General features: G+C 43.1%; 7 protein-coding genes across 8 annotated transcripts; 3 read left to right on the forward strand and 4 right to left on the reverse strand.

Annotated features, from left to right (window-relative positions):
- Positions 1 to 15,885: 15,885 nt before the first annotated feature.
- Positions 15,886 to 23,952, reverse strand: LOC106598340 (uncharacterized). Its single transcript, XM_014189384.2, has 5 exons — positions 23,035 to 23,952; positions 21,788 to 21,873; positions 18,790 to 18,831; positions 18,168 to 18,292; positions 15,886 to 17,837 (listed from the first exon to the last, which is right to left on the reverse strand). Exons 2-5 carry the CDS (start codon positions 21,852 to 21,854, stop codon positions 16,554 to 16,556), a joined length of 1,518 nt encoding a protein of 505 aa, XP_014044859.2. The 5' UTR covers positions 21,855 to 21,873; positions 23,035 to 23,952; the 3' UTR covers positions 15,886 to 16,553.
- A 1,330-nt stretch (positions 23,953 to 25,282) lies between these two features.
- LOC106598352 (COP9 signalosome complex subunit 9) lies at positions 25,283 to 46,388 on the reverse strand. Its single transcript, XM_014189397.2, has 3 exons — positions 46,010 to 46,388; positions 29,617 to 29,689; positions 25,283 to 26,281 (listed from the first exon to the last, which is right to left on the reverse strand). Exons 1-3 carry the CDS (start codon positions 46,070 to 46,072, stop codon positions 26,244 to 26,246), a joined length of 174 nt encoding a protein of 57 aa, XP_014044872.1. The 5' UTR covers positions 46,073 to 46,388; the 3' UTR covers positions 25,283 to 26,243.
- A 56-nt stretch (positions 46,389 to 46,444) lies between these two features.
- apoda.1 (apolipoprotein Da, duplicate 1) lies at positions 46,445 to 50,886 on the reverse strand. The gene is made up of 5 exons (XM_014189389.2): positions 50,780 to 50,886; positions 49,074 to 49,227; positions 48,654 to 48,775; positions 48,185 to 48,270; positions 46,445 to 47,084 (listed from the first exon to the last, which is right to left on the reverse strand). The coding sequence occupies exons 2-5, from the start codon at positions 49,191 to 49,193 to the stop codon at positions 46,858 to 46,860; spliced, it is 555 nt and encodes a 184-aa protein (XP_014044864.1). The 5' UTR covers positions 49,194 to 49,227; positions 50,780 to 50,886; the 3' UTR covers positions 46,445 to 46,857.
- An 11,546-nt stretch (positions 50,887 to 62,432) lies between these two features.
- LOC106598598 (apolipoprotein D-like) lies at positions 62,433 to 65,924 on the forward strand. The gene is made up of 5 exons (XM_014189629.2): positions 62,433 to 62,596; positions 62,930 to 63,057; positions 63,837 to 63,958; positions 64,630 to 64,718; positions 65,504 to 65,924. Exons 2-5 carry the CDS (start codon positions 62,938 to 62,940, stop codon positions 65,752 to 65,754), a joined length of 582 nt encoding a protein of 193 aa, XP_014045104.2. The 5' UTR covers positions 62,433 to 62,596; positions 62,930 to 62,937; the 3' UTR covers positions 65,755 to 65,924.
- An 8,096-nt stretch (positions 65,925 to 74,020) lies between these two features.
- On the forward strand, positions 74,021 to 85,863 carry samd7 (sterile alpha motif domain containing 7). 2 transcript variants are annotated; one of them, XM_014189402.2, is made up of 7 exons: positions 74,021 to 74,302; positions 81,935 to 82,066; positions 82,505 to 82,829; positions 83,488 to 84,128; positions 84,275 to 84,396; positions 84,665 to 84,775; positions 84,955 to 85,863. In XM_014189402.2, the coding sequence occupies exons 2-7, from the start codon at positions 81,964 to 81,966 to the stop codon at positions 85,201 to 85,203; spliced, it is 1,551 nt and encodes a 516-aa protein (XP_014044877.1). In that variant the 5' UTR covers positions 74,021 to 74,302; positions 81,935 to 81,963; the 3' UTR covers positions 85,204 to 85,863. The 2 variants fall into 2 exon arrangements, with proteins under 2 accessions (XP_014044877.1, XP_014044874.1); XM_014189399.2 differs by lacking the exon at positions 74,021 to 74,302 and adding an exon at positions 77,878 to 79,427 and having other exon boundaries at positions 81,933 to 82,066.
- A 4,929-nt stretch (positions 85,864 to 90,792) lies between these two features.
- On the forward strand, positions 90,793 to 106,299 carry LOC106598366 (translocation protein SEC62). The gene is made up of 8 exons (XM_014189408.2): positions 90,793 to 90,918; positions 96,219 to 96,327; positions 97,461 to 97,566; positions 97,860 to 98,061; positions 98,221 to 98,316; positions 98,799 to 98,859; positions 100,304 to 100,423; positions 102,189 to 106,299. The coding sequence occupies exons 1-8, from the start codon at positions 90,883 to 90,885 to the stop codon at positions 102,686 to 102,688; spliced, it is 1,230 nt and encodes a 409-aa protein (XP_014044883.1). The 5' UTR covers positions 90,793 to 90,882; the 3' UTR covers positions 102,689 to 106,299.
- A 14,322-nt stretch (positions 106,300 to 120,621) lies between these two features.
- Positions 120,622 to 130,846, reverse strand: LOC106598377 (CMRF35-like molecule 3). Its single transcript, XM_014189417.2, has 10 exons — positions 130,698 to 130,846; positions 129,057 to 129,280; positions 127,882 to 128,005; positions 127,272 to 127,353; positions 123,154 to 123,308; positions 122,311 to 122,382; positions 122,084 to 122,219; positions 121,908 to 121,999; positions 121,645 to 121,691; positions 120,622 to 120,982 (listed from the first exon to the last, which is right to left on the reverse strand). The coding sequence occupies exons 1-10, from the start codon at positions 130,744 to 130,746 to the stop codon at positions 120,905 to 120,907; spliced, it is 1,059 nt and encodes a 352-aa protein (XP_014044892.1). The 5' UTR covers positions 130,747 to 130,846; the 3' UTR covers positions 120,622 to 120,904.
- Between the last annotated feature and the right edge of the window lie 13,333 nt (positions 130,847 to 144,179).

Genomic DNA, 144,179 nt, shown 5'->3' on the forward strand with positions numbered 1-144,179 from the left:
GAACAAATGTACTATGCAGTGAGAGTCTTAACTACATGACAATGTGCATTAGTTTAAACTAGTCCCATTCAAATAAGGCTTAACCCTATGATATTTACTGCCCTAATACATAGATTTGTTTTAAAATAGTAATAACAACATTACTGATGGAAATGAATATGTATATACTGTATGTAAATACAACATAGTACATAAAATGTCAATACCTACTGGACAGTAATGATGATGATGATGAGGAGGATGAAGATGGTGTAATAGCTGAAATAGTATAAAACTAAGATCTTTGCTCCACATTCCTTTAACAACAGTGTTGTAAATCACATGTTTAAACTGCTATAGCTATAGAACGATAACTATAAATGTGCAGAATGTTCACCTGTACTATCCCAGAGAAATTGGCAGAGGCCGGACACCTGTACCTGCGTCCTAAATAGTAGGCTGTTTGGGTATGCAAAAATAGAAATTTATATAGTAGCCTATGTGAAATTTCTTGCCTACTAATTACTAAAACGACATACTGTGTACTAATCATACTACATACTAGATAGAACGTATCGTTTAGTAAAAACACATTCAGAAAGCAACAAATGTCAACATACTACTTATCCGTACTGAGAAGGCTTCATCTAATGCGCAATCGCGATTGTCCCGCTCCCTTGGTTTATTTTTGTAGAGTGCGTCCCCTATTCTGATTACCAGCTGTTGTCAAACACACTTGTGAGAAGACGATTCTCTTCCTCAATAGGGTGCAGTGAATTCTACTAGATGAAAGGCCAAATGAGTATGACATCCTGGCATTTAAGCATGCTTGATGTTTGAAATTTCAACATACTATAAAACTCTAATTTCACATACACAAAAAGCCTACTATGTAGAACGCAAGTGTGGGTATTCAGTCACGGCAAATGTTTTAAATGCAAGGATGTTATTCTCATTTCGGTTAAGAATTCACTGCATGCTATTGAGGAAGAGAATTATCTTTTCAGACCCAGTTGAGTTTGACAACAGCTGCAAATAAGATCAGGGGACGTGTTGTACCAAAATGAACGTATGGCAGTAAACAACGCAATTGGGCATTAGATCAGTTTCCCAACCCCCAAGTACCCCCAAGAGCACAAATTTTTATTGTAGGCCGGACAAAAACACCTGATTAACACTTGTCAAGGGCTTGATGATTAGATGACAAGTAGAATAAGGGGTACTTGTCTGTGTGCCACAGAAATATGGTACTACTTCTGGTTGTACTTGAGGACCAGAATTGGGAAACACTGCATTAGATGACACATTCTCAGTATGTATGTCCTAGTATGTATGATCCTAGTATGTATGATCCTAGTATGTATGATCCTAGAACATTTATATTTGTTGCTTACTGCATTATTTTTTTTAACTTAACAGTACATTTTAATTAGTATTTAGTATGATTACAGATTTCGTACACACCCATTGCCTTCCTGGCCTGTACTAGCAGCCACTGCCTTGCTTTTATTTGTTGATTTCATATGTTTCATATGCTTTATATATCCTGATGCTATTTCTGCCTTTTGTGCTGTTCAAACCAGAGAATAACAGACAAAAGAGACATATCAACACATCTGTTAATTATTGATTTATATCAGTTAACAACTGTTCCCAGATATTAATTTCTTGTAGTTCTTGCATTCTAAATATTTAGACTGATTGGGTGTGTGAAAATACAATGTTTTATAGTAGACTATGTGAAATGTATAGTAGACTATGTGAAATAATTATTAAAGGTCCAGTGCACTACAAAAAAAATAAAACAATTGTTGTTTATAAAAAAATATTGGTTTTCTGATTTTTCAGGGGGTGCTCCAGCACCCTCAGCACCCCTACTTCCTGCAGCTATGGCTGCAGATAACCAGCTAATAAAGCATTGCATGGGTTAGGGTTAGGCAATTCTACTTCCTTTTACATGACTGGCAACATTAGCAAAATATTTTTAAGTACCACACAAATGAGAGAAAGTACATGGTTAGTATATAGTTGTAATAGGGCATATTTTGAATAATAAATAGGCTGACCTTATAGAATATCTTACCACTTCCATTGCATTCTCTCTCGCTCTGCTTTATAACTTTCTCGAGCGGGTGTAACGCCCTGGCCATAGAGAAGGGTTTTTGTTCTTTATTTTGGTTAGGCCAGGGTGTTACATTGGGTGGGCGTTCTATGTTATTTTTCTAGGTTTTTGTAATTCTGTGTTTTGGGCCGTGTGTGTGGCTCCCAATCAGGCACAGCTGAAGTTCGTTGTTGTTGATTGGGAGTCACACATAAGGAGCACGTTTTTCCTTTGGGTTTTGTGGGTAATTGTTTCTGTTAGTGTTTTGTACCTGACAGGACTGCTTTGCTGTCGTCTTTTGTTTATTTTTGTAGTGTTCTCTTTTTCATAAAAAATATTCTAATGATGAACACATCCTCCGCTGCGTATTGGTCCACCTTTTCCGACGATGACTTCTCTGTTTCATCTGACGACGAAGACAGCCGTTACAGCGGGTAGAGACGTGCAGAGAGAGGGGCTCTCAACAGTTTAATGAAATAAGGTTAGTTGTGAAAACATGTCAATATCGATGTTAGCTCTCTTATCCATGTAGTATCTGTGATCTACATCTGTGATCTACATCTGTTTCTATTAGTTACTATGCTGTTACTACGCAGTAATGTATTACGGCAGTGTTACGTTACCAAACCTAATAGGAAATGCACATGCGCACTATTGTGCCGGGGGCTGTAGAGCACGAGGGGTTTTGACTAAAGCAAACTAACTGTACTCCCGTCTCCTGCCTGGTCATTTCTCCACAACACAAATATTACAATCCATAGATTCTTTAATGATAAAGATCAGTGACCAAACCCTTTGAGTAACCATGTCTGTCTAATATTCTATGCAGTTTGTTGTGGTAGGGATGATCCCCGATAGATGCCATATGCCCACATGCTGATCTTATTAGTTAAATTGATTTAAAATTTTAACATGTAATGAATTTTTGAAAAACCAAATAAATTGACCTTAAACGTAGATTAAGGAAAAAAGAGGCACCAGGTAATTTATATTTAGCCATTAGGTCAGCGCAATACAATAACAATACACACATAATACAAAACGTTTTTTTTAAAACTAGAAATTACAAAATGTCAGAATGAGCAATATGAGAATGAGCAATATATGCATTCGAAAAGTATTCAGACCCATTGACCTTTTCCACATTTTGTTACATTACAGCCTTATTCTAAAATGGATTAAATAAAATGTTCCCCCTCATCTATCTACACATAATACCCCATAATGAAAAAGTGAAAACTGGTCTTTAGACATTTTTGCAAATGTAAAAAAATAAATAAATACTTATTTACATTTACATGTATACAGACCCTTTGCTATGAGACTCGAAATTGAGCACAGGTGCATCCTGTTTCCATTGATCATCCTTGAGATGTTTCTACAACTCTATTGGAGTCCACCTGTGGTAAATTCAATTGATTGGACATTATTTGGAAAGGCAAACACCTGTCTATATAAGTTCCCACAGTTGACAGTGCATGTCAGAGCAAAAATAAAGCCATGAGGTCAAAGGAATTGTTCGTAGAGCTCCGAGATGGGATGGTGTCGAGGCACAGATCTGGGGAAGGGTACCAAAAAATATTTGCAGCATTGAAGGTCCTCGAGAATACTGTGGCCTCCATCATTCTTAAATGGAAGAAGGTTGGAACCACCAATACTCTTCCTAGAACTGGCCAGCAATCGGGGGAGAAGGGCCTTGGTAAGGGAGGTGACAAAGAACCCGATAATAACTCTGACAGAGCTCCAGAGTTCCTCTGTGCAGATGGGAGAACCTTCCAGAAGGACAACCATCTCTGCAGCACTCCACCAATCAGACCTTTATGGTAGATGGGCCAGACGGAAACCACTCTTCTGTAAAAGGCACATGACAGCCCGCTTGGAGTTTGCCAAAAGACACCTAAGGACTCTTGAGAAATCATGAGAAACAAGAGTCTCTGGTCTGATGAAACCAAGATTGAACGCTTGGCCTGAATGCCAAGTGTCACGTGGAGGAAACCTGGCACCATCCCTACGGTTGAGCATGGTTGTGGCAGCATCATGCTGTGGGGATGTTTTTCAGTGGCAGGGACTGGGAGACTAGTCAGGATCGAGGGAAAGATGAACGGAGCAAAGTACAGAGAGATCCTTGATGAAAACCTGCTCCAGAGTGCTTAGGACCTCAGACTGGGGTGAAGGTTCACATTCCAACAGGACAACGACCCTAAGCATACAGCCAAGACAACGCAGGTGTGGCTTTGTGACAAGTCTCTGAATTTCTTTGAGACGCCCAGCCAGAGCCCGGAAGAGAGAGACCTGAAAAAAGAACCTGTGCAGCAACCCTCCCCATCCAACCTGACAGAGCTTAAGAGGATCTGCAGAGAAAAATTGGAGAAACTCCCCAAATATAGCTGTGCCAATCTTGTACAGTCATACCCAAGAAGACTGGAGGCTGTAATCACTGCCAAAGGTGCTGCAACAGTGTACTGAGAAAGGGTCTGAATACTTATGTAAATGTGATATTTCTAAAAACCTGTTTTTGCTTTGTCATGATGGGATATTGTGTGTAGATTGATTAGTAAAAACAAATATTGAATCCATTTTAGAATAAGGCTGTAACGTAACATAATGTGGAAAATGTCAAGGGGTCTGAATACTTTCCAAAGGCACTGTACTAGTGCAGGTTACAATTGTGTTAATATTGTTATTGTTAATGTTAACAGTAAAAAGTACAGGAACCTGAATTGACCCCTGTGGGACAACTTTCGTAATATCCAGGATATACAAACAATTGCACATACTATAAAACGTTCTATTTTCGCACACCCAATCAGTCTACTATTTAGAATGCAAGTAGGGATAATCGGACATGGCCATGCTTTCAGTGAGCAGTAAATCTATAGTAGCCTTAGTAGTCCAATCTTAACGGAGATGACTATAAATCTTTTAACGAGCAGGATCACACCAGAAACCAAACGTTTACAAGACGACACCTGCAATTTAGGGCATATTTCCACAGGTTTCCAGAAGCACACTTTGGGTCCAGGTAATCATTACATTCTCCACTGCGAGCTACCTGCTTTTAAAACTGTCAGCAGCAGTTGGCTACACCTTGAAGCCAGTGTGTGTGCTCAACGTCTGGTGACAGTTGAAAAACAAGAGTTCCCATCACCATTTCTTCTATGCTTCTCAGTCAGGAGTTCTGTAATATACTGTCGGTCCTTTTACGAGGGCTGGATGGAGCTCTGGCAATTCAATGTCCAGTCCAAGATATAAGAAAAGCCATGAAATAGGTGTAGAGTCCATGGCTCAGTTTAAATACATGTTATGTCTTCTACATCTGAGTCTTTATATAATGTTTCAGTCAGCTTTCAGTCATAGAGAAGCCCTGTCATGATACCTTTGTCTGTACATTATTCCTTGAATCTATTCTACTAGACGACCAATTCTTATAGCCTTTAGCAGTACCCTTATCCTACTCCTCCTCTTTCCTCTGGTGATGTAGAGGTTAATCCAGGCCCTGCAGTGCCTAGCTCAACTCCCATTCCCCAGGCGCTCTCATTTGTTGACTTCTGTAACCGTAAAAGCCTTGGTTTCATGCATGTTAACATTAGAAGCCTCCTCCCTAAGTTTGTTTTATTCACTGCTTTAGCACACTCTGCCAACCCGGATGTCATAGCCGTGTCTGAATCCTGGCTTAAGAAGGCCAACAGAAACCCCGAAATTTCCATCCCTAACTATAACATTTTCCGACAAGATAGAACTGCCAAAGGGTGTGGAGTTGCAATCTACTGCAGAGTTCTGTCTTACTATCCAGGTCTGTGCCCAAACAATTTGAGCTTCTACTTTTAAAAATCCACCTTTCCAGAAACAAGTCTCTCACCATTGCCGCTTGCTATAGACCACCTTCTGCTCCCAGCTGTGCCCTGGACACCATATGTGAATTGATTGCCCCCCATCTATCTTCAGAGCTCATGCTGTTAGGTGACCTAAACTGGGACATGCTGAAAACCCCGCCCATCCTACAATCTAAACTTGATGCCCTCAATCTCACACAAATTATCAATGAACCTACCAGGTACAACCCCAAATCCGTAAACATGGGCACCCTCATAGATATCATCCTAACCAACCTGCCCTCCAAATACACCTCTGCTGTCTTCAACCAGGATCTCAGCGATCACTGCCTCATTGCCTGCGTCCGTAATGGGTCTGTGGTCAAACGACCACCCGTCATCACTGTCAAACGCTCCCTAAAACACTTCAGCGAGCAGGCCTTTCTAATCGACCTGGTCCGGGTATCCTGGAAGTATATTGACGTCATTCCGTCAGTTGAGGATGCCTGGTTATTCTTTGAAAGTGCTTTCCTCACCATCTTAAATAAGCATGCCCCATTCAAAAAATGTAGAACCAGGAACAGGTACAGCCCTTGGTTCACTCCAGACCTGACTACCCTTGACCAGCAGAAAAACATCCTGTGGCGTATTGCATTAGCATCGAATAGCCCCCGCGATATGCAACATTTCAGGGAAGTTAGGAACCAATATACACAGGCAGTTAGGAAAGCAAAGGCTAGCTTTTTCAAACAGAAATTTGCATCCTGTAGCACAAACTCCAAAAAGTTCTGGGACACTGCAAAGTCCATGGAAAATAAGAGCACCTCCTCCCAGCTGCCCACTGCACTGAGGATAGGAAACACTGTCACCACCGATAAATCCACGATAATTGAACATTTCAATAAGCATTTGTCTACGACTGGCCATGCTTTCCACCTGACTACCCCTACCCCAGTCAACAGCCCTGCACCCCCCACAGCAATTTGCCCAAGCCTACCCCATTTCTCCTTCACCCAAATCCAGATAGCTGATGTTCTGAAAGAGCTGCAAAATCTTGACCAATACAAATCAGCCGGGCTAGACAATCTGGACCCTCTTTCTAAAATGATCTGCCGAAATTGTTGCAACCCCTATTACTAGCCTGTTCAACATCTCTTTCATATCGTCTGAGATCCCCAAAGATTGGAAAGCTGCCGTGGTCATCCCCCTCTTCAAAGGGGGAGACACTCTAGACCCAAGGTCTTCGAAAGCCAAGTTAACAAACAGATCACCGACCATTTCGAATCCCACCGTACCTTCTCTGCTATGCAATCTGGTTTCCAAGCTGGTCATGGGTGCACCTCAGCCACGCTCAAGGTCCTAAACGATATCATAACCGCCATCGATAAGAGACAATACTGTGCAGCTGTATTCATCGACCTGGCCAAGGCTTTCGACTCTGTCAATCACCACATTCTTATCAGCAGACTCAACAGCCTTGGTTTCTCAAATGACTGCCTCGCCTGCTTCACCAACTACTTCTCAGACAGAGTTCAGTGTGTCAAATCAGAGGGCCTGTTGTCCGAACCTCTGGCAGTCTCAATGGGGGTGCCACAGGGTTCAATTCTCGGGCCTACTCTTTTCTCTCTATAAATCAATGATGTCACTCTTGCTGCTGGTCATTCTTTGATCCACCTCTACGCAGGCAACACCATTCTGTATACTTCTGGCCCTTCTTTGGACACTGTGTTAACTAACCTCCAGACGAGCTTCAATGCCATACAACTCTCCTACTGTGGCCTCCAACTGCTCTTAAAGGCAAGTAAAACTAAATGCATGCTCTTCAACTGATTGCTGCCTGCACCTGCCCGCCCGTCCAGCATCACTACTCTGGACGGTTCTGACTTGTGGACAACTACAAATACCTAGATGTCTGGTTAGACTGTAAACTCTCCATCCAGACTCACATTAAGCATCTCCAATCCAAAATTAAATCTAGAATCGTCTTCCTATTTCGCAACAAAGCATCCTTCACTCATGCTGCCAAACATACCATTGTAAAACTGACTATCCTGCCAATCCTTGACTTCGGTGATGTAATTTACAAAATAGCCTCCAACACTCTACTCAGTAAATTGGATGCAGTCTATCACAGTGCCATCCGTTTTGTCCCCAAAGCCCCATATACTACCCACCTGTCACGGTTCCGTAAGGCAGGAGGAAAAGGCAGAGTCAAACGCAGGAGACGTAGTCCAGTTGTGCCGTAGAACGGTATATTATTTTCACCGGAAAAAAACACTCGGCGTAACACAAGGGCATAGGGTGTGCCCAGAGACCACCCGGGAACACAGTTAACCCCGAGAAAACAAAGATACGCACGGGGCGCAGCCCGGCAAATATAACATTCCTCTAGCGAGAAGCCGCTGGGGAAAAATGTGCAAAAACACAAACTTTCACAGACCTGCCCGCTGACGAATAAACAATCCCACACAAAACACAAACCACAAGGAACAAACTAAATACCCCCCCACTAATTACAGAAACGGAAACAGGTGCGGACTTAAACAGACAAAACACAACGAACACAGAACATAGATCGGTGGCAGCTAGTAGACCGGCGACGACGACCGCCGAGCGCCGCCCGGCCGAGGAGGGGCACCATTTTCTGTGGATACTGTGACACCACCACTGTGACCTATATGCTCTCGTTGGTTGGCCCTCACTTCATATTTGTCGCCAAACCCACTGGCTCCAGGTAATCTATAAGTCTTTGCTAGGTAAAGCTCCGCCTTATCTCAGCTCACTGGTCACCATAGCAGCACCCACCCGTAGCACGCGCTCCAGCAGGTATATTTCGCTGGTCACCGCCAAAGCCAATTCCTCCTTTGGCTGCCTCTCCTTCCAGTTCTCTGCTGCCAATGACTGGAACGAACTGCAAAAATCACTGAAGCTGGAGACTCATATCTCCCACACTAGCTATAAGCACCAGCTGTCAGAGCAGCTCACAGATCACTGCACCTGTACATAGCCCATCTGTAAACAGCCCATCCAATCTACCTCATCTCCATACTGTATTTTATTTATTTATCTTGCTCCTTTGCACCCCAATATCTCTACTTGCACGTTCATCTTCTGCACATCAACCATTCCAGTGTTTAATTGCTATATTGTAATTACTTCGCCACCATGGCCTATTTATTCCCTTAACTTACCTCATTTGCACTCACTGTATATAGACTTTTTGTTTTCTTTTGTTCTACTGTATTATTGACTGTATGTTTTGTTTATTCCATGTGTAACTCTGTGTTGTTGTATGTGTCGAATTGCTATGCTTTATCTTGGCCAGGTCGCAATTGTAAATGAGAACTTGTTCTCAACTAGCCTACCTGGTTATATGAAGGTGAAATAAAAATAAAATGTACGACGGAGTCCCTGGATACAGCCCTTAGCCATGGTATACTGCTCAAAAAAATAAAGGGAACACTTAAACAACACAATGTAACTCCAAGTCAATCACACTTCTGTGAAATCAAACTATCCACTTAGGAAGCAACACTGATTGACAATACATTTCACATGCTGTTGTGCAAATGGAATAGACAACAGGTGGAAATTATAGGCAATAAGCAAGACACCCCCAATAAAGGAGTGGTTCTGCAGGTGAAGACCACAGACCACTTCTCAGTTCCTATGCTTCCTGGCTGATGTTTTGGTCACTTTTGAATGCTGGCGGTGCTTTCACTCTAGTGGTTGCATGAGACGGAGTCTACAACCCACACAAGTGGCTCAGGTAGTGCAGCTCATCCAGGATGGCACATCAATGCGAGCTGTGGCAAGAAGGTTTGCTGTGTCTGTCAGCGTAGTGTCCAGAGCATGGAGGCGCTACCAGGAGACAGGCAAGTACATCAGGAGACGTGGAGGAGGCCGTAGGAGGGCAACAACCCAGCAGCAGGACCGCTACCTCCGCCTTTGTGCAAGGAGGAGCAGGAGGAGCACTGCCAGAGCCCTGCAAAATGACCTCCAGCAGGCCACAAATGTGCATGTGTCTGCTCACACGGTCAGAAACAGACTCCATGAGGGTGGTATGAGGGCCCGACGTCCACAGGTGGGGGTTGTGCTTACAGCCCAACACCGTGCAGGACGTTTGGCATTTGCCAGAGAACACCAAGATTGGCAAATTCGCCACTGGCGCCCTGTGCTCTTCACAGATGAAAGCAGATTCACACTGAGCACGTGACAGACGTGACAGAGTCTGGAGACGCCGTGGAGAACCTTCTGCTGCCTGCAACATCCTCCAGCATGACCGGTTTGGCGGTGGGTCAGTCATGGTGTGGGGTGGCATTTCTTTGGGGGGCCGCACAGCCCTCCATGTGCTCACCAGAGGTAGCCTGACTGCCATTAGGTACCGAGATGAGATCCCTCAGACCCCTTCTGAGACCATATGCTGGTGCGGTTGGCCCTGGGTTCCTCCTAATGCAAGACAATGCTAGACCTCATGTGGCTGGAGTTTGTCAGCAGTTCCTGCAAGAGGAAGGAATTGATGCTATGGACTGGCCCGCCCGTTCCCCAGACCTGAATCCAATTGAGCACATCTGGGACATCATGTCTCGCTCCATCCACCAACGCCACGTTGCACCACAGACTGTCCAGGAGTTGGCGGATGCTTTAGTCCAGGTCTGGGAGGAGATCCCTCAGGAGACCATCCGCCACCTCATCAGGAGCATGCCCAGGCGTTGTAAGGAGGTCATACAGGCACGTGGAGGCCACACACACTACTGAGCCTCATTTTGACTTGTTTTAAGGACATTACATCAAAGTTGGATCAGCCTGTAGTGTGGTTTTCCACTTTAATTTTGAGTGTGACTCCAAATCCAGACCTCCATGGGTTGATAAATTGGATTTCCATTGATTATATTTGTGTGATTTTGTTGTCAGCACATTCAACTATGTAAAGATAAAAGTATTTAATAAGATTATTTCTTTCATTCAGATCTAGGATGTGTTGTTTAAGTGTTCCCTTTATTTTTTTGAGCAGTGTATAATGGCCATATGCTACAAACCCCTGAGGTGCCGTATTGCTATTATAAACTGGTTACCAACATAATTGAAACAGTAAAAATATTTTGGGGTCATACCTGTGGTATACGGTCTGATTTTCCACGGCTTTCAGCCAATCAGTATTCAGGGCTCAAAGCACCCAGTTTATTGTAACTAATGAACATTAACTTAATACCTGAAATGTAAATATATTGTTAAATAGACTGCGGTGATATGAGCAGCAGTGTGAACCAAAGATAATTCAGAGTGAGCGTGATGCAAGAGGTTACACTCCCACACAGAACATGTGTCTTCCCAGTGGCTCAGTTGGTAGAGTATGGTGTTTGCCATGCCAGCATGGTGTGTGCAACGCCAGAGTAGTGGGTTTGATTCCCACGGGGGGCCAGTACAAAAAAATAAAATGCATGAAATGTATGCATTCACTACTGTAAGTCGCTCTGGAAAAGACCGTCTGCTAAATGACTAAAATGTAAATGTATTCTGTGGCTGTATGCTTGTGCATGGGAGTTCACTTCACTCTCCTGTGATGTGATAGCTGCCTGATACTATTTTGAATAGATGTTCTCTGTCCTAGAACATCAGTACATAAAGGGGAATTGTCCAAAACTCCATTTATGGTTTCTAAACCTATTTGTTTATTGTTTATTATCCTTGTTCAAAGCCCTTTCCTTGGACAGATCAGACTGGTCATGACTCATGAAAGTAGAGATGTTGCTGGACTGTTGGTCATTTTTTATCGATGTGCTACGGTGTCATTTTCCTAAAGTCTGAAATTAGCATGTTGAGCCCTTTAGTTAGTCTCCATTCAAGGACACTGTCAGTTTCACTAAATACTACCATCCACAATATACACGTGATAAAGCAGCAGTCTATTGAACCCTATTTGAATGGGACTGGTATAATTAAGCAGTAAGGCCAGAGGAGGTGTGGTATATGGACAATATAGCACGGCTAAGGACTGTTCTTATGATGTCATATGTTTCATTATTCTATCTGTGACTGTGCTTTATATGTTCTGATGCTATTTCTGTCTTTGTGTTGTACAAACCAGAGAATAAAAGACAAATCAACAAATGTGTTAAATCTTTATTTCTTCCTTTCACTTCATAGTTGTTCCCACAGCCTTGTTTAAAACGCAGCTGAGTTCTTTTAAACTTGGAGGTCCTACATTCATTTTATTTATTTATTTCACCTTTATTTAACTAGGTAGGCAAGTTGAGAACAAGTTCTCAGTTACAACTGCGACCTGGCCAAGATAAAGCAAAGCAGTTCGACACATATAACAACACAGAGTTACACATGGAGTAAAACAAACATACAGTCAATAATACAGTAGAAAAATGAGTCTATATACAATGTGAGCAAATGAGTTGAGATAAGGGAGGTAAAGGCAATAAATAGGCCATGGTGGCGAAGTAAATACAATATAGCAATTAAAACACTGGAATGGTAGATTTGACAGTAGATGAGTGTGCAAAGTAGAAATACTGGGGTGCAAAGGAGCAAAATAAATAAATAAATACAGTAGGGGAAGAGGTAGTTGTTTGGGCTATTTATAGATGGGCTATGTACAGGTGCAGTGATCTGTGAGCTGTTCTGACAATTGGTGCTTAAACCTAGTGAGGGAGACAAGTATTTCCAGTTTCAAAGATTTTTGTAGTTCGTTCCAGTCATTGGCAGCAGAGAACTGGAAGGAGAGGCGGCCAAAGTAGGAATTGGCTTTGGGGGTGACAAGTGAGATATACCTGCTGGAACGCGTGCTACGGGTGGGTGCAGCTATGGTGACCAGCGAGCAGAGATAAGATAAATATAGATTCTCCATTGAAAATGTATTATAGTCCAGGACTAGGATTAATGTATGTGAAGGAATTTGGTCCTACACGTGAAAACTAAGATAAAACTGCAGAGCTGTTTTACTCAAAGCTGTTTTAAAACCTTTTTGAGAAAAGAGATGGTTTCAGTGAGCAGTAAATCTGATTCATCCTCAGTAGTCCATTCCCTAGTGGAGATGGTTTCAGTGAGCAGTAAATCTGATTTATCCTCAGTAGTCCATTCCCTAGTGGAGATGGTTTCAGTGAGCAGTAAATCTGATTTAGCCTCAGTAGTCCATTCCCTAGTGGAGATGGTTTCAGTGAGCAGTAAATCTGATTCATCCTCAGTAGTCCATTCCCTAGTGGAGATGGTTTCAGGGAGCGGTAAACCTGATTTATCCTCAGTAGTCCATTCCCTAGTGGAGATGGTTTCAGTGAGCAGTAAATCTGATTCATCCTCAGTAGTCCATTCCCTAGTGGAGATGGTTTCAGTGAGCAGTAAATCTGATTTATCCTCAGTAGTCCATTCCCTAGTGGAGATGGTTTCAGTGAGCAGTAAATCTGATTTATCCTCAGTAGTCCATTCCCTAGTGGAGATGGTTTCAGTGAGCAGTAAATCTGATTTATCCTCAGTAGTCCATTCCCTAGTGGAGATGGTTTCAGTGAGCAGTAAATCTGATTTATCCTCAGTAGTCCATTCCCTAGTGGAGATGGTTTCAGGGAGCAGTAAATCTGATTCATCCTCAGTAGTCCATTCCCTAGTGGAGATGGTTTCAGTGAGCAGTAAATCTGATTTATCCTCAGTAGTCCATTCCCTAGTGGAGATGGTTTCAGTGAGCAGTAAATCTGATTTATCCTCAGTAGTCCATTCCCTAGTGGAGATGGTTTCAGGGAGCAGTAAATCTGATTCATCCTCAGTAGTCCATTCCCTAGTGGAGATGGTTTCAGGGAGCAGTAAATCTGATTTATCCTCAGTAGTCCATTCCCTAGTGGAGATGGTTTCAGTGAGCAGTAAATCTGATTCATCCTCAGTAGTCCATTCCCTAGTGGAGATGGTTTCAGTGAGCAGTAAATCTGATTCATCCTCAGTAGTCCATTCCCTAGTGGAGATGGTTTCAGTGAGCAGTAAATCTGATTTAGCCTCAGTAGTCCATTCCCTAGTGGAGATGGTTTCAGTGAGCAGTAAATCTGATTTATCCTCAGTAGTCCATTCCCTAGTGGAGATGGTTTCAGTGAGCAGTAAATCTGATTTATCCTCAGTAGTCCATTCCCTAGTGGAGATGGTTTCAGTGAGCAGTAAATCTGATTTGTCCTCAGTAGTCGATTCCCTAGTGGAGATGGTTTCAGGGAGCAGTAAATCTGATTTATCCTCAGTAGTCCATTCCCTAGTGGAGATGGTTTCAGTGAGCAGTAAATCTGATTTATCCTCAGTAGTCCATTCCCTAGTGGAGATGGTTTCAGGGAGCAGTAAATCTGATTTATCCTCAGTAGTCCATTCCCTAGTGTAGATGGTCTTAACTCAGAAACACCAGAAAGCAAACATTTACAAGACGACACCTGCATTTCAAGGCATATTTACACAGGTTTCCAGAAGCACACTTTGGCCTCAAGGTGTAGCCAACTGCTGCTGACAGTTTTAAAAGCAGGTAGCACCCAGGGGAGAATGTAATGACTACCTGAACCCAGTGTTTGTGATCTGTCTGGTGACAGTTGAAAATCAAGAGGCCCCCATCACCAACAGTGGCTGCTAATGCAAACGGATACCTGTGAAACTCAAAACAGTTGTGGTATTTCCTTCTATGCTTCTCAGTCAGGAGGTAATATAATGTACTGTATGTTCATTTGGTTTCAGAGCTTTTATGAGGGCTGGATGGAGCTCTGGTAATTCAATGTCCAGTCCAAGATACAGTGCCCTCCATATTTAATGGGACAGTGAAGCATATTTTCTTGTTTTGGCCTTGGGGTTAAAGTGCAGACGGTCAGCTTTAATCCATATTAAGTGAACCGTTTCGAAATTATAGCACTTGTAAATAGTCCCCCATTTTAGGAAACTAAAAGTATTCATTTTATTGTATCAAAATAGTAAAAAGTGAAGTATTTGGTCCCAGATTCCTAGCATGCAGTGACTACATCAAGCTTGTGACTACGTTTGCTTTTGCTGTTTGTTTTGGTTGTGTTTCAGATTATTTTGTGCCCAAAAGAAATTAATGGAAAATATGGTATTGTGTAACATTAATTTGACACAATAAAATATCACTCATCATTATTCACGATTCTTTCGTCAATATCCGTAATCATGGTAGCATCCACATTAATGTAGAAGTATTTAGAAACATTTTCTATTGTTATTTAGAATAAAGGTGACTCAACACATTATTTACCATTCATTTCTATTGGGCACAAAATATCTGTAACACAACCAAAACAAACAGCAAATGCATCCAACAAATGTGTAGTCACAAGCTTGATGTAGTCATTGCATGGTATGAATATGGGAACATAAACTTACTACTTTAATACACACTTTTGGTCCCCTAAAATGGGAGGACTACATACAAAAAGTGCAGTAATTTCTTAACTGTCACCCTATATGAATGAAAATACCCTCAAATTAAAAAGCTGACAGTCTGCACTTTAACACATTGCCATTGTCTCATTTCAAATCCAAACTTTTGGAGTATAGAGATAAAATAATAAAAAAAATGCTTCACTGTCCCAATAATTACAGAGGGTAGTGTCTAAGAAAAGCCATGAAGTATGTGTAAACAATGAGTCCATGGCTGAGTGGAAATACATCTTCTACATCTGAGTCTTTATATGATGTTTCGGTCAGCTTTCAGTCATAGAGAAGACCTGTCATGATACTGATACTCATTGTGACTTCCTGGATTCACCTACAATGGCCTCACCACACCCCTGGATCCCACTGCTGACACCACTGATGGATTCAGGAGATGACCAGCACAGAGTATTCTTAACTCTAAAATGCAGAACATGTTTGCTAATATGACATACATTTCAGACAGCAATGGCTTTTTACTGTGTTTTCATGTGTTTTCACACATTATCAGAACCACTGTGATAGATTGGTTATGTTGTTGTGTAGTTCGGGTATTAATTAATGTTTCCATAAGAAAATTCAAGCTTGTTTCAAAACTTTTTATTTGGAACTAAAATAAACAAACTGACCAGAGGAAGGATTTGAGGTTGACAGGTTTTAGAAATACTATGAAAACAACATTAAATACACTCAGGAGAGACTATGTTCACAAAACACTGGAAATGGACAATGTACAACCACAGAAAACATACCAACATATCGACACAAATTTAGATTAGGCCGTCTTCAAGTATATTAGCTAACCCTATTCTACAAACACAATACAGACATTTATTTCTACAGACAAACGTAGTATTAAATGCTGAACTTTCACATAGACTTTTATGGGACCATAAAACCTAGAGGGACTAATGTTGGGTTCCCCACAGCCAGTATATCACAGACAGTACAATTATATACCTTCAGGCACTGTAATTGAGCAAATCTGATTAACTATTGCAGGTCTGGAACTTCCTGTTGATAAAGCACTAGCCGTCCTGCTTTAGCAGTATTGGACCATGGGAGATATTTTAGCACCTTGGGAGGACCATGAGCGTGTGTGTGTGTGTGTGTGTGTGTGTGTGTGTGTGTGTGTGTGTGTGTGTGTGTGTGTGTGTGTGTGTGTGTGTGTGTGTAAAACATTAACTTGTCTCACTTTCTTCCAGTTCTAGCGATCTATCGTCTAGTTGACATTTGAGTGACGTGTGTTTTTTTTAGATGTACTTCTTCCTGTACTGACCCATGTAACTCCTCAGGAAGTCTTCCAACTGTGGGACAGCGTACCCGGGCCCGGCCTTCTGCTGCACCGGCTCCTCAGAGTCCTCGGCACGACGAAGGCGACAGTTGTAGTCGTATTCGGGGTCGCAGTCGGGATCGGGCAAGATCACACCGCTCTTGGGCTCGTTGGCCTCGGCGGTGAGGGTAGTGGGGGCAGACATGCCGTTGCAGGTGAAGTCGTAGGGGTGGCACTGGGGTACGGCGGGGGTCTTGGGTTCGTCGCTGGCCTCCACAGGAGTGCAGTCCTTGTCGTAGTGCACGTAGCAGTCATGGCCCTCCTTGGTCTTCCCGAGGAAGCCCAGGCGGGAGCGGATCTGGAACTGAGGCAGCGCTGGGGGGGCCTTATGGAGCGCGGCGGCGGCACCAAGCAGGCAGTATGGGTCGTAGCGCGGGTCACACGCCAAAGGGGCGGGGGCTGGCGCAGGTACGTCTTTGGGCGTGTACTCCAGGACGGGCTTGGTGAGGCCCGCCAGCTTGGTGGCGGTGAGGGGGTTACAGCCCTTGTCAAAGAGGGGGTTGCAGTGCTGCTCCTTCGGGGTCTCCAGGGGAGCGGGAGGAGGGGTCGCTATGCTAGCCATGCACAGGGGGTCGGTGGCCGGGTCGCAGGTGGGGTACAGGTGGAAGAAGCCGGAGGGGGCCTTCTTCACCAACTGGGGCCGGCAGTAGGGGTCCTTGGTGGGATCGCAGCCCAGGGCAGCATAGGACGGGGCGGGTCCAGGAGCGGGCCTGTAGCCGTAGGCGGCACGCAGGTGGTACTGCAGACACTCGGTGTCGTCAAAGTTACAGATACGCAGCAGCTCTGTCTTCTGCTCAGCGGTGAGGAAGGGCTCCAGGACTGGGGCGTAGTAGAGCCCTGTGGGGGTCTTCAGAGGGTACGGCAGGAAGGGGGTCAGGCCAGGCACTGGGGCGGCTTTGACCGGAGCCGGGGCTGGAGTCAGAGGAGGCTTTGGGGCAGCCATCTTAGGGGTCATGGGGAAGAGGCAGTAGGGGTCGATATAAGGGTTGCACATTCCGACTGTGGCGGTCTTGATGGGCGCGGGCATCAACACCTTGGCCTTGGGCTTGCTGGTGGACTCGGCGATGCACTCTGGGTCGTCGGATTCGGCGCAGGTCCTGTAGATAGCACTGAGGTGGGTGAGGTAGTGGTTGAAGGTGGGACCCTCCTCGGAGCGGTGCTTGTTCTGCAGGTAGATCACGTACATCTTGTCCAGATCCTCGATCTTTAAGTGAGGGAAGAGACGGACTCCCATCAGATCCAGACATGGGTTCAAATTGTATGTTGTCTTTCAAATACTTTGCACATTTGATTGACCCTGCCTGAAAAGCCAGATGGGTCAAATTTTCACTTTTTCCGACTATACCATTGGTTCCATTGTGCCTGGCTCAATCTAGACTGTCAAGGGCTAATGGGGGTGGTGGAGAGGCGCAGTACAAAGTACCAGTTATCTACAAGTGAATAAACTGAAGAATATGGATTAAGATAAACTGGTAGCTAACAAACCAAAAGTACGTTCACTCAAAACAACGTCTGTGGATTGTTTGACACTCACTCCTTCCTGGTTACCAGTATCCATGAAGAATCTGTACCATCCCCAGAAGTCAGGGAGCTGCTGGAGGACGGGCATGTGAACAGGAAGACTCCTCTTACTGCGGACATCCCTGGATACTGAAGATGCTGATACAATAGAGAGAAAGACAGCATATATTAAGAAGAGAATGTGGACTCAAAAAGAGCCATATTAGATTAAATAAATACAACACCTGTACATGAGTATGTGTGAGTACACCACTACATGGCTGTTTGTGTGTGTACTGTAAGGGTGTATGTAAAATGGTATCACTGTAAGTGAGTTAACTGTTTATGTCTGAAAATCTTTTAGTATGACATACTGTCCAGTAAACAGTACCACAGTTTGGACACACATATTCATTCAAGGGTTTTTCTTTATTTGTACTATTTTCTACATTGTAGAATAATAGTGAAGACATCAAAACTATGAAATAACACATATGTAATCATGTAGTACCAAAAAAAGTGTAATATTTTAGATTCCTCAAAGTAGCCACCCTTTGCACAGTCTTGGCATTCTCTCAACCAGCTTGAATGGTACTGTACATGCTAATATCCTTGTTTCCCTTGTTGTCTCATTCAAACCAGTCCCCCTCACTCACCCTCCTCCACATTCTGCCTCACCGGGCCGGCCCCCAGAAACTCTGTAAAACAACGGTAGGGACATGAGTCGACGAGAACCAGATGTTGTGTGGCTCTGCTAATAGGTCCCTGGGAGAACATGGCAGGAGCCGGCACTTAGAGGAACAGCCCAGGCAGCATCCTGACCATTAACATACACACACATCCTTTAAACATACACATACTGTACAGACACACCACCTGGAAGTCAGTGGAAACCATAAAACTACAAAGAGAGCCCAGAAGACCCCCCCCCCATCCAATTAAACCCCCACTATAAAGTAAGATGTTTTGGGGGGAGGGAGGGGGCGGAATCTGATGTTCTGTACATTGTGTCTCTGTACGTTAGAAGCACCAGGGGTTTCCTTCAGAGGTTTATGGCAGAAGGGAAAACGCCTCGTCAACTGGTTATGTTATGGTGAGACGTCTACGGTGCCTTACCTTGACTAATGAGACTAGAGTTCAGCTACAATGGCATCAGAGATTCAACTCCAAGGCATCAGAGATTCACCTCCAAGGCATCAGAGATTCAACTCCAAGGCATCAGAGATTCACCTCCAAGGCATCAGAGATTCAACTCCAAGGCATCAGAGATTTATGTATTTTTATATGGTGGTGTACACTTTAGACTGCATTCCCCTATGACTGACAAGTGATCATCTACCGTACAAGCATTGGTTTGATGTAGAGTGTAGTAACAGCCCATCCTTTTAGTGACATTGTAGATATAAATGATTATGTACTAACATCCATTAGTGGTATGAATGATGCTCTATGTAGAATGCCTTTGGGCTTAGTAAAGTGACTGATTATAAAGCTATCTATCTATTGGGCTACAGTAAAGTGACTGATTATAAAGTTATCTATCTATTGGGCTACAGTAAAGTGACTGATTATAAAGTTATCTATCTATTGGGCTACAGTAAAGTGACTGATTATAAAGCTATCTATTGGGCTACAGCAGTGCTTAAATTATTGCCGGATCCTGTCACCTCTCCGTTTTGGACTGTTTCGTTCTAGAACGTATTTGACTGGATCCGGTACCTCTCCGTTTTGGACTGTTTCGTTCTAGAACGTATTTGACTGGATCCGGTACCTCTCCGTTTTGGACTGTTTCGTTCTAGAACTTATTTGACTGGATCTAGTGGCCTGAAAAATAATTGGCAGTTTTTGCAATGTAAAAATTCTAATAACAAAGTTAATTTAAGTTGCCTTTTTGTTAAATATCCTGCTGCCCCCCTCCCCTATATCTATCAGAGAACTTGAATGAAATTCACTTTCTATGGATCTCTCTCCCTCTCGCTGCTCTGATAGACATGAGCCTGTAGCTCTCATCTCTCCAGCGTTGCACTTCATAATGTATTACCTTTTATAGGTGGTTCGAGCCCTGAATGCTGATTGGCTGACAGCCGTGGTATACCAGACCATATTCCACGCGTATGACAAAACATTTATTTTTACTGCTCTAATTACGTTCGTAACTAGTTTATAATAGCAATAAGTCACCTCGGGTGTTTGTGGTATATGGCCAATATACCACGGCTAAGGGCTGTATCCAGGTACTCCACCTTGCGTCGTGCATAAGAACATCCCTTAGCCGTGGTATATTGGCCATATACCACACCCCTTCCTACCACACCCCTTTTTGCTTAAATAGAGCCGCATGAACAGTTCTGGGGGAGCTGAGCACACCCGATCAATTGAAATAAATTTGCCAAAGTTATAGAGTTCCTGCTGTCTGTTCAGAAAGAAATTTAATAATTAAGAAAAGCCTACTACACCATGATAAAAGACTATAGTTTTGCCACAGAGGATGAATAGCTTATTAAAAATAGCCAAGCTGTGGAGTGTAGCCCAAAAACAAGGCATGGCATAGTCGGAAACACACTACAAATCTGTCAGTGAATGAACAGCATGTAGACAAAAATGGCCTTCACAATATTTCTACAATTGCGGGAAAACACGTTGGAAAGCAAATGGCTCCTGCTGAAAAGAGAAGACTATAATCTGTCAGCTTTAGGCTACCAAAATATTTTAGCATCTTCCAAATATTGTTTTACAAAGTAAAACGAGAGAGAGAGGCTTTTGGCACGAGCGCAAATGCCAAAACCAGCTAGTGAGCTGCGCATCATTGGGTGAGTCAGTGAAACTGGAAAGCATTTTTATTTAACTTCTATTTAACTAGGCAAGTCAGTTAAGAACAAATTCTTATTTACAATGACGGCCTAGGAACAGTGGATTAACTGTCTTGTTCAGGGGCAGAACGACAGATTTTTACGGACTATCATTTCCTCCTCATACTGTAGCATACAATATGACTCCACACACCTAGAGAAGGTCGTTTTCACTGATCTCAGATTCTCAGTGTCAAAGTAGCCTGCCATTTCGATCATTGTGCGGTATTATGGTGCTTTCAAGACAACTTGGAACGTGGTCAAATCATGATGTCAGTGATCTACAGATCGAAAAGTCTGAGCGCTAGAAAGAGGCCAGAGTTCCCCACTTGGAATTCCGAGTTAGATGACCGTTCAAAACACATTTTTCCAGTCGGAGCTCGTTTTACCGAATTCCCTGTTGTCTTGAACGCACTGAAGTCGGAAGCTGGAGATTTCCCAGCTCCGAGTTCCCAGTTGTTTTGAACGCAGCATTATACCAAAGTCTTCAGTTATGTAAAATTAAATGCGTTTATAAAACTCAAATGTTTCCCATGTGTGCAACTTCTGCAAGTGCCCCCATCTACTGCTCTATGCCATTACGCAAATGTGATATGAATGCAATGCTTGATTAGAAAAGTGACATTTTTTCCCCTCATGCCTCAGAGCTCAGGTCACCCCCCTCTTGCTCACTTTTTGTTCCGGCACCTCCCGCTTTACAAATTAAGCACTGGGACTACAGTAAAGCGACTGATATAAAGTGCCAGTCAGTAAATCAGTCAGTCATGTCTTTCAGAAAGTGCTGAAGCACAGCAGTCTCACTCACCTGGTGATAACACTAGGAGGATTCCAGTGTAGATCAGGGAAAACGTTGGTCTTCCTGCCCGTGCCATTTTCAGCTTTGTCTGTCTCCTGAGTGTGAAATTGGGAATATTGATTATTTTTTGGGGGGAAACAGGTAAGAGAGGGTGAGATTTTTTCCTGAACATGCTAAAATAGGTGAGACTTTAAACAAGTTTATGTATAAGTAGTGTACATACCAATAATAAATGAATATTTGTAAACATTTATAAACATGTAGCCTATAAGCATTTATACGTTTCCAATACTGAACGGCTCCTCTAGCTCACAAAATGTCTGCTTGTGTATGGTCATGTAAATGCATAACCTTTGTGTATGGTCATGTAAATGTCATAACCTTTGTGTATGGTCATGTAAATGCATAACCTTTGTGTATGGTCATGTAAATGCATAACCTTTGTGTATGGTCATGTAAATGCATAACCTTTGTGTATGGTCATGTAAATGCATAACCTTTGTGTATGGTCCTGTAAATTCATAACCTTTGCAGTAAACAGTTGTTTATACAGACCCAAGTCATTGTCCTGTAAATGGATAATCAGTCTAATTTGTTTCTTCTATCAACGTTGAAAACAGCTGACCTTGGAGCAATGCACTAAAGCACCAAAGGCTAGTAACTTCAACAAAAAATATTTTAACATCCTGCAAAACAATATCATGTAGCCTGCTTATCTTGCTCGGACTAGACTATACAGTTTTTCCTGAGGCAAAGTCTTGAAAAGGCATTAAAATGTAATTCACTGGAATGATGTATTCTTCTACTGGCTTTACCACTGATGGAGGGATTGACTTAACAGAATAGAACTCCCATCTGTTATAATGATAATCCATTGCCAGCTTTGCTCCCAAACCAACAACTGAACCATTGTAGATTCTGAAATAAACTCTTGCATGTAGTAACTGACTGACACTAGCTTTCCTACCATACAAAGAGCTTGGTACTATATAAACAATATACATCAACTGTATATAAAAAGTCACAGTGAACATCATACATCTAGCAAACATTACACATTTATGTATTTTGAGCACATTCTTGTATAATGAAAAGCGCTTTACAAATACATTTACATTTTAGTCATTTAGCAGACGCTCTTATCCAGAGCGACTTACAGTAGTGAATGATTCACCATTACAAAGTAAGGGAAGTCCAATACATTATTCTAAGCACACCACTGTAACACACTATATGCATTATAATCCAGGACTTACCTGTTGTTCAAGTGAAGCTCTGCCCTCCTGAGATCCTGAAGGAGCCAGTGGCTCTCTGGGTTGATTGGTTTGGGGGGGGGGGGGGGTATAGCTCACCGAGCTGTGTGTGCACCCTACCTTTCTGCTCCCTTGTATGGGAGACGAGCGCAGGGCAACATTTTTAAGGAGCTTCTTGATCATTACAAAACAAAAAAAGGCATGTCGTATGGCTGGAGCATGCTGTTACAAGCTCCGGTATTGGCTCCTGTACAGCCAGCTGATGGACCAATAGGGGGCCTGTAATTACCCCAACTGAACAGCAAGACCCCTGGGTAGATAAATACCTGATTAACAGGATACCATTTTGATGTACCTTATTTGTTTTACACTGATTTGGAATTTGGGTTTAAAGATGGCTACAAATATAAACCAAGACAACAATCAGTGTCGTTGGATAGAACAGCCATTATTATGGATCTTAGAGCTGATTCAGGCAGCAGGATTCACTCAGTAAAACCCTAAAAACAGTCAACTTATCTCTGACTGTGTTGTTTCTCACAGAACAGCTAGTGTAGTATAATAGAATGTGAAGATCCCTCACTCAGCCAGAGAGCTAGCCTACCTTCTACTACTATATACAGTATCTCTATGTGCAGTGTCTCCAGCCATAGATCTAGCCTACCTTCTACTACTATATACAGTATCTCTATGTGCAGTGTCTCCAGCCATAGATCTAGCCTACCTTCTACTACTATATACAGTATCTCTATGTGCAGTGTCTCCAGCCATAGTCAATAGCTAGTCATATATCTCATAACACATTCCTCTTGTATTTGATTAGAATCCCTATCAGCTGTTGCTATAGCAGCAGCTACTCTTGCTGGTGGTCCACACAAATCATGACATAATACAGAACATTAATAGACAGGAACAGCTCAAGGACAGAATTACACAGATTTAAAATAACCAAAAAAAAAGGTCCCACAGACAGTTAAACTATGGTCCGTGCTATCCAGAAACGTTGGGACGTCCCTACCCCATTGAAGTTGAAATTTATAATGGTTAAGGTTAAGGATAGGATTAAGGATGTCCCAAGAATGCAGAATAATACTGACCGTTACACTATCTTAACTTCTTACACCGTCTTTCCTGGAAACACAACTGAAGAGAGCGACTGTTGTCCAAGCAGAGACCTTTATGAGCACACTACCAACTGAGCTCTGACTGACACCTGGAAACATGCCAACCGGGACCAGTGGCACTGAGCTGGTTCTGTTGGAATCAACTTGAAAAGCTTTATGAAGCCTTCAATGGCCCTTCATAAAGCCTTCGTAGATGCTTCATAAACCATTCATAAGCAACGTCATGCTACATGGAAGGTGGGAAAAGGGCTATGCCACATTTGAATAATATGTAGTATAGAATGTATAGATCATCAAATGGACCACGTGCAAAGTGAAGACATTACCTCCTCAGTCGTCCATGCATGGAGGCATTCTATAGGTCAATGAACCAGTTGCCTTGAAAACAACTCTTAAGTTAATAGTAACCATATTGTTAATGTCAAAGTTGTTATACTCATGGAAACATTATGGCAAGGGAAGTTTGTATGAAAAGCCCATAAAGCGGTTTCTTAACACTTGTGGACAAAGAAAACTCGTTAAAAAAAAACAGACCCTTGCTGTAAAAATGATGAGGCCCTACCACCACTTTCATGTAAGCAGTTTTTCCATGTGTTCGTTTGACGAACTACACGCCACCAACAGGGGAAGAGAACACGTACAGTGGTGTGGTCAGTCAACGAGGTGAAACATTCTGAAACATGATAAACATGGCCGCGGAAAGATGTTTAGTGGTGGGGGTACCTAAACTATTTTTGGTCCGCTCACACAGGAGCAATAAAGTCCCAGTGCACAAAAAATATCCATCTCAGGAGGTGCTGCAGAACCCTCAGCACCCCTACATCCCACAGCTATGGAAATGAATAGAGCTGATATCATCATTTATTCAACATCACAATAGAACTCTGTTCTGTGCAACAGATTTGATCTGAATGTTCCGTGCCGTAGCACCCTCCTAACTAGATCCCTCGTCATCCACACTTGATTGAAAATAAATATTATTTGTTGACATGGAAAGTGTTAATTCTAAAGGCCAGGAATTATTTACATTTTGGAACATCAAAATGTGTCCCGAGCAATTAATCATAGCATATGTGTGGTGGAATTGGATCAACAACTCTCCACGTCGACATTAAATATACTCAAACTTTGTGCTTCAGTTGTTTACTTTAGAAAATACAGATTATTCATGTAATTCTTTGTGGAGTACAATTAACATTTTGTTGAGAGAATGCCAAGAGTGTGCAAAAGCTGTCATCATATATATCTCAAATATATTTTGATTTGTTTAAAACTTTTTTGGTTACTACATGATTCCAGATGTGTTATTTCATAGTTTTGATGTCTTCACTATTATTCTACAATGTTGAAAATAGTACAAAAAAATAAACACCCTGGAATGAGTAGGTGTGTCCAAACTTTTGACTGGTACTGTAGATACAGTATATAGAGCTTTATAATGTACTGTGTCCTGCTCTAGTGTTTCCAAGGTAACCAAATACATGGACAAGTGATATATGCATTTTCTCATCTTTCTCCTTAACATTTATGTAACCAATGGAGACAAAATGAAACAGGATATTAATCCAAAACACCATATCCATCAAGCCTCACTGTGCCCATATATAAAACCTAGGAACTATCATTATTCTCAGGCTTTTATTTGTCATTACAAATAATTTAAGGGATTCTTTGTGGCGCCCCATTCATCATCTGCCATCTGCAATCTGACTGCATCGGAGGCTCTGGGATCATCCCGTATATAATTATGCTCCACATGCCTGAGGAACAGGTGTTCTCAGAGAGAAGAGGGGAGAGATAGAGACAAACCTATAATCCAGCTTGGAAGTCTGTTGAAGCTACGTTAGCATGATAGCAACTCATAAATTGGAACATTCCAACATATTTTGGGGGAATCGTGCAACATCTGGTGGCAGCAGTGGCGATTTTGTTAAAACCTCGAACTAGCTATTTGGCTGAATGTAAATTGTATATCATTAGAGTTTAAATAGCCAGTTTTCCATGTAGTCCCAGAAAATCATCCACTCTTTCATTCAATCACCTTATTAAAAATAAAATCCCCCCCAAAAAATAAATCCATAATCTTCCTCACTGGACATCATCGTCATCAAAAAGGTCTTCAAAATCTGTGGAGAAAAAAACAGATGCATGAATTTAGAATAATCCGTGATCTTCACAAGTCATTGTCTATGGAAGTCAATCCCCTAAAAGCTGTTATCAAAAACCATACTTTGGCAATACTATCAAGGAAAAGACAGACAACAGGAAAACAATACTTTAAGCCAAATGAAAGACTTTAGCAAACCAACCACTTGTACATGACCTGCACTCTAAGACGGGCTGTTAAAATAGACACAAGTACCTATCTCATATGTTACATGTTTATAGGGGGGCAGCAGGTAGCCTAGGTTAGAGCGTACAGGTCAAATCCTCAAGTTGAAAAGGTCCAAATCTGTCGTTCTGCCCCTGAACATAAGAATTTGTTCATAACTGACTTGCCTAGTTAAATAAAGGTTACATAAAATAAATAGGGAGGCATGTTTAAAGGACATATCTTTTAGGAGCCACATTTCAAGACATTGTGGAACTCTCTTTGTGCATCTCCTTTGAACTCAATTTAACCCAGTGATTCACAGAGCTCACCTTGAGTACCCCCAGCCAGCTCATTCAAAAGCCCCTCATTAGTTAAATCAGCTACTGCTAGTTCTGGAATAGATCAAAGATGTGGACTGGCTGGGGGTATTCCAGGAAAGACTTTGATTAGGAAAACAATGCTCTAAACTAATCAAAATACACACAAAAATAAAAATTGTGAGCTACTTGATTTATTCAATCAATCCACTTTAAGTTTGAGGGAAGCCTCTTCAACTAGACACAGTCACATAACTAGCTATTGCAACAAAGAGGAAATAAATTCTGTCTCCTATAAACAAACGTCTTGCATAACAGCCCTGGGTGTTCCAGCAGAGGTGGTCTGGGTAGGCTAGTGAATCAGACTCCATTATTTATTTATTTCGTTTTCCAGGTTTCCATATTATCTGGTTTTCAAAATTAAAAACATTTAATAGAAAAACAAATGTGGATGTTCTAAGTTCACAACAATTGTTAAAACACACCAGGAGACCATTTTGTTAGGTCTGGGAAGAAGAGGTTTATTTCCAATGTGACAGTGGATACTACATAGCCGGTTCCAGGCTGCGTCCATCTGCTCCCGCTCAAAGGAAACACAATTGAATACATTGGCTAACAACCAATGAGGCCTGCCAATAAAACTATGCGCATCCAATCAGATACATATTTCCAATATCACGCACTGAACACGTGCATACCATTTTAACCAGGTGTGCCTAATAACATGCTGCATATCTCTCAAACAATACAGTTACCCTTTAATTCCAGTTTGTACATAGCAAGAGGATATTGTTTAGCTGTTTCATATAGCACACATGTAATGATAGTTGGATTAATAAAAATATCATTCTGCCAGGTAAGCATAGGCTACTATGCAGTTAACATTTAATTCAGAAAGATTTTGTGAAAGCCTTTCCATCTACCAGGGACCAGTTTTTCATAAGTGATCTATCTAGATTTCATCTATCAGATAGGATTAAACGTATAGAAATAGAATGAATAGAACAATGGTTTGTCTGTTCTGTTCATTATATTTCTGTGCATTTTAATCCTACCTGATAGGCGAAATCCAGATAACTTTTGAAAAAAATGGGCCCTGAAGGCTGTTTTCAAAACATCGTCGCTAACGGCTACACAGTGGTAGACAAGCGCACCGCACACACACAATCGTTGCCTTTTCAGAAAGTTGCAGGAAATACAAAATACTTGTGCATTCTGTTCATTATAACACACTTGGGCAAATATATTTATTTTCAATATATTTTAGTTGATTCCCTATCAATTTCAATACATTGTTGAATATTGTTGTTCCGTTTTAATGTCTGGATTCCATGATTGCGTCCGCGTTCTCCAGATCGCGGATTTTATAGACATATGGTGAGAAGAAGTCATGTTTGATGTTATTTTGCCTCAAGACAGGGATCACACTACATTATAAAACTAACTTTGTAAAATAAAAAACAGGAGTGATGGTTTGAGGCCAGTAAAGATGCTTCCTGCTGCTCCAGAAGCCAACAGAGTTCTGAAGAAACAGAATGGAGGTGAGCTGCTGGAGGAAGACATGCACTAATGGATTCAATCTGCCTTGACGACTCGGCTCATATGGAATACAGGTCAGCTGCTCTGGTTAAAGGCAGCAACCTCAACGCATTCAAAGGTCCAATGCCCTACCAAGTCAATGTGTTTAAATCACAGTTGGATTGATGCTGTGAGTGTTAACATGATAGGAGTTTCAGGATTGATACTGTAACAAACCATCTCTACGTATGCAACTGAAGGATTAACCCTTATTGAAGCAGTGATGCCTACGGGCTGTGAGACCTGGTATCGAGACCCGCAAGGGCCTCAATACATTATTCACTGTTACATTATACACCGCTGCATTATACACCGCTGCATTATACACCGCTACCGTTCGCAAACAGATCACTACAATATCAAAATTATGCATATAGTTGATACTGTTCAGTGATGTTTTAGTAATTTTAGCAGCTGGAACTCTTAATGTTTCAAAAGCACAAAGGTTATCATTGCTATTATTTATTTTGAGTCAGCAACATTGCAAAGTTAACCACACTACAACATTACAAAATGAATCTGACTATTCTGGTCAGATTATGTCTATCCACGGATGCTAAATTTCGCATGGGACGTCAATGTCATTTTCTGCTTGTTGAGACGTCATATTACCATCTTACAACCAGTTAACAACATTTTTTACAAGGACAACATCAATGTGTCTAGGAAAGACATTTTGGTTATCTGGTCAATTAGCCATGATTCCTTTCTCAAACTTCATACTTTCCTCAAACTTCATACTTAGTGTTATCTTGTCAGTTAAAGACACCTTTTTCAGATCACTAAAGAGACATCTAGAAAATATGCTTTTATTAGCAGTACACAACCTGACCATGACGTCACAAAATATATGTCAGAATCACGTCATTGCAACCAGCTTTGTGTACTGGGCATGGATGAACCTTTATGAATAATGAGTGTCTTCAAAAAGAGTGGTAGAATATAGCAGGGTTTCCCAAACTTGGTCCTGGGGCACCCCATGGGTGCACATTTTTTTTTTTTCCCCCAGCACTATACAGCTGTTTCAAATCATCTAAGTTTGATGATGAGTTGGATATTTGAATCAGCTGTGTAGCGCTAGGGCAAAACGTTTGAGAAACCCTGGCATATAGGATGCAAGGGGGACATGGCCCTGACCAATATTCACAAGAATGTAGCAGCACCTCTGTCTCTGACAGGATAGATAGTAAATATGGAACTATGGGAGATGTAGAGTTACCATTTCACCCAAACAGGTGTTCTTAAATCTTACCATTGAAAAAGTCTGCATGAACTGCCTTCTCATTGGTGGCCAGGTCCATGAGCAGTCCTGTACTCCCCCCGGCCTGTCAGGATAGAAAATTCAGCAGGTGATGGAGGTGAACTCAACGAGCACACAGTTAAAGAGACAGGCCTCTCTGAGGGTTGCTGGTATTAGCTATTCAAATATCGCCTAGTCCGATCATTGCTCTTGTTCCAGCTGGCTGATAGGCATTATTAGGTAGGTACCATTTGGCGTAGCACAAAGAATTTATGACCAACCTTAATGTGACGATACTTTCAAATCTTCTCTCATTGATTGAGACAGGTGGGTGTTCACCACAAAGTGCTGCATGTCATGATGACGCTCACCTGTCTCGATCAATGAGAGAAGATTTGAAATAGACAAGATGGTGGCGTACACATTGTTGGATTACTTAATGGAGCAAAACATTTTTATTTAATAACAGAGTGTTTTCTAAATTCAAAAACGAACCACTTGCAACTGGACACTGACCTTTTAAAAGAAGATACATGTTTGACCGAATCAAGAAAGAAGATGATAATCGCCAAGTTAAGGTTTGCTACACCAAACAGTACCTATCCTGTACCGTAATGGGACGCCCAGTAATGGATACCAAAAATCTTTGTCTATTTCCCATTATCTGGTGTACAATCTGTAGCTGTGTGTGTGTTCCTGGGGGTTTCCCTGTGCCAATGGACAAAGTATGACTTCAACAGCTAACGTTAGTTAATCCAGCTGCAACTAAAGTTAGACAAGACAGCAGTGCTCAAAGTTAGTGGTGAGCTGAACCAGAATCTGGGTTTACAAAGGAGACGTTGAATATGGCGATTCTCCTTTAAGCTCAGGAAGCAGCCATTCAACTTGCCATTCACCAGCTTTTCAAGTGTAATAATGTCCAAATGTGACCCGATTCAGGAAACTAGGCATATGTCGCAAGCCTTGACTTCACAAGAGAGCTTTTTGAACGTAATTTTTGTATTTTTAATCAAAATGCGTTTGTTTGGGCAGAAATGCCTTCTCGAACATGTGAACTTTCATGTTCCTTAATATCAAACTTGTATGTCATCTGTAAATCCGAATAAAATTGTTAAAATTACGAGCCTAGTTGGTTTAGCCACAGAGAAAGGCAGCAACCTTCCCGCTAGCCATGATTGGCTGAGATAATGAGTGGGCTGGATTGGTCTGCGGTGTTGCATCTTGTGTCTATAAAATGAGCTGCTCGTAATGCATTTTTTTTTTAAAGATATAACTTTAAACATGGAGAACTGCAAATATGTTGCTGCTGCCCTGAATTTATCAGGCGCTATCAACAAAGGTCAGTGAGAAAAAGTTGTGATGAACTACTTTCTGGATGACGATCGTGCCGTGCAATGCTGGCTGACTCACTCTGAAAATAACACGTTTTGAAATCAGTGGAACACAACGGGCCAAACAAGCTGTGCAAACTAAACGGAAGCAACACAGGATGTCTTATAAAAGGGGTTGCAGTCTGCCGTGAAGCTTTCATCCATGTATACAGGTAATAATCTAGCTACAGATTCAGATATTACACGTTTCTAATTTTGTCCGAAAGTTGTTTTCATTGCAAACTAAAGCTTGTTGTTAGCTAGCTAGCTGGAGTTTGATGGCTGGCTTGCTAACTAACAATGAACCTAACGTTATTTGGTTAACTTTAGCTTGCTATGACAATCGGTTTGTATTGCTAGTAACGTTACTCTATGGATTGGGATTATAGTTCATATTTTAGCTAGCTAACGTTAATGTGACATGTCTAAACAAAAGTTAAAGCTTGCTGTTAACTTTTATTTATTTCACCTTTATTTAACCAGGTAGGCTAGTTGAGAACAAGTTCTCATTTGCAACTGCGACCTGGCCAAGATAGAGCAAAGCAGTTCAACACATACAACAGAGTTACACATAGAATAAACAAACATACAATCAATAATACAGTAGAAAAATCTATAAACAGCATGTGCAAATGATGTAGGATAAGAGAGGGAAGGCAATAAATACGCCATGGTGGCGAAGTAATTACAATATAGCAATTAAACACTGGAATGGTAGGATGTGCAGAAGATGAATGTGCAAGTAGAGATACTGGGGTGCAAAGAGGCAAGATAAATAAATAAATACAGTATGGGGATGAGGTAGATTGCTTAAAGCTAGTGAGGGAGGTAAGAGTCTACAGCTTCAGAGATTTTTGCAGTTCGTTCCAGTCATTGGCAGCAGTGAGATATACCTGCTGGAGCACGTGCTACGGGTGGGTGCGGCTATGGTGACCAGTGAGCTGAGATAAGGAGGGGCTTTACCTAGCAGAGACTTGTAGATGACCTGGAGCCAGTGGGTTTGGCGACGAGTATGACGCGAGGGCCAGCCAACGAGAGCATACAGGTCGCAGTGGTGGGTAGTATATGGGGCTTTGGTGACAAAACAGATGGCGCTGTGATAGACTGCATCCAATTTGTTGAGTAGAGTGTTGGAGGCTATTTTGTAAATGACATCGCCGAAGTCGAGGATCGGTAAGATGGTCAGTTTTACGAGGGTATGTTTGGCAGCATGAGTGAAGGATGCTTTGTTGCGAAATAGGAAGCCGATTGTAAATTTCACTTTGGATTGGAGATGTTTAATGTGAGTCTGGAAGGAGAGTTTACAGTCCAACCAGACACCTAGGTATTTGTAGTTGTCCACATATTCTAAGTCAGAACCGTCCAGAGTAGTGATGCTGGATGGGCAGGCAGGTGTGGGCAGCGAACGGTTGAAGAGCTTGCATTTAGTTTTACTTGCATTTAAGAACAGTTGGAGGCCACGGAAGGAGAGTTGTATGACATTGAAGCTCATCTGGAGGTTAGTTAACACAGCGTCCAAAGAAGGGCCAGAGGTATACAGAATGGTGTCGTCTGCGTAGAGGTGGATCAAAGAATCACCAGCAGCGAGAGCGACATCATTGATGTATACAGTGAACCGAGTCGGCCCGAGAATTGAACCCTGTGGCACCCCCACAGAGACTGCCAGAGGTCCGGACAACAGGCCCTCTGATTTGACATACTGAACTCTATCGGAGAAGTAGTTGGTGAACCAAGCGAGGCAATCATTTGAGAAACCAAGGCTGTTGAGTCTGCCAATAAGAATGTTGTGATTGACAGAGTCGAAAGCCTTAGCCAGGGTCGATGAATACGGCTACACAGTAACGTCTCTTATCGATGGTGGTTATGATATCGTTTAGGACCTTGATCATGGCTGAGGTGCACTCATGACCAGCTCTGAAACCAGATTGCATAGCGGAGAAGGTACGGTGAGATTCGAAATGGTCGGTAATCTGTTTGTTAACTTGGCTTTCGAAGACCTTAGAAAGGCCGGGTAGAATAGATATAGGTCTGTAGCAGTTTGGGTCTAGAGTGTCTCCCCCTTTGAAGAGGGGGATGTCCGCGGCAGCTTTCCAATCTATGGGAATCTCAGACGATACGAAAGAGAGGTTGAACAGGCCTCTCTTTCCAGATAGGGGTTGCAACAATTTCAGGAGATAATTTTAGAAAGAGAGGGTCCAGATTGTCTAGCCTGGCTGATTTGTAGGGGTCCAGATTTTGCAGCTCTTTCAGAACATCAGCTATCTGGATATGGGTGAAGGAGAAGTGGGGGATGTTTGGGCGAGTTGCTGTGGGGAGCGCAGGGCTGTTGACCGGGGTAGGGGTAGCCAGGTGGAAAGCATGGCCAGCCATAGAAAAATGCTTATTGAAATTCTCAATTATTGTGGATTTATCGGTAGTGAAAGTGTTTCCTAGCCTCAGTGTAGTGGGCAGCTGGGAGGAGGTGCTCTTATTCTCCATGGACTTTACAGTTTCCCAGAACTTTTTTGAGGTTGTACTACCGGATGCAAATTTCTGTTTGAAAAAGCTAGCCTTAGCTTTCCTAACTGCCTGTGTATATTGGTTCCTAACTTCCCTGAAAATGTGCATATCACGGGGGCTATTCGATGCTAATGCAGAACGCCACAGGATGTTTTTGTGCTGGTCAAGGGCAGACAGGTCTGGAGTGAACCAAGAGCTATATCTATTCCTGTTTCTAATGTTTCCTGTTTTTTAATGGACCATGCTTATTTAAGATGGCGAGGAAGGCACTTTTAAAAGAATAACCAGGCATCCTCTACTGACGGGATGAGGTCAATGCCATTCCAGGATACCCCGGCCAGGTCGATTAGAAAGGCCTGTTCGCTGAAGTGTTTTAGGGAGCGTTTGACAGTGATGAGGGGTGGTCGTTTGACCACAGACCCATTACGGATGCAGGCAATGAGGCAGTGACCGCTGAGATCTTGGTTGAAAACAGCAGAGGTGTGTTTGGAGGGCGAGTTAGTTAGGATGATATCTATGAGGGTGCCCGTGTTTACGGATTTGGGGTTGTACCTGGTAGGTTCATCGATAATTTGTGTGAGATTGAGGGCATCGAGCTTAGATTGTAGGATGGCCTGGGTGTTAAGGATGTCCCAGTTTAGCTCACCTAGCAGCATGAGCTCAGACGATAGATGGGGGGGCAATCAATTCACATATGGTATCCAGGGCACAGCTGGGGGCAGAGGGTGGTCTAGAGCAAGAGGCAACGGTGAGAGACTTGTTTCTGGAAAAGTGAATTTTTAGAAGTAGAAGCACGAATTGTTTTGGTACAGACCTGGATAGTAAGACAGAACTCTGCAGGCTATCTCTGCAGTAGATTGCAACACCGCCCCCTTTGGCAGTTCTATCTTGGCGGAAAATGTTATAGTTAGGGATGGAAATTTCAGGGTTTTTGGTGGTTTTCCTAAACCAGGATTCAGACACGTCTAAGACATCCGGGTTGGCAGAACGTACTAAAGCAGTGAATAAAACAAACTTAGGGAGTAGGCTTCTAATGTTAACATGCATGAAACTAAGGCTTTTACGGTTACAGAAGTCAACAAATGAGAGCACCTGGGGAGTAGGAGTGGAGCTAGGCACTGCAGGTCCTGGATTAACCTTTACATCACCAGAGTTACAGAGGAGAAGTAGGATAAGGGTACGGCTAAAGGCTATAAGAACTGGCCGTCTAGCACGTTCGGAACAGAGAGTAAAAGGAGCAGGTTTCTGGGCACTAGCTAACGTCAGCTGAGTTTAGGTGGCTGGCTTGCTAGCTAACATTAACTTGTGTGTGTAACGTTAGTGCAGTTTTCAGAATGCCATTTCGCATTGCTAGTTATAGCCTAAATCTTAGCTAGCTAACATTGAACCTATTGGTTAACTTTAGCTAGCTATGACAATCAGTTTGTATTGCTAGTTAAAGCTTGCTGTTAGCTAGTCAGCTGATGTTAGATGACTGGCTAGCTACAGTAGCTAACATTCCCTGTTTGAAGTGTGTGTAGTGTAGACAAAGGAGAGCTCTCCAGTAGGTACCAAAACTTTCAAAGGCCCTTTTCTCAAAAATGAGTTTACAAGTTTATGAATTTTCAAAGCAGAATGACTTTCCTATTGTTCCTCAATTGCAGTGTATGATATACTATTTTGTAGCTCTGAGTCTACTTTTATCCAATGTAAAAAAAAGATATACAATTTCAAATGTTGCTACATAAGACCAATTTGAGCTGGTCAGTCACAAATATGTTCAGTACTTACCAAAGAATGGAGTTTCGGTGATCATCTATTGTCATTACTGGTCGTTCCACCTGATAAGAACTTTAAAATGTCTAAATTAGAAGTTACATGCAACCGAAAAAATGCCTCGTCTGGAAATTAGTACTGATTGGTATGCGCCCAAATCCACCTCTTCTGCACCTCCTGCAATATTAAAGGAATGAAAACACACTAAATAATGTATGTCTAGACATATACAATCACTGTGAAAACATACCCTATATTGTCTACTTAATCTACATACATGACATATTATTGCATTCCGCGCAGGGTAACCAGATTGATAAGACGTTCGTACTGTTGAAGGTGTTGAAGGTGATACAATCAATGACCTTTCCTGCCGCTGGAACAGCCGAACTGTGAGCGGCAGTAATGAGTGATTTTATTGGAGGTGCAGAAGAGGTGGATTTGGCACATGTCCACTTGCTCAAAATCAGTACTCGTTTCCAGACAAGGCTTTTTTCGGTTGCAATGAACTTCTTATTTATACCTTTTTTTGAAGCACATATATCGGGCGGAACGGCAGTAATGATGATAGTTGCTCAATGAAACTCCTTTCTTTGGTAAGTACCAACATTATTTTTACATTATTAAGCTTGAAAAGCTGGTGAATGGCAAGTTGAATGGCTGCTTCCTGGGCTAAAGGGAAAATCGCCCTAATCAACATATCCTGTAAGCACCGACTCTGGTTGACAGTGGTTAGCTATCTGGGATGAGCCGGTAGCTAGCAGGTTCATCTCAGTGACGCGACAGAGGTGTAGGGTTGCTATAGGCACGGGATACCGAAACTAATCGGAGCTCCGGTACGAGGTGTGCCCGGGAGCATGAATATAGGAAGTGTGGGGATGGTGGACAACCAAAGTGCTGCAGCTGTGGGGGTGTTCATAGTGTGGTATATAGTGGGTGTGAGGCTATGAAGCAGGCAGTGGAGGTCCAACAAGTGAAAGTGGAGAGAAGGGTGCCATATGCTGAGGCAGTGGGGGTGGTCCAGGTCCAGGGAGCTACAGGTTCCAGGGAGAGATGGGTAGGAGCATCTAGACTGGGGATTACAGGGCAGGTGGGCGGCGCTATGGTATACATAGATAAGAGAAAGCTGGTGACGTTCATAGCAGGAGCTATCAATAGCACCACTAAAGTAGAGTCTAAAAAAAGAGAGGATTCAGCTAACAGTGAAAGCTGATGGGAGACATCTGAGTATGACAGGGTTGACATGGGAAGAGGTTGGAGATGACCTCAATCAGCCGAGGGTGGAGTCATGTATTACTGGATCTTAGTTATGATGGTAGTACTACAATGGAATGCTCGAAGCCTGTTGGCTAATGGGCAGGAGTTCAAGCAGTTAATTGTAGATATGCCAGCTAAGCCTGATGTGACTCTTGTGCAGGAAACATGGCTCAAACCAAACTGTGGAGTTTAGGGATATGTACAGGGATACAGGGATATGTAGAGGTTTGTTAGGGACAGAGATGTAGGCGGAGGGGTACCACCTTCATAAAGCAAGGACTTCCTTACAGGATGCTAGGCAAAGGTATTGAACAGGAATATGTGGTGGTGGTGTGGTTGAGAGGAGGGATGATAGTGAACTACTATAATCCATGTCAGGTATTGGACATAGAGTTGGAGAGGGTGGAGGGCCAGGATAGAAGTAAGGTCATGTGGTGATTTTAATGCTCACAACACGCTCTGGGAGGGAAACGGATGGATGGAAATGGCCAAGTGATGGAAAATCTGATAGAAATGAAAGATCTGGTGTGCCTGAAATGATGGCCGAGGGACCAGGATTGATGTAGACACAGGGAAAGAGTCTGCCTTGGACCTCACTCTGGTATCTAGTGCGATGGCAGGAATCTGTGAGTGGGAGGTATGGGAGGAGTCGACAGTAGGGAGTGATCATTACCCCATAGTATGGACAGTAAGCCAGAGGGAGGAGGAGGTGTCAGTGGATGGAGTAGGGTGTTTGAAAGGGCAAAGTGGGATCAGTTTCAGGAGCTGGGTGAGCGGGTGATGTCTCGGTTGGATATGAGAGGAGATGAGGATAGTATGAATAACTGGGTGAGAATAGTGTTAGTGTGGGCAGCTACTGAGGTGATACCTAAGAGTTCAGGGAGAAGGAGGAGGAAAGCAGTCCCGTGGTGGACGGAGGAGTGTGGGGCAGTGGTGAGGAGCAGGAACAGGGAATTTAGAGTACTGAAAAGGACACATAACTTCCAACATCTGATTCAGTATAAGCAGGCCCAGGCTCTGGTGAGGAGAACTATACGTTAGGCAAAGAGCGTCATGTTGGCGTCGGTTCTGTGACCACCATTGGAAGGGCGACACCAGTGGGAGAAGTGCGGGGGATGATTAAGAGGATGAGTGGGGTCAGAAGGGAGTGGGATTATCCAGTGTTGACGAGTGGGAAGGATGTGGCAGTAACAGATGAGGAGAAGGCAGAGATGATGGTCAAAGTGTTTGTCCAAGTGCATAGCTCTGCAAATTGATCAGAGGAGGGGCAGAGGGGGAGACAGAACGAGAGAGGAGCATCTTGGAGTGCTGGATAGGAGGGAGGATGTAAAGGATGTGTTGAGGTGAAAATGTCAATAGGTAAGGCTGGGTTAACTTCAATGTTGGCCCATCTTAGTGATGAGGCACTGGATAAGTTATTGGTGTTGTGGGAGGAGGGGAATCTACCAAGCAGTTGGAAGGAGGCAGTAGTGGTAACAATCCGGAAGCCAGGGAAGGACCAAACGAGGCCAACAAGCTATTGGCCAATAACTTTAACATTACATGTATGTAAGATTATAGAATGTACAGTCGTGGCCAAAAGTTTGGAGAATGACACAAATATTAATTTCCAAAAAGTTTGCTGCAGTGTCTTTAGATATTTTGTGAGATGTTACTATGGAGTACTGAAGTATAATTACGAGCATTTCATAAGTGTCAAGGGCTTTTATTGACAATTACGTGAAGTTGATGCCAAGAGTCCATATTTGCAGTGTTGGCCCTTCTTTTTCAAGACCTCCGCAATCCACCCTGGCATGCTGTCAATTAACTTCTGGGCCACATCCTGACTGATGGCAGCCCATTCTTGCATAATCAATGCTTGGAGTTTGTCAGAATTTGTGGGGGTTTGTTTGTCCACCCGCCTCTTTAGGATTGACCATAAGTTCTCAATGGGATTAAGGTCTGGAGAGTTTCCTGGCCATGGACCCAAAATGTCAATGTTTTGTTCCCCGAGCAACTTAGTTATCACTTTTGCCTCATGGCAAGGTGCTCCATCATGCTGGAAAAGGCATTGTTCGTCACCAAACTGTTCCTGGGTGGTTGGGAGAAGTTGCTCTCGAAGGATGTGTTGGTACCATTCTTTATTCACGGCTGTGTTCTTAGGCAAAATTGTGAGTGAGCCCACTCCCTTGGCTGAGAAGCAACCCCACACATGAATGGTCTCAGGATGCTTTACTGTTGGCATGACACAGGACTCATGGTAGCACTCACCCAGTCCTCAGCAGTCCAATCCCTGTACCTTTTGCAGAATATCAGTATCAGTCTGTCCCTGATGTTTTTCCTGGAGAGAAGTGGCTTCTTTGCTGCCCGTCTTGACACCAGGCCATCCTCAAAGTCTTCGCCTCACTGTGCGTGCAGATGCACTCACACCTGCCTGCTGCCATTCCTGAGCAAGCTCTGTACTGGTGGGACCCCGATCCCGCAGCTGAATCAACTTTAGGAGATGGTCCTGGCGCTTGCTGGACTTTCTTGGGCGCCCTGAAGCCTTCTTCACAACAATTGAACCGCTTGGCTGGTTGATTTAGCTGCAATCTCACTGGCAGCAATATCCTTGCCTGTGAAGCCCTTTTTGTGCAAAGCAATGATGACGGCACGTGTTTCCTTGCAGGTAACCATGGCTGACAGAGGAAGAACAATGATTCCAAGCACCACCCTCCTTTTGAAGCTTCCAGTCTGTTATTCGAAGTCAATCAGCATGACAGAGTGATCTCCAGCCTTGTCCTCGTCAACACTCACACCTGTGTTAACGAGAGAATCACTGACATGATGTCAGCTGGTCCTTTTGTGGCAGGGCTAAAACGCAGTGGAAATGTTTTTGGGGGATTCAGTTCATTTCCATGGCAAAGAGGGACTTTGCAATTCATTGAAATTCATTGGATCACTCTTCATAACATTCTGGAGTATAAGCAAATTGCCATCATACAAACTGAGGCAGCAGACTTGGTGAAAATTAATATTTGTGTCATTCTCAAAACTTTCGGCCATGACTGTATGATTACGGAGAGGCTAACTTACTTCCTGGAGAGCATGGGGCTAGTATCGCCACATCAGGGTGGGTTCAGGAAGGGTAGGGAAACTATGGACCCAGTGCTCTGCTTAGAAGCAGAGGTCAGGATGGGTCAGGTGAACAAGGAGACTGTTGTAGCGGTCTTTCTTTGATGTGGAGAAGACGTAGGGTATGATGTGGAAGGAGGGATTGTTAATCAAGCTTGGTTTTATGGGGGTAGGAGGAAGAACGTACAACTGGATAAAGGATTTCCTGTTTGGAAGGTCTATTTGGATGATGGTGGGGAAGTCTCTCTCAGGCAGCTACATTGTGGATAACGGTACACCGCAGGGGAGCGTGACTAGTCCTCTATTGTTCTCGATCATGATCAATGATGTTTACTCTCAGGTATGGCCAGATATTGGGAAGTCGTTATTTGCTGATTGGGCCTTATGGAAAAGAAGAAGAAATGTGCCATATATAGTCAGGAAGGTACAGGAAGCAATTGATGAGGTTGAGTGGTGGGCATTAATGTGGGGATTCAGGTTCTCTGTAGAGAGAACTCAGACAGTGTTCTTTACCAGGAGGAAGGTGGGAGATGAGGTATGCTTGAGGTTATATGGGAGAAACTTGGAGAGGGTGGGGGCCTTCGGATTTCTTGGGGCGTACTTTGACAATAGACTGACCTGGGCAGAACACATTGAGAGAGTGGTGGGAAAGAGTAAGAAGGTACTAAATGTGATGCATTGTCTGATGGGGAAGGAGTGGGGGCTGGGCGTTCCTCATTCAGGACCATGTATGTTGCATTGATCCAATCTGTAATAGACTATGGCAGTATTGCATATGGTTCGGCATTGGAAAGGCTAGATGTCATAGTGCTCAGAAAATGCAGTGGGGCATTTCGGACCTCGTACTACACCGGCTCCAACGCTCGTCGGATGTGGCAGGGCTTGCAAACTATTACAGACTACAGCCGAGAGCTGCCCAGTGACACGAGCCTACCAGACGAGCTAAATATCTTCTATGCTCGCGTCGAGGCAAGTAACACTGAAACATGCATGAGATCATCAGCTGTTCTGGACGACTGTGTGATCACACTTGCCGCAGCCGATGTGAGTAAGACCTTTAAAAACAGGTCAACAGTCACAAGGCCAGACGGATTACCAGGACGTGTACTCCGAGCATGCGCTGACCAACTGGCAAGTGTCTTCAACTGACATTTTCAACCTCTCCCTGTCTGTAATACCAACAAGTTTCAAGCAGACCACCATAGTGTTCTTGGGCACAGGGACTAAGGTAACCTGCCTAAATGACTACCGACCCGTAGCACTCACGTCTGTAGCCATGAAATGCTTTGAAAGGCTGGTCATGGCTCACATCAACACCATTATCCCAGAAACCCTAAACCCATTCAAATGTGCATGTGCACTCAACACTGCCCTTTCCCACCTGGACAAAAGGAACACCTATGTGAGAATGCTATTCATTGACTACAGCTCAGCGTTCAACACCATAGTGCCCTAAAAGCTCATCAATAAGCTAAGGACCCTGGGACTAAACACCTCCATCTGCAACTGGATCCTGGACTTCCTGACGGGCCGTGTCAGAGGAAGGCTCTAAAAATTGTCAAAGACTCCAGCCACCCTAGTCATAGACTGGTACCGGAGCGCCAAGTCTAGGTCCAAAAGGCTTCTAAAACAGCTTCTACCCCAAGCCATAAGACTCCTGAACATCTAATCAAATGGCTACCCAGACTATTTGCATTGCCTCCCCCACCATCCCCTAATACCCAGACGAAGGAGATGGGACTCTATGGAAGGGAGTTTAGTCCAATGGTAGCAATTCCTGTAAATCCACCATGGCTCCTCCCACCTCCAGTAGTTGATCTAGAAGTGTTGGAGAGACTACAGAAAGATAGGGAGGGTGTTGATCCATCTGATTGGTTTAATAGATGTCTGGATACTGTGTATCAGGATTTTGTGGCCATTTACACAGATGGTTCAAAAGATCCAAGGACAGGACATACTGGGTCAGCATTTGTGGTGCAGGAATGTGGGGTGGAAGTCGAAGACTAACGGGATGGCCTTGGAAGTCAGGAACGTACAGATCATCTGGCTGTATATACAGCAGACGATGCCACTAAAGAACTCTGGCTGTATATACAGCAGAGCTGATGGCCATACTGTTGGCCTTGCAGTGGGTGGAGGAAGTCAAGCCAGACAGAGTAGTTATTTGCTCTGATTCATGTGCAGAGTTGATATGGTAGAAAGCCTGATATGGACAGTAATGGTGCAGAGATGGCAGGAGCAGTGGAATAGAGATACCAAGGGCAGGCATTTATTTCAAGTACAGAGGAAAGTCGGGGGAGGGGAGGGCGGCAGGAAGGGACAGAGGGGAGGCTATTTTTACAAGATTAAGGGTGGGACACAGCCGGTTGAATAAGACCTTAAATGTGATAGGAAAGCATCCAACAGGAAAGTGTGATAATTGCCATTAACAGAGACAGTGGAGCAAGTCTTCTCTCCCTATCCCAGTCTGCTGTCCCCACATATTGCAAGATGGCTACCATTGTTCCTGTACCCAAGAAGGGAAAGGTAGCTGAACTACAGTTGAAGTCAGAAGTTTACATACACTTAGGTTGGAGTCATTAAACCTCGTTTTTCAACCACTCCACAAATGTCTTGTTAAAGGCACAGTCAACTTAGTGTATGTAAACTTCTGACCCACTGGAATTGTGATGCGGTGAATTATAAGTGAAATAATCTGTCTGTAAACAATTGTTGTAAAAATTACATGTGTCATGCACAAAGTAGATGTCCTAACTGACTTGCCAAAACTATAGTTTGTTAAACACCTTGGAAAATTCCAGAAAAATTATGTCATGGCCTTAGAAGCTTCTGATAGGCTAATTGACATAATTTGAGTCAATTGGAGGTGTACCTGTGGATGCATTTCAAGGCCGACCTTCAAACTCAGTGCCTCTTTGCATTGACATCATGGAAAAAATCAAAAGAAATCAGCCAAGACCTCAGAAAAAAATTGTAGAACTCCACAAGTCTGGTTCATCCTTGGGAGCAATTTCCAAACGCCTGAAGGTACCACGTTCATCTGTACAAACAATACTACGCAAGTATAAAAACCATGGGACCACATAGCCGTCATACTGCTCAGGAAGGAGACGCGTTCTGTCTCCTAGAGATTAACGTACTTTGGTGCGAAAAGTGCAACTCAATCCCAGAACAACAGCAAAGGACCTTGTGAAGATGCTGGAGGAAACAGGTACAAAAGTATCTATATCCACAGTAAAACGAGTCCTATATCAACATAACCTGAAAGGCCGCTCAGCAAGGAAGAAGCCACTGCTCCAAAACCGCCATAAAAAAGCCAGACTACGGTTTGCAACTGCACATGGGGACAAATATCGTACTTTTTGGAGAAATGTCTTCTGGTCTGATAAACAAAAATAGAACTGTTTGGCCATAATGACCATCGTTATGTTTGGAGGAAAAAGGGGGAGGCTTGCAAGCCGAAGAACACCATCCCAACCATGAAGCACAAGGGTGGCAGCATCATGTTGTGGGGGTGCTTTGCTGCAGGAGGGACTGGTGCACTTCACAAAATAGATGGCTTCATGAGGTAGGACAATTAAGTGGATATATTGAAGCAACATCTCAAGACATCAGTCAGGAAGTTAAAGCTTGGTCGCAAATGGGTCTTCCAAATGGTCAATGACCCCAAGCATACTTCCATAGTTGTGGAAAAATGGCTTAACGACAACAAAGTCAAGGTATTGGAGTGGCCATCACAAAGCTCTTTTTTTCACCTTTATTTAACCAGGTAGGCCAGTTGAGAACAAGTTCTCATTCACAACTGCGACCTGGCCAAGATAAAGCAAAGCAGTGCGACACAAACAGCAACATAGAGTTACACATAGAATAAACAAGCGTACAGTCAATAACACAATAGAAAAAAAGGTCTATATACAGTGTGTGCAAATGGCGTGAGGAGGTAAGACAATAAATAGGCCATAGTAGCAAAGTAATTACAATTTAGTAAATTAACACTGGAGTGATAGATGAGCAGATGGTGATGTGCAAGTAGAAATACTGGTGTGCAAATTAGCAGAAAAGTAAATAAAAACAACATGGGGATGAGGTAGGTAGATTGGGTGGGCTATTTACAGATGGGCTATGTACAGCTGCAGCGATCGGTTAGCTGCTCAGATAGCTGATGTTTAAAGTTGGGTGAAAGCTCTGACCTCTGACCTCAATCCTATAGAACATTTGTGGGCAGAACTGAAAAAGTGTGCGCGAACAAGGAGGCCTACAAACCTGACTCAGTTACATCAGCTCTGTCAGGAGGAATTGTGGGAAGCTTGTGGAAGGCTATCCGAAACGTTTGACCCAAGTTAAACAATTTAAAAGGCAATGCTACCAAATACTAATTGAGTGCATGTAACCTTCTGACCCACTGGGAATGTGATGAAAGAAATAAAAGCTGAAATAAATCATTCTCTCTACTATTATTCTGACATTTCACATTCTTAAAACAAAGTGGTGATCATAACTGACCTAAGACAGGGAATTTTCACTAGGATTAAATGTCAGGAATTGTGAAAAACTGAGTTTAAATGTATTTGGCTAAGGTGTATGTAAACTTCTGACTTCAACTGTAAATGACTATCACCCAGCAGCATTCACTTTAGTCATCATGAAGTGCTTTGAGAGACTAGTCAAGGATCATATCACATCCACCTTACCTGCCAGCCTAGACCCACTTCAATTTGCATACCACCCCAATTAGGTCCACAGACGATGCAATCGCCATCACACTGCCCTATCCCATCTGGACAAGAGGAATACCTATGTAAGAATGCTGTTAATTGACTACAGTTCAGCATTCAACACCATAGTACCCTCCAAGCTCATCATTAAGCTTGAGGCCCTGGGTCTCCACTTCGCTGATCCTCAACAAGGGTGCGTGCTCAGCCTTCTCCTGTAGTCCCTGTTCACCCACGACTGCGTGGCCATACACGCCTCCAACTCAATCATCAAGTTTGCAGACGACACAACAGTAGTGGGCTTGATTACCAACAACGATGAGACAGCCTACAGGGAGGTGGTGAGGGCACTCGGAGTGTGTCAGGAAAATAACCTCTCAACTTCAGGACACAGCAGAGGGAGCACCCCCCTATCCACATCAATGGGGAAGGTGGAAAGTTAAGTTCCTCGGCGTACACATAACGGACAAACTGAAATGATCCACCCACACAGACAGTGTGGTGAAGAAGGCACAACAGCGCCTCTTCAACCTCAGGAGGCTGAAACAATTTGGCTTGTCACCTAAAACCCTCACATCTGTCGGGCTGTATCACCACCTGGTACGGCAACTGTACTGCCCACAACCGCAAGGCTCTCCAGAGGGTGGTGCGGTCTGCACAACCCATCACCTGGGGCAAACTACCTGCCCTCCAGGACACCTACAGCACCCGATGTCACAAGAAGGCCAAAAAGATCATCAAGGACAACAACCACCCGAGCCACTGCCTGTTCACCCCGCTATCATCCAGAAGGTGAGGTCAGTACAAGTGCATCAAAGCTGGAACCGAGAGACTGAAAAACAGCTTATATCTCAAAGGCCATCAGACTGTTAAACAGCCATCACTAACACAGAGGCTGCTGCCTACATGCAGGCTCAAAATCATTGGCCACTTTAATAAATGGATCACTAGTCACTTTAATAATGTTTACATATCTTACATTACTCATCTCATATATATATATATATACTGTATTTTATACCATCTATTGCATCTTGCCTATGCAGCTCGGTCATCACTCATCCATATATTTACATGTTCATATTCTCATTCACACCTTTAGATGTGTGTGTATTAGGTAGTTGTTGTGGAACTGTTAGATGACTTGTTAGATATTACTGCACTGTCAGAAACTAGAAGCACAAGCATTTCGCTACACTCGCATTAACATCTGCTAACCATGTGTATGTGACCAATAAAAGGTGATTTGATGTTTTGCTAGTGTGGGCAATATCAGAGGGAAAGAGAGAGGCTGAAATCTAGAAAGATGGGAGAAGTGGTTACAGGAAATTAGTATAAAGAGTATATTGAGTAGAACGTCATTACATATAGTCTCAAATATGTTGTTATCTATTTTTAAGGGCAAAGGGCTGGCAGGAAGGATTTAGTTTCACCCCGTCTCTGGCCCACACTCCAGTACAGTAGTTGGTGGTAATACACCATAACGTTGGATGCCAACCGCTGATAAACCCCACCGAAGACGACAGTGGTGAACTGGCTAAATTCAATAAAAGCTCAATTAAAATTCCTACAGCCACCAAATAGAGCTTGGTTACTTCTAGTGTGAGTTCATACAGAGGAAATCGAACTAGTTACAGTAGCTCGCTAGCAGGTAATGTTAACGTTATCTAACATAGCTACCTAACTAACAATTCTGAAGCATAACAAATGTTTGCAAACCTCATCAAGATCCACGTATGGCCCAGCTCCTTCGGGGAACATCTCGTCGACTGCTGGCTTCATCACGGTTGAGTTTTATCGGTCTTTAATTGTCATACATGAATTAAATAATTGAACGCTTGAATGTTTAGCAAGCTAGCCGCTAGCTAGCTGCCGTCGCCGGTTTTGATGCAGTGTCATATAAAAATATATCCGATGGGGAGACAAGGAACGCGCATGCAACAGAATAAACGTGCCGGATATACAAGTGCCTTCTAAGGCACATTTACACCAACATTGTGTTTAGTTTAAGACTATGTTAAATGAGACCATATGATGGATGAAAACAATGTTAGGAGTTTTAACATATTAAGCCTCGTGCATTTGTCATGCATTCTCTTTTTACAGTAGCCACAAGGTGGCAGTATACATCTGTCCAATCAAGCTCACATGATATTGATTTCCTTATACTTTATTGCCTCTAATGAGAATACTCATGTTTTCAGTTTGTGACAAACATTTTAAATTAGGTCACAACAATTAATTTCCAGTCATAGGATTTAAAATAACGTAATTGTAACTGGAATATATATATATATATATAATTTGACAGAAAAGCATAAAACAGACAAACTATTACTGTACATTGTTTTCCTCTAACGATTCCTCTGAATAATTAGTGAAATGTCACTGAAGTTTGCCAGAGCTAACATATTATTACACAGATGAGGGAAAATATATAACTTGTTTCCATCACCATCTCTTGCATACTATGTTGTTGCAAACCAAATGTCCCTGTGGGAAAATTCTATTAAGTTCTACTCTACATTACTCTGCTCTATCCAATTCTATTGAATCTCTCAGAGGGTCTAATCACAGCCCTGCTGCCTGCTGGCAACCATCCGACTAACATCAATGTTGCTGCTTGTGAAGATCTCCCTGGCTTTGTCGACGGTGGCAGCGGGGAGCGTGCGTGTGCGGCCCAGGATCCAGGCAAAGTCCATGTGGAACAGACGCAGGACATCGGTGCAGGAATAGATCAGCGCTGAGTTCTCATAGTCAGTGGAGAGGATCCAGTAAGGAGAGTAGGGCAGGACTGTTAGAGACACAGAGATGAGAAACAAACACATGAAGGCAAGACGCACAGGATCACATTACGTTTATTCCACTGATTATAACGTGATTGCAGTCGTGATGACTTCTTCAAACTGCAGGAAATGTAATTATCTCAAATGATGTCAAGATCAACAAAGTGGGATGAGATGGGCTAACAGGTCCAACTCATGACATCTCCTGACTTTCAAAAACAACCCCTACCATTTGAACTCTGTGGTGAGTGATCTCTACTGCTCAGTTTGTCCTTAAAGGCTAGCATCGTTTTTGTTGACCAATGAATGTAATTTGTTAGCTGGGAAGTCTACACACATGTTTAGTAGGGCACACTGTAGCAAAACATTTAGCAATGGAAAACAAACAAACAAAATCTCATTGGACAATTTCATGTAGTAGCTACCTCCCTGTTTTATATATACACTAGATGAGACAGGCCGCTGTTTCGAAGCCGCCGTGCCTCCATCTTGGAACTCCCCCACCGCTGTAAAAAAGACTTTAGAAGCTATAGAAAGTAATTTATTAATGTCTACATTCGTTTTTGCCATGTTTATTCAATATTATGTTCATGTTAATGCATATTTTTTATAATATTATGTGAGCATGAAAATAAAAATATAAAAATATATAATAATATATATTTTTGCAAGTTCTAATGTTACCTTCCCCACTGCAACCCAAAAAATACATACAATTCTGTCCTTGAAACATTTTATTGAAATACTGTAGAATTCCTTTGAACGACTGTTCCTTCTGGGGAGTGCCAATATGATGGCCGGTGGCTTCAAAGCCTCTCATTGGCCAATACAAAGCATCAGCAATTCAGGGTTTATTCCATTTCAAACAGTTTTCTCCCTACTGAACACGACCCTGGTTACACTTGTAAGAAGAAAAGGATTGGCTTAAACCAGAATAGACTGGAGCTCTTGAGGACCGGAGCTGGGCAGTGGTACTCCTGCCCTAGATGAGGTGTAGGACAAGTTCAGGCAGTACCTCCCTATTTAATGCAGTTTCTCCCTACTGAACACAACCCTGGTTGCCCTGCTCTACTGTAGTTATGGTGTAACAGCTGATCATAACACTCACCGTAAGAGTAGCTGATGCCTAACTTGGCTGGGTTCTTCAAGTCCTCTGTGACTCCTGTCCCCTCGATAGTCCTTAGCTCTCCCTTTCTGTCAAAGGTCACCAAAAGGTCAAAAGCATGAGATTCATATCAAAGGATTTCAACAGAAAGAACTGTACAGCAACTGAAATGATCTGCATGTCAACTGAAATTAGCTGATTTTAACTGAAATGAAATGTGCCACAACTGAAATAAACTGCATGGCTCACTACTTTGAATTTGCAAACAACATTGTTCATGATAAAAGTGTATGTAATCAAAAGGTGTATCTAGGGTTGAAAAATTCCTGTAACTTTCCCAATATTGCCTGGTTTTCCCAGAAGTATTACGAAATAAGCAGGAAATCTGAAATCTTCCAACCAGGATTTTTAGAAAACTGGAGAATTTAAATTACCTGAATTTTTCAATCCTAGGTGTACGTAATCTACTCACAATATTTCAGAGCTGACCACTCTAATGGTCTGATCAGCCTTCATGGAGAAGTTGGTCTCGATGCACTTCCCCTTCTCAAACTGGGCAGGCAGTTTGGCGATTTCAAACCATCTACCCATGAACTAGAACCATGGGTAAATAAACACATACACATTCCAAATTCTCAAAACCTCCAACTTAACATGTTGTTGTGCTTGTTGGTTCTTTCTGTGATAAAATGCTATACAAGTTATTTAAATAAATGATTATTATCATGAACATATCACAGTGAATGTCATTCTAAATCTACCTGTCTTACAAGATGAACACTAAACACTACATTAGTCATGGTCTCTTCATTTTCTGATTGACTGGCCATTCATGATTGGCAGTACAGTAGGTAAATGATCTTTGTCGATTGGTCAGGCAGGGGGTTAGTACCTTTTTCATGCTGAAGGCGGGCTGGACGGCTGGTTCCGGACAAGGCCCCCAGTGGGGAACTTGGGCACTGACGAGGGGCAGGAGGAGGAGAGGCAAGAGGAGGGCAAACAATGGCGTCATGGTCACAGGGGCAGCCGTCACCTGAAAATAATTACTATCAATCAACAGAGAAAACAAAGCTTTAAAAAAAGTACATTTTCTGAGGGACAACAGAGAGGAAGAGGCGAAGCGAGAGGTTTACTCCGCCCAAAATCTGTTCACGAAAATAAGTCCACGAAGTGAGGAACTTTTGTATGGAGGAGGTTAATGAGAGTGTAGAATTTGGTCAACAAAATGTTTTATCCTAATTTGCAACATGAGGCTTATTTGATCTAAAATAAGTTTCTTAATGGTTAGGTTGTTACAAATCACAGGCAGCCGGTGGCACCTTAAATGGGGAGAACGGGCTGGAACGGAATCAATGGAACGGCATCCAACACACATCAAGCATATGGTTTTCATGTGTTTGATACCATTCCATTTACTCCATTCCAGACATTATTATGAGCCGTTCTCCCCTATGCGGCCTCCTGAGTTTAGAAATGCACTGATATAAGTGGACGCACTTGGATTTTTGGCAACTTTTGAGTTGTGCCTGTTGCCATAGAGATATCTAGTTTTAGCATGGACATTTGAGTTGAGGGCTTCCACCATTTTAAAATAGTAAACTGGGTGGAGATTCCTATGAGTTTGGTGCGATCAGTCAATGAAGAAGAAAATTAACTACATTGTAAAATGGAGATAGCCTCAATAGTGCTTCCCATGCGGTCACAGATCTATAATGGCACAGATACAAAGATGAATTCTTTATCTACAGTACCTCTAGGGCCTGTTGTTCACATGTGTATCTGCCCTCTCATTGGCTAGAATGGTCCCACCTGATCTTGCCTCCTCCCACCTGCCTTCCATATTTGATGACATGCATTTCCATTGTTGGAGCGGTCACTTGACTATCTTGTCAATATAATAGAACATTTTTGGGGACAAGAAGTCAGTTCAGGAATAGGCATAATTGGTGAAACTGGCCTTAGATGTTGTTGTTGTCCATTTTACAAATAGAAAAATGGTTAAAGAGAGCAAACCACAGGATATTCCATCTCAAAGTGTTTTTTCATTGTCGATTCAAATAGTAAATGGAGAAAAGGAGGACAGATGACGCATCGGCCATCATTTCCTCAAATGCAAAATATTAACATATAATATCTCTATCTGTCATAAACGCAAAACATACAGTATCTCTGATATCTGTCTTAAAATGGCTGACAAATGTCACTCACACTTTCTCCTAATTAGTCACATTTTCAAGACAGAAAAAAAAGATTCTTTACAAAGAAAAAATAAAATCAATATAAATGTGTTTCAGCATCAACCATGTAACACACATCAATCATTGGGTTATTTTAAGTTCACTGCTATTTGTAAATAGACAGCTATATAGAGATCAGATTTGTTTCATTTCCCAGTCCCTGCTGTTGGTCTCTTCGTCTCAGATGACAAAGATATTCAGCAAACTCTACCTTATTTCTCTTGCTATGGTACCAACCAAATTCTACCGTTCATTTGAACTCCCCAAACAAGTTTTCTAATTTGAACATTGATAGAGTTCATTCATTCGAAACATTTATCTTTATATGAAATCCCATACAACAGCAAAAAGCACATCTTACCTCTTTCTCTCTGGTCAGGATATCTGGTCAATTCAGGTTGTGTATTTATAAGAGAAGCTTCTCTCTCCTGGGTCACGCCACACTGAAGTCTCTGTCATGAATGAACGTCTTTGTAGCACCCGAGGGCTTATTTCTGACATAAAGTAAACAATTAGCAAACTGGAGTCATGGGGACATACCAGAATAAAATTTATAAAACAATCTGGCAGGATGGCATAGGATGGAATAGATGGACTGGGATGGAATAGGATAGACTGGGATGGAATAGGATAGACTGAGATGGAATAGGATAGACTGGAATGGAATGGGATGGAATAGGATGGACTGGGATGGAATAGGATGGACTGGGATAGACTTGGATGGAATAGGATGGACTGGGATGGAATAGGATGGAATAGATGGAATGGGATGGAATGGGATGGAATAGGATGGACTGGGATGGAATGGGATGGAATAGGATGGAATGGGAAGGAATAGGATGGACTGGGATGGAATAGGATGGACTGGAATGGAATAGGATGGAATCGGATGGACTGGGATGGAATAGGATGGACTGGGATGGACAGCACTCTCTGGGACATTGTCGTGAAATATTAATGTCACACTTGGGGAAGATATCCAGGACCTTTATTTCTTTCTTCTTACTTAAATTCTGTTGTCTGTTCTTTTTTGTTGTTGTTGTATGGTTCACTGGGAAATGTTTGAGTAGCACTCTATTTAGCAGTGCAGACATGACTAGGTATTTACTAAGCAATTTGTTCTAACAAGCTCAGTCCACACAGTCATATTTGTTATTTAAACAAGACTTTGGAGGATGTCAAACTTTAATATAAGATGTAAGCTATGATTTTCAGGTGTGAATCAGAAAGAGTAACAAACACACAAATCTTTGCATGCAGGCATTTAATAAAATGACTTTTAAAGCATCATTCCACCCCAGTAGGGACCAGGGTGTAGCTGTCATAGTCAGTGGACAGCACCCAGTAGGGACCAGGGTGTAGCTGTCATAGTCAGTGGACAGCACCCAGTAGGGACCAGGGTGTAGCTGTCATAGTCGGTGGACAGCACCCAGTAGGGACCAGGGTGTAGCTGTCATAGTCGGTGGACAGCACCCAGTAGGGACCAGGGTGTTGCTGTCATAGTCGGTGGACAGCACCCAGTAGGGACCAGGGTGTAGCTGTCATAGTCGGTGGACAGCACCCAGTAGGGACCAGGGTGTAGCTGTCATAGTCGGTGGACAGCACCCAGTAGGGACCAGGGTGTAGCTGTCATAGTCGGTGGACAGCACCCAGTAGGGACCAGGGTGTAGCTGTCATAGTCGGTGGACAGCACCCAGTAGGGACCAGGGTGTAGCTGTCATAGTCGGTGGACAGCACCCAGTAGGGACCAGGGTGTAGCTGTCATAGTCGGTGGACAGCACCCAGTAGGGACCAGGGTGTAGCTGTCATAGTCGGTGGACAGCACCCAGTAGGGACCAGGGTGTAGCTGTCATAGTCGGTGGACAGCACCCAGTAGGGACCAGGGTGTAGCTGTCATAGTCGGTGGACAGCACCCAGTAGGGACCAGGGTGTAGCTGTCATAGTCGGTGGACAGCACCCAGTAGGGACCAGGGTGTAGCTGTCATAGTCGGTGGACAGCACCCAGTAGGGATCAGGGTGTAGCTGTCATAGTCGGTGGACAGCACCCAGTAGGGACCAGGGTGTAGCTGTCATAGTCGGTGGACAGCACCCAGTAGGGACCAGGGTGTAGCTGTCATAGTCGGTGGACAGCACCCAGTAGGGACCAGGGTGTAGCTGTCATAGTCGGTGGACAGCACCCATTAGGGACCAGGGTGTAGCTGTCATAGTCGGTGGACAGCACCCAGTAGGGACCAGGGTGTAGCTGTCATAGTCGGTGGACAGCACCCAGTAGGGACCAGGGTGTAGCTGTCATAGTCGGTGGACAGCACCCAGTAGGGACCAGGGTGTAGCTGTCATAGTCGGTGGACAGCACCCAGTAGGGACCAGGGTGTAGCTGTCATAGTCGGTGGACAGCACCCAGTAGGGACCAGGGTGTAGCTGTCATAGTCGGTGGACAGCACCCAGTAGGGCCCAGGGTGTAGCTGTCATAGTCGGTGGACAGCACCCAGTAGGGACCAGGGTGTAGCTGTCATAGTCGGTGGACAGCACCCAGTAGGGCCCAGGGTGTAGCTGTCATAGTCGGTGGACAGCACCCAGTAGGGACCAGGGTGTAGCTGTCATAGTCGGTGGACAGCACCCAGTAGGGACCAGGGTGTAGCTGTCATAGTCAGTGGACAGCACCCAGTAGGGACCAGGGTGTAGCTGTCATAGTCAGTGGACAGCACCCAGTAGGGACCAGGGTGTAGCGCAATACCCTCTGTAGTGCCTTGCGGTCGGAGGCCGAGCAGTTGCCATACCAGGCAGTGATGCAACCAGTCAGGATGCTCTCGATGTTGCAGCTGTAGAACCTTTTGAGGATCTGAGGACCCATGCCAAATCTTTTCAGTCTCCTGAGGGGGAATAGGTTTTGTCTTGCCCTCTTCACGACTGTCTTGGTGTGCTTGGACCATGTTAGATTGTTGGTGATGTGGACACCAAGGAACTTGAAGCTCTCAACCTGCTCCACTGCAGCCCCGTTGATGAGAATGGGGGCGTGCTCGGTCATTTTTTTCCTGTAGTCCACAATCAGCTCCTTTGTCTTGATCACATTGAGGGAAAGGTTGTTGTCCTGGCACCACACGGTCAGGTCTCTGACCTCCTCCCTATGGTCTGTCTCGTCGTTGTCAGGGGATCAGGCCTACCACTGTTGTGTCATCGGCAAACTTAATGATGGTGTTGGAATCGTGCCTGGCCGTGCTGTCATGAGTGAACAGGGAGTACATGGATACCTCACCATATGATGAACTGAGGAACATCTGGCCTTAACTAACATAACTAATTACTGTCAAATGTATGTTGATTCATATCAGTAGTATTGGCAAGTACTGGGAAATCATAATTAGTCATACTTTATTTTATTGTCGCTTATTTGCATAGTTTATGTGATTTTCTAAAAAAACTAAAACTTTTCATACAAAGTATTCGTTTTGAGACAGTAGACAATATAAATACACCAAGTATTCAGATAACTTCACTGATAATAATTGACTAATAATTGAACTCAAACCCAACCAACATTTAGTATGAAGCTCCTATACGGTACCTGTAATCACACAGCTCCACTGTGTAATGTGAAACATGTGTCAGTTACATGGATGTAGAACTTGCATAATTATGATTGACAGCCTTATACAACCACTAGACTGTCACGTGCTATCCTAAAGGGTGGCAGAACCCAGTGTGTAAGACAGCTGTGTACACACTCGGGGGGGGGGGGTCCGCTGTGTGAACGTGTTTGATAAAGGGGCGAAGGTAATCCCATCCTGGGACACTAGCTCCTGTTGATGGGCTCCAGGGGTCACGTCCTTACCGTTTACGTAAATGGCAAATAATGCAATGTCATTCACTGGTTTAAGCAGGTAAGTCATTGAGAACACATTCTCTTTAAAAACCTTTTACATCTAGACGTTCCGCTAGCGGAACACCTGCTCCAATATCCAATGATGGGCGTGGCGCGAAATACAAACTCCTCAAAATTCCGAAAACTTCAATTTTTCAAACATATGACTATTTTACACCATTTTAAAGACAAGACTCTCCTTTATCTAACCACACTGTCCGATTTCAAAAAGGCTTTACAACGAAAGCAAAACATTAGATTATGTCAGGAGAGTACCCAGTCAGAAATAATCACACCCATTTTTCAAGCTAGCATATAATGTCACAAAAACCAAAACCACAGCTAAATGCAGCACTAACCTTTGATGATCTTCATCAGATGACACTCCTAGGACATTATGTTATACAATACATGCATGTTTTGTTCAATCAAGTTCATATTTATATAAAAAAACAGCTTTTTACATTAGCATGTGACGTTCAGAACTAGCATTCCCACCGAACACTTCCGGTGAATTTACTAAATTACTCACGATAAACGTTCACAAAAAAACATAACAATTATTTTAAGAATTATAGATACAGAACTCCTTTATGCAATCGCGGTGTCCGATTTTAAAATAGCTTTTCGGTGAAAGCACATTTTGCAATATTCTGAGTAGATAGCCCTGCCATCACAGGCTAGCTATTTTGACACCCACCAAGTTTGGTACTCACCAAACTCAGATTTACTATAAGAAAAATTGGATTACCTTTGCTGTTCTTCGTCAGAATGCACTCCCAGGACTTCTACTTCAACAACAAATGTTGGTTTGGTTCCAAATAATTCATAGTTATATCCAAATAGCGGCGTTTTGTTAGTGCGTTCAAGACACTAGCCGAAGGGTGACGCGCCGGCGCGTTTCGTGACAAAAAAATTCAAAATATTCCATTACCGTACTTCGAAGCATGTCAAACGCTGTTTAAAATCAATTTTTATGCGATTTTTCTCGTAAAATAGCGATAATATTCCGACCGGGAGTCGTTGTTTTCGTTCAAAGACTGAAAATGTAAAATGGCCTCTTCACGTGCACGCGTGCGCCCGTCTCATTGTTCTCAGATCGACCACTATCCAAATGCGCTACTGTTTTTCAGGCAGGGGCTGCAAAGTCATCATTCAACGTTCTGGCGCCTTCTGAGAGCCTTAGAAAGTGTCACGTTACAGCAGAGATCCTCTGTTTTGGATAGAGATGACAAAGAAGGGCCAAGAAATGGTCAGACAGGGTACTTCCTGTACAGAATCTTCTCAGGTTTTGGCTTGCCATTTGAGTTCTGTTATACTCACAGACACCATTCAAACAGTTTTAGAAACTTGAGTGTTTTCTATTCAAAGCTACTAATTATATGCATATTCTAGTTTCTGGGCAGGAGTAATAACCAGATTAAATCGGGTACGTTTTTTATCCGGCCGTGAAAATACTGCCCCCTATCCATAACAAGTCAACAATAACACCCTGACAACCGCTATTCCTCCGCACCTTTGACATTATGCCTTGTATCACATCCGGCCGTCATTGGGAGTCCCATAGGGCGGGCGGCTCTGGCGGCTCCTGACTGGCGGGCGGCTCTGGCGGCTCCTGACTGGCGGGCGGCTCTGGCGTCTTAGTCCTGGGAGGCGGCTCTGGCGTCTTAGTCCTGGGAGGTGGCACAGGACGGACCAGGATGGGGAGACCCACTGGAGGCCTAGTCCTGGGAGGTGGCACAGGACGGACCAGGATGGGGAGACCCACTGGAGACCTGGTCCGTGGAGCAGGCACAGGACTGACCAGGATGGGGAGACCCACTGGAGGCCTGGTCCTGGGAGGTGGCACAGGACGGACCAGGATGGGGAGACCCACTGGAGGCCTGGTCCGAGGAGGAGGCACAGGATAAACCGGGCTGTGGGGGAGCACTGGAGTTCTGGTACGGACGCTCTTTACCCACACTCCAGGCTGAATGCCCACTTTGGCCCGGCACGGGCGGAGAGCAGGCATTGGGCGAACTGGACCCTCCCAGTGCTCTGGAGACACAGTGCGCAACGCCGGCGCAGGAAAACCTGGACCGAGGAGGCCCACTGGAGACCAGACGCGCTGAGCTGGCACCATCCGCCCTGGCTCGATGCCTGCACTCGCATGGCACTTGCGGGGGGCTGGTATGTAGCGCACCGGGCTTTGAACGCGCACTGGGGACACCGTGCGCTCCACAGCATAACACGGTGTCTTACCAGTACCACGCTGCTTCCGGTAAGCACGGGGAGTTGGCTCAGGTCTACCGCCTGACTCCACCAATCTCCCCGTGTGCCCCCCCCCCATTTTTTGGGGGGGGCTGCCTCCCGTGTCCGTTGTGCTCCCTTTCCTCATACCAGCGCCTCTCAGCTCTCGCCGCCTCGATCTCCCACTGCGGGCGGCGATAATCCCCAGCTTGAGCCCATGGTCCTTTCCCGTCCAGGATTTCCTCCCAAGTCCACGACTCCAGATAGCTTTTCTTCTGGTGCCTCCTTGTGCTGCTCCTTCCTCCGCTGCTTGGTCCGTTGTTGGTGGGTAATTCTGTAAGGGCTGTCGTGAGAGAGAGTAGACCAAGGTGCAGCGGAGTTAGTGTTCATCATTGAATATTTAATAAAGAAAGAACACTATACAAACAAAACAAGAAAACTGATAGCCAAACACTCCTGTCAGGTGCAAACACTAACAGAAACAATTACCCACAAAACCCAAAGGAGAAACATGCTCCTTATGTGTGACTCCCAATCAGCAACAACGAGCTTCAGCTGTGCCTGATTGGGAGCCACACACACACGGCCCAAAACAAAGAAATACCAAAACATAGAAAAAGGAACATAGAACGCCCACCCAATGTAACACCCTGGCCTAACCAAAATAAAGAACAAAAACCCCTCTCTATGGCCAGGGCGTTACAGGGTAGGCCATCATTGTAAATAAGAATTTGTTTTTATCTGACTTGCCTAGTTAAATAAAGGTTAAATAAATAAAAAAATACATTTAAAAAAAATAAACATTTAAAGACGACAATACCTTAGAAATAAAGTAATTCATGGTTTATAGTTGTGTTTCACCCCTGTCATGACATAAAATCAATGTGATATTGCATGATAAAATAGTAATTACACAATAACCTATGGAATTCCTTGGTATTCATTCAAACAATGATCACTTGACACCGTTTGGTACCAGGCAAGTAGTAACCAATTGTGTTGAGTTATGATAAATACAATTTTTAGGGTTTGTAAAGGTGGTAACAACCCAAAAAACATGAATATCCTAAGCTACAAACCTCCATGTCATGATAAGCAAAACCTTCTCTTTGGATTCGTTATCAACGGATTGATAAAATAAGACATAGGGAATTGACAAGATCTTTGAAAAGAAGATTACAAACTGAAGTGCTTAATGCAACTTTTGCTGCTGCAAATGTTGACAAGATAAAATAACGACGATCTTTCAAGATCTTTCAGGATTCTGACAAGATATTAATCAATATTCTATAAGATCTTTAAAGAGTCAAGATCCTGCAATCATCACACACATTATACTACTAGCGAGCATTTGGTCTCCCTTGATAAAAAAAGTATAAAACAATAGCCAATCAGTGTTGAGCTAAACTAAGTGTGCTCAACTGTGATTTTTGAAAATATTTTTGGTTAAAAAAAAATCTTTAACCTTTATTTAACTAGGCAAGTCAGTTAAAAACAAATTCTTATTTACAATGACGGCCTACTCCGGCCAAACCTGGACGATGCTGGGCCAATTGTGCACCGCCCTATGGGACTCCCAATCACGGCCGGATGTGATACAGCCTGGATTCGAACCAGAGACTGTAGTGACGCCTCTTGCACTGAGAATGCAGTGCCTTAGACCGCTGGTTCACCCCCAAAAAAGTGTCAATAGGAAGCCTGTTTGGATTTGGCTTCACTCCTATCACATCTCTTCAAGAGAAATACGTAATTGACAGAAACAACTTTGTCGCATCTCTTGTGTTGTTGTCCTCTGGTGGCTAGGTAGCTAAAATTAACCTTTTTCTAAATTAGCCATGGATGGAGATAGGGATTTGGCCCTTTTGGTTTTACTCAATTCTCCGTACTGGCCAATGATTATAAAGGTGATTCTGATCCAACCATAAATTCATACACATTGTGGCCCTGGACTGAGAGGATGGATGTTCAGTATGTAGCTTGATGTAGTAGGCTACTGTTAACTAGCTGGCTAATCGCTAACGTTGCCCATGAAAGGAAGTTAGGCTAGCAAGCAAGCATTTTAGCCAGGTAGCCTAGGACAACAACAAATAAAAGCTTGTACAGATTGACGGAGTCATAGAATGTTTCACCAACATGAAAGAGAGGAGGATGGCATTTCTCTACATGTAGGTTGAGTTAACATGTTTTTTCTACTTGCAAAACACACACACACACACACACACACACACACACACACACACAGAAATCAGTCCATGGACAGTCACATTATATTTAGCTTACATTGATTGGACAAAATGTTTTTTAGTATCTTTTAATTGTCACTGTATTACACTAAGCATAGCTAGGTGATTTGATGATGTTGAAATGAACCAACAGGTTATAGAGCAAACAACACAATTATCACAACACATAGATTGTAATATGGCTTTTTTGCGGCGCGTAGCTTCCCCAGTGATGTTACCCACACACCTCTACTGATTTCCATTACAGCATATTGGATGACTGTCATTCACATTCCATTCACCCAGCTCAATGTAACATCGATAGGTTTAGGCTACTACATGATACCCAAATTTTCCCTGTACCCATCATGTTGCTACAACCTAGCCTATAAATAAAAGTTTACAATGTAGTTGCACAGGTCGAGATTTTGAATAATTAAGGTGACAGACAGGGACACATTCAATTCTGCATTGCACACTCTTGCCTGCATCTAACTGATCTAGGGTGTAATCATTAGTCCAACAGTTGTAAATAATAGTTTCTATTGGACAAATTCAGGTATTTTTATCCCCGTTTCATTCTGAATTCTTCTGTTAAGATTTTTTTTTTCAATAGTATCGGTGGGAATCAAAACACCCCTGATCACACGCAAACAGCTCACTTTCATAGCAGCCACATAAAAACAGCATGATCACTTTGCTCGTTGTATACAGTGCATTCAAAAAGTATTCAGACACCTTCACTTTTTCCAAATTTTGTTACGTTACAGCCTTATTCTAAAATTGATTAAATAGTTTTTTCCCCTCATCAATCTACACACAATACCCCATAATGACAAAGCAAAAACAGGTTTTTAGAAATGTTAGCAAATAAAAAATATATAAAAAATTATGGAAATATCACATTTACATAAGTATTCAGACCCTTTACTCAGTATCAAATCAAATGTATTTATATAGCCCTTCTTACATCAGCTGATATCTCAAAGTGCTGTACAGAAACCCAGCCTAAAACCCCAAACAGCAAGCAATGCAGGTGTAGAAGCGCAGTGGCTAGGAAAAACTCCCTAGAAAGGCCAAAATCTAGGAAGAAACCTAGAGAGGAACCAGGCTGTGAGGGGTGGCCAGTCCTCTTCTGGCTGTGCCGGGTGGAGATTATAACAGAACATGGCCAAGATGTTCAAATGTTCATAAATGACCAGCATGGTCAAATAATAATAATCACAGTAGTTGTCGAGGGTGCAACATGTCAGCACCTCAGGAGTAAATGTCAGTTGGCTTTTCATAGCCGATCATTGAGAGTATTTCTACCGCTCCTGCTGTCTCTAGAGAGTTGAAAACAGCAGGTCTGGGACAGGTAGCACGTCCGGTGAACAGGTCAGGGTTCCATAGCCGCAGGCAGAGCAGTTGAAACTGGAGCAGCAGCACGGCCAGGTGGACTGGGGACAGCAAGGAGTCATCATGCCAGGTAGTCCTGAGGCATGGTCCTTGGGCTCAGGTCCTCCGAGAGAGAGAAAGAAAGAGAGAGAGAATTAGAGAGAGCATACTTAAATTCACACAGGACACCAGATAAGACAGGAGAAATACTCCAGATATAACAGACTGACCCTAGCCCCCCGACACATAAACTACTGCAGCATAAATACTGGAGGCTGAGACAGGAGGGGTCAGGAGACACTGTGGCCCCATCCGAAGAAACCCCCGGACAGGCCCAAACAGGCAGGATATAACCCCACCCACTTTGCCAAAGCACAGCCTCCACACCACTAGAGGGATATTTTCAACCACCAACTTACCATCCTGAGACAAGGCCGACTATAGCCCACAAATATCTCCGCCACGGCACCACCCAAGGGGGGGCGCCAACCCAGACAGGAAGACTACGTCAGTGACTCAACCCACTCAAGTGACGCACCCCTCCTAGGGGCATGGAAGAGCACCAGTAAGCCAGTGACTCAGCACCTTCAACTTTGTTGAAACACCTTTGGCAGCGATTTCAGCCTTGAGTCTTCTTGGGTATGACGCTACAAGCTTGGCACACCTGTATTTGGCTAGTTTCTCCCATTCTTCTCTGCAGATCCTCTCAAGCTCTGTCAGGTTGGATGGGGAGCTCCAAGCTATTTTCAGGTCTCTCCAGAGATGTTCGATCGGGTTCAAGTCCGGGCTCTGGCTGGGCCACTCAAGGACATTCAGAGACTTGTCCAGAAGCCTTCGCCCCAGTCTGAGGTCCAGAGCGCTCTGGAGCAGGTTTTCATCAAGGATCTCTCTGTACTTTGCTCCGTTCATCTTTCCCTCGATCCTGACTAGTCTCCCAGTCCCTGCCTCTGAAAAACATCCCCACAGCATGATGCTGCCACCACCATTCTTCACCGTAGTGATGGTGCCAGGTTTCCTCCAGACGTAACGCTTGGCGTTCAGGCCAAAGAGTTCAATGTTGGATTCATCAGACCAGAGAATCTTGTTTCTCATGGTCTGAGAGTCCTTTAGGTGCCTTTTGGCAAACTCTAAGCGGGCTGTCATGTGCCTTTTACTGTGGAATGGCTTCCGTCTGGCCACTACCATAAGGTCTGATTGGTGGAGTGTTGCAGCGATGGCTGTCATTATGGAAGTTTCTCCCATCTCCACAGAGGAACTCTTGAGCTCTGTCAGAGTGGCTTTCGGGTTCTTGGTCACCTTCACCCTGACCAAGGCCCTTCACCCCCGATTTCTCAATTTGGCCGTGCAGCCAGCTCTAGGAAGAGTCTTGGTGGTTCCAAAGTTCTTCCATTTAAGAATGATGGAGTCTGCTGTGTTCTTGGAAACATTTTTGGTACCCTTCCCCAGAACTGTGCCTCGAAACAATCCTGTCTTGGAGCTCTATGGATAATTCCTTCGACCTCATGGCTTGATTTTTGCTCTGACATGCACTGTCAACTGTGGGACTTTTATATAAACAGGTGTGTGCCTTTCCAAATCATGTCCAATCAATGAAATGTACCACAGGTGAACTCTAATCAAGTTGTAGAAACATATCAAGGATGACCAATGGAAACAGCCTGAGCCCAGTTTTCAATCTCATAGAAAAGGGTCTGAATACTTAGCAGATGTTCTTATCCAAAGCGGCTAGGAAATTTGATCCAGCAACCTTTCAATTACTGGCCCAGTGCTCTTAACCATTATGCTACCTGCCACCCTTGGGACAACATATAAAAAAAAAAAAATTGTCTTCTATTCCGCTAAAATGGTCCTCACAAAATCAACCCCTATATAAGCCCCTTTGCAACCCCAGTTAAGAAATGTTCAAAATAATTGTAGTCAAATGGATGAGGGGATCAAATGAAACGCTTTGGTGCACATTTTCGCAAGTCATAGCTTGAATACTGGCAATATTTTGCAATGGTAAAGAATCTAAGAAAGTGGTAAGAAGTCAAGTTACACTTCTGCCTGTGTAGAAACACACTGTGTATTAACATGTTATTACTTAGTACTTTGGTAGAGCATGGCGCTTGCAACGGCAGGATTGTGTGGGTTTGATTCCCGCCAGGGTCACCAACACGGAAAATTGATGCACTCACAACTGTAAGTCGGTTTGAATAAAAGCATCTTCAAAATGGCGTGTTATTTCAGTTGTGTAACAACCGAAACCACTAACATGTAAGTCACTAGCAGAGTCAGCCAGGAGTTTGTTTCCACAAGGTCCATTTGAACAGGTGCCATACTCCCAACCCTAATACAAACACTAACACACACACTCTCAATTCTGGAATTCTGAGAAAACCCGACATGAAAGCCATGCGTCAGCCACATAACTAATGAGTTTGACGTATAAATAGGCGTCTATAACCCACTGAACATCACTGAAACAGGTTGATCTTCTGAACAAGTGCAGGTAAGTGGGACCCATTCCCCCTGTCTCTCTCTCTCTCTCTCTCTCTGATTCTTGAAGCTCTGCGATTTCCCATTGCCTGAAGAATGACGCTGTGCACACTGTAGGTCTGTAGTTGTTAGGCACAATGCATTGCATTCGTAACGTACTTCTGACATAAAATTGACGTATCTTGACCAGTGTCTAGGATAATTGTTTATACAGTATGTTGTTCTGTTTCCTAAAAGGTTTTGATATGAATTAATCACTGTATATTTGAAGTCAATTTGCATTGTCCTCCAATGGAGTTGGTGAAAATGTCTCTACTTTTCTGCGCATGTGTCTGTTCCTACCCAGGACCCAAGATGCAGGCTCTACACGTTCTCTCTCTGACTCTGCTGTCTATTCTGACCGCTAACGCCCAAACCTTACGCCCTGGAAAATGCCCCCAACCTCCCGTCCAAGCTAACTTCGACGCCGCCAGGGTGACTATACATAACTTTTATTACTGTATTTGAAGTTGCTCTTATGCATATGCAGTAGCATTGTAATTAATTGAGTGATAACATGGAATTGCGTGTATGCATGTGTAGTAACAGTGTCATTACTTGAGTAACAATGTATTCCACAGCAGGCTGCTGAGGGGAGAAAAGCTCATAATAATGTCCGGAACGGAGCAAATGGAATGGCATCAAATACATAGAAACCATGTGTTTGACGTGTTTGATACCATTCCACCAGTTCTGCTCCAGACATTACCATGAGCCCGTCCTCCCCAATCAAGGTGCTACCAACCTCCTGTGTTGTATTCATAAATTGTTACCTATTCATTTAGTAATTGTTTTGTCATTACATAGTAATGCTTTTGAGAATTTGTGTTATTACACAAGTGGAAGAGAGATTGTTCCTATTTCCACTTTAATTAAAAAAACGATGAATACAATGTTATTACAGCATTACTACACAGGTATACAGCAACTTCTATCTACTTTAAGTGTGACCAAAATGTCGCCTTCGATCAAACCACTGGTATGTTGTGAGCTGCAGGTATGGATAAAGCCATGGAGGAGTAGGGTAAAGTTGCCCCTAGATGCTGATCTTGGGGTCAGTTTTGCAACCATTCCCAACAAATGGTTAAGTTTAGGATTGGGGCAGGGGAAGCTGATCCTAGATCTGTACACAGGGGAAACCTAACCCCTGAGCTCTAAGCCATACCATAGCATCACATTGTCATATGACCTTTGACCTTTGTCTTTGACAACAGTATCTGGGCAAGTGGTACGAGATCAAGAAGCTCCCTGCCGTCTTCCAGAAGGGCGAGTGTACCACAGCTACCTACTCCCTGGAGAGCCCCGGAGTCGTTGGTGTGCTCAACAGGGAGCTGCTGTACGTGCATTAAAGAGTTCAAGTTAAAACGTTTTTAAAAAGTACATTTTTTATTTATTTTTTACATTCAACTGAGACTCAGCGATATGACGTTCCCACGAGCAGCAATGCAGATGTAGATGAGTGCAATGCAAGATGATGCACTCGTAGAGTATCACAGAGTACCTGTGCATGGGTGCGTTTCCATAGCTGCGATGTGATAGCTGCCTGATCTGAAGCAACAGAGAAGTTTTGCCTCGTGCTTCAATGCTGTTAGTTATTGTAGGAAATCATGCATCGCTGACTTCACCTTTAAAGAGATAGTCAAAATTCAATGTTTGTATCTCATTCCAGGAGAGCAGACTACCTTTTATTAACCCAAGTCTGAGCCTCCTATTCAATCAAGTACATGTAATGGAAATCCGCACTGTAGGTTTACTCAGAATGGTAGGTTAAGGACAGGTGGGACGTGATGTCATTAGCCAATGAAAATGTCCGCAGCTTACGTAGTGGTGAGTCGGTTAACAAGGTTATCACCTCAGCTATAGCATAAACATTCCCAAGTGAATGTGTGCTGTTTTCCTTTATCTGCCATTGATTGAGTAGGGGCCCATGAGTCAGTAGGCCTCATGAAACGCCATTGTTGAATGTGTTTAACCTCTAACCTCTCTCTCCCTTTTTTTCTCTCTCAGTGCTGATAACACTGTCAGTGTTATCACTGGCTATGCTAAGGCCAAGGACCCCTCTGAGCCCGCCAAGCTGGAAGTCACCTTCTTCGAGGGTAAACACACATCAAGTCTAATATACTTGTCTCAACATTCTCGTGAGGTAGACCTAAATAAGTCCATTTGACTTCTTAAGTGGTCTGCTTCTGACCCATGTCTGGTCTGACCCTGTATGTGTATGTATAGCGTTTATGTAGTGGGCTGTGTAGTGTTAGCGCACGGTCAGGCAAACATATTGACAGGATACACTTCCACACTCCATCCCCCAGGGGGCAGCAGCAACCTTGTCCAGATGCTGAGCCTTGTTGATAAGCACATCAGGTGCTGCCAATGAAGGTGATGGTCAGTCATAGTAGCAGCTGGTAAGATGTAAAGCTGTAAGGCTGCTTGGTTTGTTTGGTGGCCATGAGGCCTTTCCTTTGTTTTTGTCTTTAGTTTGGACATGCCTTTGGTATTTTTCCTTTTTGTACATATTCACATTTCATCATCTAAACAAATAATAGTCTTCTTGGATGACCAAGAGGTCAAGAAAGACTGAGCTGGCCCTGGACCAAGGTAAGGTTGCTGTCTCCCTGAGCACGTGTACATTCAACACCAAGGCATATACACAGATGTCTCACAGAAATGGACACATTCAGGTTACAGAGCATGTAACTAGGCCTAGGACCCCTAGACAAAGCGAGTGCAACAATATCCTTAGGCTAGTTATGGGTTTAGTAACAATATTTATATTCATATGGACCTCTGTAGAAAAATGTAAAATTATAACCCAGATATTTATTTTAATTGTTCTCGTAAATAAACTACTAAATGTATTTTAATATGTTTTCCTCTCCTGCAGACTCTCCCCCTGGCAACTATTGGGTTCTGTCCACTGACTACGAGGGCCACTCCGTGGTCTACAGCTGCACCGACATCCTGGGCACCTTCCATGCTGACTTTGCCTGGATCCTGAGCAGAGAGTCCACCCTGTCTGAGGAGAAACTGGAGGAGCTGTACAACGTGTTCACCTCCAATGGCATCGACATCGACGGGATGACCGTCACCAACCAGAGCCAAGAGCTGTGCGCCGACATGCCTCTGTGGGCCTAAGAGACATGATTCAGTCTACAACATACGTATGATTTGCATTCATAACATAACATGGCATGCACATAGACTGCTGTACAACGTCCAATGGTTGATACCTGCATGGTTGTTTGGTGTTTGGTCTGTATATGTTATCTTATGAGGAAATGCAATAAAATTATACTAGAAACGTTTATCTGGTGTGAATGTGTACTTTTTCTGACTAGTATTTATAATGATTCCAATCACCTCGCTGTTCAGTGAGGTGACTGTATAAAATGGAAGCTTTTGTCACATTCAGCAAGCAAATGTATGATTTACAAAAGAGAAACCAGTCCAATGATGCAACAAAGGCATAAAAAACATTCTCTGTCACCTTATATGACAATATTGCTACCATATGCATTACATATTGTCTCACAAGTAAATAGGTATTTAGAGATGAGTGTCCTACTGTGAATTCACATGCTCAGTACAGTATATCTTTTTTTTCCTAAACTGATTTGAAGCACTAGATGGCACTATGACCGTGGCGGAATTCAGACTCTGTACCCTTCTCCCTGACGTCTGCACATGCTCCCACCATTATCCATTGTCCGCCATACTTGGTTACACGACTAACACTTGTGGGGGCCCTTTTTGTACTGTAATCATAGTACAAGTTAAGTAAATATATTATTTATATGTATTTATCACAAATAGATCCAGATTTTCTATTACAGTAATACAAGTAAATATTAGGGGCAATATGTTATGTACTGTAATAGTACTGCGATGTGTCCAAAAGCAACAGGGACGCCTGTTACTCCAGGATTAGGCTTCTAAATATATAAGTGATTGTGTGTGCTGTATTTATTCTGTTGAAAAAGAAAAAAATATAATAATTACAGTGAAATTTGAATGCATTGTTTACCTTTGAAGCATTATAGAGGCTTAGCACTGTTATTGGACAGCCCTGTCGTGAGCCTTTATCTCATGCTGTCCAGTCTCTGGGAACAAACCATGGAATTTATAGCTAGAGCTCTTTATAAGGCTAAACCCACTTCACAGTGACTACATAATACAGGGTGCAAACAAGCCGAACAGAAATCCCAGCTTACACCAGGGAGATTCTTAAATTAGCGGTTTAGCTAAGTATCTTAATACTTTGTTTACTTAATTCCTAAGTCCTTTATTAGTGAGTTCCTCTTCTTTTTTGGGGATGAAGTGAGCATTCCCCTCACAATATGGTTGTCTGGTTTGACAGCCCCTCCCCCACAGGCAGACAGACAGACAGAAACCGTTCACAAACGGTTATCTTTCTGGTTCAACAGCCTCATGTGGAGCCTTCTCAGGGTCCAGGCCACTCTTTTTATATTTTAATTCAAAGCATTGCCACAAAAGGCAAACATAATTAAAATACATGTGAGGATCAGTCTGGCCTGCACTCCTATAGATGTGGTAAAGAGAATATCAAATTCTACCAAAACAATGGAAATGCCACTCACGTGTCCCCCCTTTTGGGAAAGATTTAGAATCTTCTCATTGCCCCCATCAAAATTAGTCTGCATTTAGGCCAGAGTTTCCCAAAATCAGTCCTGTGGACCCCAAAGGGTGTACATTTTGTTTTTGCCCTAGCACTACACAGCTGATTCAAATAATCAACTAATCATCAAGCTTTGATTATTTGAATCAGCTGTGTAGAGCTAAAGCAAAAACAAAATGTACACCCTTTGGGATCCCCAGGACCGAGTTTGGGAAATGCTGATTTAGGCTATTGTTTATATGTGTTTCACAGCAGGCTGCTGATTGGAGGCTCACAATAACATCCAGGAACAGAGCGAATGGAATCGGATCAAACACATGGAAACCATGTTTTTGATGTATTTGATACCATTCCATTAATTACGCTCCAGCCATTACCACGAGTCGGTCCTCCCTAATTTAGGTTCCACCAACATCCGGTGATGTGTATTTCACATTATTTTGAGGTAAAAACCAGAGTGTAATTCTATACTATTATATTATATATTTTTTATTTTTTTAAATTATCCCAGCCACCATCCCCACAGGAGGGCTTTTGCCTTTTGGTAGGCCGTCATTGTAAATAAGAATTTTTTCTTAATTGACTTGCCTAGTTAAATAAAGGTAAAAAATACATTTTAAAAAAAATGCTTGTATGTCAACCCCAATACATGTTCACGTCATCGTTACTAATCAACTGCATTACAGTTAAAAAACAGAGTTAACTCCCACCACCAATTTCTAGTTTCTACAAATGGGAGTTATTATTTAGCAGACATTTTTTCGAACCCTGAAAATGACTATATCTAAATATTATTCTGCGAAAACAGCCAAATATATCCAAATAGGATTTTAATAACCACATTGTGGGCCTGTTAGAACACCAAAATCATGACAGATTTGAAGAATATCCACTCTGTGAGATCAGATTTTTTGAGTTTGCGCCAATGCCAGCGTCCTTGTTCTTTCCCCCACGTTCTGCATTCCAGTGATCTCATTGGTCCCCCAACGATGAAATCAGAGCGGAATATGGATCTGTACCCATCCGTTTGCTAGTCACACACAATATCTCATACCCCACTGGCCCGATTTTGACGAAACTTGGGTGAATGATGCATCTTGTCATATAGATCTGCTATTTACAAAATTGCACTGATTGGCCCAAGGGAGGGGGGGGGCTATAGTAATCAACTGAAATTCTAAACTTTGAACAAGCATATCTCCTGTCCCTTTTGAGCTATATATGCCTCTCTTCACAAAAGTTGCAAGATCAAATCCCCGAGCTGACAAATGAAAAAATCTGTTGTTCTGCCCCTGAACAAGGCAGTTAACCCACTGTTCCGAGGATGTCACTGAAAATAAGAATTTGTTCTTAACTGACTTGCCTAGTACAATAAAACACATTTCCCATAAGGATCCATAAGCTCTGCCCATTCACGAACAGTGAACAACATCTATGGGCCCTGTAATTCCATACAGTTGACATAAGATTTGATTGTTGTTTGTTCTCTCATTAATCCATATTATTGAATAATTGTCACTAATTGTCCCAAGTTGGGGCACTGCATCATTTGTGGGGGATGACATGTTTACTGTTTCCTTGTTACTCTTGGTTAGACAGCTGTACATGAACCAGCCATTTACACTCCTCTTTCAAAATGGAGACATACATGTCATTCCTCTCAAGGTTGAGGATAGCATGTACTATTGCACTATTTCTAACACGGCATGTAATTCGAGCAACAAGTTTCCCATAAGGACGTACATTGAGTGTACAAAACATTAGGAACACCTCCCTAATATTGAGTTGCACCTCCTTTTGCCCTCAGAACAGCCTCAATTCGTTGGGGCATGGACTCTACAAGGTGTCGAAAGCGTTCCACAGGGATGCTGGTCCTTGATGACTCCAATGCTTTCCATAGTTGTGTCAAGTTGGCTGGATATCCTTTGGGTGGTGGACCATTCTTGATACATACGGGAAAATGTTGAGCGTGAAAAACCCAGCAGAATTGCAGTTCTTGACACAGACCGGTGCGCCTGGCACCTACTACCATACCCCGTTCAAAGGCACTTAAATATTTTGTCTTGCTCATTCACCCTCTGAATGGCACACACACAATCCATGTCTCAAATGTCTCAAAGCTCAACTGTCCCCTCCCATTCATCTACACTGATTGAAGTGGATTTTACAGGTGACATCAATAAGGGATCATAGCTTTCACCTGGTCAGTGTATGTCATGGAAATAGCAGGTGTTCCTAATGTTTAGTACACTCAGTGTTGTTTTGATAAAATGCTGCTACTCTTCCTTCCTATATGATTTGATGACACTACATAAACGCCTGGTCTTTTGTCAAGAACATTTGCACAATGATAGGTCACTCCAAGGTCACTCCGATTGACCAAATGGTGACTTATATGTGGCTATGGCGTGCTTGGCCCCCGCAATTGCTGCTTGCAGCTATATATTTTTTATAATTGATATTCCAAGAGGGGGCTCTGCATCATTTGTGGGGGATGACATGTTTACTGTTTCCTTGTTATCCTTGTATTCCTGTTCAAGAAAGTTTGGAATTTTGGAATGTTCAACTGTTCAAATTCATGGAAAATTCTTCAGTCAGACAGTTGATACAAGACTCAAAATGACAGTCTGTAAAACCTGGAGGATTTACAAACTGTTTTTCAACTTGAGGTAAGCAAGCAAAGCATTTAATGTATAATGTATTTAAGTTCAGAATAATATTTCTTCAAAGACCCTTTTCTGTGTTTGCAAACATTTCCAGCACGAGAGCGATGAGCGCAAGTTGTTGGAGGAACAAGAGCGAGTTATTTTAGAACGGCAGCAAAAAAAGCCTCTATTTACATGTTGCATGTTACTTTTGGATTATAATTGGATTTTAAGTCTCGTAAGAATGTCCTGCTTAATATACTGCTCAAAAAAATAAAGGGAACACTTAAACAACACATCCTTGATCTGAATGAAAGAAATAATCTTATTAAATACTTTTTTCTTTACATAGTTGAATGTGCTGACAACAAAATCACACAAAAATAATCAATGGAAATCCAATTTATCAACCCATGGATGTCTGGATTTGGAGTCACACTCAAAATTAAAGTGGAAAACCACACTACAGGCTGATCCAACTTTGATGAAATGTCCTTAAAACAAGTCAAAATGAGGCGCAGTAGTGTGTGTGGCCTCCACGTGCCTGTATGACCTCCCTACAACGCCTGGGCATGCTCCTGATGAGGTGGCGGATGGTCTCCTGAGGGATCTCCTCCCAGACCTGGACTAAAGGATCCGCCAACTCCTGGACAGTCTGTGTTGCAACGTGGCGTTGGTGGATGGAGCGAGACATGATGTCCCAGATGTGCTCAATTGGATTCAGGTCTGGGGAACGGGCGGGCCAGTCCATAGCATCAATGCCTTCCTCTTGCAGGAACTGCTGACACACTCCAGCCACATGAGGTCTAGCATTGTCTTGCATTAGGAGGAACCCAGGGCCAACCGCACCAGCATATGGTCTCACAAGGGGTCTGAGGATCTCATCTCGGTACCTAATGGCAGTCAGGCTACCTCTGGCGAGCACATGGAGGGCTGTGCGGCCCCCCAAAGAAATGCCACCCCACACCATGACTGACCCACCGCCAAACCGGTCATGCTGGAGGATGTTGCAGGCAGCAGAACGTTCTCCACGGCGTCTCCAGACTCTGTCACGTCTGTCATGTGCTCAGTGTGAACCTGCTTTCATCTGTGAAGAGCACAGGGTGCCAGTGGCAGATTTGCCAATCTTGGTGTTCTCTGGCAAATGCCAAACGTCCTGCACGGTGTTGGGCTGTAAGCACAACCCCCACCTGTGGACGTTGGGCCCTCATACCACCCTCATGGAGTCTGTTTCTGACCGTTTGAGTAGACACATGCACATTTGTGGCCTGCTGGAGGTCATTATGCAGGGCTCTGGCAGTGCTCCTCCTGCTCCTCCTTGCACAAAGGCGGAGGTAGCGGTCCTGCTGCTGGGTTGTTGCCCTCCTACGGCCTCCTCCACGTCTCCTGATGTACTGGCCTGTCTCCTGGTAGCGCCTCCATGCTCTGGACACTACGCTGACAGACACAGCAAACCTTCTTGCCACAGCTCGCATTGATGTGCCATCCTGGATGAGCTGCACTACCTGAGCCACTTGTGTGGGTTGTAGACTCCGTCTCATCCTACCACTAGAGTGAAAGCACCGCCAGCATTCAAAAGTGACCAAAACATCAGCCAGGAAGCATAGGAACTGAGAAGTGGTCTGTGGTCCCCACCTGCAGAACCACTCCTTTATTGGGGGTGTCTTGCTAATTGCCTATAATTTCCACCTGTTGTCTATTCCATTTGCACAACAGCATGTGAAATGTATTGTCAATCAGTGTTGCTTCCTAAGTGGACAGTTTGATTTCACAGAAGTGTGATTGACTTGGAGTTACATTGTGTTGTTTAAGTGTTCCCTTTATTTTTTTGAGCAGTGTATAATGTTTGTGTCATCATCGCAAATCAACTGTATTATATTTAAAAAACACTTCAACTTCAACCAGTAAAATTGCTCAGAGACTCGATTTTTGGTACAGCCTATTTCAATGAGTGTTAGCATTCTAGCTAACAACTGCTGCATCCAAAATAGTTATTTTGCAAAGATCACAGCCAAATATACTCTTAGTGACTGTTCAAGCAAGAATCAAAACATAATTGTAAGCGTATGAGAACTCCAAAAAGTGATTTTGTTTAGAAGTAATAAAAATGTAAATCTAGGCTAGGGTTGAATGGCGCAGATGAAGCTGGTTTCTTACTGCAGCCAAGAGCATGACGCCAGTGTGTCGTGTACTGGAAAATGGTCTACATGAAGAAATGTATTTGTGACTTCTTGTTTTAGCACTACCAAATTTGATATTATGAAGACTGTTTAGCTAGCTAGCTAGCTAACATTTGTCATTAGCTCGCTAAGTTAGCAAGTAACGTTAAGCTTGCAGTTGAAAAAAAACCTGTGGTTAAATCTCTAAATGCATGATGTTACATTGTTTCAGTTGTCTACAAAGTCCATGGTCAAGTTTCCAGTATTATTAGTTGTATGTACGGGATCACATGGTACACAGCGTCCAACGAAATGCTAACTTCCTTTTCGATCTTCATTACTTCTCAACAATGTTAAAATCTCAACTTCAACGATAGTTCAGCCCCATCACCACCTTCATCTTAAGACATCTTGAGAGAAAGTTGATCTACTCTTCTTAAATAAACGATTGAGACTGCAATTCTGGGCTTGTGTGTCTGTCTGTCTGTGTGTGTTTGTGTCTGTCTGTGTGTGTGTGTGTGTGTGTCTGTTTGTCTGTGTATGTGTTTGTGTCTGTCTGTGTGTGATTTTCTGTCTGTCTGTCTGTCTGTCTGTCTGTCTGTCTGTCTGTCTGTCTGTCTGTCTGTCTGTCTGTCTGTCTGTCTGTCTGTCTGTCTGTCTGTGTGAGTGTGTGTCTGTTTGTCTGTGTATGTGTTTGTGTCTGTCTGTTTGTGTCTGTCTGTGTGTGTTTGTCTGTGTGAGTGTGTGTCTGTTTGTGTCTGTCTGTGTGTGTTTGTCTGTGTGATTTTGTGTCTGTCTGTCTGTCTGTCTGTCTGTCTGTCTGTCTGTCTGTCTGTCTGTCTGTCTGTCTGTCTGTCTGTCTGTCTGTCTGTCTGTCTGTCTGTCTGTCTGTCTGTGTGAGTGTGTGTCTGTTTGTCTGTGTATGTGTTTGTGTTTGTGTCTGTCTGTGTGTGTTTGTCTGTGTGTGTTTGTCTGTGTGATTTTGTGTCTGTCTGTCTGTCTGTCTGTCTGTCTGTCTGTCTGTCTGTCTGTCTGTCTGTCTGTCTGTCTGTCTGTCTGTCTGTGTGTGTGTGTGTGTGTGTGTGTGTGTGTGTGTGTGTGTGTGTGTGTGTATTTCTGTGTGTACGTGCACAGTGACTGGAGGGTGCTAGTATGACAAACATGGCAACAGCGTGACGATCCTGAGGCCACTTAACCCTGCGGGAGCCTCATGCTCACACCTAAACTGGATAGAGAGAGCGAGAGAGACTGTCCACCACTGTCCCCCATGCAATAACACCCTTAGTTAGCAGAAACACCCTACCCCCCACAATACTGCACACCTAGCTGTAGACTAATCCCACTTTATCCCTCCAGGATTAAAAAAAAAAAAGCATAATTCGAGGAACTGCACCAAGGGCCTCTGCTGTAAGCGGCTGGTGAGTACAAACTGTCAGATTAAGACGTCTGAGAGGATGATCCTGGTCACACATTTAGCAGGATTTTATTTCCTACCAAATGACCAGCTTGGATGTTTGGCCAGTGTCACTGTATGGAACTACAGAGAGTCTTAATAGTCGTGCCAAACCCAGACACCTTGTCAAAACAAAAACAACAAAAAACATGGTTGTTCTTCCCACATAACACAGTCCACACGGACAACCTTCCCTGTACTGTTAGTGGCCACCGAGTGGTAGTGGTTACTTATAAGGCCACCCCTTTTTCTGCCATCGGAAAAAGGAAGCTAAGGCATTTAGGTGTCTTAACCGCGGCCTAAAGTGCTAACAAGGGCTTAGTGAGGTAAATGTTGAAAGAGGTTTAGCCTCCCAACGCTTAATACAGGACTCTCCTGGGAGTAATTACTGTGAAGCGCCTGGTCCGGCCGGTGCGTAGTTGGATGAGGAGATCACCCCAATGTCAGGAAATAGGGGGGGGGGGGTGCTTAACTCGGGAGATAAAGCCAGGCTAATAGAGTTGAGCCAAAGCGATATTTTAAGTTTTTTTTGGGTTAAGGCCGTTAGTTAGCCGTTAGCTGCTGACACAGGACAGGGGTGTGGCTGATTGGCTGGTCACCACTTATCAGAGGTGTCAAGCTAGGCTGCTATACCAAGGCCCTGAGGAATCCATCAGCATCATATTTTGTGAACTCCTGACCTGAAGATACAGCGTAGCTTTAAGGTTTTTTATTCCGTTTAACTTCTCGTTCTGTCTACTCTGTTGGGACAAGCCAGTCACAAGCTGTTCTCATTGGCAGGAACTTGAAGGTGAGTCAAATGAACTTCCCTCTGTCCTCTCTCTCTCTCTCTCTGTTACTCTTCAACCTTCTTCTCCCTATTCCACTCTCTCCCTCTGTTACTCTTCAACCTTCTTCTCCCTATTCCTCTCTCTCTCTCTCTCTCTCTCTCTGTTACTCTTCAACCTTCTTCTCCCTATTCCTCTCTCTCATTCATTCTTCATTCTGTGTGTTTCAAAAGCTGAACACTGAAATAAGATTTTATTAAATTGAATAATGCAAAGAGCACAGATCTAAAAAGCACAGAGCACAGATGTAAAAAAAAAATACAGTAAAACTCCTTAGAATTTGCAGAAGGTTAATTTAAAAAGGTTATTCGATATGCACGTAAATTGCATATATATATATATATATATATATATATATATATATATTATTATTATTATTTGTTCAGTGTGGATGAACCAATGGGCGTGAGCAAAATAACCATAATATTTAAATTAGATGGGAAATCACATTATCCAACATATGTTCCAAATACTGCAACTCACATTTCCATCATGTGCTTCACATAAATTGTGAAGTTTACTAAACGGAAATCGTCGAATAACTTTTTTCAATTAAGCTTCTGGAAATTCTAAGGAGTTTTACTGTATTTTTTAAAAAAAATTACAGATCTGTGCTCTTTGCATTATTCAATTTAATAAAATCTTATTTTAGTGTTCAGCTTTTGAAACACACAGAATGAAGAATGAATGAGAGAGTGGAATAGGGAGAAGAAGGTTGAAGAGTAACAGAGAGAGAGAGAGAGAGAGAGAGAGAGAGAGGAATAGGGAGAAGAAGGTTGAAGAGTCTACGTAGACTCTATATATTTTAAATTGTATGTATTCAACAAATACACACTGTGAAATGCATTTTACAGTAGTTGCAATCAATCAATTTGTATTCACAAAAGTTGTTCCTTAAGGGGATAGTTCAGTGATTTATTCAAATTCGGGGTAAAAAAAGAAGAAGCTAATTTTAGCATTTGTTGACTATGTTTAGTCTAACTGTGGATAACTCCCCCCCCCAAAAAAAAAAGTATGGATTGCAGTCACTCCTTGTCTATAGATAGGGGTTGGGTAAGTTTCTCATCTTATTCATTATGATGTTAAAGGCTAAACTGATCCTAGTTCAGCACCAGGGTTGGGTAGGTTTCTCATATCATCTTATTCATTATGATGTTAAAGGCTAAACTGATCCTAGTTCAGCACCAGGGTTGGGTAAGTTTCTCATATCATCTTATTCATTATGATGTTAAAGGCTAAACTGATCCTAGTTCAGCACCAGGGTTGGGTAGGTTTCTCATATCATCTTATTCATTATGATTTTAAATGCTAAACTGATCCTAGTTCAGCACCAGGGTTGGGTAAGTTTCTCATATCATCTTATTCATTATGATGTTAAAGGCTAAACTGATCCTAGTCCAGCACCAGGGTTGGGTAAGTTACTTTCTAAATGTAATCCGTTACAGTTACCTGTCTAAAATTAGAATCAGTAATATAACTTTTGGATTACCCAAACTCAGCAACCTAATCTTTTTACTTTCATTTAGTTTTTGGATTACTTTCCTCGTTAGAACAAGACAAAAAGGATCGATCAAACGCATTTGGTGTGTCATCATTGTGGTCAGACTCGATTAGGAGGAACAAACTTAAACTTGCGTCTTTTTTCAATGCTGAATGTCATTGAGGAAATGGAAAGCTGTCATAATGTATATTTTTCCTTTCCGAATTTAAAAGTAATCAGAGAAGTAATCAATTCGTTTTTTCAAAAGTATTTGTAATCTGATTACAATATTTTTGTTTGTAGCGTAACTGATTAGTTACGTTTTTTTTGTCATCAGATAAAATGTAATTCTTTACTCCTCAACCCTGTCTATAGTCTCACGGTAATATAAAAATATGTAAAATACTGTAGTTGAACTATCCCTTTAACTTTTTGTCTGTTGAGTTATTTTATTGTATTTATGTAAAATATTTAGGTAATGATGCTGTGAACTATGCAGTTGTAGGTAGCACGGACAGTTAAACATTTTTTTTAATTTTTTTTTTACTTTGCCTCTCAAACCTGGCCTGACTCACGTGCTCATCTAATTAAATCAAAATGTAATTAAAATATCAACCTCATCGATATCTACATCTCGGGTTCATTCAAACATGCTAACAACGTGTTGATGGTCTCAGCAAAAGTATGTCTGGCATTTGTTTGTCACTTAAGGGGATTATAACGTTCCAGACGATGCTTCTGTCTTGTCTGATATGACCTCCCCAAATGCAAGGCTTCATGTAAGTCGTCAGCAATTTTCCTTTAATTCATTCTTGTAATGAGATTAGCCCGGGCAGCCGCAAATCCAGGCACCCGGAGCTCTAGTCTTAGATACAGGCTTCCACTTGTCACATGCAGGCCAAAACTCCACTTGCTGTGTGCAAACATGTCAGATCAAATGGGGGAAACTCCTAAATCTCACTGTTCGAAAACCTCAAGATTTTAAGGTTTTTAAAAAATGTACATGTTTATCCAAATGAATGGCATTACTTTGGTGGCTTGATTTCAACTGTACCATAGAATCAGCTACAGTAGGAGCTTAGTTAGTTAGTCAGTTAGTGAGGATTGATTAACTGAGTGTCATTAGTCTAATGTTTAGGACTCCATATAAAGGTCATCTAAAGGTCATCTATTACATTTTGGAGGTGACGATATAGTAATATAGTTTGATATTTGAGTTAACTATCCCTTCAAAATACGCATTGTGGTCATTTGACCGACTTTTAATATATTCGGTAACACTTTACTTGACACCCAGCGTCATAACATGTTATGACCCATATATTTACACCTGTTGTGACATATATTGTGTTATTTTATGGCTGGTTATGACACCTACATAAGACTGTCAAAACCCCACAAAACCTACCACACAAGGCAAAACATTCCATTACACCATAAACATACTGTTGACATGTAGGCTATGTTATATCATTTTTTTGGGAGAAACAACCCATATTAAATTATCATTGTACTAATTGCACACACATTGATATCAGACATACATCCAGCGCAGTGCTCTGTTGCTGATGACTGGGATGAATGCAGGAGCAGATTTCAGGAGCAGGACAAGACACCCTCTTTTTGACTCATGACTGATGTTGTTTTTAAAACGCAGATGATCTGCATTATTTAACTAGGCAAGTCTGTTAAAAACTAATTCTTATAAGGGCCTGTACTTGATAGGCCTATGTGGCTTATATGATTAGGATGGTCATAAAGTGTATTTTCTTAGTCCAAGTAAAGTGACACAGGATGGTAATAATGCTTCATGCCAATGTCATAAGGTGTATTTTCTACAAGTTATTTAAAATATGATTAATTGCAACAACAAAGGATTTATGAAACAAACTTTCAAATGAAAGGAAACTTCTAGGCAGGGAAAAAACTATTTAGAAAAATATGGGTTTTGACACTCTTGTTTAGGTGTCATAACCAGCCATAAAATAACGCAATATATGTCACAACAGGTGTAAATACATGGGTCATGACAGTGTTATGACCATATTATGACAGGTTATGACACGTTAAGTCAGCTGTTATGACATATTATGACACGGTTATGACCGTGTCCTAACGTGTTTTGACACTGGGTGTCAAGTAAAGTGTTACCATTTATTCACTGTACATTGTGTGGAGAAGGGTCTATTCAACCCATCGAAAATATGACAAATAAATATTTCTGAATCGAATGATACGCTCATTTAACAGACAGTTTCATACAAAGCGACTTACAGCACCCTCAACATAATGACACATATACTCACTATGTGGCCCATGCTGGAATCAAACCCACAACACTGGTGTCTCTGCCGCCACCAAGCTCTAACAAACTGAGCCATTTGTATTTGTATTGGTATTGGTATGTATTAGGATCCCCATTAGCCGCTGCAAAAGCATCAGCTACTCTTCCTAGGGTCCACATGAAACATGACTTAATACATAGTACGGAACATTATTAGTCAAGCACTGAAATGCATCATTTCAAAATGTTACATATCAGTACATACACACACAATATCTAGGTCTAATACATAGTACAGTGCAATTACAAAACAAGATATATAAAATGGCTGTGTCTCTTCACAGTCCACTTTGTGCAGTAAGTTGTTCTTTTATCTGCTTTTTTAAACTGGTTTTATCGCTAGCTTGAGTTACCTGGGGTGGCAGAGACACCCTAAACACTTGTAACAGGCTGATTGGTCAGCTGTTTGAACCATTAAAGGGTGCTCTGCTATTCTTGGGTAGCGGAATGACCTTTGCCCCCCTCCACTTCTGAGGGCACACATCGTCTTCCAGGCTTAAATTGTATTCTGCTATCAACCTCAGCAATGTACCATCCAGGTTGTTGCTACCAGGTGGTTTGTCCTTATTTATAGATAACAACAATTGTTTCACCTCTTCCACACCCACTTTGTAGAACTCAAAACGACAGTGCTTGTCCTTCATTATTTGGTCCATTATGCATGAATATGAAGGCTCAGAATTTGTTGTTTGACCAACAATTTTTTTTCACGTCTTTAACATAGGAATCATTGTAAAACCTCTTGTATAATCCTTTAAACACAATTTTCGGGTCCAGTCTTTGGAGCATTGTTTTTTCTAGTTAAGGCTATTATGATCTCTACATCTGATGGGTGTGGATACAGCTCTAGAGCAGATTTCTGTAACATTAGTAAAGATGTGATCAATACACATGGAGGATTTAGTTCCAGTTCTGTTTGTAAATACCCTGGTAGGTTGACTGATAACTTGGACCAGATTGCAACAGGCATTTTACTGAATTGTACAGTAGTTGCTCTGCTGTATGGCAAGTCCTAGTGTGTGCTGCAATAGGGGCCAGGCCTCTCTGGCTTTCCTCGGACTCTTCTTGGTTCAAGTTCATACAAGCCCTACTCTTCCTGTATAAGATTAATTACTGAGTACAAGCTGTTTTTCCAGCTGAGCGCTATACCTCAAAGATTAGTATCCCCTCTTCTGACTGGTAGTTCAGTGATAATAGTAGGGATAGGCTTGAATGTACAGTGGTCTGTTTGTTGTTTCGTAGCGTTGGTTTGGTCACTAACCGGGTGAGTTTTCATTCATTTATACACGCATAGACATACTTATACTCATAGATATACTCACTTTACCGCTACCTACATGTACAAATTACCTCGACTAACCTGTACCCCCGCACATTGACTTGGTACCGGTACCCCTGTATATAGCCTCGTTATTGTTATTTTATTGTTACTTTTTTTTAAACTTTAGTTTATTTAGTAAATATTTTCTTAACTCTATTTTCTTAAAAATGCATTGTTGGGTTAAGGGCTTGTATGTAAGCATTTCACAGTAAGGTGAAACACACCTGTTGTATTCGGCTCATGTGACAAATAAAATGGGATTTAATTTATACTAACATTCACACAGGCAAAATGACACTATGACGCAATAGATTTTTCTTACACTCACATTATGGAGACATTTAACACGCAAACTCTTATTACACAAAATACACAGATCCCCCCCAAAAAAAACACTTATGTAAATTTACAGTCAGGCTACCTGAGGAGGACAGATAAACCTTGAACCGTCATTGTATTAATTCACTATGGTGTATGTCATCTTTTTAAATGTTCTCTCTTACCTCTATCCTTCCCTGTGTATATTTGCTGAGTTTAATAGATGAAAGATAAAAGGTTGTGTGGAGAGTGACATTGGTGGCAGGGACCAGGGTGGCCATGCTTGCGTGTGGCGCCACATATTTCCCCATAAACCAATTTCCCTCCACCAGATTTATCCCCCAAGGTGTTTTCAGGACATCTCAAGGGGCTGATGGAGGCTAATAGGCTTATCACTGAAGGTGTATTGTCTGGTGTGCTTACAGGCAAGGTTTGCTGAGGTAAAACTCCTAAACGCCCGGATTACCTCCAACACATCCCTTTAAAGTGCTGTATAGTCAGGATTTAGCTAATCGGATAGTGGGGGAGGGAGGGCCAGGTTGGAAGACACACGGGTCAGCAGATGTTCTCGGGTCCTGGCAGACTAGATGGGACTAACAGGAGGATTACTGGAGCCCAGATTAGATGGGTCTGTGAGGGAACTTTAGGGGACTGTGGGGTAAAACGGTACACGACTGACTGGGGCTAAGGGCTGCTAACGGTTAGGGATAGGCTGGATCTTATGGGGGGGATATTTAGCCAAGTGTATTTTGACAGGGGTGTGTTGTCGTAGGTTACCCCATAGGTGTATCTAGACACACACACACACACACACACACACACACACACACACACACACACACACACACACACACACACACACACACACACACACACACACACACACACACACACCATAAAGGAGAGATACCCAGTAATTTCAGTAATGCCATGACCACAGTTATTTTAGAGACACCTCTGACATAATATTTTCCTGTAGTATGTGTTAAAAAATTGGAGTCCATTTCCCTATGGATATAAATCTACAGCCCATACTGGTCCTGGATTAAAGCGCTGTCTGTTCAGTGTAATATTTATTCATTAGATGCTAATCAGAGGTGTCTAAGTCAATCGGGTGTAATGACAAGCTGCAATGATATACACTGTGTGTGTGTGTGTGTGTGTGTGTGTGTGTGTGTGTGTGTGTGTGTGTGTGTGTGTGTGTGTGTGTGTGTGTGTGTGTGTGTGTGTGTGTCTAAAATTGTGCTAATTAAAAGGATTGTTGTTGTAGCAGAGAGAAAGAGTTATATGGAGGCAGAAAATGTTCCAATGTTCCTTCTGCTCTGAGGTGAATCTAGAGTCTAGACAGTATTCCTCAATCCTCGATATAGCTTTGGTTGCTCCAACAAAACTTCATTGTCACCTTTGACAACAGTTTCTTTTTTTTATATCTCAATGTCATCAGTCTCTCTCTCTCCCTTAAAGACCATTGATGAAAACATGCTTAGCAATGATTAGCAATCCTCACATGCCTATTAAGTGTACTAGTTATGGTAGTATTGTAACGGCAGGGTTTGTTAATCGACAGTACACACGTGATCACTGACGAGTAGTAGCCTAATCTTTTCTGAGACCTGCGGACTTATGTTGCATCCCTCTTGGGCTATAACTTAGTTAATTGGGCTAACACGGTCTTGAGTAACACCAACCACCCATGTTTGATATCTATCTGTTCAGTTACATCAGCACACAGTAACTGTACGCCATAATTTTTTATCATAGAAGACCTTTCAATGTATAGGTCATGGTTGCCTCCTAGTGGTGAAATATGAAAATGACAAGCAATTTAAAGAAGGTTGCTAAACGGGGACTTAACTTAGACTAATTAACACTAATCTGCTCAACACCACTTTACTTTTTTTGTACTGGGCAAGTGCGGTCTTTCCTGTACCTGGTATATGTAAGCAAGGTTCCTTCCTTCTTAAAGGACCAATTAGATTAAAACAAGTACTTGAAAACAGACTAAATCACTGTTAGCTAACCATCTGAGGGACCAGTCAGCAATATCCCAGGGACCAATGCTGGTCCACGGGCCACAGGTTGACAAACACTGGTCTTAAATACTAATCTCCTGATCTCGGTTCCACAAAGAGGCAGTTTCCTAGAGGTCAGAGGTCAGGCCATGACCCCAAGGGAGCAGCTGAGAAAGATGTCAGCGATGGGGGAGCAGGGGGCTCTGGATGAGAAACACTGGTACCGCCTGGTCAACGGCATGTCTGCTGGAGGTAAGGCTGATCCACCTGGCTTGAATCTGCATGTCTCAAGGCTATGTTAGCCTGTTGAGTTAAAGTCCTAGGTATTAGCTCGTTCATCCTTGCCTAGAAAATTCACTCAACCTAACCAAGAGCATTCATATTCTTCCATACCTTAGAGCCAGGAGCTTTTCACTGACCTAGGTAATTGCTGGGGCCCAGAACTTTACCTGATCTGGTCACATAGTCAGTAGAAACTTTGGGCCCTAGTTCTGTATCGACTTCTAAATGGCGTGACACATCCACCATCGAAGGCTAGGTATTTCAGAAGGTTAGGTATTTCACTTGTCCTGCATGTTGGAGCTCGAAGCCTAAGATTTTCACTGTACCCTGCAATCACACCTGCAACCCTGTACATGTGACTATTAAACACTCTGAATCTGAATCGTGTTGCGCTGTGTTGCGTCGCAGAGCTACGTCAGCGGCAGGAGATGATGATGAGGAACCAGATGACCATGACTCCTCAGATCCTGGCCCAGGGACAGCAGAGGCTACAGGGGGTGCCCACCCAGTTTGAGCCCCGCTTCATGGAAAGAGAGCTAGCTCCTCCCTCTGAGATGGTATCTTCTGAGGTCAGGCAGATGCACATGGGGGGTCACCTCGGTCCGCCCATGCCCCCACACCCTGGTATACCTGGCAGGGGCTTCCCTGGAGCTAGCTATAGCTTCATGCCCTCAGAGCCCATGGAGACAGTTGCCCGGCGACAGGAGCTCATCCACAAGCAGAACATCGCCAGGTACGGTCTGACATTGACCTGCAGCTGCATGTTACAGGGCATGTCAAAGTACACGTCATGGACTATAGGGCTTTGGAAATCCTAGCCCTCCCTTTTATGGCCCCCTTCAACTTAGTACCAAGGGTCTGTTTTATGCACTACATTACAGAACAGTTGACATATATGATTTGATTAAATACAGAGCCCATGTGACCTACAAATGTGTATTGTTATATATAATATATATATATATATATAGTGTTTGGTTATGTCTGATTGGTGTGTTGTTACGTCTGATTGGTGTGTTGTTACGTCTGATTGGTGTGTTGTTACGTCTGATTGGTGTGTTGTTACGTCTGATTGGTGTGTTGTTACGTCTGATTGGTGTGTTGTTACGTCTGATTGGTGTGTTGTCACGTCTGATTGGTGTGTTGTCACGTCTGATTGGTGTATTGTCACGTCTGATTGGTGTATTGTTACGTCTGATTGGTGTGTTGTTACGTCTGATTGGTGTGTTGTTACGTCTGATTGGTGTATTGTTACGTCTGATTGGTGTGTTGTTACGTCTGATTGGTGTGTTGTCACGTCTGATTGGTGTATTGTCACGTCTGATTGGTGTATTGTTACGTCTGATTGGTGTGTTGTTACGTCTAACTGGTTTGTATTGGTTGTTTTTCAGGATGGAGATGAATGCCATCCTCCACCAGAAGGAGATGGAGAACGCCCATCAGAAGGGTCTGATGGGTATGGAGGCGCCCATGATGTACCAGTCCAATGCCATGGCGTTCCGAGGGCGCCAACGCCTCCCAGACGGCCATGATGTCTTCGTCCACCGCACCACCCTGGAGGAAATGCAGGCCAACAGCCTCATGATGTCCTCCAGCCCCTATCCACCAATCAGCACGCTGCAGAGGGAGAGGAGCCGCAGGGCCGGTCGCAGGGCAACTAATCACAAGAGCGCAGAGAGCCATGCGTCGGGCCCAAAGGGCCAATCGGAAGACAAGAGCGTGGAGCAGAGTCCTGGCGGTGCCTCGGGAGAGGAGAAAGAGGCGGAGGGGAAAATGGACATGGGAGGGGAGGCGGCCAGCAAACAACATCAAACCAAAATGGACGCACAGCTCTCGACGGGCACCAGGAAGAGCTACAAGGAGGAGGAGCAGGGCCTGCGCAAGGCCTGCATAAACAGTCAAGATGGCTGCCCTGACGTTACCAACTGTAACAGTAGCGCCAGCGACAAAGACATGCCTGGCCAATGCTCTGCGTTCCAGTATCCCTCCGCCAGTGGACCTATCCCAGGCATGCCTTACATGTTCCCTCATGGTGGGTCTACTTTCTACAGTCTTATTTTGATCAAAACACTCAGGGGCTTGTGCTGCTGTCTTTGATTTGATTTGTATCATTTATTTGACCAAGGATTGATGTGAGCCGTATGTGTGCTAACACACTTTGTTTTTTGTTTTGATCAGGGCACCCCAATCTCTTTCTCAACGGAGAAGATATGTCCTCTATCCAGGACCTTAGGAAGTGGACAGTGGACGACGTGTACAACTTCATCAACAACATACCCAGCTGCTCTGAATATGCTCAGGTTGGTGTCATCATCAAAACAGTAGAGTGACTTCCTGCTTACAAAAGTCAACAACAACATCATTGTTGTCTCTTAACAATTTGCACCCTCCCTCGAGGCAGTCCCACTTTGCAGGTTTGAATTCTGTTGTTGGTGATTTTTGTAAACAGAAAGTTGCCTCGCTGTATATAGTGTCATACTGCTGCATCTACCTTTTAAAGGATGTTTTTCTAACTGGTTAAACGTTCCTGTATTCCTCCTCCTCATATTACCTGATTATTCCCTGCAGACGTTCAAGGACCACATGATAGATGGGGAAACGTTGCCGCTCCTGACAGAAGACCATCTACTGGACACCATGGGACTGAAGCTGGGCCCTGCACTCAAGATACGATCACAGGTAGACAAACCATCAAACAAATTTGGACAGCAGACCAAAAGATTTTCAAGTGCTGTCTATTTAATTTTCAATGGATTAAATATTTGCAACCCTTTTCGGGAAAAAAGTATTGATGCACATTTTTTCAGCACATTGTTTATTATAATACCTTATGGCATCTCTATCTCTGTCCCACCCAGGTGTCTCGACGGCTAGGCAGCATGTTTTATATGATGAACCTCCCGCTCGCCGCCGCAGCCGCTCTGCAGGCCGCCCCTGACAAGGCAGGAGGAGGCCGATCGTCAGAGATCAGCTCCCCTGTTAACTGTAACAGTGTGGAGATGATGGGCAGCCCGTGCACCAGAGACCCAGAGGGCCTGAAACCAACTGACTCCCTCCCAGAGACTGACAACCCCTCTCCCCCTTCGGCCAGCAGTGGAACTGCCTGAGGCATCAGTGCGTGGGAGAAGAGTCGTCAGCCAGTGGCTCAGATCCAAGTCGACCACTAGCCTCTACCACATACACATAGACACATACCCTCAAAGGACTTCATGTAGATTTTTAAGCATTGGATGGGTATAAGTGATATAGTAATAGCTGCATCTTGCCCTCTGATTGGCTAGATGGAATTGTTGCTGTGTTGGATACACCTGTCCAACCTTCAGAAGTGCACAGGGAGTAGGAAGTAGGGTTCGATTAGGAATTCAGGAAGTGTTTCAGCCCAAAGAGCTGCTTTTGAGCTGCTAACCATTTCCATCAGGCAATGGTGTTCAGTTTTCTAGTGTGTGTCCTGCAGTGTTTAAACTGCTAGGTATATGATGGCATTTTTTCTATGTATTTAGTTACAGTTGAAATGTTTGGTACTTTTTTTCCACCATGTTTCAGATTCAAGATGGAGGCAATAAACCCCAAGCCATTAGAAATATAGATGGCTTGATGAAGAATGGGAAGAACACTGAATATACACATGACCTCTGTGTTTGGGGGGAAAATAAACTGTATTATGTAAATGTTAATGCATTAATTGTGTTTTTGTAGCATAATGCTTTCCAATGAATATGTGTGACATTACCACTTTTAATGAATATAAATGATTGATTTTAATGTCACAATGTAGCCTATCAAATCACAGTTTTTTATACGTTTTCTATGTTTTCTGGTTCAGTATGGAAACTATTTTTAGGAAGCAATGGACACTGAACATCAATCATATAAACACTATATAAATAATTTATATGTAGATAGCTGCACTTTATCTGAAATTGTATAGTTGGGACTCATCCAGTTTAGCTACATTCAGGGGCGGACTGGGACCAGAAATCGGCCCTGGCATTTCTAAAACACCGGCCCATTTTTTTCCTTGAGGCCCCCATTATTAGCCAAATAATGATCAAGTTAGACAGACCCACTGGGCACATTTTTTTTATCAGCCCATCTGGCATTTGCCCGAAATGCCAGAGGGCCAGTCCACCCGTGTACATTAGAATGAACACCCTTGACCCTGTCGTTTGAGATACAGTGGTGGTAAGGCTATTTCAAATTCAAAACACATGCTTTGATACTAACAGTAGCCAAATGTAATTACCATAAGATAACATTATTATTACAAGGTGGTTAATTCGATATGATTTCTCGAAGAAGGGTCTCTTGTTGAAGAAACTCACCTTTCAGGACAGAAAAGGGGTATTTGGAATGGTCCATGCTACCCGGGATCCTAGTGACGTCCATACCCCATTGAAGTTTACATTTAAAATGGTTAATGGTTAAAAAGGTTTACAGTTAAAGTTAGGCTAAGTGTAGGATTTAAGGTTACGACGCTTGCCTTTTGGCTGATCCATTTCTGGTTTCAGGTGTGGGTGAAAACCGAGTTGGGTGCTGTGGAATCACTGAGGGTAACCAGAAGTGGTCTTGTGATAATTGTTTGTGTTTCTGCTGGTCAGAAGGAGCAAGTGCTCCGTGTTAAATGAATGTGGGCACCGAGATGTGATTTTGCTCTCAAGAAAAGGGTGCCATTGAAAGGAGTGATTAACTTGGTAGCGGTAAATGTGAAAGTTGACCAACTGAAAAGGAAGATTCCCGGTGTTTGTGATGCTCGTCGTTTGGTCCGACGCAGACAGGGCGGCATGAGTGGTGGAACAGAAGAGTCATTGTCTGTTCTTTTGAGTTTTGATGTTAAGTTTTTGCCTGACAAATTTATGTTAGGATATATAAGTTATCCTGTACAAGCTTTTGTGCCGAATACATGACGTTGTTACAGCGGTGAAGCTTATGGGCATGTGGCAACAGTGTGTAGGAGGGAGGTTCCTAGGTGTGAGAAGTGTGCAGAAGGGAATGAGACAAAGGAATGTGTACCATTGGGGAAAGTAATAGTATATGGTAATTGTAAGGGTGCCATGGGGCTGGGGATCAGAAATGTCCGGTGCGAGAGAGGCAGGTTGAGGTTTCCAGGGTTAGAGTAGTGCAAAAGTTCTCATATGCTGAAGCAGTGAAGAAAGTCGAGGAATATGAGTCAAGGGGGAGGGATCCTGAGAGGAGTGGTGTGAGTAGTAGATCTGTACCAGTACAGAGGAATAAACCAACAAGTGATATACACTACTGTTCAAAAGGTTGGGGTCATTTAGAAATGTCCCTGTTTTTGAAAGAAAAGCACATTTTTTGTCCGTTTAAAATAACATCAAATTGATCAGAAATACAGTGTAGACATTGTTAATGTTGTAAATGACCATTGTAGCTGGAAACGGCAGATCTTTAATGAAATATCTACATAGGCGTACAGAGGCCCATTATTAGCAACCATCACTCCTGTGTTCCAATGGCACGTTGTGTTAGCTAATCCAAGTTTATCATTTTAAAAAGCTAATTGATCATTAGAAAACCCTTTAGCAATTATGTTAGCACAGCTGAAAACTGTTGTGCTGATTAATGAAGCAATAAAACTGGCCTTCTTTAGACTAGTTGAGTATCTGAAGCATCAGCATTTGTGGGTTCGATTATAGGCTCAAAATGGCCAGAAACAAAGAATTTTCTTCTGAAACTCGTCAGTCTATTCTTGTTCTGAAAAATGAAAGCTATTCCATGCGAGAAACTGAAGATCTCATACAACGCTGTGTACTACTCCCTTCACAGAACAGGTCAAACTGTCTCTAACCAGAATAGAAAGAGCAACTGAGCAAGAGGACAAGTACATTAGAGTGTCTAGTTTGAGAAACAGACGCCTCACAAGTCCTCAACTGGCAGCTTCAATAAATAGTACCCGCAAAACACCAGTCTCAACGTCAACAGTGAAGAGGCGACTCCGGGATGCTGGCCTTCTAGGCAGAGTTGCAAAGAAAAAGACAGATCTCAGACTGACTAATAAAAAGAAAAGATTAAGATGAGCAAAAGAACACAGACACTGGACAGAGAAACTCTACCTAGAAGGCCAGCATCCTGGAGTCACCTCTTCACTGTTAACCTTGAGACTGGTGTTTTGCGAGTACTATTTAATGAAGCTGCCAGTTAAGGACTTGTGAGGCATCTGTGGTGGTAGTGTGGATGAGAGGAGGGATGATAGTGGTAGTGAACTACTATAATCCGTGTCAAGTATTGGACCTAGAAGAGTTGGAGAGAGTGGAGGGCCAGGATAGAAGTAAGGTCATGTGGTGTGGGGATTTTAATGCCCACAACACGCTCTGGGGGGACGGGGACGGATGGATGGAAATGGCCAAGTGATGGAAAATCTGATAGAAGTTAAAGATCTGGTGTGCCTGAATGATGGCCGAGGGACCAGGATTGATGTAGACACAGGGAAAGAGTCTGCCTTGGACCTCACTCTGGTATCTAGTGCGATGGCAGGAATCTGTGAGTTGGAGGTATGGGAGGAGTCGACAGTAGGGAGTGATCATTACCCCATAGTATGGACAGTAAGCCAGAGGGAGGAGGAGGTGTCAGTGGATGGAGTAGGCAGGTGGGTGTTTGAAAGGGCAAAGTGGGATCAGTTTCATGAGTTAAGTGAGCGGGTGATGTCTCGGGTGGATAGGAGAGGGCAAGTGGGTAGTATGAATAACTGGCTGAGAATAGCTTTAGTGGGGGCAGCTACTGAGGTGATACTTAAAAGTTCAGGGAGAAGGAGGAGGAGGAGGAAAGCAGTCCCGTGGTGGACGGAGGAGTGTGGGGCAATGGTGAGGAGTAGGAACAGGGAATTTAGAGTACTGAAAAGGACACATAACTTCCAACATCTGATTCAGTATAAGCAAGCTGAGGCTCTGGTGAGGAGAACTATTCGTTAGGCAAAGACGTCATATTGGCGTCGGTTCTGTGACACCATTGGAAGGGCGACACCAGTGGGAGAAGTGCGGGGGATGATTAAGAGGATGAGTGGGGTCAGAAGGGAGTGGGATTATCCAGTGTTGACGAGTGGGAAGGATATGGCAGTAACAGATGAGGAGAAGGCAGAGATGATGGTCAAAGCGTTTGTCCAAGTGCATAGCTCTGCAAATTGATCAGAGGGGCAGAGGGAGAGACAGAACGAGAGAGGAGCATGTTGGAGTGCTGGATAGGAGGGAGGATGTAAAGGATGTGTTGAATGCACCATTTACCATGGCAGAGGTGAAAATGTCAATAGGTAAGGCTGGGTTAACTTCACCTTAGAAAGATGAGGTGTGCTATATTATATTGGCCCATCTTAGTAATGAGGCACTGGATAAGGTATTGGTGTTGTACAACAGAGTGTGGGAGGAGTGGAAACTACCAGGCAGCTGGAAGGAAGCAGTAGTGTTACCAATCCGGAAGCCAGGGAAGGACCCAACGAGGCCAACAAGCTATCGGTCAATAGCCTTTAACATCACATGTATGTAAGACTATGGAGCGTATGATAATGGAGCTTGTTAATCAAGCTTGATATTATGGGGGTAGGAGGAAGAACGTACAACTGGATAAAGGATTTCCTGTTTGGAATGTCTGTCCAGGTGAGGGTCAGGAAGTCTCTCTGGAAGCTACATGGTGGATAAAGGTACACCATAGGGGAGGTGGATTAGTCCTCTGTTGTTCTCAATCCTGATCAAAGATTGTTTACTCTCAGGTACAGCCGGATATTGGGAGGTCGTTATTTGCAGATGATGTGGATTTATGGAAAAGTGGAAGAAATGTGCCATATAGAGTCAGGAAGGTACAGGAAGCAATTGATGAGATAGAGAAGTGGGCATTAATGTGGGGATTCAGGTTCTCTGTAGAGAGAACTCAGACAGTGTTCTTTACCAGGAGGAAGGTGGGAGATGAGGTATGCTTGAGGTTATATGGGAGAAACTTGGAGAGGGTGGGGGCCTTCGGGTTTCTTGGGGCGTACTTTGACACTAGACTGACCTGGGCAGAACACATTGAGAGAGTGGTGGGAAAGAGTAAGAAGGTACTAAATGTGATGCGCTGTCTGTTGGGGAAGGAGTGGGGGGCTGGGCGTTCCTCATTCAGGACCATGTATGTTGCATTGATCCAATCTGTAATAGACTATAGAAGTATAGTGTATGGTTCGGCAGACCGGACATCATTGGAAAGGCTAGATGTCATACAGGGACAAGGACTCAGAATATGTAGTGGTGCGTTTTGGACGTCCCCAGTGGCTGCACTACACCTGCATTGCTTGCTGTTTGGGGTTTTAGGCTGGGTTTCTGTACAGCACTTTGAGATATCAGCTGATGTAAGAAGGGCTATAGAAATACATTTGATTTGATTTGATTTGCACTACAGATGGAGATGGGGGAAATGCCATTGCAGATTAGGAGACAGCAGCTGGCAATTCATTATTGGGTCAGGGAGAAGGGGATACAGGAAATTTGTTTAAAGAGTGTATTGAGTAGAACGTCATTAGATATAGTCTGAAATATGTTGTTATGTTTTTTAAGAGCAACGGGGCTGGCAGGAGGGATTTAGTTTCTCCCTGTCGCTGGCCTACACTCCAGTACAGTAGGTGGCGGTAATGCACCATAACGTTGGATGCCAACCGCTGATAAACCTCCACCGAAGAAGAAGAAGAACAAGGGAAGTTATTGAAGGAACCGTGTTTTTGGAACGTACATTTGTGTGCCATTTTGCTCTCGCGATATTACCCGTACGTCCTACGTGATTACACGTCAGACGAGCTGTGTTGGAGAATCATGGCGGAGCGCAGGAGGCATAAGAAACGGATCCAGGTAAAAATAATTTTCACGTTAACTGGAAGAAGATAGTTTTTGCTTGGATGTATTACAGAGAGGTTATTTTCAAGATTGGAATATTTCCCGCAACAGACTAGTTTTCTAGTATGGTAATTTGCTAGCGATTCGATGCTGTTGATAATAGGCGAAAAGCTGTGCTAGCAGCTACCGTTAACGACTGAAATATTTAATTTTGCAGGAAGTCATTTTGCATAACATTTATATTTAACACGAATATTTCAAATAGCAATACCTAGCTATTTCAGAACATTAGCTAGCTAGTTAGTGAACTTTACCGGTTAAGAAAACATTTTGGTGAAGAGGAGGAAGATATTAGGTAACGTTACAGTAACGTTAGGTATTTACAATTTGCTAGTTAGCCAGGCTATCTCAGAAACCAGGCAGAGAAAGCTAGTGCAAACCCGTAGCCAACTAGCTTTGCTACCAGCTACTAACAAAACTCGCCAGCTAACGTTACCATCACAATGATAGTAAAGCAACTTGCGGTTGCATGGCGGGCAAACAGATGTTAAGCCAAGACGTGTTTTGGAATATATAAATAGCTAGCTAATGTTACTGTTTTGGCAAGCCAAATGCCACTGATGCGCCAGCACATCCTCATTAATTGATGTTTGATGGCCATACGAGAATAGTCTCATTAAAACTACGATGACGTAGTTTAACTAGAGGTAGCTAGATTGCGGCGTGATTTCTTTCGAGGTGCATTGGTCATTGTACAAATTGCAATAGTTTTGCAAGTAATGCTGGACCAGTTTTCTTTGGGGTAAGTCCCTGTCAATTGTTTGAGACGAACTCAGGGGTATGATCTGTGGAACGTTCCAATAGGAATCTGTTCCCAAAACTTCGTAAATAACAAGTTTGCCAACAAACAACGCATCCAAAGTTGTATAGCGGCAGAATCAGATACCGGGTAGGGAGTGGGCTACATAATTAAGTTTTCACTCAACACGTTTATTCCGAAAAATGTCTCTGGTAGCCTGTGGACAAACATTAAGAATAAGCTACGTGGTGAGTTGATGCCTATTCGGCAGCTAGTTAGCTAGGTGAATTGATCATGCAACTTTGTATGCGTTGTTTGTTGACAACCTTGTACTTTACCAAGTTTTTGGGACCGATTCCTTTTGGAACATTCCACAAATTATACCCACCCTCAAACTCATGCCAATGTAACAATATAGCTTCCATCCCTCTCCTTGCCCCAACCTGGGCTTGAACCAGGGACCCTCTGCACACATCAACAACTGTTACCCATCGTGCCACAAAAGCCGCGTCCCTTGCAGAGCAAGGGGAACAACTACTTCAGGTCTCAGAGCGAGTGACGTCACCCGATTGAAACGCTATTAGGGCGCACCACCGCTAACTAACTAGCCATTTTCACATCGGTTACACTCACCCCTCATTTGACCTCCTCCTTTTCCGCAGCAACCAGTGATCCGGGTCAACAGCATCAATGTAACAGTTTGCTTCCGTCCCTCTCCTCGCCCCTACCTGGGCTTGAACTAGGGACTCTGCACACATCAACAACTGACACCCACGAAGCATAGTTATCCATCGCGCCACAAAAGCCACGTCCCTTGCAGAGCAAGGGGAACAACTACTTCAGGTCTCAGAGCGAGTGACGTCACCGATTGAAACGCTATTAGGGCGCACCACCGCTAACTAACTAGCCATTTCACATCAGTTACACCAACACACTAAATTCAACTCGACAACCTGATGACAATAACATACCTTACTGTAGTGTAATGGAAGTTAATCGAATCGATTACACACAATTCAGGCCTTCTGGTCATTGTCAAATTATGCAACAGGTTCACATCACCTTGACATGCATCAACAACAGCAGATAGGCAACACCTTGGCTGTCAGTGGTCAAATTGCTTAATATTCCATATGTCCTTCTCCTGGCTGCAGGAACAGGGTATGTTATTATGCAATAGTTGAAATTACATCTATTCCTTTATATCCAGTTTGCGCTCTCTCTTTTTTCTCTAGCTCTGTCTCATGATATGGTAACGGAAAAGCACATGTTTTGAATAACTGATTACTATGGAAAAGCACAGTTTTGAATAACTGAGTACTATGTTGCTTTATTACCATGATGAGTGAAGTGAACTTTCGCTGAGCATAAACATTGAGCAAAACACTACCCAGGTTTGATAGCTGGCAGTGGCTATGCTATCCTCATCAACTATTAGACTAACCAGATTTGGACTTTAATTTTATTTGGCCACGACGTGGGCAGCTGAGAGTGGGGACAACTGGGCCTGAAAGAGTAGGGACTATCAAGACAACGTTGTGAAACGAGGAGATAAGCTACTACCTGATATTTCCAATAAGAACACAGGTTTTAGTTTGCCGATTGCGAAATGCTTTTGCTAAGGCGGGCCCTACTGAACTTAGAACTGTCTTTCATAGGGGAAGCGAGGGTGGCCTAAGTCCCCCTCATATTCATAGGATAGGCTCAGGTAAAGACGGAGTTTTTTTTCATTTAGTGGGGCCTCGTGTGTCTGTATTTTGTGACTGATGATGCCCATACCTGTACCAAAACCCTGTTTAAAAGCCCTCCTTGCTTCATCATGTGCTGTATAGCTGCGAAGCCAGCCAGCTGGGCCAGAAGCAGCAGCAGGCAGGACTGAATCTCATTGTGCTGATGCTCTCTCATTCCCCTCCATGTTAGCAGGCAGTACTGGCTTCAGTGTCGGGCCATGTTCAGTCAGTAGGCACGAAGCAGGAGATTATGAAACTGAGCAAAATGGAGGGGGGTGCGAGGGAATTGGCCAATGATAGAGTTTGTGTTTGTTGTCTGTAATGTCCAAACAAGAACTACAATCCCATATATCACCATAATAAGACTATTTCTGGAAATCCCAGTGAAATAGCCTAATGTTACATCATTCCATTTTGTTGATTTTATAAATGCTTCTTTAGAAATCCTATGAAATGCTTAAATTCATGAATGTCATTCAACACCACGTGGTCATATGCTGGATGTCAGCCTTCCCTCCCCCAATTCTAACCTTAACCATTAGTAGGGAAAATGATAAACTGAACCTAGATAAGAGTCTAGGGGCAACTTCACCCTAATCCTGTCCTCTGTAGCTCAGTTGGTAGAGCATGGTGGTGCTCCTCCTGTAGCTCAGTTGGTAGAGCATGGTGGTGCTCCTCCTGTAGCTCAGTTGGTAGAGCATGGTGGTGCTCCTCCTGTAGCTCAGTTGGTAGAGCATGGTGGCTCCTGTAGCTCAGTTGGTAGAGCATGGTGGTGCTCCTGTAGCTCAGTTGGTAGAGCATGGTGGTGCTCTCCTGTAGCTCAGTTGGTAGAGCATGGTGGTGGTGCTCCTCCTGTAGCTCAGTTGGTAGAGCATGGTGGTGCTCCTGTAGCTCAGTTGGTAGAGCATGGTGGTGCTCCTGTAGCTCAGTTGGTAGAGCATGGTGGTGCTCCTGTAGCTCAGTTGGTAGAGCATGGTGGTGCTCCTCCTGTAGCTCAGTTGGTAGAGCATGGTGCTCCTGTAGCTCAGTTGGTAGAGCATGGTGGTGCTCCTCCTGTAGCTCAGTTGGTAGAGCATGGTGCTCCTGTAGCTCAGTTGGTAGAGCATGGTGCTCCTGTAGCTCAGTTGGTAGAGCATGGTGCTCCTGTAGCTCAGTTGGTAGAGCATGGTGCTCCTGTAGCTCAGTTGGTAGAGCATGGTGCTCCTGTAGCTCAGTTGGTAGAGCATGGTGCTCCTGTAGCTCAGTTGGTAGAGCATGGTGCTCCTGTAGCTCAGTTGGTAGAGCATGGTGCTCCTGTAGCTCAGTTGGTAGAGCATGGTGCTCCTGTAGCTCAGTTGGTAGAGCATGGTGCTCCTGTAGCTCAGTTGGTAGAGCATGGTGCTCCTGTAGCTCAGTTGGTAGAGCATGGTGCTCCTGTAGCTCAGTTGGTAGAGCATGGTGCTCCTGTAGCTCAGTTGGTAGAGCATGGTGCTCCTGTAGCTCAGTTGGTAGAGCATGGTGCTCCTGTAGCTCAGTTGGTAGAGCATGGTGCTCCTGTAGCTCAGTTGGTAGAGCATGGTGCTCCTGTAGCTCAGTTGGTAGAGCATGGTGCTCCTGTAGCTCAGTTGGTAGAGCATGGTGCTCCTGTAGCTCAGTTGGTAGAGCATGGTGCTCCTGTAGCTCAGTTGGTAGAGCATGGTGCTCCTGTAGCTCAGTTGGTAGAGCATGGTGCTCCTGTAGCTCAGTTGGTAGAGCATGGTGCTCCTGTAGCTCAGTTGGTAGAGCATGGTGCTCCTGTAGCTCAGTTGGTAGAGCATGGTGCTCCTGTAGCTCAGTTGGTAGAGCATGGTGCTCCTGTAGCTCAGTTGGTAGAGCATGGTGCTCCTGTAGCTCAGTTGGTAGAGCATGGTGCTCCTGTAGCTCAGTTGGTAGAGCATGGTGGTGCTCCTGTAGCTCAGTTGGTAGAGCATGGTGGTGCTCCTGTAGCTCAGTTGGTAGAGCATGGTGGTGCTCCTGTAGCTCAGTTGGTAGAGCATGGTGGTGCTCCTGTAGCTCAGTTGGTAGAGCATGGTGGTGCTCCTGTAGCTCAGTTGGTAGAGCATGGTGGTGCTCCTCCTGTAGCTCAGTTGGTAGAGCATGGTGGTGCTCCTGTAGCTCAGTTGGTAGAGCATGGTGGTGCTCCTCCTGTAGCTCAGTTGGTAGAGCATGGTGGTTGTAACGCCCGGGTACTTGGTTCGATTCCTGGGACCACACATATGTAAAATATATGCGCGCATGATTCTAAGTCTCTTTGGATAAAAGCATCTGCTAAATGACATATGTATATGTGTATGTATGTATATATGTGTGTGTGTTGTGAATATGACTGGCTGATTGACTTGACTTCACCGCGGGAGGTCCTAAAGCCCACCCCTGCCCTGGGCTGACAGTCTGATCTGCTCCTTAACTGGTCTGCGTTCTTGTCTCTGTAGCAATGCTGTAGGCCCTACACTGTTAGCCTATATCTATGGCAGTGTTTCCCAAACATGGTCCTCTGGTGGATTTTGCCTTAACACAGCAATGATCAAAGCTTCATGATTATTATAATCAGCTGTGTAGTGCTAGGGCAAAGGGAAAAATGGGTGCACCCCTTGGGGTCACCGTGGACTGAGTTTGGGAAACCCTGGTCTATGGTCTGTAACTGTTAGTGTGGGGGGGGGCAGGAGCAGCAAACGTGTCGCAGCAAAAGAGTAAGTGTTGATGGTATTCAACTCAACATGGCATAGTAGCACACAGACTTGTGATTTCCCTTTTTCCTCACTGTGTAGGAGGTGAGTGAGCCCACCAAGGAGGAGAAGGCGGTGGCCAAGTACCTCCGCTTCAACTGCCCCACCAAGTCCACCAACATGATGGGCCACCGGGTGGACTACTTCATCGGTCAGTGCTCCGTTCATACGCTCTCCTTTGTTCACTCATTTAGGACAGTGATTCTCAAACCAGTCAGCAGCAGTTGGTGCCGGTCCCCACAGCATTTGATATTTCAGTACTAGCACATAAAGTGCTTAAATTAGTCAACTATCATCAAGCCTGTGACTAGGCCTCGTTGAATCAGGTGTGGTACTGTTGGAATATCCCTACTTCAAATAGGCTATCATTGTGGGGAATGGTTTGAGGGACACTTTTAGGGGATTAAAGAAGTGTTTTATTTTTGACCACTTGACTAGGAAAACCCAAATGTTACACTTTAAAGCTGCAATATATCATTTTTGGGCTGACCCAATTCACATAGAAATATGTGTTACAGATCTGGCATTCTCATTGAAAGCAAGTCTAAGAAGCTGTAGATCTGTTCTATGTGCGCTATTTCTATGCTTCCTGTTCTTAAGTTTAGTGTCTCTTTTACTTTAGTTTTTGTACACCAGCTTCAAACAGCTGAAAATACAATGTTTTTGGTTATGCAAAATGTTTCACAGCTGTTTAGATGGTACAATAATTTTCTACACAATACTTGCTTGTTTTGTCACATAAACTTGGGCGAACTATTAGAATTTAAGCAAGCAGGGAAATGGCAGAGCGATTTCTGCATAGTGCATCTTTAACTAAGGCCCGAAGTTTTTCCTGGTCAGGAACAGTCAGGACATATCTGGGCCTTAGCAGTAGGCCTAATGACGACGGTGTCTTGATGTGAGAGACGACAATTGGCATTTATTTGTTATTTCTTCCGGTCCTGCTGAGTTGAGGGTTGGAATAGTTAACTTTTGACCCAGAATCTCTCACTATATCTCATAGTAGTACTGTTGACCTGCCAATGTTTACATTTGCCCAATGACTTTAGCCCCATAGCAGACCTATTCTGTCAACAGTGTCAGTAAATGCTGTTTGCACAGTCGTTGGTTAAATATCTCTGGCGTGTGCTGTGTCTGTTGGAGAGGAGCTTTTGTACACATCCCCAGGGGCCAGGATTTCAGAATGTTTTCATAGCATGATGGTCATTGAGTTTCAACGTACAGCATCTCTCTACTACCTTTTGATGTCATTTTTGAACATGGTTGTCTGTTTCCCTTTGTCAGCCTCCAAGGCGGTGGACTGTCTGCTGGACTCCAAGTGGGCCAAGGCCAAGAAGGGAGAGGAGGCCGTTTTCACCACCAGAGACTCTGTGGTGGACTACTGCAACAAGTTAGTCTAATGTGGGAGTGCTGGTAGTTGTTTAACTACCACCCTACACTAGAACTGAAGTTGCTTTCACACTACACATTGTTCACTACAACTTCCATGTTTGTATGTTGTCCCTATGTCCTTAGGAAGTTCGGGGCAAAATGTGTGTAATGTGAAAGGTTCTACAAGGACTATACAGGCTCCCGATGGTTTCAGGGGCTCCCAAACAAAATCTGAAACAATATGATGAAGTACTGAACAATATTTGACCATGGTTCATCTTGTGTTCTGGTGTTTCTGCTCTCCTCCTTCAGGCTGCTGAAGAAGCAATTCTTCCACCGCGCTCTGAAAGTCATGAAGAAGAAGCCAGAGAAGGACATCAAGAAAGACAAGGAGAAAGAAAAAGATAAGAAGAAGGATTCCAAGGATGCCGAGGCTTCAGATGTAAAGAAGGAGAAAGAGAAGAAGAAGGATTCCAAGGATGCCGAGGCTTCAGATGTAAAGAAGGAGAAGAGTGTATGTAAATTGAATGAAGTGAATATATAGGCTATGAACATGTTGTATAGTTCGTAACAGGTTAGACCACTGAAGCGGTTTGGTCATAAAATCAAATACGATTGATCTAGATTCTTTTTATAAAGGCCATATGACCATGCTGTTTTTTTGTGTGCTCAGGATGATAGCCCCGGAACGCCAAAGAAGAAAAAAGACGTGAAGAAGAAATTCAAACTGGAGCCTCATGAGGATCAGCTCTTCTTGGATGGCAATGAGGTGAGTTGGAACACAGGGAATCCTGGGAAAAAGGGCTCCGCCTCGCCAAAGATTAGGATGGGTAAAAATATGAAAGCAGGACTTTCTGGAAAAGTGAGCATGTTTCAGTCGGTGTGTAGCCAGAGGTCATTGTTGTAATATTCACTTTAAAAGACGGGGAACATTCTGATCTTTGTGGCATGAATTCAGCACATTGGTGTTTGTTTTTCCCTGTGACATTTGAGAGAATTCCAGAGCAAAAGAGCTTACCCTTGTTTCAGGGTGCACTTAATGAGACACGTTCTCCATGACCAGAGACATTCTTTGTGGCGTCAGTTTGCCATGCAAGCATGACATGATGGTGATATGATGGCAAGAGGTTCAATGTGACTTGCACGGAGTTCACCATGTGATATGTGAAAAATGGTGAATCGCTGTGGTTGATAAATAAAAACTATTTCTAAGGTGAAATTTAAAATTATCATATTTACTCCACTTTCCAGGTATTTGTTTGGATCTACGACCCAGTCCATTTTAAAACCTTTGCCATGGGACTGATTCTGGGTGAGTGGAATTGTAGTATTAATTACCTAGAATATTACATTTTGATAACTGATTAAACTGTCTTTCACAAATAACTGATCATTGCAACTGAATTGGTAGGGATGGTCATGAGTAGTCGGAATGGAGGTCAAAACTCGATCTCTAACCAGAGGTTGAAACATTGTCTTAAAGACAACGTTCATCTGCTTTGGTTCTCGTGTTCCATTTGTACATGTGCATTTGCGAGGCACAATAAAAAAGAAACCAATCCAAGCATCACTCAGTCCCTAAATTCCCTCCGTGTCTCACTAACGCAATTGCGTTCTGATCACTCCCTCTACACATGCGGGCTAAATGAGCACACAGGCTTCTGTTAGGCCTACAGAAATAAATGCCTATCAAAACATATCTACCTGATGGGATACACAAGCTACATTCCTTGCCAAATGACAACAGTTTTATCGCATTCAAAATGGACTGGTTGATTGAAGTAGGGAAATAGGTGGTTCCAACGAGGAGCGCAGCAGTTTTGGAATAATTGCGTCACGTCATTTTTCCGCTTAGGCTACTTTGCGAACTGCTTGTGCCATTTAGAATAGGTTAGCCTAGGCTATAACACTTTTAAACATAGACGGTGGGAAAGAAATGTGAAAACGTGAGTTTGATAAAGACGGCGTGTATTTTCAATCATTAAGCCTAGGTCTACTCACCAAACAGATGTTGTGGCTGCAATTCATCACCATCACCAAATGGATTAACAATGTGAAATCCATTTTTTTAAATACCAAAGAATGGCAGAATAAACTACATCGAACGTCTCTATCGAAAAGACAGATTCTGTTTTGTAACCCAGAAAAAATTTCACCTCGACAAATTGAGCCCAGTTTCAAGCGAGCACTCTGAGAATAACTGTTCCAGACGCGCATCAATTAGCACTGGCAACTTTCAATTTGGAAAAAAGTTTCTATTTTATTCTGTTATGTTACATCATGATTTTTACTATGAAATAGGAGCCTATTGACTGTGATAAGGGCTCGGGAAATTAACAAAACAAGGCTAGGCCATTGTACAGCCATAGGCTTTTACAAGCAAGCGCCACTGTTGATGTTAGTGTCTTGTTTGGAGATAATTCTTTGTGGCGATTTTTATTTATATATTTATATTTAGTTGATTTTTACGGTTTCAATAAATTAATCTTAAAATGGCACTTGTTTTTTTTTTGACGTGTGCGTATATATGGGGCAATTAGGATTTGTTATCTGTAGTGGTTATGATTAATCAGGCATTGTTGAGCTCTGTTAGCATACAGATAAATGCTGAACAGATACATTCCAGTACAGGCCTTGTGTTCTAAAAATGCAATTACTCGAACAGTCAACATTTCAAATGCTCATCCCTATGAATTGGTAAAGGGAATAACGATGCTTATTTTCCACTGTACTAAGGCCTGTGTCTCTGTTTCCAGTAATTGCAGTGATTGCGGCCACTCTCTTCCCGCTGTGGCCGGCTGAGATGCGTGTGGGTGTGTACTACCTGAGCGTGGCAGCAGGCTGTTTCGTGGCCAGTATACTGCTGTTGGCTGTTGGTAAGAAAGAAAACACCCAACCTCTAGACACTTGTGTACAACTAAAAATAGTGTAACTCAATATGCTAGCACCAACTTGTCCTCCTAATGCTCTAGGTAGAATTGCCTTCTCTCGTCCTCCTTTCGGCAACTCGGAGTGCGACTCCATTTTGCTCCTCCCCGCCTACAAACAAAGACTCAAAAGGGATCTTCCGGTGGTCAGGTCTGTACAACGCTGTTCTGACCAATCAGAATCCATGCTCCAAGAGTGTTTTGGACTGGAATATGTTCCAGGTCGCGTCTGGGGATAACATCATTGAATAGGGCTACAAAAATGCAGAGATGATGTGATACCGACGGTATCGTTCAAAACTTACTGGAATCCAAAACCGTGGATTGATGGCAGCCTTGTTGGGAAACTGAAGGAGAGAAATGCTGCTTATAAACAGGGCAAAGTGACCTGGGACAACTGTATGGTTAAACAGCACAAATGCGACCCACGCGGATCGATAACATGGCAAGATAGAAGTATAGGGACAAAATGGAGGAGTAATTCAGTGGGTCGGATACGAGGCATATGTGGCAGGGGCTTCTAACGATCACGGATTACAAAAAGCAAGCCAATCACGTCGCAGACACCAACACCGGACGAGCTAAACCCCTTTTTCTCATGCTTGGAGCATAAGGGTGAGCCCCCGAGGACGACGAGGGCTACGTGCTGACGGTCTCCACGGAGGACCATTCACTACGTACCACTCACTTCTGTCATCATGAAGTGCTTCAAGAGGCAAGTCAAACACCACATCAACTCGACTTCCTGACAAACGTAGCCTACATTACCTCCTCCACACTGATCTTCAACACGGGGGCCTCACAATGGTGTGTCCTCTGTCCCCTCCTGTACTCCCTGTATACCCACGACTGCGTGGCCTCACACATTTACAACTCCTTCATCAAGTTCTCTGACAACATGACAGTAGTAGGCCTGATTACCAACAACGAGACAGCCTACAGAGAGGAGGTGGGCACTGGTGGTGTGGTGCCAGGTAAACAATCTCTTCCCTCAACGTCAGCATAACAAAGGAGCTGATTGTGGACTTCAGGAGGAACCAGGCTGGGCACGCCCCTTCCCTGTCAACAGGGCCGCCGTGGAGACAGTCAAAAACATCAAGTTCCTCGGGGTAAACATCTCCAAGGAGCTGAAATGGTCAACAGCAACGCCTCATTGGGTGCACACTGCCTGCCTTCCAGGACACCTATTAACACCAGGTGTCGCAGGAAGGACAAGAAGATCATCAGGAAACTCAGCCACCTGAGCTACGGCCTGTTCTCCACACAGCTGAACAGTCCCCTGCCCCCCCCCCCCACGTTCCCTGTGCGTGTGATCACCATATTGCTAATACCCCTATCCAACCCTTAAAGGGATACTGCCAGATTCTGACATTAAGCCCTTGTTCTATGAGTCAGAAGCTCATGGATACCATTTTTATGTCTCAGTGTGCATTATGCAAGAACTTAAGTGGTAGTTTCGTGAGCCAATTAAATGCCAGAATCTTGCAGTAACCATTTTAACAGGGAATTCCAATAAAGTTCAAATTCCGTTTTGTTCTTTTACTTTTTAAATAATGTATCTTGTGTTTACCTAGAGACGTGAGTCAAACTGGGTGACACGGCACCAAAGCTGACGTCACAGGGTTGCGTTCCTTCCCCTCAGCACCGTTGACGTTAGTTGCTGGCCTTTGCTTTGACATTACAATGCCATTTGACAATGTTTATCTCCCCTCAGCTCGCTGCATCCTGTTCATGATCATCTGGCTGGTGACGGGCGGACGCCACCACTTCTGGTTCCTGCCCAACCTCACGGCTGACGTGGGCTTCATCGACTCTTTCCGCCCGCTCTACACGCACGAGTACAAGGGCCCGCGGGACTCCAGCAAGAAGAGCCAGGGCAAGACCAGCGATGAGAAGGAGGGTGACGGTGAGGAGGAGGAGGAAGAGGAGGAGGAAGGTGAAGGAGGCGAGGGCTCAGTTCCACAGGGGACGGAAGAAGGCGAGGTGGCGAAGGGGACGGGGACGTCAGCGAGTACCGCTGAGCGCTCTGACACAGACAGCGACCGGCGTGAGGACGAGGGCTCGCAGCACAGCAATGGAAATGACTTTGAGATGATCACCCGCGAGGAGCTGGAGCAGCACACGGAAGAGGAGGAAGAGGAGGAAGAAGGAGAGGGGGATGAAGGAGAGCAGGAAGGAGATGGTGAGAGAAAGCCCTTGCCTGTTCAAACATAAACATTTTATCACTGCCACCTCCTTCTCCTCCAACCTCGTGCTCCTCCAAGGACAACCTCCCACCTCCTCCAGGTCAACCTCGCTGAGGAGACACCTTCATCTTGCCTGCTCCGATCTTCCACCAACTATACAGATGCCACGTCTGAGTATCGACACCGGTGTCAAATGTCTATAACGTTGGAAAAGAGAAGCCTTTATTGTGGTTCTAAAATCCCCAGCTTATTTAACTGAGAAATGCAAACTAACTTAACAGATGTTTGTCTGAGGAAGTTGTCACGTTAGTTCTCCCGACGTTTTCCCTATTTTTCGGTACTTACGTTATGACTGTTATCCCATATCATTCTAGTTAACTCATCCACTCTGTGTTGTTTACTATTGCTACAATGCTTCCCTTGTATGTCTCGTTTCTGCTGTGAGGCAAAGTCTCTTGACAATTTCCACAGATGAGGGAATTAAAGAGCTAAGGAATCGTTGTTTTTACTAGGGGAAGTACTGCCATCTTGTCTACCTACCCCTCAAATCCAGACTGTTGTCTTATGAACAACTTCCGATTTGTACAATCATGGTTAGGCTAAGCCCAGTGTTGTGTCCAGTAGCTGCAAAACATGGTAACAAAATTCAAATGGGAACCAAAATATACACATTTTCCCATTTCCCTACTGAACACGGCCTTGTCCTTTGGTCTATTGTCACCCAACTGGGCCAAGGTCATGTACTAGCAGTGGCATCTGGCCCTCTGTACACAGTTCAGCTCTTTGTTTTTTTATGAATGTGATCTCTCCTAGGCAGCCATCGGACGTTACGATTGACCAACCGTTGGCTACGCCACTATAACTAATGTGGATGGACCAAAATCCATAGTTTACCCCACCCCAAGAAAGACCTCACTTATTGGGGGTATTGCCGAAATATGTCTGGTGAGAGAACAAAAGAAGAAGAAAAAAAATGGCGTCGGCAGATGAACAGCATTAACAATAAACAGCCTTGTGGTTCTTTGCGGTACTTATTATTTTCAATGAGAAATGTTTGTTTGGGTGATCGGTTCTGTCCATACACACACACACACACACACACACATATAAAACCAGAGTTCATTAGAGTCATGTCCATTACAAGCAGTCGGACAACAAAAATAAAACAGGTCATTTGAGATACTGCTTTCTAGAAGAAATGTATTCTGAGGCCACGCACATGCAGACCGCAAAGATGGAATGGAAAACCTGTTTTTACAGTTTTGTATTCACCATTTAGAATCGGACATCAAAATTAAAGTGCCAAACACGTTAATTGTTGTTACAATGCATGCTGTTTTCATACTGGAAGACATGTCAAAGGTGTCAGCAAGGGATTTTGGTACATTTATTCATTTTTGTAACGATTGTGTCAAATTCCAAACCTTTTACACCTTAGAAACGCAGCGCAGTATAGGAGCTAAGACGTGTGTAGACATCAATCCCCTTCTCCCTTCAGTTCTATCTAAGCCATGCAAAGCAGGCAATATGTCCTTAAGCTTACTATACTCATTCTACGATCGCTTGTAATAGTATTGTCAGTTCAACTCGGATGCCTGTATTTTCATGATGGCTTTTGTTGTGTTGCCTTCATTGGTATTCTAGTCATGCTAACGGACAACAATGGAGACCCATGTGAATGCATGGGGACTCCGTTAGAAACCAATGTGGTCCAGGTCCAATTCTCTGTAGTGTTGCATTATGGGGGCTGTGGTCCAATACCGTCTGTTCGTAAGGTTGCATTCTTTTTGGCTGGAGTTGTTTTAGATGCTAGTGAGGACGATATTTAAAAATAATAATAATAATAAAGATGTCATTTATATAAGGAATTCTATATCAAATATATTTTGAATTGATCAATTATGAGCCCACTTTGTTCAACTTGAACAGAATCCTTTTTTTGGGTATCAAAACTTTTTATTTTCAGTGTAATGTTTATTTTGCTCAGTTATACTTTTTTTTTTACTATCATTTTGACCACCAATAGGCATATTGTCAAGAGTGTATTGTACTCTCATTATTGGGGACTCTCACCAGAAATGTAGAATATTTAATGTTTGGATATATGATCAGATGGACTACCTATTTTTGATCTAGTTGATATTGATCGATTTTTGTCATTTATTTTGTGTAGAGGAATGTATATAGAAAAACTAGCTATGTGGCTACTTACAGCAAGTCCCACAAACATGTTTGTTTCTTGCCATAAGAATAGTGAATGATTAACTTGTGGTTGAGAAACCCGTTGGCAGTGGATTGCATAATATTTTGTATTGCTGTTCCACACAAAATGTTCTGGGAAGAAAGTTCACCCCGCTGTGGAATGGTAGAGTGGAGCTTGTGAGAGCAAAGGGGGGGAAAAGTCACTTGGTTCGGATATCCCACACACTACACAGATGGACTCAATGTCTAGACTGAGGAGTATCTTCCAGACACTCATACCCTTTTCCCACAATCTTGTCGACCCGAACGGTAGTCCTGGCCGGTTCCTGGAGCTATGCTGGATGCGTAAACAGGCGGGCGCAGTGCAGCTCTGTGAACGGGTCAGAACGGGTCAGTAGTGTGAAAAGGGTACAAGCACTGTCTTGCTTTCCCGTTCTCAGAGCTTGTTGACCTCGGTAGATCTCCAGCTTGTTTCTTCATTGTCGTGTTTCCCTGAACTTTATTCAACTGCGCGTGGCTCTTGTACAATACAAGTGTACTACTTACAACTGCACACTGTAGTTGGTCTCTTTTAGTATTTTTTTTTTGTTCATTTTCAATTATTTTCTGTTTCCTGATGTCTTCTGGAGAGCCAGAGTGCGTTCGTAAATTCAATCTGGAGTGCCAGAGTGCCCTCTGGGCATTTGTAAATTGAGCATTGTCCGTTGGTAAATTCAGAGCGTTCAGATTGTCTGTTGGTAAAGTGTTTTGCTCTCGGAGCGTTCAGAGAGCACACTGGACACTCTGACCGAGGAGTCGGGTTGAGCCGAGTGTTCTGACCTCAACAGCAGTCAAGCACCCAAGCTAACGTTGGCTAGCTTGCTAGCTACTTCCAGATACAAACCCCACTGAGAATTTCTCGCCCTAGCAGAGCTGATTTAGGCTGTTTTCATGTTATTCAGAGCGTTGGTGACTAACTGTGCTGCTGGCAACATTTTTATTACACTTTTTGCCGATGTTTACTGACACTGGCCATATTCAACAGGTGTTGAATGTTCGTAAATTCGTCAGTTATTCTGCGCTCTGGCACACTCAGACGAGAGTGCTCTGAAATCGGAGTAGATAGCCAGAGTGAATTTACGAACGCGCCCCAAGTTGCCAGTAGCTGTATTATTATGAACTATTTCATGAAAATCTCATTGTTCTTGAGTCTTCTTCTTGCACAGTACCAGTCTGTTGTATATTGTAGTATTAATCTATACTGCTTTATTCCATTACATTTCTTTGAAGAAAAAAAAACGTCATCTTTTATCTGTTGAAAATGTTGTTAGTCACTTAGTTGTTCATATTCGGATCAATATCATTGAGGACTGTCTCTTGCAATATTTCAATATAATGTCATTAATTGAATGTCTGGAAGTATATCTGTATCTTATTGCAATAAAACTATAGAAAGCAGTTGTTTCCTGTCTTATTTGCATGAATTGTTGGTGCTTGAATGAGATGATTCATTTCAAATGACCTGTTTTTCCATCTACCCCAAGTTTAGTATGTCAATTACATAAATTAGGTCCTCTTCCAAAAAAAGATAATCTTACGTCGATAATCCAGGGGCTGGTTACTGACAGCAACACACAGGTGACTCTTGCCACATGGTTCTACCTAGCCTTTTATACACTGAGTGGATGGAACATGTTCTTTCCATGACATAGACCACGGGTCAAACTCTTTCCACTGAAGTTCCCAGAATCTGCGGGTTTTTCTCTCCTCCCTTGTACTAGGCCACTAGTTGGTAAGGAACGCCCCTCACCTGGTTGTCTAGGTCTTAATTTAAAGGATAAAACTAAAACCTGCAGACACTAGGCCTTCCATGGAATGAGTTTGATACCCCTGACAGACTAACCATGTCACTTGTTAAATCCACTTCAGTGTAGATGAGGAGATGGGTTAAAGAAGGATTTTTAAGCCTTGAGACAATTGAGACCTGGATTGTGTACAGTCGTGGCCAAAAATGGAGAATAACACAAATATTAATTTCCACAAAGTTTGCTGCTTCAGTGTCTAGATATTTTTGTCAGATGTTACTATGGAATACTGAAGTATAATTACAAGCATTTCATAAGTGTCAAAGGCTTTTATTGACAATTACATGAAGTTGATGCAAAGAGTCAATATTTGCAGTGTGACCCTTCTTTTTCAAGACCTCTGCAATCTTCCCTGGCATGCTGTCAATTAACTTCTGGGCCACATCTTGACTGATGGCAGCCCATTCTTGCATAATCAATGCTTGGAGTTTGTCAGAATTTGTGGGTTTTTGTTTGTCCACCCGCCTCTTGAGGATTGACCACAAGTTCTCAATGTGTTTAAGGTCTGGGGAGTTTCCTGGCCATGGACCCAAAATATCGATGTTTTGTTCCCCGAGCCACTTAGTTATCACTAAGTGGCTTTTCCAGCATAGGTGCTCCATTATGCTGGAAAAGGCATTGTTCGTCACCAAACTGTTCCTGGATGGTTGGGAGAAGTTGCTCTCGGAGGATGTGTTGGTACCATTCTTTATTCATGGCTGTGTTCTTAGGCAAAATTGTGAGCCCACTCCCTTGGCTGAGAAGCAACCCCACACATGAATGGTCTCAGAATAATAACAAAACCAATTGATATTGCCAATTGTTTTGCAGATTTTTTTACAAAGAAAACTAATTTATTGAGCAACAATGTAAACATACATTCTTCCAAACAAGCTGTTGTCCAATGGATTGATGATTATATTATGAGCAACAAGACCTGCTCTTTTAGTCTGCAAACGGTGTCAGTGGAGGAGGTGTTAAACCTATTGAAGTCATTACCCAATGGTAAATTGGGGTTATTGTCTTATGGACAATTTTTTGCTTCGCTGTGCTGCTCCCCAGATTGTAGTTCCACTGAGATACATATTTAATGGGTCACTGGAAAAGGGGATGTTTGCAAATGTATGGAAGCATACGAAACTGTGTCTTATTCCGAAAGACAGCAAAGAACCCATTACTCCTGCCAATAGTCGACCAATTAGTCTACTCCCTTCACTCAGTAAGATATTGGAGGGTATTGTGAGTAGACAAATATGGGAGTATATGGAAAATAATTATCTGATTACAGCTAATCAGCATGCTTATTGCAAAAAACATTCACTACCACTGCATTGGTTGACATGACTGACCAGTGGCTCAATGCTGTGGATAATGGCAAGTTTGTGGGTGTACTATTTTTAGATTTCAGTGCAGCATTTGATTGAGTGGATCATGAAATAATTTTGACAAAATTAATGCATTATGGTTTTAAGGAGGTAGCATTGAATTGGGTACAGTCATATCTAACTGACAGGAAACAGTCCACCTATATCAATGGTTCATTTTCTTCCCCTCATGTTTCAAACTGTGGAATACCGCAGGGCAGCTTCCTTGGGCCACTTCTTTATTAAATATATACCAACGACCTTCCTTATGCCTTAGCTGAAACTCAAGCTACTATATTTGCAGATAATACTACAATTTATGCAGCAAGACAATCGGTTCAACAGGTACAGCAACCTTTACAAGGCGATTTGGAGAATATTAGGGAGTGGGGTTGCCAGAACAAACTTGTTTTAAACACCAAGAAATCCAAAGTTATGTTGGTCTGTTCCACTAGGAAAAGGCCAAAACAGCATGGGATACAATTGAGTATGGGAGGACTACAAATTGAAGAAGTGGCAGAAACCAAACTACCGGGAGTGCAGCTAGACAACAGCTTAACATGGTCGTCTCAAATAACTAATGTATGTAAAAAAAAATATATATATTAAAACAGCATGCATAATCAGAAGGATAGCTAAATATTTACCAGGAGAAATTCTTAAGAAAATAACACAAGCTTTAATTGAGAGTCAGGTGAACTACTGTTCTGTGGTCTGGGGAAATGCATCATCAAGTGAAGTTAGGAGGCTGCAGATTGCACAGAACAAAGCAGCAATTCAGTTGGTAAGAGACAGACATTCAGTAAATACTAGGAATAGATTGTCCACCATCTATGCGTTATCCAGACAGAAAAGAGAAATAGGCAAAAGAACATTTCGATTTAGAGCAATAAAGAAATTGAATAAATTAACCTTTCAATATATACATTTAAACATTATTTTAAAACCATTTAAATATAATACGTACAAATGTTGTGGGACTATAGTATTTTTTAGATTGAGTATATATCGGGTCATTATGTTAGTATATTATGTATGTTTGTAACAGTGAAAATGTGTTCGTATTATAAATTGTATTTTAATGTTTAAGGACTCTTGGAAGATTAGTCCAAATGAGGACCTTGTCTTCTCCGGACAAGCTTTTTTTCCGGATGCCTCAAACAATCGGAAAGGGGATTCATCAGAGAAAATGACTTTACCCCAGTCCTCAGCAGTCCAATCCCTGTACCTTTTGCAGAATATCAGTCTGTCCCTGATGTTTTTCCTGGAGAGAAGTGGCTTCTTTGCTGCCCTTCTTGACACCAGGCCATCCTCCAAAAGTCTTTGCCTCACTGTGCGTGTAGATGCACTCACACCTGCCTGCTGCCATTCCTGAGCAAGCTCTGTACTGGTGGTGCCCCGATCCCGCAGCTGAATCAACTTTAGGAGATGGTCCTGGCACTTGCTGGACTTTCTTGGGCGCCCTGAAGCCTTCTTCACAACAATTGAACCACTCTCCTTGAAGTTCTTGATGATCCGATAAATGGTTGATTTAGGTGCAATCTTACGGGCAGCAATATCCTTGCCTGTGAAGCCCTTTTTGTGCAAAGCAATGATGATGGCACGTGTTTCCTTGCAGGTAACCATGGTTGACAGAGGAGCACCACCCTCCTTTTGAAGCTTCCAGTCTGTTATTCGAACTCAATCAGCATGACAGAGTGATCTCCAGCCTTGTCCTCGTCAACACTCACACCTGTGTTAACGAGAGATTCACTGACATGATGTCAGCTGGTCCTTTTGTGGCAGGGCTGAAATGCAGTGGAAATATTTTTGGGGTATTCAGTTAATTTTCAATGCAAAGAGGGACTTAGCAAGTAATTGCAATTCATTGGATCACTCTTCATAACATTCTGGAGTATATGCAAAATGCCATAATTTTTTATATGTTTTTATTTTTATTTAACCTTTATTTAACATACAAACTGAAGCAGCAGACTTTGTGAAAATTAATATTTGTGTCATTCTCAAAACTTTTGGCCACTACTGTATGTTTGCCATTCAGAGGGTGAATGGGCAAGACAAAACATTTAAGTGCCTTTGAATGGGTTATGGTAGTAGTTGCCAGATGCACCGATTTGTGTCAAGAACTGCAATGCTTCTGGGTTTTTCATACTTAACATTTCCCTGTATGTATCAAGAAAGGTCCACCACCAAAAGGACATCCATCCAACTTGACACAACTGTGGGAAGCATTGGAGTCAACATGGGCCAGCATCTCTGTGGAACGCTTTCGACACCTTGTAGATTCCCCAACGAATTGTGTCTGTTCTCAGGGCAAAAGGGGGTTCAACACCATATTAGGAAGGTGTTCCTATTGTTTTGTACACTCAGTTAATAACAAAGCTGAACCAGGTGTGTGGAGGCAATTAGGTGAAGACACTAAAGGTGTTTTGGGAAGCCAAGCTTCTGCTTCCCTATTTGGCCACTAGATGAAGCCAACGTCACATATTGGCCTTCTAGCACCAGTCCCCTTGCCACAGCCTTTGGTGTGTGTTTGTGGTGTGTACATACTTGTCTGTTGTATTATGGAATTATGAATACCAGCATATTGAGAGAAATAGTGCTGCTTTGTTCAGTAATGTCTCTCTCCACTACTGCCAGGTGGGTTGTGGAGCCCTGTCTGTGACATGCACACAGAGATCAGCTTGTTCATATTGTACACATTGAAGGGAGTGAGAAGCTCAAGGGGAATATTACAGGTACAATCCGTAGCCTCAATTGCTTGTCAACAGTTTGGCCACGTGAAAAATCAAAGAAGAGGGAAAATTGTATGGGTTTTTCCTTTGCTTCAGCCAAGATTGTATGAACCAGTACTGGTATTTACTGTTACTGTACCAGTACTGGTATTTACTGTACCAGTACTGGTATTTACTGTACCAGTACTGGTATTTACTGTTACTGTACCAGTACTGGTATTTACTGTACCAGTACTGGTATTTACTGTTACTGTATCGGTACTGGTATTTACTGTTACTGTATTGGTACTGGTATTTACTGAACCAGTACTGGTATTTACTGTACCGGTACTGGTATTTACTGAACCAGTACTGGTATTTACTGTTACTGTACCGGTACTGGTATTTACTGTACCGGTACTGGTATTTACTGAACCAGTACTGGTATTTACTGTTACTGAACCGGTACTGGTATTTACTGTACCGGTACTGGTATTTACTGTTACTGAACCGGTACTGGTATTTACTGTACCGGTACTGGTATTTACTGTTACTGTACCGGTACTGGTATTTACTGTACCGGTACTGGTATTTACTGTTACTGTACCGGTACTGGTATTTACTGTTACTGTACCGGTACTGGTATTTACTGTACCGGTACTGGTATTTACTGTTACTGTACCGGTACTGGTATTTACTGTACCGGTACTGGTATTTACTGAACCAGTACTGGTATTTACTGTTACTGTACCGGTACTGGTATTTACTGAACCAGTACTGGTATTTACTGTTACTGTACCGGTACTGGTATTTACTGAACCAGTACTGGTATTTGTTCGGGAAACAGAAGGCTGCACTATATAACTGCTCTTAGGCTGCTGATGAAGATGTTTACTGACATTCAGGACAACATTTTTTTTTATTGTTCTCCGCAGCTACACAATAAGCATAACTCCCCCACCCACATCACCTATTGTAAATATATATGGTTCAAACTAAATCAAGGACATCGTCATTCTATCATTTAACTAAACAAGCAGAATATATTTTATAATTGATTTAAATGTTTGACAATTTGAATAAGAGAAATGACACCGCAAAACTGAAAATGATTAGGCATTCTCTCAGGGTTAAATATGTGATCAAGGGCTCTAGACGTGTTGGTATACACTTATTGGATCAAAGGATACATATTTGCCTAAACACTGTTACCATGGTTACCAGTCTGAAAGAAGTCGCTGTAAAAAGGACAATCTCTATAAGCCAGAATGTTGTACATGTTGTTGGTCCTTTTGATGGTATGAGGTGGAGATGGGGTATCCACAGGAAAGTGTTGTTTACCTGACTTGCGGCGCCGGTATATTCTGCCGCTTCTATTTTCAATCTCTTGACTCATTGCAGGTGTTGCACAATGTGTCAACAATAGCTAAATGTAACCGATTGAAATAAGTGACCGAAGCACATTTCCTGCAATCAGCTGGGAATGTTTGCTGTATGGTCAGGCTCTGCCGTATTGTGCAAGTGTTTGTCATGTGCGAATTGCATCAGTATTGAAAACGGAAGTACAAACTGATATACAGACCAGCATACTGAAATTCTGGTTAATAATTCTACGCAGTTGATATTTTGTCTACATTTTTGAGCAGCAGTAGGACAAACCGCACAGACCACCAGTAGAGCAAGTTTAAATGCAATTTTAATCAGAATTCTGGCTTGTAAGGAGCATTTATTTTTGCACAAGTCTCAGGCTGTATATACAGTGCATTCGGGAAGTATTCAGACCCCTTGACTTTTTCCACATTTTGTTACGTTACAGCCTTATTCTAAAATGAATTAAATGTTTGTTTTTTTCTCTCATCAATCTACACACAATACCTCATAATGACAAAGCAAAATCAGGTTTAGACATTTTTGCTAATTTATTAAAAATAAAAAACAGAAATCACATTTACATAAGTATTCAGACCCTTTGTTGAAGCACCTTTGGCAGCGATTACAGCCTCGAGTGTTCTTGGGTATGACGCTACAAGCTTGGCACACCTGTATTTGGGGAGATTCTCCCATTCTTCTCTGCAGATCCTCTGAAGCTCTGTCAGGTTGGATGGGGAGCGTCGCTGCACAGCTATTTTCAGGTCTCTCCAGAGATGTTAGATCGGGTTCAAGTACGTGCTCTGGCTGGGCCACTCAAGGACATTGAGACTTGTCCCGAAGCCACTCCTGCGTTGTCTTGGCTGTGTGCTTAGGGTCGTTGTCTAGTTGGAAGGTGAACCTTTGCCCCAGTCTGAGGTCCTGAGCTCTCTGGAGCAGGTTTTCATTAAGGATCTCTCGGGAACTTTGCTCCGTTCATCTTTCCCTCAACCTCCCTCCCTCAGCCTTTCCAAATCATGTCCAATCAATTGAATTTACCACAGCTGACTAGCTGATGACTTTACTAGCAGCTAAACGAGTACATTTTGTATGCAGTAGCTAGAAGTTTGACAGAGCTGCAGCTTGCAGGTGTAAAGCAAGAATGTTTTTATTGAATGTAACGATTTTTATTGAATGTAACGATGTTATGTCTCTGTGCCTCCAGGACCAGCACACAGAGAGGAACCCCTCAACGTCTGTTTCAGAGGAACCCCTCAACGTCTGTTTCAGAGGAACCCCTCAACGTCTGTTTCAGAGGAACCCCTCAACGTCTGTTTCAGAGGAACCCCCTCAACGCCTGTTTCAGAGGAACCCCCCTCAACGCCTGATTCAGAGGAACCCCCTCAATGCCTGTTTCAGAGGAACCCCCCTCAACGTCTGTTTCAGAGGACCCCCTCAACGCCTGTTTCAGAGGAACCCCCCTCAACGCCTGATTCAGAGGAACCCCCTCAACGCCTGTTTCAGAGGAACCCCCCTCAACGTCTGTTTCAGAGGACCCCCCTCAACGTCTGTTTCAGAGGAACCCCTCAACGTCTGTTTCAGAGGAACCCCTCAACGCCTGATTCAGAGGAACCCCCCTCAACGCCTGTTTCAGAGGAACCCCCCCTCAACGTCTGTTTCAGAGGAACCCCCCTCAACGCCTGATTCAGAGGACCCCCGTCAACGCCTGTTTCAGAGGAACCCCTCAATGTCTGTTTCAGAGGAACCCCCCTCAACGTCTGTTTCAGAGGAACCCCCCTCAACGTCTGTTTCAGAGGAACCCCCCTCAACGCCTGATTCAGAGGACCCCCGTCAACGCCTGTTTCAGAGGAACCCCTCAATGTCTGTTTCAGAGGAACCCCTCAACGCCTGATTCAGAGGAACCCCCCTCAACGCCTGTTTCAGAGGAACCCCCCTCAACGTCTGTTTCAGAGGAACCCCCCTCAACGCCTGATTCAGAGGACCCCCGTCAACGCCTGTTTCAGAGGAACCCCTCAATGTCTGTTTCAGAGGACCCCCGTCAACGTCTGTTTCAGAGGACCCCCTAGTGCACAGCAACATGGAGGATGAGCTAGACGGGGACTCTGGGTCAAAGGTGAGAGGCGAGTGAAAGCAGGAAGAGTTATAGGGCAATTGAAATGTATGTATGACCTCATAACATTTTTCTAAATATGTACTCATGTAATTCAACACCATGTTAGCCCTTATAAATTGTGTGTGTGTGTGTGTGTGTGTGTGTGTGTGTGTGTGTGTGTGTGTGTGTGTGTGTGTGTGTGTGTGTGTGTGTGTGTGTGTGTGTGTGTGTGTCGCACACGGGCATTCCTGTGCCGTTTAAGAAAGCTGCAGGAAAATAAGTCACTGACTCATTTTGTTCCTCATGATTAACAGGCTAATTAATTCAATACATTTAGTTGCTTTCCCACAACTTTTTTATTTTATTTTATCCATTTGAATCTCCACAATGCAGATTTTATAGGGCCCTGCACAAGGTAACAAATTGAACATTATGGCGCTGTAATGATGTCGAGGCAGGGTTTATGAATAATCAATTTACCAATTTTATTTTCTCCACAGTGCCCAAAGCATGACACCGTTGAAACCAAAATTGGAATAGAGAAGTGTGGCGTTTGCCGAGGACCATTCTCGCCTCTTAAGGTGGCAGGGACTGAAGTGCAAATGTGAGTATCAATACATCTGCTTCAATATTGATGACAATAGGTGGCAATCAACACAACATCGGCATCATTTGCTAAAGTTGCAATATACCTATACACTCAACCTTAAACCATCCTTCATGTGTTAATTTCGTAAACAATAACTACGACACAAAATACTCGTCAACTACTTATTTTTTTCTGACAAAAATTATGATGATAACGAGATTCCCTAAGGGGGGGGGGAACGATAACTATTAAAAATGTACTTTCCATTTTAGTCTACGAAAATGACTGGAGGAGAATTCCACCTGAGGCTAATGGACATTTGACATGACATGCGGTGCGAGAGCGGCAACACGGGAGAATGAAAAATGGCGCACTTGGGAAGATGGAGCTTCTGATGTGATCAAAGCAAAAATAGCCTTCATGAAAGTAAGAGAGGAAGTAAACAGTATTGTTTCTACACTGAACAACAATATAAACGCAACATGTAAAGTGTTGGTTTCATGAGCTGAAATAAAAGACCCCAGAAATGTTCCATACGCACAAAAAGCTTATTTCTCTCGTTTTGTCCACATTTGTTTGCATCCCCGTTAGTGAGCATTTGTCCTTTGCCAAGATAAGATGTCAATTCTGCCAATAAGAGGATTGTATGAAATATTCTGCATGTTTAGGATTGGAGAAAAAGGGACATTTTATTTGCAGAATTGATATATTTCAGTTGCACGGTCTGATTGAGCTGATCTGCCTGGCTATCCTCCCACACAGCTCCTCACTCTCCTCACTCTTTTGAACTGATGCGAAGCAAGGCACCAGGACACATGACTTGTAACTAATCTCAAACGAGAAACAATGTTTACTTCCTCTCTTACTTTCATGGAGGATATTTTTGCTTTGATCACATCAGAAGCTCTATTTTCCCATGTATGCCGTTATTCGTTCATCTGTGTTGCCGCTCTCGCTCCGCATGTACACATGATAGAACTCAGAGGATATTTAGCACTAAATATTCATTATTTAATAGGGGGGAAAAATGCTTTGACTTGTGACTAAAATTAGACACATTGTCCAAGGTTTTAGTCGACTGATAATTACAAAAATTAGACACATTGTCCACGGTTTCCGTGGACTGATAACTAAAACTAACGAAGGATGAAATGACTAATGAGACTCAGACTAAAAGGTATTTTAAAACTAAAGATAAAATAGCTGTCACGCCCTGACCTGAGAGAGACGGTTTATTTCTCTACTTTGTTAGGTCAGGGTGTGGGGTGGGCATTCTATGTTTTGTATTTCTTTGTTTTCGGCCGTGTATGGTTCCTAATCAGAGGTAGCTGTCTATCGTTGTCTCTGATTAGGAATCATACTTAGGCAGCCTTTTCCCACCTGTGTTTGTGGGTATTTGTGTTCTGTTTTGTTATCTGTGACCTGACAGAACTGTTGGCTTGTTTTTGTTTTGTTATTTTTGTTTGAGTGTTTCATAGTGAAATAAAATCATGAGCACTTACCACGCTGCGCTTTGGTCCCCTTCTCATTACGACAGCTGGAAACATATTAAACCTGATCCATCCCTCAACCTGTCCAGCATTTATTTTCATCTGTTCATTTACCAATCCACCGTGGTTCTCATCTGATATGAACTGTGTTCCAGAGTATGTTAGTATAACTTCTAATTATAGAGGTTGTACAGCGAGGGGTGACTGTACACCCCTCAAACTCAACTCTTGACCTCAACGCCATGTCCACTTGTTTTTTTTTATTGTTCCCCTCCAATCAGGGACTGCTTTAGACTTGACCGGTGCAATTTAATTAGCTGGTAGAACAGAAATCCAGCAGGCTCTGGATTTCTAGGCTAAGAGTTGAATACTGCTCTACACACTAATGTGTGTATATATTTTTTTAAATGTATTTTATACCTTGTGCTGGGGACAAAAGGCCACTTTAAAAAGCTATGGCGGCATATGAAAAGATGTGTCACCATATCAGAAGGTCCAGCAGGTCAGGGGTAATTTGGGGGGTAATTTGGTCATTGTTCGTATTGAACGGTACAGCCTTGCCTATAGAGCAGGGGTGTCAAACTCATTCCATGGAGGGCCTAGTCTCTGCTGGGTTTTCCTTCCAATTTAAGACCTTGACAACCAGGTTAGGGAGTTTCTTACTAATTAGTGTCTGTTACCTTCCCCAGTTTCTGTGTTATGGTTTGTATATTTTCATGCAGGTATTTCAGGAAATGGCTTCCTGAAATTCTCCAAGCAGCTGATTGGTCGGCCCCATTGTTGATTGGAGAGCTGACCCCGCCCCCTCGTCAGGACGCAGCTGTCTCCAATTACTAACTCCTTCTGAAGCTTTATAAGACAGTGTTCTGTTCCTCAGAAAGGAGATGATGGCTGAGAGAGGAGGCTCATGGCTGAGAGAGGAGGCTGAGGGTTATAGCATGTTGGTTGTTTCTAAGAATTTTGGTATGTACTGTGTTCGTTGTTGCTGATTGGTTGTGTGTCAATAGGACGCAGTGTTTTGATTATAACTTGTTTGTGTTATTCTGTTTCATTTGTTCCCCGGGGGGAAGGGGAAGGCACCTAGGGAGTGCTTAGGCAAGAGGCCTGCGGGCATACATATACCCGTAGTAGTTTACTGTCTATGCACACTAGGGAAGACCTGGGTGGACCATCCCCTGTATTTTGGTTAGTGCACCAGGTGGTGCTAGTTAGGTAAGTAGTGGGTAGGCAGGTAAGGTAGGAGAGGGGGCTTTAATATTTACATTCTTTGCTTTGGTTCCGTCCAGCCCTTTCCCCAAAGTTACCGTGCGAAGGAATAAATTCCCTGTAAATGGTGTTCTCTGCCTTTTTTGTCATCCTTACTCACACCTACAGTCCGTATCTCTTTCACACCACGGAGAGTTGAGTTGTAGCAGGGTGTTGAGTTCCCTCTTACTAGAGGCGTGCGTAACAGTGCCCTTCATTCATCAATCAAGTACAAAGGAGTGTGAACCTGCAAACACTCAGACCTCCGTGGAACAAGTTTGACGACACCTATCGAGTACGCTCCCATGAAATGGGATGTCAGCCTACAGCCCTACACGGTGACACCCACATATTACAATTCCAAAGAGTTTACACAAATATTAGCGTCCATAGCTATTATTGCCTGACTTTACAGTCCAAAACTAATGCTCAATGCGCACAATAGGCTGACTAGTGAAGTGATTTCCCACAGTTAAAGACCCGCAATAAGAGCTACGCTGCTAATATTGATCAACTCATCAGAATTGTAATCTGTTGGTGTCACTGAGTAGGTGGATACCCCCGTTTCATGGGTGCGCACTTCATGGATAAGGCTGTACATTGCAATATGAATGTCCAATACACTCAAACTGACTGGGAAGGTGATTTTTCTGCATTAAGAGAGAGCCCACTGCTCATCCCTGCGACACACTGCATCCTTCTCCCACGAACTGCTGCACCTGCACTCTGCTTGTTGCTGTCAACAGATTTCCATGTATGTCCTCATAACCCATGTTTTAGACATGCCATTCATGTATGGTGTGATGAGTCCTCATAACCCATGTTTTAGACATGCCATTCATGTACGGTGTGATGAGTCCTCAACCCATGTTTTAGACATGCCATTCATGTATGATGTAATAAGTCCTCATAACCCATGTTTTAGACACGTTTATGTGTATGACCTCACCAACCTTATTTCTTGATATTCAATATTGGATTTTTGTTTTGTTTTGGAACACACACTGAACAAAAATATAATGCAACATGCAACAATTTAAAAGATTTTGCTGAGTTACAGTACATATAACGAAATTAGTCAATTGAAATAAATTAATTAGGCCCTAATCTATGGATTTCACATGACTGGGAATACAGATATGCATCTGTTGGTCACAGATATCCTAAAAATAAAGTAGGGTCGTGGATCGGAACCAGTCAGTATTTGGTGTGACCACCATTTGCCTCATGCAGCGAGACACATCTCCTTCGCATAGAGTTGATCAGGCTGTTTATTGTAGCCTTTGAAATGTTGTCCCACTGCTCTTCAATGGCTGTGAGAAGTCACTGGATCACGCTGTCCTACACGTCCATCTGTGGCATTGTGTTGTGTGACAAAATTGCACATTTTAGGGTGGCCCTTTATTGTCCCCAGCACAAGGTGCACATGTGTAATGATCATGCTGTTTAATCAGCTTGCTGATATGCCACACCTGTCAGGTGGATGGATTATCTTGGAAAAGGAGAAGTAAACAAATGTGTACAACACATTTGTGAGAACATTTAGTTTTATGGAACATTTCTGGGATAAATGTTTTTGTATGGGGTGGGGGGGGGGGGGGGTGTAGCAACTCAATATTAGGAAGGTGTCAATGTTTTGTACACTCAGTATGTGTGTGTGTGTATTGATTTAAGACTGATACCCAGACTACCTGTTTTCCTTTCTGCTCAAACAAGGGCATTCAGTTTCTGGGAAAATATACAAAAAGGACATGGGTGTAATTAATAAGTGAATAATTTTTTCATTGTGACATTTTATCAGCTGTTCCCATATTGCAGGTGGGGAATAAGTAAATCGTCCATTAGTGTTCTTGAGCCTGTTGAGGGTTGCAGACTACTGATCTCTCTTTAATCAAAACCTGATGTCGCTCTAAGTTTTGCCCCATTCATCTAATATGAATGAACAAGCTGAAAGGCAGGGTGTGTATGGTGTGTACAGTATGGCTGATCATTGACATTTGGGTGCGCTAAGAAACATGAAGTGACTTGGAACATTAGGCTTTCTTCCTGTTGATCCGTTAAACAGGAAGTTCACTTTATACATTTCAATTTTCGATTCAAATGGCATGTTTTAGAAGTGACCAGAAACGTTTTTGCGATCTGCCTTTATCCGCAACTTCCGAACTTTATCTGCAAGGTTGTTTTTCCCTATCCAGCTGAGCTGCTTCTCCATGTTGCCCGCGCATGCGCACGGGTAAAAGTATCGTAGGCTATACAGATGTATCGCTCGAGTCGCACAACATGGAATATAATAATGTAATGTAATACAATTTCAGGTGTACAACATTTTTAAAGAGCTGCATCACGACTGAGAGCATTGCTTTATGGGTGTTTTTGAAGCCTTTGTTCATGTTTTGCTGTGCCTCTACAAACTGCTGAAAGAGGAAGTGTATCGATGATTGGATACGTTTCTCCAAAACAAGTGAGATCGCAAAAATTGTGGCTGGGCAGTTCGATGACATGCCATTTACATCTCAAATAGAGATTTGACGCTTTTGTTTGTGTTGTCTGGATGTAACTGGACGTAGTGCTTTAAATGGGCTCACGCAGCATCTCTGAAGATACCATGCAGAGGTCAACGCATACAATGTATACTGATCCTTGGGACGTACCTACAGTGAACCTAATCTTAACCCTTACCCTAACCTTACCTACCCCTAATCTTAACCCTTACCCTAACCTTACCTACCCCTAAGCTTAACCCTTACCCTAACCTTACCTACCCCTAAGCTTAACCCTGAGTGGGCTCCCGAGTGGTGCAGCGGTCTAAGCGACTGCATCTCAGTGCTAGAGGCATCACTACAGACACCCTGGTTCGAATCCAGGCTGTAAAAAAGACACAAAAGAATAACAAAATGTTGTACAATATTTACAGAGCTCTCTGCCTATGCAACTTATGTGGGAAAATAAGTAGGGTCTTACAAGTCCCTTTCTGTCCAACCAGTATACTGACAACTATAATCACTAGTCCCTTTCTATACCAACTTGTCCAACCAGTATACTGAGAACTTTAATAACTAGTCCATTTCCTGTAATTCTTTCTTAAAATGTTTTTTTTTTAATAGAAATGTAAATATGTAATACAAACAAATAGTTGCAGTAGATTATATACACACTGATTTCAGTAAACATGGTAACATTATTTAACATGTCAGGTAATGATCACAATAACATTTGTGGTAATGATGGATCATACAACATGGTACTGAAAATATCGTTGGATGGATGGAATATTTAGTGGCGCCCAGCTCTGATGAAAGGTGGCCAGAGATAGAGGGTGGACGTTAGAGGTCAGAGGTGACTGGAGGGTGGACGGGGTCAGAAACCGTACACCTTCTGTGAGGCGGAGTTGAGGAAGACGACAGAGGTGTTCTGCCAGTCGTCACCTGGGGGGTCCTGGGGGGAGGGGTTAGTCAGTCAACCAACTAACAGGTGTTTATAACAAGGGGACCAAGGGTGTATTCATTATGGAAACTGTTTACTATTTAAGAAACAAACGGAAGCAAACGAAACGAGGAGGGACCTTGTACAATAGAAACTCATTTGCGTTTTCTGTTTGGATTAAATGGTTTATGGTTGCAAAACGTTTCGCAACAAACTAAACATTTTGCAACAGAATTGGTGTAATGAATACACCCCTTGTGTGTTGGATCAGCTGACAGTTGTAGTGGACTTACACTGAGTCTGGATCAGCTGATAGTTAAGAGTGGACTTACACTGAATCTGGATCAGCTGATAGTTAGAGTGGACTTACACTGAACCTGGATCAGCTGATAGTTGTAGTGGACTTACACTGAGTCTGGATCAGCTGATAGTTAGAGTGGACTTACACTGAATCTGGATCAGCTGATAGTTAGAGTGGACTTACACTGAGTCTGGATCAGCTGATAGTTAGAGTGGACTTACACTGAACCTGGATCAGCTGATAGTTGTAGTGGACTTACACTGAATCTGGATCAGCTGATAGTTAGAGTGGACTTACACTGAGTCTGGATCAGCTGATAGTTAGAGTGGACTTACACTGAATCTGGATCAGCTGACAGTTAGAGTGGACTTACACTGAGTCTGGCTTCCAGCTCTGCCTGTCTTGTCCTGTGTGTTTTGTCTGGAAAGATATGGTGAGGTTTAACTTAAGAGCAATATAATATGCTTATTCCATTGTCTACCAACAGACAGCGTCATTGTAACTTGTAACAGGACACATTTCCATGAACTAGTTATGAATAAGGCCTGCATTTGGTTCACTAGAAACCTCCAATGTGATATGCATGTCATGCCTTCTGTGTGTTTATGAACCTACTATACCCAGTTCAGGACTCACTGTATTGGTCCAGTATCTTCCATGGCAGCAGCACCAGAACCATCAAGATGAACAGAACTCCACACACCATCAGAGGAAACTCCCATAGTGGCCTGCAACGCGCACACACAGGGTTACCTATAGCTGTGGTAACTTCTACCCATGGTTACCTATCCCTCCCTGGTCTGCAGTGTTACCTGTGGTGGTCTGCTCCTTTAGCTACGTGTCTGGGAAGAGGAGACACAGACGGAGACACAGACGGAGACACAGACGGAGACACAGGAACAGACTGGGGGCTTTCTTCTGGTGGGGACGTCACTGTAGGAGCAGGTGCTGTGGGACAAACACACACACACACAACAGGTTTCTTAATCCTGCTTGTTCTAACTCCTGATTCAGCCAATCATATCTAATCATCATGTACCTGTTGTGGATGGAGGAGTGACCAGGATGTAGACAGCCACTTGTTGTTGTCCTGCAGCACACCAGTACCAGCCTGCACACACATGAGAATATTACCATGGTAATAATAACCATTACCAGCCTGCAGATACATTAGAATATTACCATGGTAATAATAACCATTACCAGCCTGCAGATACATTAGAATATTACCATGGTAATAATAAACATTACCAGCCTGCAGATACATTAGAATATTACCATGGTAATAATAACCATTACCAGCCTGCAGATACATTAGAATATTACCATGGTAATAATAACCATTACCAGCCTGCAGATACATTAGAATATTACCATGGTAATAATAACCATTACCAGCCTGCAGATACATTAGAATATTACCATGGTAATAATAACCATTACCAGCCTGCAGATACATTAGAATATTACCATGGTAATAATAACCATTACCAGCCTGCAGATACATTAGAATATTACCATGGTAATAATAACCATTACCAGCCTGCAGATACATTAGAATATTACCATGGTAATAATAACCATTACCATCCTGCAGATACATTAGAATATTACCATGGTAATAATAACCATTACCATCCTGCAGATACATCAGAATATTACCATGGTAATAATAACCATTACCAGCCTGCAGATACATTAGAATATTACCATGGTAATAATAACCATTACCAGCCTGCAGATACATTAGAATATTACCATGGTAATAATAACCATTACCATCTTGCAGATACAATATAATATATAGATAATGGTCTTCATCATCAAAATCCACATAACTGCACCATGGTATATTATTTCTTATAAGTTATATTCTCCATACCTGTATCTCTCCGGGCCAGTCCCTTCAGGGTGACAGTGAAAGCCTTGGTCAGGTCATCTCTGATCTCTACTGCCTGGTCTTCATACCGCCCTTCACCATCTGTCACTAGACAGGAGCTCCAGTCACCACTACGACACCAACGCTTCTCATGCTGCCTGACAACACACACACACAAGTCACTACGACACCAGCAGTTCTCACTCTGCCTGACAACACACAGACAGACAGACACAGACCCACAATCCTACTGGCAACTGCACAAAATCACAGGCCTACTGTAGATGTACTCTCTCTGCCACAAGTCACATTGGGAGCAGGTGTTCAGATCTAATACTAGGGTATTCTATATAGACAGGTTACACACCATTCACATACATATATGTTTATATTCCGGACTCTGATCCAGAAGCTAAATTCCTGCAATTTCTATCCATTTTACCATGGGGTTTTGTACTGTGTATTTAAATACTGTATTCTCCACATTGCTGATTCTATTGCACATTGTATTTTAGTTACACTGGTTTATACACACCACATATTTATTTACAGTGCATTCAGAAAGTATTCAGACCCCTTGACTTTTTCCACATTTTGCTACGTTATAGCTTTATTCTGAAATTGATTAAATCATTTTTCCCCCTCATCAATCTACATAATGTCCAAGGACAAACAGGTTTTTAGAAATGTTTGCTAATTTATATATGAAATGTAAATGCAATAACACATTTACATAAGTATTCAGACCCTTTACTCAGTACTTTGTTGAAGCACCTTTGGCAGTGATTACAGCCTCGAGTCTTCTTGTGTATGACACTACATGCTTGGCACGCCTGTATTTGGGGAGATTCTCCCATTCTTTTCTGCAGATCCTCTCAAGCTCTGTCAGGTTGGATTGTCACTGCACAGCTATTTTCAGGTCTCTCCAGAGATATTAGATCGGGTTCAAGTCCGGGCTCTGGCTGGGCCACTCAAGGACATTGAGACTTGTCCCGAAGCCACTCCTGCGTTGTCTTGGCTGTGTGCTTAGGATCGTTGTCCTGATGGAGGTCTTGAGCTTTCTGGAGAAAGTTTTCATAAAGGATCTCTCTGTACTTTGCTCTGTTCATCTTTCCCTCAATCTGACTAGTCTCCCAGTCCCTGCCGCTGAAAACATCCCCACAGCATGATGCTGCCACCACCATGCTTCACCGTAGGGATGGTGCCATGTTTCCTCCAGACGTGACGCTTGGCATTCAGGTCAAATAGTTCAATCTTGGTTTCATTAGACCAGAGAATTTGTTTCTCATGGTCTGAAAGTCTTTAGGTGCCTTTTGGCAAACTCCAAGCAGGCTGTCATGTGCCTTTTACTGAGGAGTGGCTTCCGTTTGGCCACTCTACCATAAAGGCCTGATTGGTGGAGTGCTGCAGATATGGTTGTCCGTCTGGAAGGTTGTCCCCTCTCCACAGAGGAACTCTAGAGCTCTGTCAGAGTGACCATCGGGTTCTTGGTCACCTCCATGACCAAGGCCCTTCTCCCCCAATTGCTCAGTTTGGCCGGGTGGCCAGCTCTAGGAAGAGACTTTGTGGTTCCAAACTTCTTCCATTTAAGAATGATGGAGGCCACTGTGTTCTTGGGAACCTTCAATGCTGCAGACATTTTTTGGTACCCTTCCCCAGATCTGAGACTCGACACAATCCTGTCTCGGAGCTCTCCGGACAATTCCTTCGACCTCATGGCTTGGTTTTTGTTCTGACATGCACTGTCAACTGTGGGACCTTATATAGACAGGTGTGTGCCTTTCCAAATCATGTCCAATCAATTGAATTTACCACACAGGGTCTCCAATCAAGTTGTAGAAACATCTCAAGGATAATAAATGGAAGCAGGATGCACCTGAGCTCAATTTCGAGTGTCATAGCAAATGGTCTTAATACTAATGTAAATAAGGTTTTTCCGTTTTTGTTTTTTATATTTATATTTGCAAACATTTCTAAAAACCTGTTTTCTCTTTGTTATTGTGGGGTATTGTGTGTAGATTGATGAGTATATATTAAAAAATAAAAACTATTTTAGAATAAGACTGTAAACGTAACAAAAAGTCAAGGGGTCTGAATACTTTCAAAATGCCCTGTATATACTGGATTCTTGACATAGCATCCTTGACATAGCTGTATCTACTGCTGTACATATCATTATTGGTATATCTACTGCTGTACAAATAATTCTTAGTATATCTACTGCTGTACATATCATTGTTAGTATATCTACTGCTGTATATGTCATTCTTAGTATATCTACTGCTGTATATATCATTTGTGGTATATCTACTGCTGTATATGTCATTCTTAGTATATCTACTGCTGTATATGTCATTCTTAGTATATCTACTGCTGTATATATCATTCTTAGTATATCTACTGCTGTACATATCATTCTTAGTATATCTACTGCTGTATATGTCATTCTTAGTATATCTACTGCTGTATATATCATTCTTAGTATATCTACTGCTGTACATATCATTCTTAGTATATCTACTGCTGTACATGTCATTCTTAGTATATCTACTGCTGTACATATCATTCTTAGTATATCTACTGCTGTATATGTCATTCTTAGTATATCTACTGCTGTATATGTCATTCTTAGTATATCTACTGCTGTATATGTCATTCTTAGTATATCTACTGCTGTACATATCATTCTTAGTATATCTACTGCTGTATATGTCATTATTAGTATATCTACTGCTGTATATATATCATTATTAGTATATCTACTGCTGTATATGTCATTCTTAGTATATCTACTGCTGTATATGTCATTATTAGTATATCTACTGCTGTATATATATCATTCTTAGTATATCTACTGCTGTATATGTCATTCTTAGTATATCTACTGCTGTATATGTCATTCTTAGTATATCTACTGCTGTACATATCATTCTTAGTATATCTACTGCTGTACATATCATTCTTAGTATATCTACTGCTGTATATGTCATTCTTAGTATATCTACTGCTGTACATATCATTCTTAGTATATCTACTGCTGTATATGTCATTATTAGTATATCTACTGCTGTATATATATCATTATTAGTATATCTACTGCTGTACATATCATTCTTAGTATATCTACTGCTGTATATGTCATTATTAGTATATCTACTGCTGTATATATATCATTATTAGTATATCTACTGCTGTATATGTCATTCTTAGTATATCTACTGCTGTATATGTCATTATTAGTATATCTACTGCTGTATATGTCATTCTTAGTATATCTACTGCTGTATATGTCATTATTAGTATATCTACTGCTGTATATATATCATTATTAGTATATCTACTGCTGTATATGTCATTATTAGTATATCTACTGCTGTATATATATCATTATTAGTATATCTACTGCTGTATATGTCATTCTTAGTATATCTACTGCTGTATATGTCATTCTTAGTATATCTACTGCTGTATATGTCATTCTTAGTATATCTACTGCTGTACATATCATTCTTAGTATATCTACTGCTGTACATATCATTCTTAGTATATCTACTGCTGTATATGTCATTCTTAGTATATCTTGTGTAAATTAATCTGGTGTATATACATATAGACTGCATCTGTATCACTGTTACAGTGCTATTTGGGTTAATTGGATTCGTTCTGACATTTCAAGATTGAAATGTTTTATTGTATTATTTGTGTACTTGTTTTACTTTTTACGGCATTGTTAGGAGCTAGTAACATAAACATTTCACTGCACCCACTATAACATCTGCTAAACTGTGTGCATGATGAATAAACTTTGATTTGATTTGGTTATGTACCCTATAGAGCAGGACTCTCCAACCCTGTTCCTGGAGAGCTACCTTCCTGTCCGTTTTCACTCCAGCCCTGTTCTTGGAAAGCTACCTTCCTGTCCGTTTTCACTCCAGCCCTGTTCTTGGAGAACTACCTTCCTGTCAGTTTTCACTCCACCCCCAGTTGTAACTAACCAGATTCAGCTTATAAATATTTGAATCAAGTGCGTTAGATGAGGGTTGGAGTGAAACCTACAGGACAGTAGCTCTCCAGGGACAGCGATTCTCCAGCCCTGCTACAGAGGTGATGTCCAGTCGTACCTGTATCCCTGGCTGTAGAGACACTGGACAGTAACGCTGGTCCCTTCCTCTCCGCTCACCATGCTGTTCACCACAGACATACCTGTACAGCACCACCAGAACAACACATATATTTATTAACATGTAGTTTAGCCATACCAACTAACTACCACAGCATACTATAACAACCACCAGACCAGCACACCACTCCAATGCTTCAGCTACATGAAGAGGAGCAAATGAGTGCACACATTATGTGAATGGCTACATTCCAATTCTCTACCCTTCTGACAAAGTGTGCATTCGTTCACACCCCCTCGTAGATTTATAAGGAATGGTGTAGTGTGATGGTGGAATATGGTGGGCACTCCCTCCAGCCGTGCCTGCACCAATCTAATGCTTTTACATGCATAAAGGGGGTGTGAATAAGATCAGAACACAGCCAATCAGAATACAGTCAATCAGAACACAGCCAATCAGAACACAGCCAATGAGTGCACACTTAAGGGAGAAGGGGTTAGAATGGGGAGTGGGACTGTGACTCGGTGTGTGAACGAGTGCATAAATGAAGGGAAAGAGTGCACAAATGAGTACACACTTCAGGGAGAAGGGGGGACTTGTGTCCTCTCACCTTGGATAACATTGATGTGAAGGGAGGCTGTGACATCAGCACTCCAGACTCCTCCCACCTCCACACCACACCAGTACCATCCAGAGTCCTCCTTCTGCAGCTCTGTCATTGTTACTGTGAACACCTGAGTATAAAATATAACACATCATCATCACCATCATGCTCACTGTAACAACATGAAAAATACACATCTATTAACCCTTTTATTATGCTGCTGACTGGAGAATTCCAGTGTCAACAGATAGCAACATACTGACCAGCCGATTCTACTAAACATCATACTGACCAGCCAATTCTACTAAACATCATACTGACCAGCCGATTCTACTAAACATCATACTGACCAGCCAATTCTACTAAACATCATACTGACCAGCCGATTCTACTAAACATCATACTGACCAGCCAATTCTACTAAACATCATACTGACCAGCCAATTCTACTAAACATCATACTGACCAGCCAATTCTACTAAACATCACACTGACCAGCCAATTCTACTAAACATCATACTGACCAGCCAATTCTACTAAACATCATACTGACCAGCCGATTCTACTAAACATCATACTGACCAGCCGATTCTACTAAACATCATACTGACCAGCCGATTCTACTAAACATCATACTGACCAGCCGATTCTACTAAACATCATACTGACCAGCCAATTCTACTAAACATCATACTGACCAGCCGATTCTACTAAACATCATACTGACCAGCCAATTCTACTAAACATCATACTGACCAGCCGATTCTACTAAACATCATACTGACCAGCCAATTCTACTAAACATCATACTGACCAGCCGATTCTACTAAACATCATACTGACCAGCCAATTCTACTAAACATCATACTGACCAGCCAATTCTACTAAACATCATACTGACCAGCCAATTCTACTAAACATCACACTGACCAGCCAATTCTACTAAACATCATACTGACCAGCCAATTCTACTAAACATCATACTGACCAGCCGATTCTACTAAACATCATACTGACCAGCCGATTCTACTAAACATCATACTGACCAGCCGATTCTACTAAACATCATACTGACCAGCCAATTCTACTAAACAACATACTGACCAGCCAATTCTACTAAATGTACAATAAAGTATCTATCCTAATAGATATTAATAATAGAAACCATCTGATCCTCCCACCTGCTGTACCGGGTCATCAAACATGGCCACCTTGTCTTCTCCAGGTGCAGCCTGCCCCCGTGGGGCATCGCTGCGAACCAGACTGGTACAGAGGTCCTTTACACTGCCATGGCACCAGTACTTCACATAACTGGCGTATTGCGGCCCGTAATGGCACGGGATCATCACCGACCGACCTTCCAGGACCGCCAGGTCACCCACGGTGGTCACCCTACAGAGAGAGCCTACAGACAGCGAGCAGAGATGTTATTCACCCTAATATTAACTCCGGACCCCTCCAGAACCCTTAGATCACCCACGGTGGTCAACCTACATAGAGAACCTACAGGCAGGAAGAGAAGTTGATTAACCCCTGACCCCTAACCCCTCTACAACTGCCAGGTCACCCTACATAAAAACACTACAAGCAGGGAGCAGAGAGGTCATTAACCCTGACATTAAGCCATAACCCATGCCTGCCAATGTGTATGTTATTAAAAGTCATGTTTCCTCTCTGGTACTGTTGATATTTAACCGGCAGCCCTAAACTGTCCTATCTATAAAAAAAGCAGGATACAGAATGTGACCCTGAATAGCACGCCTCCACAAGAAACTTCGGGTTTCGTTTTTCTTGAAAATAGTTACTGTCACTTTCACATCCCTCACTCCCCCCCTCTCCTCCCTCTCCGCCTCCCTACTCCCTCTCTCCTCCTTCTCCTTCTCCTCCCTACTCCCTCTCCTTCTCCTCCTTCCTACTCCGTCTCTCCTCCTCCTCTTCCTATTCCCTTTTCTCCTCCTCCCTACTCCCTCTTCTGAGAGCGTGAGAAGAGGGTCAAGTGCGTGTGTCTTATGGTCAATGCGTGAGATTTGGCAGCTCTGCTCATCTCCCCCTCCCCACTTTCCTCCACCCTTATCCCCTCTCCAACTCCCTTTGGCTACTCTCTTCTCCTTCCTCTTCTCCTGCCCCTCCTCACTCCCCCTTGCCTGAGACCTGAATATTCCGTTAGTTCCCTGAGATTATTTCCTTGAGTTTAGCTCTGCGGTCTAACACAGTCTTGTGGTGTGCAGACGAGCCAGGTTCAAACCCAGGACACGCTTGCTTGAGGGCGTAATACAGTCTGGGACTTAGGAAGGAGACAGGAGAATGTTGCTTTCTGCTTCCACTGGCTGTCAGAGAATGCCATGAATTTGGACACTTGTGCCAGTGAAATGTTTGAAAAATTGAAAAAAAGACTATATTGCGCAAGAAAACAGAAAATCTAAACAATATGGCTTCCCTTCAGCACTTTACTGATCATAACATCAAAATGCTCTAACAATGTGCTTTTATACAAGTAGAAATTAAAGAAAGGTTTTTGGATGGTTTTACATATTCAACAATACAAAACATGAGCTTCTCAGCCATTTAAATTAGTTTTCTCAATAACTAGCTACCCTTTACTTCACTATATACGATATACATTATATCCTGAGGAGCAAATGTGTCTTTTACAGAGTTTAAAAAGTTAGAGCATGTTTCCCCAGGCCCAGATTAAGCCTTCTCCAGGACTCCATAACACTGTCATTAGAGATTCTCCATTGGGAATGTTGTTAATCCAGGAGGAGGTGAAGCACGAGTTAATCTGAGTCTCAGGAGAAACCAGACCTGAGTTCAGTTCTTACCTGGCAGATGAGAGAGGAGGAGGAAGGCGAAGAAGAGTAGAGGAGTCATGTTCCAGACTGTCACTATGTGAGGCTATGGCGCTGTGAGAAGTGGTTCATCAAGAAAACCCGTTTCCTAAAACAACCCGTTCGCTAGCACTCACTTCCTGCTGGTCACATGACCTACAAATGTGGTGTCCAGATGTTTTGTTTAACCGTTTCAGTTCCCTGTTGTTTTAGTTCCTATCACCTCCAACGATGATTACTAAAAGGCTATTTGATGTAGTGTTTCTTTATCATAACATGAACAATGTTGTTTTTCCTTTTTTGTTTTGCAACATGAAGCCCAAAATTGTACAATTGTATGATTTAATCTCTTGTTGGAGTCTTATACTTGGCATTTAAAACGCATGAAAAGTGTTTTAATGCGTGGTTTTGCTGCACATAAAGAATTGGTGTGTGTTAGAGTTGCAGTAAGGCTTTATATGTTAAACCTGTTTTTACATGTCAATCTGTCTGTCTCTCACAGCTGCCCAGCTCACACCTACAGCGTCATTGTGCAAAAATGGTACGCAGCATCATCTGGATGTGTGCAACAACAGTTCAACATTCACCTTCTGCTACCATTTCTGTCAAACCGCCTACACATACAGTTTGATGCATACATTCAATACATCCAATGTACAGTATGCACTACACAGAACGCACTGCGTCTGCAACGCAACGCTGCAAGACAAACACAGTGTTCCATTGGAAATGAATTTACTTCTGGTGTAACAAAATGCAATGACTGTAACGGCCGTCGGAAGAGAGAGTAGACCAAGGTGCAGCGGAGTTAGTGTTCATCTTCAGGCATTTATTAAACAACGTGAACACTATACAAAAACAAGAAAACCGACAGCCAAACAGTCCTGTCAGGTGCAAACACGAAACAGAAACAATCCCCCACAAAACCCAAAGGAAAAACAGGCTCCTTATGTGTGACTCCCAATCAGCAACAACGAACTACAGCTGTGCCTGATTGGGAGCCACACACGGCCCAAAACAAAGAAATACAAAACCATAGAAAAATAAACATAGAACGCCCACCCAATGTAACACCCTGGCCTAACCAAAATAAAGAACAAAAACCCCTCTCTATGGCCAGGGCGTTACAATGACGCTGTCGGTGTTCGAGGTACATTCCAAAAACTCAAAGGCACATTCCAAAAAATTTCCCAATTATCTACCCTTCATTAAACCACCCACTGGTACCATTTCTTCTCTTATTCTTTAAAGATATGAATGCACAATGCAATGTTTTGAACATTGGACAGCCTGTGTTACAAGTGATGACCGTTTTGAATTGTGTGTCTAGAGTTTGGAAAAATGACATCAAGATTCCGAAATTAGTGCCAAAGTGATTGTAAAAAACTGTAGTTTATCTTCAAGTGCAAAAGGGAATGTGTGTCAGATTAAAGAAAGTTATGAAAACAACAACAATCTTGAACACAAATGCTGCGCTGTATATCGACCATTCACAGTCACAGAAGAGTTGGCTCCATGGTTGGTGTTCAGGATGATGTGTGTGTGTAAGATGTTTACTTGGTGGGGCCTCGTCTGGTTGGTCTGTAGTGCTTGGCGGAGCTTCAGCCAATGAAATACATGAAGGTGAGATGGAGCACGGTGTGAGCGAATAGGAAGTTGGCCGAAGGTTCTCTCCGAGGAGACGGACAGGAAATCTCCTTAGTTCTGAGGGTTGATCTGGATACCCAGGCACACTGGACGGAGGACAGGAGAGAACATGGTTTTGATTTGATTACATTTATTTTATTTAACTGCCATACACCAATTGGTGCCAAGCCCATATGGGCTTATTAGGCACTATGTCTTCAAGTATGTGTGCACAAAACAAAATTAGATTTGACAAATTAAATGCATAATTAATCATCATGGCAAGTACAGATACCTTGTCACGTTATACAAACAATGGTAATGGGTCATGATAATAATAATATGCGAAGGTAGAGTTTATAAGCATTAGAATAAGCTGCCTCAATATTTGCAGCCATAGGTGATATCTCTCTCACAATGGTATTCAAAGTTGGGGTCGCGACCCCTAGTGGGTTAGTGTTAGTAACTGCAGTGGGGGCGCCTATTTGTTTGTTGTTTGTTTGTTTGTATATATAGTGCCTTCAGAAAGTATTCATACCCCTTGACTTATTCCACATGTTGTTGTGTTACAGCCTGAATTCAACATGGATTAAAAAAAAAAAAATGTAATCACCCATCTACACACATTACTCCATAATGACAAAGTGAAAACATATTTTTAGAATTTTTAGCAAATGTATTGAAAATGAAATACAGACATATCAAATTTACATAAGTATTCACACCCCTGAGTCAATACTTTGTAGAAGCACCTTTGGCGGTGATTAGAGCTTTGAGTCTTTCTGGGTAAGTCTCTAAGAGCTTTGCACACCTGGATTATACAATATTTGCCCATTATTCTTGTAAAAAAAAACTCTTCAAGCTCTGTCAAGTTGGTTGTTGATCGTTGCTAGACAGACATTTTCAAGTCTTGCCATAGATTTTCAAGCCGGTTTAAGTCTAAACTGTAACTAGGCCACTCAGGAACATTTAATGACATCTTGGTAAGCAACTCCAGTGTAGATGTGGCCTTGCTTTTTAGGTTATTGTTCCTGCTGAAAGGGGAATTTGTCTCTCAGTTGTCTCTCAGTTGGAAAGCAGACTGAACAAGGTTTTACTCTAGGATTTTGCTTATATCTGTATTACGTGTAGTACGTTTTTTTTGTTCCGATGACAAGCATTATCGTAATGGATCCTATAGGATTGGGGATTTTTCCAATAGAATCCTTTAGGATTCTCAGCCCGATAGGATGTTGTGTCACCTCTATCAGAATCCTATTGGAATCCTTTTGGACTACATTTTCCCTATTGGGAATCAAATGTAATCGTAATGTATCCTATAGGATTCTCACAGCTCTATAGGATGTTGTGTCACCTCTATCCGAATCTGATTTTCCTATTGAAAATCAATGCGATTGGATCCTATAAGTCTTGTAGGATTTTGTCACCCCATTCAGAATCCTTTTAAAACTTTTGTTCTTAAATTAACCCAATAAATTAGTTTTGTCATTTGTTCCAGTACAATACAACAACATTATTACAACATTTTCTTTGATAGGAAACAAATGTTCTATATTAATTTCGGTTTTATTCACCACCACAATATGGGATTGATTCAAGGCTGCAAGTTCATGACCACCAGTACTGTCACCGTTGTCGTAGGAATGAGCGGACCAAAGTGCAGCGTGTGTGTCGTTCCACGTTCTATTTATACTGTAAAACTATGCAATACATAAATAAACTGAATGACAAAAACAACAAACCGTGACGCAGAGGTGAAACATACACTACTCAAAATTAATGTTCCCAAGATGGCGTAGCAGTTCAGACGTCCTTTGTCTTCCTCTTGTCATGTCCCGTGTATATACACTGCTCAAAAAAATAAAGGGAACACTTAAACAACACAATCACACTTCTGTGAAATCAAACTGTCCACTTAGGAAGCAGCACTGATTGACAATACATTTCACATGCTGTTGTGCAAATGGAATAGACAACAGGTGGAAATTATAGGCAATTAGCAAGACACCCCCAATAAAGGAGTGGTTCTGCAGGTGGGGACCACAGACCAGCTTCCTGGCTGATGTTTTGGTCACTTTTGAATGCTGGCGGTGCTTTCACTCTAGTGGTAGCATGAGACGGAGTCTACAACCCACACAAGTGGCTCAGGTAGTGCAGCTCATCCAGGATGGCACATCAATGCGAGCTGTGGCAAGAAGGTTTGCTGTGTCTGTCAGTGTAGTGTCCAGAGCATGGAGGCGCTACCAGGAGACAGGCCAGTACATCAGGAGACGTGGAGGAGGCCGTAGGAGGGCAACAACCCAGCAGCAGGACCGCTACCTCCGCCTTTGTGCAAGGAGGAGCAGGAGAAGCACTGCCAGAGCCCTGCAAAATGACCTCCAGCAGGCCACAAATGTGCATGTGTCTGCTCAAACGGTCAGAAACAGACTCCATGAGGGTGGTATGAGGGCCCGACATCCACAGGTGGGGGTTGTGCTTACAGCCCAACACCGTGCAGGACATTTGGCATTTGCCAGAGAACACCAAGATTGGCAAATTCGCCACTGGCGCCCTGTGCTCTTCACAGATGAAAGCAGGTTTACACTGAACACATGTGACAGAGTCTGGAGACGCCGTGGAGAACGTTCTGCTGCCTGCAACATCCTCCAGCATGACCGGTTTGACGGTCATGGTTATTTTCTGTGGTAGAGTAGGTCAGGGCGTGACAGTGTGTGTTTTGTTCTGTTTTCTATATCTATGTTTAGTTCTAGTTTTCTATTTCTATGTTGTTTTTTTGGGGTTGATCTCCAATTGGAGGCAGCTGGTCCTCGTCTCTAATTGGAGATCATATTTAAGTAGGGGTTTTTCTTCCCGGGTTTTGTGGGTTATTATATTTTGAGTAGTGTTTGTTTCTCTCTGCGTCACGGTTTGTTGTTTTGTCATATTCAGTTATTTATGTATTGCAAAGTTTAATGGATTTAATAAAATGTGGAACTACAACCACGCTGCACTTTGGTCTGCTCCTTTCGACAGCCGTGACAATGAGACCAGATGCAAATGTTTACTCACGTTGTGTCCCTTGGACCTCGGGATTTGGGGCTGTCCAAGATAGCTTCTGGGGGACATTTCCGATGGTTCCCCAGGGTCACCATCTCAAGTGGCAAGGGTGGCAGTTCAATATTGGTTGCTTAGGATGTTATTATAGTTCACCTGTGTCCACTGTCCACCTTCATAGGTAATTGTCTAAGATGTTTGGAGGGTGGGTGCTCCATATGCTAATCAGCCAAGTTAACTATTGTGTATAACCAAGTTAATTAACTATAGTGTATAACCAAGTAATTAACTATAGTGTATAACTTTATTTATCCTAAACTAGGCAAGTCAGTTAAGAACACATTCTTCTTTACAATGACGGCCTAGGATGGGTTATCTGCCTTGTTCAGGGGCAGAACAACAGATTTTTACCATGTCAGCTCAGGGATTCGATATGGCAACCTTTCGGTTACTGGCCCAACGCTCTAACCTCTAGGCTACCTGGGCCCCGATAACCAAGTTAACTATCGTGTATAACCAAGGTAACGATAGTGTATAACCAAGGTAACTATAGTGTATAACCAAGGTGACGACCCAATAGGATTCCAACACAAGGATCCAATTAGAATCCAATAGAAAAATCCTATCAGATTTCGGGAACCAGTCCTATTGGACTCCAATGGGATTCTATCCTATATGGTTCAATCTTGTAGGATGCTATAAGATTCCAGTAAAAGAACCCAACATTCAGAATATATTCTATAATTGGTGTCATTTAAAATGTTCAAGTTACTTTTGAAATATATATTTTCACAGGTGCAATGTACTGTAGACATGTTGGTGAAAACTTCTTGGATCATATACAAAGATTGTGTGTTACAGTATGTCTGCACAGCAAGCCTTCAGTCATGGTGACCCCAAACCACAGGAGGCTGCTGAGGGGAGGCCGGAATAGAACAAATGGAATGGCATCAAACACATGGAAACCATGGAAACCATGTGTTTGATACCATTCCCCTGATTCCGCTCCGGCCATTACCACGTCACCTTTGTAAACAAATCCTGAACAGAGAAAGAACATGCATCTGTAAGAACCAAAGCTGGAGATGAGAAACAGTACGGAGAGTGAACATTTAATATAGCACAGACATAAAACAGGACAGGAACAACATCAGAACCAGGTAACAAAACAACAAATGACAATTAATGCTGAAGCGGGAACAGAGCTGAGGAACAGACATATAAGGGAAGAAATAACACAGGTGATTGAGTCCAGGTGAGTGCAATGAATCGCTGATGCGCGTAACGAGGGAAGCAGGTGTGCGTAATGATGGTGGCAGGAGTGTGTAGTGCTGGGCAGCCTGGCGCCCTCAAGCACCAGGGAGGGAGAGCGGGAGCAGGCGTGACAGTACTCCTCCTTCTAGGGGCTCCACCCGGCGTCCCACCTGGGAGAACCTGACGGGCCAGCCGAGGCATGGGCGCTGGACCAGCCCGCTGGGGCATAGAAGCCTGACGAACCAGCAGAGGCATGGGAGCCTGGCGAAACGGCTGAGATGTGGGAACCTGGCGATCAGGTTGAGGCGTGAAAGCCTGATGATCCTGCTGGGACGTGGGATCCTGATGAGCCGGCTGAGGCGTAGACGCCTGATGTGCCAGCTGAGGTGTAAAAACCTGACGATCCGGCTGAGGCCTGACGTGCCGGCTAGAGCTGGCTTGTCGTGCTTCCAGGCCAAGGTCCCCAGATCCGACGTCACCAACAACCGAAAAGCCAGCATTCTGTAAGAACCGAGTAGAGAAGCTGGTACGGAGAGTGAACATTACATTTTGCACAGACAGGACAGGAACAGCGTCAGAACCGGGTAAACACAACATACGGCAATTAATGCTGAAGCGGGGAACAGAGCTGGGGAACAGACAGTTAAAGGGGAGCTAATAACACAGGTAATTGAGTCCAATGAATCGCTGATGCGTGTGACGAGGGAAGCAGGTGTGCGTAATGATGGTGGCAGGAGTGCGTACTGCTGGGCAGCCTGGCTCTCGAGCGCCAGGGAGGGAGAGCAGGAGCAGGCGTGACATGCAGCAAATTTGTTTACACTTTACAACAGTGGTTTGTGCAAAATGGTACACAACATCATCTGCATATGTGTACAACAAAGTTCAACATTCACCTTCTGCTACCATTTCTGTCAAGCCATATATGCATACAGTTTGACGCATACATTCGTTAAATCCAACGTATGCACCACACAGAACGCACTTCGTCTGCCTCTGCAACGCAATGCTGCAAGACAAACGCAGCGTTCCATTGGAAATTAATTTACCTCTGGTGTAACAAAATGCAAAGGCTGGCATTAAGGCAGTGCTACAGCTCTTTGGATATTTCAATTTGTAAAAGCCAGCTATTACGAATCCCTTTTGGCCCTGCAGTCTAGGGGGGATGGATACGAGACCTGTAACATAACTCCTGCAAATTATAATAGTGATAAGAAACAGTGAGAACTAATAACCACAGACAAATTAAGTTTACCGTCAAACTCTATAGGTTTATTGCTAAACACACGGTAATGGGGTGTGAGAAAAGGGGCTGAGCTGGACCCAAGCAAAGAAACAATAATCCAAAACACCCCTAAGCTAAACTAGCCTACTTCAAGAACAGCTAGCTAACTAACCAAAAACACAGTGGGTGGTCCGCCCAGTCCTAACTAGGGTACTTAGACAAAGTATTCCTACGGATAATGTATGCCCATGGGCGACTTGTCTTGGTACCCCCTTTTCCCACCAAACAGTCAAACAAAACTCACAGGATAACCGGACAAATGCGACATGTAGTTGCAAAACAAAAGCGAGATCAATACAGAAAGAGCGCTGGGAACACAGAGAGAGAGAAGGATTGCGAGACAATGAGTAAGAGAGATTGATCTGGGGAGAAAACAACTGACTGGGTTTTTAAACCAAGGGAAAGGGGCTGTGATTGGGTGAGGGAAAAGGAGCAGGTGTCTTCTGATTGGGGACTGATTGATGACTGATTAGGGAGTGATGATTGTCACCTGTGAGGGGAGAAGGAGAGAAAACAAATACACATACAGGATACTCACTCAGGATACCTGTATCCGTAACACTCCCACCCTTAAAAGAGCAACCCTAGGGGGATTGCGACCAAAAGTATGTCCAAAGTATACCCACAATATCAATAAACAAAGGCAACCTACAAAACATACAAAAATTATTATTACACACACGAGACGAACACATTATCAGAACCCTTTTTGTGGCGTATCTCCAAATTATAATTCTGTACAATAAGCGCCCAACGCATAAGGAGTTGGTTTTGGTTGTACATACGGTGGAGAAACACTAAGGGGTTATGGTCAGTATATACAATCACAGGTAGGGCACTAGAACCAATATATACTTCAAAATATTGCAGAGCTAACAACAACACTAGAGCTTCTTACTCGATGGTTGCATATTTTGCCTGACATTTGTTACATTTTCTGGAAAAATAACACAGGATGATCCACTCCACTCTTGTCCTGCTGCAGTAGAACAGCACCAGCACGTCTGGCACTAGCATCTACTTCAAGTTTAAGGGACAGACGTTCCGCTAGCGGAACGCCTCACCAATATCCAATGGTATAGAGTGGCGCGAATTACAAATACCTCAAATGCAAAAAACTTCAATTTTTCATTTAACATTTAAGTCATTTAGCAGACGCTCTTAACAAAAGCAACTTACATATTGGTGCATTCACATTATGATATCCAGTGGAACAACCACTTTACAATAGTGCATCTAAATCTTTTAAGGGGGGGGGGTTAGAAGGATTACTTTATCCTATCCTAGTTATTACTTAAAGAGGTGGGGTTTCAGGTGTCTCCGGAAGGTGGTGATTGACCCCGCTGTCCTGGCATCGTGAGGGAGCTTGTTCCACCATTGGGGTGCCAGAGCAGCGAACAGTTTTGACTGGGCTGAGCGGGAACTGTGCTTCCTCAGAGGTAGGGAGGCGAGCAGGCCAGAGGTGGATGAACGCAGTGCCCTTGTTTGGGTGTAGGGCCTGATCAGAGCCTGAAGGTACGGAGGTGCCGTTCCCCTCACAGCTCCGTAGGCAAGCACCATGGTCTTGTAGCGGATGCGAGCTTCAACTGGAAGCCAGTGGAGAGAGCGGAGGAGCGGGGTGACGTGAGAGAACTTGGGAAGGTTGAACACCAGACGGGCTGCGGCGTTCTGGATGAGTTGTAGGGGTTTAATGGCACAGGCAGGGAGCCCAGCCAACAGCGAGTTGCAGTAATCCAGACGGGAGATGACAAGTGCCTGGATTAGGACCTGCACCGCTTCCTGTGTGAGGCAGGGTCGTACTCTGCGAATGTTGTAGAGCATGAACCTACAGGATCGGGTCACCGCCTTGATGTTAGCGGAGAACGACAGGGTGTTGTCCAGGGTCCCGCCAAGGTTCTTAGCACTCTGGGAGGAAGACACAAGGGAGTTGTCAACCGTGATGGCGAGATCATGGAAAGGGCAGTCCTTCCCCCGGAGGAAGAGCAGCTCCGTCTTGCCAAGGTTCAGCTTGAGGTGGTGATCCGTCATCCACACTGATATGTCTGCCAGACATGCAGAGATGCGATTCACCACCTGGTTATCAGAAGGGGTAAAGGAGAAGATTAATTGTGTGTCGTCTGCATAGCAATGATAGGAGAGACCATGTGAGGATATGACAGAGCCAAGTGACTTGGTGTATAGCGAGAATAGGAGAGGACCTTGAACAGAGCCCTGGGGGACACCAGTGGTGAGAGCACGTGGTGCGTAGACAGATTCTCGCCACGCCACCTGGTAGGAGCGACCTGTCAGGTAGGATGCAATCCAAGCGTGGGCCGCGCCGGAGATGCCCAACTCGGAGAGGGTGGAGAGGAGGATCTGATGGTTCACAGTATCAAAGGCAGCAGATGGGTCTAGAAGGATGAGAGAGAGTTAGCTTTAGCAGTGCAGAGAGCCTCCGTGACACAGAGAAGAGCAGTCTCAGTTGAATGACCAGTCTTGAAACCTGACTGATTTGGATCAAGAAGGTCATTCTGAGAGAGATAGCAGGAGAGCTGGCCAAGGACGGCACGTTCAAGAGTTTGAGAGAAAAGAAAGAAGGGATACTGGTCTGTAGTTGTTGACATCAGAGGGATCGAGTGTAGGTTTTTTCAGAAGGGGTGCAACTCTCGCTCTCTTGAAGATGGAAGGGACATAGCCAGCGGTCAAGGATGAGTTGATGAGCGAGGTGAGGTTAAGGGAGAAGGTCTCCGGAAATGGTCTGGAGAAGAGAGGAGGGGATAGGGTCAAGCGGGCAGGTTGTTGGGCGGCCGGCCGTCACAAGAGGCGAGATTTCATCTGGAGAGAGAGGGGAGAAAGAGGTCGAAGCATAGGGAGGCGTAGGGCAGTGTGAGCAGGACCGGCGGTGTCGTTTGACTTAGCAAACGAGGATCGGATGTCGTCGACCTTCTTTTCAAAATGGTTGACGAAGTCATCCGCAGAGAGGGAGGAGGGGGAGGAGGATTCAGGAGGGAGGAGGATTCAGGAGGGAGGAGAAGGTGGCAAAGCGCTTTCTAGGGTTAGAGGCAGATGCTTGGAATTTAGAGTGGTAGAAAGTGGCTTTAGCAGCAGAGACAGAAGAGGAAAATGTAGAGAGGAGGGAGTGAAAGCATGCCAGGTCCGCAGGGAGGCGAGTTTTCCTCCATTTCCGCTCGGCTGCCCGGAGCCCTGTTCTGTGAGCTCGCAATGAGTCGTCGAGCCACGGAGCAGGAGGGGAGGACCGAGCCGGCCTGGAGGATAGGGGACATAGAGAATCAAAGGATGCAGAAAGGGAGGAGAGGAGGGTTGAGGAGGCAGAATCAGGAGATGGGTTGGAGAAGGTTTGAGCAGAGGCAAGAGATGATAGGATGGAAGAGGAGAGAGTAGCGGGAGAGAGAGAGCGAAGGTTGGGACGGCGCAATACCATCCGAGTAGGGGCAGAGTAAGAAGTGTTGGATGAGAGCGAGAGGGAAAAGGATACAAGGTAGTGGTCGGAGACTTGGAGGGGAGTTGCAATGAGATTAGTGGAAGAACAGCATCTAGTAAAGATGAGGTCAAGCGTATTGCCTGCCTTGTGAGTAGGGGGGAAGGTGAGAGGGTGAGGTCAAAAGAGGAGAGGAGTGGAAAGAAGGAGGCAGAGAGGAATGAGTCAAAGGTAGACGTGGGGAGGTTAACCTGTTGGGGATAGGGGGCAGTATTTGCACGGCCGGATAAAAGACGTACCCGATTTCATCTGGTTACTACTCCTGCCCAGTAACTAGAATATGCATATAATTATTGGCTTTGGATAGAAAACACCCTAAAGTTTCTAAAACTGTTTGAATGGTGTCTGTGAGTATAACAGAACTCATATGGCAGGCAAAAACCTGAGAAGATTCCTTACAGGAAGTGGCCTGTCTGACCATTCCTTGAGCTTCTTGACTCTGTTTATTGAAGACTGAGGATCTTTGCTGTAACGTGACACTTCCTACGGCTCCCATAGGCTCTCAGAAGGCGGGAAAAAGCTGAATGATGTAATTCCAGCCCCAGGCTGAAACACATTAGTGCTTTTGGCAAGTGCTCTATCAGAGGACAATGGGCTGAGGCGCGTGCACGAGTCGACCCCATGTTTTTATTTTCGTTCGTCTCTGAACCTAAACACAGATTCCCGGTCGGAATATTATCGCTTTTTTATGAGAAAAATGGCATAAAAATTGATTTTAAACAGTGGTTGACATGCTTCGAAGTACGGTAATGGAATATTTACAATTTTTTTGTCACGAAATGCGTCGTGCGCATAACCCTTATTGACCCTTTCGGATAGTGTCTTGAACGCACGAACAAAACGCCGCTATTTGGATATAACTATGGATTATTTGGGACCAAACCAACATTTGTTATTGAAGTAGAAGTCCTGGGAGTGCATTCTGACGAAGAACACCAAAGGTAATAACATTTTTCTTATAGTAAATCTGACTTTGGTGAGTGCTAAACTTGCTGGGTGTCTAAATAGCTAGCCCTGTGATGCCGGGCTATCTACTCAGAATATTGCAAAATGTGCTTTCACCGAAAAGCGATTTTAAAAATCGGACATATCGAGTGCATAGAGGAGTTCTGTATCTATAATTCTTAAAATAATTGTTGTGCTTTTTGTGAACGTTTATCGTGAGTAATTTAGTAAATGTTTAGTAAATTGACTGGGAGTTTGCGGGGGTATGCTAGTTCTGAACGTCACATGCTAATGTAAAAAGCTGTTTTTTGATATAAATATGAACTTGATTGAACAAAACATGCATGTATTGTATAACATAATGTCCTAGGTGTGTCATCTGATGAAGATCAAAGGTTAGTGCTGCATTTAGCTGTGGTTTGGGTTTATGTGACATTATATGCTAGCTTGAAAAATGGGTGTCTGATTATTTCTGGCTGGGTACTCTGCTGACATAATCTAATGTTTTGCTTTCGTTGTAAAGCCTTTTTGAAATCGGACAGTGTGGTTAGATTAACGAGAGTCTTGTCTTTAAAATGGTGTAAAATAGTCATACGTTTGAGAAATTGAAGTAATAGCATTTCTAAGGTATTTGAATAACGCGCCACAGGATTCCACTGGCTGTTACGTAGGTGGGACGATTTTGTCCCGCCGACCCTAGAGAGGTTAAAGTCACCCAGAACTGTGAGAGGTGAGCCATCCTCAGGAAAGGATCTTATCAAGGCATCAAGCTCATTGATGAACTCTCCAAGGGAACCTGGATGATAAGGATGCTAAGCTTGAAAGGGCTGGTAACTGTGACAGCATGGAATTCAAAGGAGGCGATAGACAGATGGGTCAGGGGAGAAAGAGAGAATGTCCACTTGGGAGAGATGAGGATTCCAGTGCCACCACCCCGCTGGCCAGATGCTCTCGGGGTATGCGAGAACACGTGGGCAGACGAGGAGAGAGCAGTAGGAGTAGCAGTGTTATCTGTGGTAATCCATGTTTCCGTCAGCGCCAAGAAGTCGAGGGACTGGAGGGTAGCATAGGCTGAGATTAACTCTGCCTTGTTGGCCGCAGACCGGCAGTTCCAGAGGCTGCTGGAGACCTGGAACTCCACGTGGGTCGTGCGCACTGGGACTACCAGGTTAGAGTGGCAGCGGCCACGCGGTGTGAAGCGTTTGTATGGCCTGTGCAGAGGGGAGAGAGCAGGGATAGACAGACACATAGTTGACAGGCTACAGAAGAGGCTACGCTAATGCAAAGGAGATTGGAATGACAAGTGGACTACACGTCTCGAATGTTCAGAAAGTTAAGCTTACGTTGCAAAAATCTTATTGACTAAAATGATACAGTACTGCTGGCTGGTGAAGTAGGCTAGCTAGCAGTGGCTGCGTTGTTGACTTTGTTTGAACGTGTAGCTGGCTAGGTAACCTCGATAGTTTCAGTACTACACCTTATCATGATACAAAAGCAACTATGTAGCTAGCTAACATAGCACTAATCAAGACGTTCCTTTGTAATGTATTTAGTTTCTACAATGCTGCTCGTCGGTAATAGTTGGCTAGGTTTGGAAAAATGGCGTCGCGGGGGACAAAAATAGCTGGCTAGCTAACCTCGATAATTACTCTAAACTACACAATTATCTTTGATACAAAGACGGCTATGTAGCTAGCTAAAGAAAAATGCTCAGATCAAACAAATCAAACCGTTGTAATGTAATGAAATGTAATATTACCTGCGGAGCGAAGTGCGACTACTCGCTCCAAACCCGGAAGCACAATTAGCAAACATGACTATTTTACACCATTTTAAAGACAACTCTCCTTTATCTAAC

Source organism: Salmo salar, chromosome ssa03 (genome assembly GCF_905237065.1).
Source record: "Salmo salar chromosome ssa03, Ssal_v3.1, whole genome shotgun sequence".
Classification (NCBI taxonomy): domain Eukaryota; kingdom Metazoa; phylum Chordata; class Actinopteri; order Salmoniformes; family Salmonidae; genus Salmo; species Salmo salar.

Excerpts from the sequence above, each read along its gene's own strand:
- LOC106598340 (XM_014189384.2), bottom strand. The coding sequence starts at position 21,854 with ATGGCACGGGCAGGAAGACCAACGTTTTCCCTGATCTACACTGGAATC. Across the intron at positions 18,832-21,787 it reads CCTCCTAGTGTTATCACCAG|AGTTTCTGGGGGCCGGCCCG; the intron begins GTGAGTGAGACT and ends GTTGTTTTACAG. Across the intron at positions 18,293-18,789 it reads GAGGCAGAATGTGGAGGAGG|CATCTTCAGTATCCAGGGAT; the intron begins GTGAGTGAGGGG and ends CTATTGTATCAG.
- LOC106598352 (XM_014189397.2), bottom strand. The coding sequence starts at position 46,072 with ATGAAGCCAGCAGTCGACGAGATGTTCCCCGAAGGAGCTGGGCCATAC. Across the intron at positions 29,690-46,009 it reads CATACGTGGATCTTGATGAG|GCCGGGGGGAGTACAGGACT; the intron begins GTTTGCAAACAT and ends CTATCCTGACAG. Across the intron at positions 26,282-29,616 it reads TCATGCAGACTTTTTCAATG|ATTTTGAAGACCTTTTTGAT; the intron begins GTAAGATTTAAG and ends TTTTCTCCACAG.
- apoda.1 (XM_014189389.2), bottom strand. The coding sequence starts at position 49,193 with ATGACGCCATTGTTTGCCCTCCTCTTGCCTCTCCTCCTCCTGCCCCTC. Across the intron at positions 48,776-49,073 it reads CCGCCTTCAGCATGAAAAAG|TTCATGGGTAGATGGTTTGA; the intron begins GTACTAACCCCC and ends CCATGGTTCTAG. Across the intron at positions 47,085-48,184 it reads AGGCATCAGCTACTCTTACG|TCCTGCCCTACTCTCCTTAC; the intron begins GTGAGTGTTATG and ends TGTCTCTAACAG.
- LOC106598598 (XM_014189629.2), top strand. The coding sequence starts at position 62,938 with ATGCAGGCTCTACACGTTCTCTCTCTGACTCTGCTGTCTATTCTGACC. Across the intron at positions 63,959-64,629 it reads GTGCTCAACAGGGAGCTGCT|TGCTGATAACACTGTCAGTG; the intron begins GTACGTGCATTA and ends TTTCTCTCTCAG. Across the intron at positions 64,719-65,503 it reads GGAAGTCACCTTCTTCGAGG|ACTCTCCCCCTGGCAACTAT; the intron begins GTAAACACACAT and ends CCTCTCCTGCAG.
- samd7 (XM_014189402.2), top strand. The coding sequence starts at position 81,964 with ATGACCCCAAGGGAGCAGCTGAGAAAGATGTCAGCGATGGGGGAGCAG. Across the intron at positions 82,830-83,487 it reads CACAAGCAGAACATCGCCAG|GATGGAGATGAATGCCATCC; the intron begins GTACGGTCTGAC and ends GTTGTTTTTCAG. Across the intron at positions 84,129-84,274 it reads GCCTTACATGTTCCCTCATG|GGCACCCCAATCTCTTTCTC; the intron begins GTGGGTCTACTT and ends TGTTTTGATCAG.
- LOC106598366 (XM_014189408.2), top strand. The coding sequence starts at position 90,883 with ATGGCGGAGCGCAGGAGGCATAAGAAACGGATCCAG. Across the intron at positions 90,919-96,218 it reads GGCATAAGAAACGGATCCAG|GAGGTGAGTGAGCCCACCAA; the intron begins GTAAAAATAATT and ends CTCACTGTGTAG. Across the intron at positions 97,567-97,859 it reads GTGGTGGACTACTGCAACAA|GCTGCTGAAGAAGCAATTCT; the intron begins GTTAGTCTAATG and ends CTCCTCCTTCAG.
- LOC106598377 (XM_014189417.2), bottom strand. The coding sequence starts at position 130,746 with ATGACTCCTCTACTCTTCTTCGCCTTCCTCCTCCTCTCTCATCTGCCA. Across the intron at positions 128,006-129,056 it reads TTGATGACCCGGTACAGCAG|GTGTTCACAGTAACAATGAC; the intron begins GTGGGAGGATCA and ends TTTTATACTCAG. Across the intron at positions 122,000-122,083 it reads AAAGGAGCAGACCACCACAG|GCCACTATGGGAGTTTCCTC; the intron begins GTAACACTGCAG and ends TGCGCGTTGCAG.